The following is a 144,179-nucleotide window of genomic DNA, read 5'->3' as shown; positions in this document are numbered from 1 at the left end:
ATTATTAATGTGATAATTTGTGAGAACATCACTCTCCCCAAAAGGGATGATGATGATGATGCATCTTTTGGTATTCAGCTTGAGGCCATGTTTCTGGCACCAGTTGTTTGTTTGGGTGAGACCATCTTGGAGGCTGTACACATCACTAGGGGAATTGATGACAGCACCCAGCTTGCAGTCATCTCAGAAATGTATATCCCAAATAAGATAGGCCCCAAGACTGAACCCTGGGGTATGCCACTCATTACAGGTCTACTGCTTGAGGTGGCTTCCCCTATTTTGACTAGGTGAGGTCTATCAGTGAGCCAGTTAGCTACCCATCTGGTAACATAAGGATTGATGTCTAGTTGAGAGAGTTTATCTATTATGCCTGAGTGGGGAATAGTGTTGAAGGCTTTGGCCAGGTAAAGATAGGTGGTATGCACCATCTTCTCCTCATCATTGGCTTTGGTGACTGTCTCAAAGAAGTCGACCACATTTAACAGACATGACCTCTCCTTGATGAAGCCAAACTGTGCGGGATTGAGTGTTTGAAGATTGCCAATGTCCTTGTTAATGAGGTCCATGATAATCCATTACATGGCCTTGCAGATCAGTCTAGTTAGGCTGATGGGTCAATCATTTCCCAGATTGGTGGATGTTCCACCTTTGTGCAAAGGGATGACAGTGGCTGTCCTCCACTCAAGCTGGGACAAAGCCGGTAGTCAGGCTTTGGTTGAATAGGGTGCCTAATGGTGCTGCAAGTTCTTACCTGAGATCATGTAGGATGCAGCCTGGGATGTTATGGGGTCTCATGGAGGCTGTATTTTTTTGCCTTTGAGAGGGCAGTGATGACCTGTTCCCTAGATATAAGGGGAAGGGGGCAAGTACTGGGAATGTCCTGATTTACTGATGGGGTACAGAGGGGTGAAGTTTTTGCTGAATCTGTCAGAAAGCAAATTTGCTATATCTATGGCTCATTGTGCTAAAAGTATTTGTGCTCTAGTGTTGTTATCAAAAAATAATACAAATTTAACAGCAGTTTCTATGCTCATGCATATTATCTAGGTAATCCCTTATTTTCAGCCTAACATTCTGCAGTTGAGCCTCTTCTTGTTCTGTGAGATTCCCCCTGTTCTGAAATACTTTAACATTTGTCAGTCCCTCTAAATAATTATTGTTACTTATTAACTATAGCTCTATTTCCTTTATTTCCACTCTATTTTTAAACTTCACCTTAATTTTATTCCAATCCCTAGCTATATTTTCAGAAGAAATTTCTATCCTCTCTAACAACTCCTAAATAATCTCCACTACCCATTCCTTAAATTCCTCTTTTTTTCAACAGGTAGGTGGGAAAGTGCAAATATCTAATTTTTTTTTCATTACCCTGTGTTTTTATTTTAGCTATTACTTGTGCAGGATCTAAAATATTTTTGGGTGGGTATCAAGACCTTCAATTAAATGCACATGTTCCTGTGAAATGCAAATTCGCTCAAGCCTAGCCCATTTTTTATCTTGGGGAATAATATGTAAATTCACTCTGAACTCCTATTACTGAATTCACATCTTCCATGCCAAATATGTTCATAATTTCTTCAAAAATCTACCCGCCTTTGTTATAATTTTCCTTCTGGGTCCCCTCCCAGACACATCTTCACTGCTGCAAATCAAATTCCAGTCCTCACCTAAAAGTAATATTCCTTGCAAAAAAATTTCTCCCAGAATTTTCTTAAGTTCCATTATAGCACTTTTAGGTGGAATGTAAATACATGCCAGTGTAATCATCCTACCTTGCCAGTAGCCCCTTAGCACTACGTCTGCCATTATCTTCTTTATCTTCTTATATCACTATTGGAGCTCCTGTTGCAATTAATATAAGTACTCCTCTTTTCTTTTGTCCCAGGTATTCTGCTGAATAACCATCCTGAAAACCTTTCCTTATCAAATTCACATGTTCACTTCTTTCTAAGTGTGCCTCCTGTAACACAGCTATTTTCACTCCACATCTTTAATATAGTTCACTACTCTTTCTTGTTTGTGTTTATCTGGAGGCCATTTATATTTAAAAGACATTAAACAAAACATCATTGTATTAAAAAGTTATTATTCCCACCTTTGATGTTTAGCACCTTTTTTTTAAATGTCTAGTTCCAGCTTTAGTGTTACATGCATACACTGTTTGGCAGGTTGAACATTTATACAGTTGTTACTTGTCATATACATTTGAACCTATGTCACATCTTATAAAACTTTTTGTTTCATTGAAAGCCCTCAAACAAAAAAAAACACACTATTAACTTAATGCTAACACACAAAACTATGCACACCGTCAAATATTGAAGTTTTGCCCTCTTTATAGAAACAAAAGTTCCAAACCAAAAGCCACACTCATAGACTTGTGTTAACCTAAAAGCAAGGTCATCCATGCTAAGACACATGGTGCAGCCTGTGCTTCTACCAAGTGCTGATTGGTTTTGTGTTATCTTTATAGCTCTCCCAGCTGGGAAAACCCCTGAATGTTTTCAGAGAACATTAACTACCTTGGGAAAGCCCCTGAATGCTTTCAGAGAACATTATGTATTTTGGGAAAACCCTTGAATGTTTTTTGAAAACATTATCTCCTAGCCAATTTCTGTTTTTTTTCCTCAGCTAATCACTCTCCACCAGACTGTAGTCAGTTTTTCTTTATCAGATTTTCTCCATGGAAATATGAAGACCAGCTGTAGAGCTGTTACTGAGCATGCATGTATTTGCTAGAAAAAGCCTCAGAATATTCAATGTTCTTTTTCATTTACTTGCTCTCTCTTAAAATGCGTTAATAAATCAATCTAAGGTATTTAGTCCAGTCATTTCTTCATGCAAGAATGAGAAAAAGCACATTATTTTTTCTTTTATCATGCTTTTTAAGCAGGATTTTTTTATATTGCAGTCCCTACATTTCTTACAAAATGAACAGGAAGAGAGAGAGAAAAGAGAGAAATAAAAGGAAAAAAAAGAAAAGCAGCATCTGTTTACAACCCAAATTACATTTAAAAATAACTGAAAAAAAACATTACTTTATATCCTGTAAAGAAATCCACATACCACAAAATTGGTACTATTACTTACAGTTAACTTTCTCTCCTCTTCCCCTCCCCAAAGCACTTTTCCAAACAATAATGACATGAATTAGGGCATATGCTTTAGAGTCCCCCACAAGTCCAACAAATTCTGAAAAAAGTCCAAAATTTCCAGACTTTCTTGTTCTGTCATATTTCAAAATATAATTATTGCATTGTAATCCTATATTAAGTTACTGTTTTTATTACTGCTCTTCTCCAAAATCCTGTCTCTGCTTCATATCCAATGTACTCTCGATTCTTCTAGTCAACCTTCATGCTCCCTTCTTCTCCCAACATTTTCCACTGAAAATTTTGAAAAGGTTTCACATGTACAGTCCCTCTGTGGTCTTTATCACTAGAGGAACAAAAAGCAGAATCTCCTTCTCTTTCACAGCTTACTTTTTGTTGGACAAACTTTTGTATTTCCTCCTTAGCATGTACTTCATCAAAAAATTATTTTGTCCCCCCAGGGAAGAATACATTGAAGACAGCTGGGTATAGCAGTTTGGATCTCACACTTGCATCTCTACATTTCATGAATAGTGGGATAAATTTGCTCCTCTTCTGTCTGGTGTACAATGAGTAATCATTCTCCACAAACACTCTACTGTCTCCCACTTTTAGTACTTTGTCCTTCTGCCATAGTTTTGTCAGAATAAATTCCTTCTGCTGGTAAGATTGCATCTTTACTATTAAAGGTCTAGATTGCTTTCTTATAGCCACACAATCTGCCCTTTTAACTAACAACTCCTGCTGTGGAATACCAGTCCAGTTGCGTATTTGTGCTTTCATAAAATTAATGCAGTTTGTTCCTACCAGCTTCTCTGGTATAGCAGAAAATCTCAGGTTTTCCCTATGTGCGCTGTCCTCTAATTCTATTATTTTTTGGAACATCTCTTCCTGAGCAGTCTCATATTCAGCCAGCCTTTTCTTTATTTCAACCACTGATTTTGCAGCTTTATCATCTCATCTGAATATCTGTTTAAAGCGTCTTCCATTTTTTCCAGCCTTGTGTTGTTTGTGTTGATATACTCCATCAGTGTTTTGTTTATTTTAACCATGTCTGTATGCAGTTGTCTTATATCTTCCTGTGGGTTACTGGAAGTCATGTCTGAAGGTTGCATTGCTTTTTGCTGAACAGATTTAGAACTTTCCCCCAGTCAGTGTTTCTTCTTTACTTTTTGTAGCTGAGTTTTTTCCAGGTCTTCTGTATTTCTTTATTCCTGGCATCCAGGCAGTGCACTAACTAACCAATTACTGAAATGTACCCATAAACAAAAGTCTACTGGCCTTCTCTGCTGAGTTTTTGTTTTCACTCTTGGAGAACTAGAAATAAGATGTTACTCAATGTGCAATCATATTGTAAGCCCTCCCAGAGAAATTGTTTGATGTCACAGAGAAATGTATACAAACAGTAGAGTAAGATTATTTACAGAGTTAAAGCAAGGGAGGTTAGGCCATTCATAGATTAGGAATTGGTGGGTGCCATCAAAGCAAAGAGGGTTAAGCCATTGATGGATTAGGAATCCATGGGTGCCATTTATAAGATTTTAGAGGGAAGATAACATTTTTCTTACAAGTACTATTTTCTTGTCTCCAGACTTTGAATACAATTTTATGTTTTTGAAGGATAAGATATTAGATTAACAAAAAGGTAAGTTTAACCAGGAACTGTGCATGAATATAGCCATGCTTTAGATAAGTGAGTTTTAATATATTTTTTTAAATGAGATAAGGCAGTAGATGACATTATGTCAGTACACAGTGCATTCCAGATTTTAGCTATATAATTTGAGAACAATGAGTCTCCAGCAACATTATTGGCCTTGGATAGCTTTATTAGGATTTATTGCTAGAGTGAAGAGTCCTATTACTGGAATATGGGTGTAGTAGATTTTAAGGAGCAGGGTTTTTCTGGTAGAGGATTTTATGGGTCATAGTTAGTTGGTTATAAAGTAGGAGTTGAGGAAGTTCTAACTATTTAAGTTGCTTGAGTGTTGTACATTGATGTGTCTTAAAGAGAGTGTTTGTGGCAAACCTGGCAATTTTGTTATAACAGAAACTTAATTTTGCTAAATTGGATTCTCTTAGGCTTGTAAGAATTGGTGAGACATAGAGAAGAGTTGAGATAAGATGCATTTGAGCAATAGTTGTTTTTGTATCTTTAATAAGGTAGTGCTTGTTTCTATATAGTGTACCAAGTTTTGTGTTTACTTTTTTATGGTTTGGGAAGCATGAATTTCAAACCTCATATTGTTATCTATCACAGCCCCAGACATTTAGTGTGAGGTATGGTTGAGATGATTCATGGATAGAATGTTAAATGAGGGGTGGGGTAAAGTAGGTCTAGTGGGATGGAACAGCATATGCTTGGTTTTGTTGAGTTTCAGAATTAGCTGGGACGATTCATTAATTTCTTCAGAAATCTACCCACTTTTGTTATATTATCCCTTCTCATGCATATTATCCAGATACTCCCTTATTTTCTGTTTAGCACTCTGCAGTTGTGCCTCTTCTTCTTCTTCTTTGTCTTCTTCTTCTTCTATGAGGTTCCCCTTATTCTGTAATAATTTAACTTTTGTCAGCCCCTCTAAATAATTCCCATTAATTCTTAGCCATATATCTTTTTCTTTTATTTCTACCCTGTTTTCAAACTCCAATTTCATTTTATTCCACTCACTAGCTATAACTTCTATCTATCTTCCCAAATAACTCCTGAATAATTTCCTCTACCCATTCCTTAAATTCCTGTCTTTTTATTAGGTAGGTGAGAAATTGACAGTGTCTCATTTTTACTTCATTGCCCTGCATTTGTATCTTAGTTTTTATTAGTGTATGACCTGAAACAGTTATTGGATGGGTGTCAAAGCTTTCAATTAAATGCACGTGTTCCTGTGAAAAATCATTTCTATATAGTCTAGTCCAGTTATTGCACCTTGGGAAATAATATGCAAATTCTCTCCAAGTTCTGACTACTGAATTCACATTTTCCATACAAAATATTTTCATAAATTTCTTCAAAAATCTACCTTCCTTTGTTATATTTTTCCTTCTAGGTCCCACAGATACATCTTTACAGCTGCAAATCAAGTTCAAGTCTCCACCTATAAGTAATATTCCCTGCTGAAAGCTGATTATTTTTCCCCAAATTTTCTTAAGCTCCATAATAGCAGATTTGCTGGAATATAAATACATGCCAGCATGATTCTTCTCTTTTACCAGTAGCCCCCAACTCCCACAAATGTATCATTATTATCTTTTCCCCCCTTCTATCATTATTGGAGCTCCTCTAGCAGTTTATATAATTGCTTGCCTTTTCCTTTGTCCCTAATATTCTGCTGAATATCAGTCATGAAATCCTTTCTTTATCAAATTCACATGTTCATTCCTTTACAAATATGCCTCCTGCAGCATTCCTACTTGCACTCTGCATTTCTTAATATAATTCAACACTGTTATCTTTTTGTCTATACCTGTAAGGCCATTTATGTTCCAAAATAATATGAATAGCATAGCCATTATGATAAGAAGCTATTGTCCCCATCTATTAAACATGACAGCTTTTTTGAATGTGTGTTTCAAACTTCTCTGTTACATGCACACACTGTTTGTCAGGTTGATCTTTTATACATTTTTTAATTGTCGTCTCCATTTGAACCTATGTCAATTTTTTCAAAACATTTTGTTTTAATGAAAACTCTCAAACAAAAAACTAAATACATTTGCAAAATACCCCATAACCCACTAACTTAGAACAAACACACAAAACTATGTATATCTTCCAAAAATAAGTAAATGAATAAATAAATAAAGTTTAACCCTCCTGTTAGGAACAGTTGCTCCAAATCAACAGTTGCACCCAGTCACATTACCTAACCTAAAATTAATGTTATCCATGCTAAAGCGTATGTTATAGCCTGTGCTCCCACTTAAACTAATTACTGTCTGGTCTTTTCTTATCTCTATTTTCTCCTAGATGTGAAAAATATGCTTTCAGAAAACATTAACTTTTAGCCTTAAGAAAAAATGCACTGGCTATCTTTAAATAAAACTAAATTATCCACTGTTCTATTAAACACATTGATGTATTAAGGCTGCTAGGGAAGATGCTACCTGTTATTCACTTCAATTATTTCAAACCTTATTCTTGCTGAACTGTTTGCCCTTGTACCTTCATTTTTTGCATTTCTCTAAGCAAATAATGTTCACAACTCTCAAGATTAATTGTTTGCACCAGCAGACAGCTTGTTCCCATGGAAACATAAGAAGAGAATGCACAACTGCCTTCAGGCATAGACTTCTTAACCCACTATTTGCTAAAAGAAAGAAATTTAATATCGTTACATATGCAAGAAACGTAGCACTTCTCATAGCATTCATCATTTTGTCTTATTTTTCAAGCCTACTTGCTTACAGAAAGCACTTAAGCCAAGGACATTAGTTCAAACATTCACCTATGGAAAAATAAGAGAAAACATCTCAATTCTACATATAATATAATCTTAAAATCATATACTATACTGTGCTATACTATACTATACAATGCTATACTATACTATACTATACTATAATATAATATAATATAGTCTGTGCACTTTTATACTCCATCCCTCACTTCTACAGCCCAAAATTACAGCATACTAACTTAAACTTATTTTTGTCTAGCCTTTCTTCTCTTTTTAGATTGTAATGCCTATATTTCTTAAAACTAAAAAAGAACTTTAATGTCTTTATAATTTACAATAATCAATGAAAAGACTCACCCTCATCCCCTCATTTAAGATAGCCCCTGACTACATCCTACTCAAATCTGCTTTTGCTATATGACATGCAGTTTATATCATGAAGTGATTTATACAAATCGTATTTAGAAGAAAAAGTATTTTACTTACAGTTACATGTTTCCCTTTTAGTGCCCTTCTAAACCTTAATGACATAAAGTAGGGTATATGTTTTATAGTCCACCCACACGTTTAACAGAGTCAACAAAAGTCCAGTCTTTCTCAGTCACATTTTCTTGCAAAGCCACATTTCACAAATGTGACTGATGCTTTATAATCTCACATTTATTCACTAATTCAGTATCTTTGATCCTCCAGGAAAAAATATTCTGAAGACAGCTGGATACAGTAGCTTGAATCTCATACCTGCCCCCCTCAGAACTCCCTGATTGCTGGGATGCATTTGCTTCTCTTCTGTCTGGTGTACAATGAATAATTATTTTGCACAAATACACTACTTCTCCATTTTTAATATTTTGCCATTCTGCCACAGCTTTGTCAGGATCAACTCCTTCTGATGGTATGATTGTATGTTTACTAGTACAGGTCTTGGCTGCTTTGTCATGGCCAGGTTTGGAGAATACTCTCAATGTGCCCTTTCAATTAACAATTCCTGCTGTGGAACACTAGTCCAGTGGCTTATTTGTGCTTTCAAAAAATTAATACAGCCTGCTCCTTCCAGTTTCTCTGGCACAGCAGAAAATCTATGGTTTTCTCTATGTGTTATTTCTAACTCTACCATTTTTTGAAACAGCTCTTCTTGAGAAGTATCATACCCAGCCAGTCTTTTCTTCATTTCAGACTCTGATTTTTGCTGTTTTATATGTTAATTTGAATAGCTACTTAAAGCTTGTTTTATTTTTTTCCACCCTTTTGTTATTTGAGTTTATATACTACTTCAATTTTTCATTTGTTTTAATCAGCTCTGTGTATGTTTGATTTATTTTTACTCTAAATTATTGGAAGCCATCTCTTGTACCAAAGCCAGAGCTTGAAATTATATTTACTGAATAGCCATAGGATTCTTCCCAATCAGTGTTTTCACTTCACCTTTTCTATGAGATTTCTTTCAAGTTTTCTAAATGTCTTCTTTGTTAGCATCCAGGCAGTGTACTTACTAACCAGTAATAGAATTTTACTCAAGCTTGTAGAATTACCAACTCTTATTTCTCAGTTTCTTTTTTTTACACTGGGAGAGTTGAAATAAAGATGTTGATCGGTGTGCAGCCATCTTGAAAGTCCTACTAATACTATAGTTTATTGGTGAATATTATGGGAGTTCCAATGCAGGATATCTTCAATAGCAGCAAAGTTATTTCTGGTTAGAACATACAGTGAGTGCTATATGATATATATACACACACACACATATATATATATATATATATATATATATATATATATATATATATATATATATATATCAAAGCACACACACACACACACACACACACATATATATGTATATATAGATATATATATATATATATATATATGTATATATATATATATATATATATATATATATATATATATATATATATATATATATACACACTCACACACACACACACACATATATATTCCTCACTTGTCTACAGGAAAACAGTTTTTAGTACTTAATAAATAAGCAGCTATTCAGGCATGTCTAAAGGTCAGCTCCCAGTGTTTTCTCCTGTCTACCTGATGAATCTGTGTATCTTGGGACAATGAAGCAATTGCCTCATTTCCTCATTTACACAGACAAACCTCTCCTCCTACCACCCACCACTATGACCTGTGAGAGATGCACTTATTTAGCCAAACTGGATGCAAAGCTCTCTTCACTGAAGACTAGCATAGACAGTCAAGAGGAGAAGGTAAACACTTGCACCACACCACACTTATCACATAGTCCCTCAAAACATACACCACCAAAACACACACACAGAAGCACAAAACACACACCTACATTTGTGGAGGCTCTCAGTACAAATCTGCCCAAACAGAGACCTCCAAAGCAGAAATGCAAGCAACCTCCACCCCCCAACACAACCCAAATGACACATAGCCCACATACTCAGTGTGCCACTCAACTACAGCCCATAAGGCATAACGTACCCAACACTCTAGTCATAGGTAACGCTATAGTCAGGCACACTGATGTTCCACTCTCCAGGCTAAACAAGGAAAAAGTTACTGTCAGCTGCCTGTCAGGTGCCAGGATCCACCACATAATGATTGCACTGAGATCACTCCACAACAAGTACAAATATGACTCTGTCATTGTCCATGTTGGTGTGAATAACCTGAGACGTACCTCCCTGGATTACATGAAAAGAGACATGGAGGAGCTCTCCGATCTTGTAGCACAGGCAGGTATGACCCTAGCCCTGAGTAGCATCCTGCCATCACCCAGAATAATACCACAGTACAAGGACAAAATGATTGACTTTAACAATTGGCTAAGCTTCTGGTGTCATTCTAAGGGAATCCAGTATCTGTCTGCCTGAGATGACATGATCGACAGACCACGCTGCTTTGCCAGAGATGGCCTGCACCTGTCGCCCTTGGGATTCTGGATACTGGCAAAGGCTCTTATCACCCCTATAGTGCCTTTTTAGGCAAGGTTCAAATGACAAATTCACCACCATAACGGGTACAAGCAAGCAAAATCTGAGGGTAATGATACTCAATGCTAGAAGTCTAAACCTCAAAATGCACTCATTCGAGGCACTCCTTAAAATAGAGAACATTGACATCTGTGAAGTGACAGAGACCTGGTTCAAAGCTCCAGGGAGCACCTCTGCAATACCAGGCTATAATTCATACCACACCTTTCGGCCACCAAACCCGGACCAAAACACTAAAGGTGGAGGCATGTCCATATTCATTAAGGATATCCACACCTCCAAGCTAGTTGCTCAGCATAATGCATCCGAGATTATCCACATTCAACTAACTCTGGGCAAAACTGCAATCAAGATTGTAGCTTGCTACAGACCCCCCACCATGCCCCAGGATTCCTACTCCTCTTTTCTTGATACACTGGAAAATATTAAGGTACAACCCAACACTCTAATAATAGGTGATTTCAACTACCCTACCATTAACTGGGAAAACTACTCATGTACCAACTCTTTTGCTCAACGTTTTCTGGAAATCATCAATTCCAATGCCTTGGATCAACTTATCCACACCCCCACCAGGGGCAGCAATATCCTAGACCTGGTCATCACCAACATGGGTGACCGGTGTTCCACACCAGAGGTCAGCTCCTCGTTGGTCAGATCTGACCACAAGCTAATCACCCTAGACATCCACATCCCGCTCCCACCCCCATTAGGAAAACAACCATAAAAATTTCTCCAAAGCCAACCTCACGCTTCTTAAGACAGAAGTGGCAAACTTCATGACACCCATGCAGATGGACAATAGAGGTACGACTGCTGAATCATACACAAATGCACTTTATAAGCACTTACATGAGTGCATGGATCGTGCTATCCCTAACAGAACCAAGATGCTATCTTTCAAAAAAAGGAAGCCAGTCTGGCGGTCTTCTGCCATAAACAAACTCTACAACAGAAGAAAAACTGTTGCAAAAAAAGAGTAAAATCCCATGATTGGAGGAACTCCCTGGTCAGCTTCAGTAAGAAGCTGAGTTCCCTCATAAAATCCTCCAAAGCTAGTTATGAAAACAAAATCACCACTGATTCTAAAGACAACCACAAAGCATTCTATAGCTTATGTCAAGAATCTCAATGGCAACACTCAGATCTGCTCTGAGTTACAACACAATGACACTAAATATACAGAACCAACTGATACTGCCAACATCCTGGCTGATAGGTTCAGTGCTAACTGTACCCCCCTCTCAACCCCTAAAGGGCCCATCTTTATATGTGAAGAATGCAAAGTTCCTGTAATCACGGCTGCACAGGTAAAAATCTCACTCTCCAAAGCCAAGAACACAGCATCCATGGGACCTGACAACATCTCAGGCTGCCTTCTACATGAACTACAGAATGAACTGGCACCTCACCTAAGTACCATGTTCAATCATAGCCTCACCTCAGGCTTTGTGCCCATTGAATGGTGCACTGCAACAGCTATCCCACTCCACAAAGGCAGGGACACAACAGATCCCGGGAACTACCTCCCCATTAGCCTGATGAGCCTGGTCTGCAAGGCCATGGAACGTATCCTCATGGAACTCATAAACAAAGACATTGGAGATCTCCAACCTCTGGACCCCACACAGTTTGGGTTTGTAAAAGGCAGATCATGTCTCCTAAACCTGATAGACTTCTTTGAAGTAGTCACCAAAGCCACAGATGAGGATAAGGTGGTTCACACAGCCTATCTAGATCTTGCCAAGGCGTTTGACACCATCTCCCACTCTGGAATTATAGATAAACTCACTAAACTAGGTATAAATCCCTATGTCACAAGATGGGTTGCTAACTGGCTTTTGACAGAATCCACACTGTGAAAGTAATAGACTCCAAATCAGACTTCAGACCAGTGACAAGTGGAGTACCACAGGGTTCAGTCCTGGGTCCTCTCCTGTTTAGTATCTACTTCTCTGAAGTACAGGCTAACACAGAAGGTCTTTGGCTAACTAAATTCGCAGATGACTGCAAACTAGGAGCCATAATCAAAACTCCTAATGATGTGTACATCCTACAAAAGGGCCTCACTGAGACAGATGCCTGGTGTCAAAGCCATGGTCTCAAGCTCAATGCCAAAAAGTGCATTGTCATCCCCTTTGGTAAAAACTCTGTACCCATGAACTACCACATAGGCGGTAGTCTACTTAACACCGAAAGTGTGATAAGAGACCTTGGGACACAGGTGGACTGTAGTCTGTCCTTTGATAATTACATCGCCACAGTGGTCAGGAAATCCTTCTACTTGGCACACCTCATCACAAAAGGTTTCTCATCCAGAAAAAAGAGGACATTGTTCCCCTCTACTCATCACTAATTAGACCCATTATAGAGTACAACGTCCCTTTTTGTATGTCCCTCACAAGACATCTACAACAACTGGAAAGGCCACAAAAATACCTCACAAAGAAGATTACTGGCCTCAAACAGATGCCTTACGCAGACAGTCTAAAAAAACTCCAGCTTTACTCCGTCGCATATCGCCTACTCAGAGGCGATCTCTGCCTAACATACAAAGCTATGTCAAACCCAGAGCTGTTAGACATGCTCCACTTAAAGAAATCCCAACCCCTCCGAGCTACACGCTCTAGGGACCTAAAGCTTGTCACCACAATAAACAGAACATGCTGGAGGAATAGATTCCTGTCCCAGAGACTTCCCATACTCTGGAACAGACTACCTATCTATGTCAAGCAGAGCTTCTCATTAGCACTCTTCAAGAAAAATCTTGAAGATTGAATGGGTAATAGGAAATTCACCCCGGGGATCACTTCTGTGGTTCTGCTTGACAGGGGCACAGGAAGATAATTTTCTTGGGTGGCGAAAGCCAGGGTACCTTTTTGTCTAGGCTTGTATAGGCCCTAGAGCCTATAGCTTAGTACCTACCTATGAACCTCTCTCTCTTTCTCTCTCTCTCTCTCTCTATATATATATATATATATATATATATATATATATATACATATATATATTGTGTGTGTATATATATATATATATATATATATATATATATATATATATATATATATATATAAACACACACACACACACACACACATATATATATATATATATATATATATATATATACGCATTATATATATATATATACACATATTATATATATATATATATATATATATATATATATATATATATATATATATATATATATATATATATATATATATGTATGTATATATATATATATATATATATATATATATATATATATACTTTTTGTATACTTCAAGGATAGCAATGCAAGTTTCTGCAATGGAGAATTTAGGGAGGGAGTGGGTGTAAGCAGTAATTTGTAGGGTGTTTCTATAAATAATTGCTATGCTGCTAAGCCACAAGCCTTTTTTATGTTTTCTATCAGTTCTGATTCTGTTGTAGCCTGGGGGAAGGATTTCTTGGCTTTTTGTATCCTCTCTGAGCCAGGTTTCAGTGGCCACAAGTATATCAAGGGAGTATGAAGCTATGCTGACATGTAAGTTGGATAGTTTCTTATATATGTTTCTTAGATTCATGTTTACTATGAGTAGGCTGGTGCCTGTTCTGGAAGGAGGAGGAAAAGTGGTAGCCGATATAGTTTTTGAAGTACAGCAGAGTTGAGTTTGAGTTAAGGGGCCAGAATTTGGCTGCATATGCCCTTCAGGACAGAGCATTAGGATCCATTTTGGTTTGCACTTGGGCCTTACGATAGGTTTAACATGTGCTCTTATTGTATATCTGTACTTGAAGAAGGTATTGCAGGTGATGGAGTACAGATTGGGATAGATAGCATGATAGAAATGAGAAGGATAATTAGTTTGGCATATGGTGCTTGATGGGGAGTTATTCTGTTGTGGACTGGATTGCAATAAGATGTGAGGTGAGCTAGAATTATTAGTAGAAGTCGTATAGTAGTGTGAAGGAGCACCATTCTGAGTGGTAGAAAAGTCGTGAGGTAAGACTGTGTAAACCGAAAGTTAATTAGGTAGACAGAGATTCAGATTAATGAGGAAAAGTTAAGTTGATTGGTTTTGAGAAGTGAAGTATAACATAGAGAGGATGAAGTGAAGGTTGTAGTAGTAGATTATGCTTATGAAGATGTAGTTATTAGACACAGTGAGTAGTAGAGGTTTGCTATATGTCTGTGGGGTATTTGTAGGTTGGAAGGTTTAGACAGTAAGCACCTGAAATAATATTATGTGGAATTTATGTTGTAGAAGTTGATTGCTGGTATGTTAAACAGTGGGTGAGAAAAGAAAAGGGAAATATTCTGTGTTTTATAGTTAAGGTTGTATAAATATATTCTATTAGAAATTAAGCAACATTTATTTGCAATTTTGCTGTCACTGGTAAACAGTGGTATGGCTTTATGATGTTATGGTATGGTGTGGAAGGGATTATGAGTGGAGATTAGAGTGTATATATGCAATGATGTGGGGTGACTGAGGAACTGTGGGTGGAAGAGGAGGAAAGTGGGGTCATAGCCCCTGATCATCACAAGGTAATCAATGTGAACATGCACACTGAGTAAGAAATCAGCAGAGCTGCATTTACATCAGCAGGTATGTGCACAAGATTGCTACTGGGTTGTATCCATTAAATGTAGAACAAATAGAATCTAACAGGTTCAAGCTGTTTTACAGATCCCTGCATAAGTTCCTGCTGTTGTAAGGATTGCCTTCTTTGCAGAAAGTGATGACCTGTTGTATTTTTGTCCCACCACTGATTTAAGTCTCTGGAAAGAGGGTACACTATAGGGTTTTGTCAATACTGCTCTGTGCTGAAAGATGCAGACAGAAAAAGGAGTGAAATAACTATGAAGAGAAGTAGATGAGGGTGTAAGAGAGAAAGCAAGTTATATGCATGGACAACATGAAAAAATATAATTGCCTACAAACTGGCAGTTTCAATTAGATTAAGCACAATAATTTTCCTAAGGATCCTGCACTACATATACCAACAGTTTCAGTTCAATTAAGCATATTATTTACATATCAATTTCCTGCAATTTAATAACTGAGTCAATTGTCTACTTGTTGTAGGCAGTGCTGACAATGGTATGAAGACACATTCATGGAAGATATGTTGTCATTTTAGTCCCTTAAAATTTATTATCAGTGCTGATGATGCAGTTGTCTTCTGAAATTCTAATACCAAACGTCCTTCCCCCATTCATCTTGATTCTCTTGCACTGTTGCTAAGTGTTGAAATAAAATAAAAACAGACATATAAGCACATTACATTCTAGCATTATAGCTTTAATTTAATTCACAAACTAACCGGTTATGTTATTTTTATGTATTTATTTGTTTATTTTTGACTTGGTTAGTTAGTCCCATTAGGGCTATGATATCTTTTCAAGTGAGACCTGTACTGGCATTTATGATAAGAGAAATTTGACCAGGGCACCAGGGAAATTTCTCTGCTACTACAGCTATCATTAAAGGTATGTGATAATAAATGATGCACAAATCAAATGTAATTTAATTTATTTATTTTATTATTTATTAACATTTGATTACCAGGAAAGTCCGACTGGGTAGAAGCCCATTTTCAGTTGATGCCTGGGGAGAAAATCTCCAAATTACTACAAAACATTTTAAGAACAATAATTTTACAATCTTCAAAAATAAAACAAAAACATTTGCAGTCTAAATAAGTATAACAAATTAGACATAATATAAAAACATTGGTTAAGAATCGATACAATGTATATGACAATCTAATATTTAGAGAAATTTTAGACAGTTTGTAGAGAAATTAAAGGTAAATTAGTCTAATACTGATAGGAACTGCAATATGAAGTGAAGGAAAAATAGGCTTATGGTATATTTAGAGAGAAAGTCAGGGAAGAGAATTAGATCGTAGTAAGGAAGTAAGTGATGAAAGAAGCGTAAGGAGGTATAAGGAATGAACAGGTAGTTGTTCAGATTTAGGAATATAGTTTATCCTGGTTCTGACCAAGAAGAGAGCCAGACTTTAGATAGGAAGTCTTTCAGAGTAGCTTTGAAAGATGGGAGAGAGTATAGATCTGATGGATACAGTTATGGCGTTCCAGGCCTTAGCAAATTTGTACAAGCACAGATAATGCCCAGCAGATTTGCTAGGTTTGTAGAAGACAGAAGTTTTGGGTCACTGGATCAGAATGACAGGCTGGGAACATAGTTGTGTAGAATGTTTTTTAGTGCTGGACAGGTAGATGGATGATAGATAATTTTATAGGTGGTAAGAAATTGTATATATGTTCGTTGATGTGGCAGTTCTAACCAGTTCAGGTTTTCAGTGTATACAGTGGTGGGTTCTGAAATGGGTATGTGCTGCAAATTTATCAATTTGTTATAGCATTGTTTAGGTTTCAATTTTTGGGAAGCCTGGAAGTTAGTTATGAAGTCATGTTTCATTGACTATTAAAGCTTCCCGAGTAAGTTTTTGGAGGTGTACCATGTTGTCAGATGTGCAAATGAGAGTGCAGTCATCTGTGTATTTTATTAGGCTGACCTGTTGTGTGGAAGTATAGAGGGTGTTGGTGAAAACGTTAAAGAGAAGGGGACCAAGGATAGAACCTTGTGGTACACTGATGGCGACTGAGAGGTAAGGAAAGAGCATGGAGTGCCATTTTACTGACTGATATCTATTGGACCTTTAACTTTTGAACCACAGAAGGGTGGGCTGAAACAGACCTAGTGAGGGCATTTTAAGTAGAAGTTTGCTGTGACAAACTGTGTTGAAAGTTTTAGACAAGTCTAGAAATAAGGAAGAAACTAGATTGCCATTATCTCTAGCTTTATTGACAGTATCTATATAGATTAGAAGGGCAGTGCTAGTACTGTGGGAAGGATGGAAGCCATGTGTATAGGGAAATGGAGTTCTTCCTGCTGGTGATAGTCTAGCAATTGTATATGAATACATTTTTCAAGTGTTTTGGTGAGGGAAGATAAAATTGCTATAGGTCCAAAGTTATTAACATCTGTTGAATTTCCTCCTTTGTGCAGAGGGATAATGTGTGACTTTTTACAGAGAGAGGGAATATGGGATTCCTGGATAAACCTATTTACAAGGATTGAGACAGGGAAGGCAATGCCATTGGCTGCTATTTTTAAGTACTCACTTGGAAGGTCATTAGCTGAAGAAGAGTACGGTTTAAGTTTGTTTAGCGGTAGTTTTATAGAGGATGTGGGCACAGGTTTGAAGGTGAAAGTGGATTTGGTGATATGTAGCTGTTGGACAGGGTTGGGAATAGATGGTGAGGAATTCTTGGTTAGAGATACTATACTACCTATAAAATAAGAGTTGAACTGTATTGCAGTTTTGAGTGTAAAATTGTTGGGAGAGGGGTTTGGGTTGAATTTTTGGCTGGAATGTAAGATTTCTTTAATGGATGTACACATTTTTCAGGGTTATGTTTAGCATTATACTGCAAGTTAATATTGTATAGTTTTTTTGTCTTCATTTATTTGCTTTTCAGTATGATTGTGAAGCATTCTGAAGTTTTCATGATATTGAGGTGTTTTGTATCATTGCTATTCTTTCCATGTTTTTTCTTTATCCTGCATTAGCATTCTACTCTTTTTGGATAGCCAAATTGCATTATTTGTTTTCATTATCTTCCTTCTAGGAGATGCAAGGCTATTTAGGATATTTAGAAAGTTGTAATGAATTCAATTACAGAATTGTCTAACAGAAAATTTTTTGATTGTCTAAAAGAGAATTTTTTAAAAGTTCCAGTTAGTAGATGATAGTGTAGTAATGAACATTTCTGGGTTATGCTTGGAAACGTTACATGTTGTTTTATAAAAATGTTGTTTAACTGGATGTGTGAGATATCTAGTCATATAGATTGGGAGATGATCACTGAGAGAGTCAGACATTGTACATGAGGTGGTATATTTTCTAGGGTCTGATACTAGGATCCAGTCTGATAGAAAATTGATGTCTTGCTATAATGTGTGGGGCTATTAATTAGTTGTGCAAAACCATATAAGTTCATGCTAGTTGTAGGGGAGTTAGAGTTTATGTTCATCCAACTGACATTCACATCGCCTAGTAATATTTTTCTTGTGGAAATGTTGTAGATATCCAATGTAGAATATCTAACGGTATAGCTGTATTGTTGCCAGGATGGATGTAAAGGACAGTAATACATATTTGTTTATAATTGTTTATTTTGAGGAAAGGAATAAGAAGCTCTGCTGGACTGAATTTTGGTGTTGGTTTGCTGTAAGGGGGAATGTGGTAGGTATTGAAAAATATTAAAGTAATACCACCATTGTTCCTCTTTATGTAGTCATTAGGAATGTTATTATAGCCAGAAGGTGTACTTCAGAGTCATTTATGCTGATTTTAAGCCATGTTTCAGTTACAGAGATAACATCAGGCTTATGCTGGGTAATCCAGGCATGTAGTTCAGCAGTTTTATTTCTTATACATCTAACATTTATTGCAGCAAAAATTAGATCACCAGGGTTGAGTCCTGAATGTTGTTGAGTAACAGAAGTGTGTGGGAGAGAATTATCTTTGTGTTTATTGTGATATGTGGGGCCAGGATTAGGGTATATATCTCCTCCTAGAAGGATTTTAGCATTTTGGAGAATTATGCATACTTGATTTTTGGAGAGGATTCTTGCACATAATTTTGTTTTGGTTTGAGATGAAGTGCAATTAATCAGCCTATATTTGGAATAAAGGTAAGAGGCAATATTAAACAGGTTTAGTGCAATGTGTGGAGAGTATAACAAGTGGATAGATGGTTGAGACAGAGTTGGAGAGATGTTACGAGATATTATTGAGTCACGTTAGGATGAAAGACAGTACAGTAGGAGAAGAAGAATAGTGGATAAGCTGAAGAGTGGCATAATTAAGTACAGGATAAATATGAATGGCAGTAGGAGCACTATTAGCCGTTAGGGACAACCATAAATATGCAACTACTGTGGCTCTGATGTTCTTATAGTTGGGGAATATGATAAAAAAAATGTGGCAATGTGGGGAAAGGAGCTAATCATTAAAAAATTACTAATGCAAAGAAAATCTAATAATGCACGGCATGCATGGCTTGATTGTGAACAAAATATTTAAGTTAATGTTATACCTAAAAAAATAATGTTATAGACGCTGTTGAAATGTATGTTCAAAAATACTGCAAGACTAGTGGAGTGCAAAGACGAGAATGAAGAATATGGAAATGGTAATATAGAAGCATGTTGGGGGAATATTAGTTTGGATGAGGGATGTAATCTGACAAATGATGTGCAAGCTACTAAGAAATTTGAATTCTCACAAAATGATGAAGGCGAAGGGTGAATGTCTAACAATGGCTACAATGTTGCAGAAAAAACTACAAGAGGGGGAAAACTCGCATTCTGAAAACACAAACAAGTAACTATTAAATGCGACACCAAAACAAAAAAGGGAAAGAGATAACATTTTGGTGTGGATCTTAAATGTAAATAGCATAAAAATAATGCAAAAGTTGCAAAAGATAAAACTGTAGGATACACCACGAGAAGTCCAAGTTGGTTGTGTTAATTAGTGTCAGGAGGTATGCACAAATTTAGTATGTTGGATAGACATTTGTTATTTAGCTGAGTTGCAAAGTCCAGAGTTTGAGTTACTGTGTGGGTGAAGGATTGTTTGGACTTTTGGGATGAAAGCAAGCTCAGGAGTAGGTACTATGTATGGAAATGAAGATGTACACATTATGGATGTTATCACAGAATGGTTGGTTGTTTGATCATTTTGAATGTAAAGATCAGAAGCAGAAGGTACATTCAGAAATATAGTATCACATGCTTATACAAGTAGAAAGGGCAGAGCAGACTTATTTGTGGTTATTAAGAAGCATTTATTTTATTTTATTAACATTTGTGTACCAGGATTGTCTGTCTGGGCATAAGTTGCCCTTTTTCAGTCAGGCCCAAGGAGAAATGTTCCAAGTAAACATGCATACACAAAAGTTACAAAAAGCAGTTAAGAAACATTACAATGAGTTTAATCAAATGCATAAAATGGATGCAAACAGAACACATATAGTAAAATGGATCCCTTCTGAAGTTTGAAATCTCAAATTATCGAACTTCATTTTCATAAGATGAAAACTGCTAAAGCTTAAATAACCAAATGGCATATTTTCGCCTTTTTCTCCACTGCAGTGCGATCCCGGTGTGTGTGTGTGTGTGTGTGTGTGTGTGTGTGTGTGTGTGTGTGTGTATTTACTATACTGTGTATTAAGTTAGGGCAGATGTTTACTTACCCTGGGAAAAGTTCATCATTCAGGTATTTAAGCTTTTGTGATTTTCATCTTGTGAAAATAAAGTTTGATTATATGAGCTTTTGAGGTTTAGAAGTAGATCCAGTAAGACATGTTGTTTTACAAAAGACAACAGAACATATCAATATATTAAAAAAATCCTATATGTCATGAATAAAATCTAATACACAAGTACAAGAATGTCTCAAAACAAAGGAGGTAAAAGGAAAGAAAAGAAAAAGTCATTTGCAAGACTAAGTTTTTAAAAAGTGAAGTTTGATGAAAAAAAAGTCCTTAAGCAATGTATTGGTGGAAGCAATTGTTATTCAGCATTGTACAGGAGGAGTAAAGTGAGAAAATAAGTTTGAAATGCAACACCAGAAAATAGATAATTTTGTCACTAATGAAAGTGGTTGGATCATGCACTGGATGTGAAAGAAGTTGAAATAGATGATTAGTGGAGAAGCTGAGTGACAGGAAAACCAGGGAAGCCTGAGTAAGAGGATAAAGGATTATCGTCATGCAGAGAGGCTGTAAAGTGTAAGTGTATGGTTCACAGGTGGCCAGAGGGAGATACAGAAGGGATGTGATGTGAAAGGGGGTGAGAAAAATCAAAATAATGAGCCATGAAATGTTGAAGGGGAATGGGCGGGGTGTAGTAAAAAATAATTGGAGAATGTGACAAGAAGATAAGGAAGTTGTAAGGAAAGGGAAGAAAGGGGAAAGGAAATTAAGTGACTTAGGGAGAAAGGATGAATGAGACACAAGCTGCAGATATAATACATCCATGTAGTGTGCTTAGACAAAATGAGACAATTGATATCAAAGTTTAAAATACAATAAGTGGATGGATAGGAATTTTTTTCTAGCCAGGAGTTGATCAGGAACACAGGCATGTGTTCATTAGGTATTGTTTTAAGTGGAACTTGAAAGATTTCACCTGAGGTATTTGTTTGAGGGAAAAGGGGATGGAGTTCCATATTTTACAGGTACAGCTGGAATAGAGACTTGACAGCAGAGTTGTTTGATTTAGTTATTAGGAGTAGTTTTCTTATCTGCTGAGAAAAGAGGCTTTTTTGGTGAGTAGTGTTGAAGGACATGAGTTAGGCTAGGGCATTTTTATGGTTTTATGGATAAGGTTATATATGTTAAGTAGTTGAGACAGGGTTAGGGAGTGAGGAGTTCTGGCCAGTGTAACTATTTAATGCTACACAATGGTAAGATTTGTATGCAATGTTATTAGCCTTTCCTGCTTTGTTGTAGCATTGGTCAAGGAGATTGGTCTGGGTTATCTGACCAATGAGAACAGGGTCTGTGAAGAGGAGATTTAGAAAGAGGAAGGATGAAGCAATGTATTTGCTAGCATTATCTGTTAGGTAAGTTTTATCTATTAGCAGGGGACAGTTGTTTGATGCGTTTTGCTTTATTACGTATTTTTTATGGTAGTCAAATTTCAAATGGTGACCAGATTTACACCTTGTAGCTTAGTGTGGGATAACAATTCAATTTTATGTTTGTTGTGGTTACAGTGAAGAGGGATTTATGTGTAGAAAGTTGTCTTGGAGGGGAATAGGATGAGCTCATGCTTTTTTGGGGTTTAGAAGGACAGCTTGTATTTTTAGGGAATAAAATAGCCATGTTTCAATTTAGGTAAAGGAATCCTGGGTAATTTGTTGCAGGGAATCTATTTTTTTAGCAGTACAGATCAAAGTGGAGTCAACTGCATAGTGAATGGGTTTTGCATGCTTGCTTGCTGAGTGGATGTAATTCAAAAATATGTGAAGAGTTGTTGTGTCTTTCGGATTTTCCCAGTTAGGGGTCACCACAGTGGAACTCCGGTCCGCTAATGATTGGCAGTAGATTTTTACGTGCCGAGTTCCCGGCCCTGATGCACAACCTTCAACGAAGAAACGCCCATTCACGCATGTCTCCACACAGAAGACGCTCTAGCTGAGAATCGAACAGGACAACGTCTTACTGTGAGGTGACAATGCTACCGCAGCACAATGTCAGCTAAAGGATAAAGCACCTTTGGAACCAAACAGTCCAAAACGTATAAAAATAAAATACAAAGGTGATACCATGGACAAAGCAGCAAAATCCTTTAATAAAACAAATAAATCAAAGAAATGTTAGAGCTTTTGCGTTCTATTACTGAACGCTTCATCAGACATATAAAATCAACCATTCCATTTACATATAAATAATAAAATATATCCAATTACATTACTCATTCAGTTAACTCACGCTAATATTTAAAGTGATGTAATAAATGCTCAAAAAATAAAACACAATGGTGTAATACCCTATTATGTGACTTCTTTCCACTTACAAAACCTTATGTTAATGTCACCATTTTATGAAAACTGATTATATAAAAAAATACACACATATACATATATATTTTTTCTATTACAATGTCACTTTAAGTATTAGAGTGAGTTAATTGAATGAGTACTGTAAATGGATATCTTTTATTATTTATATGTAAATGGAATGGTTGATTTTATATGTCCGATGAAGCGTTCAGTAATAGAATGTGAAAGTTCTAACATTTTTTTGATTTATTTGTTTTATTAAAGGATTTTGCTGCTTTGTCCATGGTGTCACCTTTGGATTTTATTTTTCCAATTCAAAAATATGTTGAATAATAGAGGGACTAGAATAGAGCCCTAGCGAGCTCCAACTTGTGAAGGAAAGCTGAGATGTCATTTTGCTGTTTCACAATCTATTGTTTGCAAGACAGGTAGCTGTCAAACTAAGGTAGTGTGGGTGTATCCAGACTTAGTGAGGAAAATATTTGTAACAGTTTTGTGTGTGAAATGATGTTAAAAGCCTTCAATATGTCAAGGAAGAATGTAGAGACTAGATTCCCCTCATTTCTGTTATGATTTATACTGGTTATTAAATTAAAGGAGGGCTATAGTAGTGTTATGATTAGGATGGAAACCATGCTGTGTTTGAGATAGCAGATTATTTTCTGAAGCAAAGAAGAGTAATTGTGTATGGATATACTTTTTTAATGACTTTTGAGATTGGTGGTACAATCGCTGTTGGTCTACAGTTGGTTAGATATATGGAATCGCATCCTTGTCATAATTAAAACAGATGCAACAGTATGTAATTTTAATTGTAATATGTATAAAAGTGGAAAGAATTTGCCACAGGACATAAGCAAGTTTAAGGAAATAAATAATTATGAAAAGTTGGTAGCTGGACAAGATAGTTTACTTATGTAAAAGGAGAGGAGGACCAAGATTGATATTGATTTATGTTTTCATACATAATGAGATAAGTAGTTGTTGGGGAAAAAGCAGCTGGCTTTTCAAGTGGAAATGGTGAAAATCAGTTGTTTTTTTCAAATCATTTGACCAAATGGATATATTTGATAAAAATACAGAAATGATCAAGGAAGGAAAATGTATCAAAAGATTAACATACACATAAGGATAGTGTTGCGATTAAATAACAGAAAAAAGATTATGAGAAAAATATATAGACATTGGGTACAATTTATAATTTATATACAGCATGGTGTTTGACTATTATGTGGAAATATGAAAAAGTTTATTTATAAGTGGGATTTCAGTGGCATAGATAAAGGAAACAATTATGAGTGATTGGAGAAGTATGAGATTTGTTTGGAGAAATAGTCTGGGTATAATTAAAAAAGGCTTGGACTGTATGCAAGGAATACAGGGTAAATGAAAGATGTAATTCAAAGGTATTTTTTTATATTAAAATGTAAAGAAAGTAGGAGGCAACACCTTTACTGGGAGTAGATATGAAAATGGAAGGAAGGAAAATTGATATATTAACAAATGAAGGAAATAATATGGCAGGATGAAATTATACATAGGGTGGTACAGAGGGTTACTGACACATATAATAATGTTCAAGTAGGTATGGGGAAATGAAGAAATAGAAATTGGATGTAGGGAGTGTGGCAGAGTTAGTCAAACAGATGTCAATGCAAGAATTAGGAGAAGTGTTGAAGGAAATGAACATTTAGACAGCACCAGGTTTGGATAGTGGAGATTATTTATTTTATAGACAAATGGAGGAGCGCAATATGGTCTTATTTGTTCAATAGTTAAATATAGGTATAAAAGAATGAAAGGTATGTTAACAGGTTATAAGATTTGGAAGAAGGGAGAAAATACATGAAAAACTAGAGGTCTGTTACACTGTGCAACATAGATCATAAAATAGATATTAAAATGTTGTAGATGTTTGAAAAGTGATAAGCAAGGTTATGTTAGAGGGTATATACAGTTTAAAGTGGAAGAATTTGAAATAGATGGGCATGATTCTTAAAGAAGTATCAGAAAACACTATGGAATGGGAGGGGGAAGATAGACTGGTGTTAAATGATGTGGAAAAAGCTTAAGATAATGTGGCACATGCAGAGAAGTGACATAGGTTTATATGTTAGTACTAGGTTAACTGCCCTTACAGGCCATTTTAAGGCAATCCAATTATCCCATTCAGTGCTTAAAATTAATCTGTCCCATTGGAGTTTAGATTTACCTATCCTGTTCTAAGATCGACATTTGTATATTACTCTAATGATAATTACTAGCTCCAGTTATAGATATGTGGAGGGGACCCATGCTTTGCACTTGTTAAAGGGACATTGTACAAGTAAAATATATATTTCAGTCCTTAATATAAGCATTAGGAAAAAGTACAGTGACGGCAGCTAGGTAGTGATGTTAGATTACTAAATGAGGTGAAGCAGAGATCTCCTATGAGCAATGTTACATTTGCCATGATTAAGAATGTAGTTATCTGTTAAATTTGTTAAGGCAATGGGAAAGGTTCAGTGGAGAATACTAAGCTATGTGGATGACAGAGTGATAGTGGCTGAAACAAGTTATGGATGGTGGAGGTGATTAAAAATAAGAAAAAAAGTATTAAAGACAGTAGGGTTAAAGATGAATAAAGATAGAAGTAAAGGATTGGGAGAAAGAGTGACAGTAGCAGGTGTTTATTTCTCCCATTGAGAAAATTAGGATTCAGATATAACATTTGGTAAACTGGATCTAATTATTAAGCAATGGAATGTGACTAAAATATTCAAAATGTCTTTTGAAGAACAGTTTATTTTGTCTTGGGGAAGATTGTCATATCTGGGCAGAGTACATAGGTTCCCAGCATGAAATAAAAAAAGTGATTGGCTTTTTTTTTTCTTTAGCATAAACGGCTCTAGGTTAAACTCAATGGGGGGGGGGGGGGGTATTATATAATAAGGTGGAAAAACTGGGAGTTTGGGTTTGAAAAGTCCTGTGGTCTGTCTTGCTTTCATTTGTACAGAGCATTAAAAAGTTATTGAATTTTTTGGGGCAGACTTTGTTAAGCCAGCTTTTGAAAATGAAGTATGAAAGTATTTGAGCAAGAATATTAGCAGTGACATGGACAAAGAAGTTTTAGAATAACAAAGTAAACAAATGTTGTTGCAAAAATGTAATATAGGTTAGATAAGGGAAAGGTATGAGCATATCAAGAGTTCATTTTATATAGCAGAGTTATGCCAGGATTTGAGTTTTGAGAGGAAGCATGCAATAGCACAAAGGCAGAAAAAGATATCAGAATGAAGAAAACTAAAAGTTTTTATGGTGTGTTTGAACAAATAAGCTTCTAGTCAAAATGTCAATGAAGTATAAAAGAGTAGACGAAAGATAACTTGTGTGGGGATGAAGGAGACTAGTGAACATTTATTTCATCAGTGTGTAAGGTTAAAGCATTAATAACCTATCAATGCAAAAAGTTATTTAAGAATTGTGATATAAAGGTGAAAATGAATCTGTTCCTCTGTGGAACATATGATAGGTTAGATAGGTAGTTATGTAATAAGGTAGAAAAGATTTTTATGTTGTGTGGATTATGTGGAAAAAGAGATGTGATGATCTATTATTAAATAAAAAAGTGGAAAAATAAGGGTGTATTAAATAAATTAAAAAGATGGTTGGGGCAAAAACTGTGATGGGGTAAACATGGAAGAAAAACATTGATGAGCAAGTATATGTAGGCTAAGAGAGTGGGTAAACAAGTAAAAATGTGTGTTTGTGTGTGTGCATGCGTGTGTGTGTGACACACACACACACACACACACACACACACACATATATATATATATATATATATATATATATATATATATATATATATATATATATATATATATATATATACATAGGGTCTATATTATAACACAGAACATTCAAATTGTCGAGTGTTCTTATATCGAACCCCATGAATCGAAAATTTAAAACATTGAACATTCAGAACAGCGAATTTTTTCCTAGAGAAAAAATCCGCTGCTCCAAAACACATACACACAACACAAGCACACCAAACAAACAACAATCCACACGCATACACCTAAACTCTTACACCTAACCCTACACTAAACTATACATACACCACTAACTATCCACTTACCTTAACCCAAACTCTAACCCTAAGGTCTGTCACTATCACACAGTCACCTCACCCGCACCCTAATCCTAACTCACCTACCCCACCCTAACCCTCACATCCACACAATCGCACACTTACCTGACCTGCGCCCTAACCCTAACTCACCTAACCCACCCTAACCCTCACGTCCACACAATCGCACACTTACCTGACCCGTGCCCTAACCCTAACTCACCTAACCTGCCCTAGCCCTCACGTCCACACAATCGCACACTTATCTGACCCACACCCCAACCCTAACACACCTAACCCGCCCTAACCCTCACGTCCACACAATCGCACATTTACCTGAACCCAACCCGTAACTTTCCACCACAGCGCTGAAAATACCGAAGTAACAGAAAAGGACAACCGAATTCTTTCCCTAGGAAAAAAAATCGATTTTCTGTTTCTTCGATATTTTCAGCGTTCGCTGAAAACGGGTCAATATTAGAACACTCGACGTTTTGAACATCCGGTGTTCTAATATAGACCCTATATATATATATATATATATATATATATATATATATGGGTCTACTTTTTTTTCTTGAAACATCATTATTTTGAAAAAGAAAATTACGAACCCAATTACACAAAAGTGCACTTAAACGAAAGTGCACTTTTGCAAATACCAGTTCACTGAACCGGTAATAAAAACAAAAAAGGAAACACTGCAGCACCGAAGCACGCTACAGTGGGGATAAGGGAATATACCTGTTTCCCCACTGTACTGTGATCTCGGGTCTAGTATATTTAATGTGGTGAAGGTGTGGGGGTTGCAGAGGGTCTTGCCCCACTGCAAAACTGCCTTTGTAGTGTTTCCTTTTTTGTTTTTATTACCAGGGAAATAGAAAATTCACCCCAGGGATGGTTAACTAAGAGAGTTAACATTTATAATGTAAATGAAGCAGTGGGTATGATGACCATTGGCAGTGTAGGCCACCCTGTATTTGATAGCTAGTTGAACTCCCCCAGTAGAAAGGTGTTTAATGGGAATTTCAGCTTATGTGTTAAGATAGCTATAGTGCTCAGAAAGGGACATAGACGGTGTTCTATAGATAAATATGAGGTGGCAATTAGTCTTATTTAGGCTGATTTGGGCTTCTAGGCATTCAAATGTGGTGTCACAAGGAATCTGTCATGAGATGATAATAACCTTAACAAATACTGATACTCCCCTAGAATTGCCAGTGGGCCTGAAGACATGATAGGCATTGTACCCAGGAATAGAGGTATTGCTTTCACTGCTCTGAAGCCATGTTTCTGTAACTGTACATATATGAATGTGTTCAAGTTGCAAAAGAACCTCAGGTTCAGGCATTGTTTTTTTAAAGCCTCCTGGCATTGAGCAGAGACAAATTAATGTGTTCCAATTAGAATGTACTAGGCTGGAATGTCCATCAGATGGACTCTGCCTGAAAAAAGGCACTATGAGGACAACAAAGGCTTTAGCCAGAATGTGAAAACTTTGTTAAGTGAGGTGAAGGCCATCCTTGGCAAAGCAGGAAGACATGTCAGCCATCTCATCCCAAGCTGACACATACTGGATCTCCCTAGAATAACACCAACTACAAAGTCAATTATCTTGTGTTTGAATCTCAATATCATGCTGGATGATGGGAAAATGACACTCAAGATCAGTGTCTTTCCTGTCTCAGACATATGCATAGCAAGTTCAATCATATCTTTCTGCATTTCCCTCTGGGTAGGGTGTCTAAGGTTGTTCACTCTCACATGGACCACTGTCAGGTCATAATCATATTTGTCAGGATGGAGGGATCCAAGAGCCCTTCTTACATCCTGGATCCTCGCTCCAGAAATACATCTAGCTGTCATCCTATTCTTATCCAGCCTGGTGAGCATGGTGTCCATATGCCTTACCATAGAGTCACCTGTTACTAAAACATTATCATGGTTTAATGCAGTCTCAGTAGGTCATAAAGTCTTGCAGTCTGTACCTTTGTGACTCTTAGAGGAATGTTACTTAGGTGTGGTTGTGAAGAGAGAAAGTGGGTATGCTGCTATGTATACTAATGTCTGAGGTTTCCTAATCTTTAGTCTAGCTGCCTTAGGTAGTGTTCTCTTAACAACCTCAGCATAAGCTGGTTTAGCAGAAGTGCTCTGTGCTGTGCATGTATATGTGTTTTGCTTACTGAATGCATTCTCAGGTGAGAAAATAGCTTCCAAGTTAAGTAGAGTATTGCATGCTAAGGGTAGTTTTGTAGAAGGCTGTTTCAATTCTCACCAGGTTATATGGAGTTCTTTGTGCTATAGGATATTTTGACTTCTTAGTCTGTATGTAGGAGTTCTGACTAGTAGTGTGTTTTTTAAGGTGGAAAATATGTTTCATTTCATAGCTTGTAGGTAGTTTAGTAAAAAAATTGTGTTCTTGCCACAACTGGTAACCATGGTATCACAGTGGTGTTTCCTTTTTCATCATAAATGAATGAATCTGAGTATTGTGCTACTGGCTATTTCAAGGGTAGAAATGTTTTGCTGGGAATTTAGACAGATTAGACCATACTCAAGACATACAGTGAGGCATAGTGAGCCCAGTCCCTACCCAAACTGCAAAAAGTCACACAGGAAGCCTTTTCCTCTGTTGAAACTTGGTTATCCGATGCCCAATTAATACTCAACCCAAACAAAACTAAACTACTCATCTTCCAACCCACCAAAAATACTCAGAACAACTCTCACTTTAGCATCACAGCAAAAGACAACACCACTATATACCCAACTGAACACACCAAATTGCTAGGAGTGGTAATAGACAATAAACTAAAATTTGACATTCACATATCCTTGACAATAAAAAAAGTCCACAAAAAACTAAGAGAGCTATACAGAAATAAGCAACTTCTCACCAAAGCAGCAAAGATTTCAATAGCAAATTCCCATCTTATCTCCACCCTACTTTATGCCTGTCCAATATATACCAACCTAAGGCAATGCGATCTAAACAAGCTAGAGACCTGCTACAACAAAATCGTCAAATTCACCACAGGGGCATCCTACAGTAGTCACCACTGTCTCTCACTTGCTGAACTGGGCTGGCTTGAACTCCCTCACCTCCTTCAATGGTATCAACTCTCACTCGCCCACAAACTAGTAAATCATCCACTAAATGTCCCATCCCTCCAGAATCTATTCCAACCCTATTGCACCACCAGACCACTAAGATCCAGCAACAAAAATCACTTGCCGATCACTAAAGCCAATAACTCTGCTGGTGAAGCAGTATTCTCTTGCACCGTAGTCAAATTATGGAACTCCCTCCCACCCACAATTACCTCCATACCATCATGCACCCACTTCAAAACTTTACTAAAAGCGCACCTAAAAACATGCTGGCTATGCCCTTGCAACTCCCACTCTAATATCACCCTCCCCATCCAACCACTACCTTTCTTTCCACTCCACTAACTACCTTGATTATAGCAAGCTCAGATGCTCATAAGCCAGTACTTATTATACAGCAGGAACTTCTTGTAATATTTGTTAATGTCTGTTATGTACTTCACAGATAAAGATTCTAGTTGTCTACTGATGTACTATGTTCTTTATCTGTAAATATGTTGTAAGTAATTGCTATGTAAATTGTTAATCTCTATGTAATCCAATGTAACTACTGTCTATTTTAACTGTGGAGCTTTTCTCCCCGGGCCTCCACTGAAAATGGACCTACGTCCAGTTGGACACTCCCGGTCAACAAATATATATAAATAAATAAATCAATCAATCAATCAATCAATCAATTAATTAATTAATACATTTTATGGCTATTGATACTCAAAGTTCAGTAGTAAGCAGAAAAGAGATCCTATAGGATGCTTTTAGTTGCTTTAAAACTCTCCCATCCTATTGTTCTTACATGACCACCAAAGGATAACTTGCTATTTTACTTAATCCCCAGATACCTTTGTAGTTTGAGCATGTGCGAGTCTCTTCTGAATTCCTGAATCATGAAAGCAGACATTTGGGTATTAACAGTTAGATTTTTAGAAGCCAGTCAATTACATATGTGGGCAAATTCCTCATTTAACAGTTTGTTTAATGGATTTAGTGATTTATACCCTCTTGTAAACACAATATAATCTGTGAAGAGTGCTGTTGATATTTGTGAGATCATAAGATAGACTATTGATAAATACAGAAAAAGGCAGGGGTACCAGTACTAAGCCCCCTGGAACTTATTTTGTTCTGCAGTCTCTCTCTCGCTCTCTGTCTCTCTCTCTGTCTCTCTCTCTGAGATAGCATTGTTAAGGTATACTACAAAGGTCCTGCTGTCCATGAAGTTAACAACTGTGAGACTGAATATACAGTGCAGTTGGTGACTCAGAATGGTACTACCTACTGTTAGCAATTCTGGGAGCAATACTTGGAAATCTGGGTTGTGTTCAATGGTAGTCTATTTCTAATAGTTTGTGAATGTCTTTTTTGGAAAAGGTTTTAAAGCAGAAGGGGGTTGGAAATGTATTCATGTAGGTGAATGGGGGAATTTTCAAGTTTATTTTAACAACCACGAATACCTTGTCAATAACCACCTTTTTGTTTTACCTCTTTTCTCAAGGAAGGAGAGGCCAGTTAGTTCCAAAATTAATTTGTGAGCACCCGTTTAGGCTTGATATGAAGGAAGATGAATCACAATATTTAACCTGAAGAAGAAGTTTAATCCAGAGAAAGGGAGGCACTAGGTGACAAAATTAGCTCTCCATCACATTCAGTTTATCTGCTGATAAAAGTTTATGTGTCTGATTCTAGTGTTAGCTGAGATGTTTGCCTTACTGGAATACAGGAGATCAAAGACCACCAGATCTCTAATGGTTAAGTAAGTAAAGCACAGATCATCTCTCAAATGTCTTTAAGACCTGGAAGACACTGAGGACAGATACAGGGCTTTTAGTCTTTCCTAATAACTGAGATTCCTAAGGCCAGAGATATTTTTTGTTTGGAACCTTTGGGGCTTTTTGAGTTTGTTGAGCTGCCATGTGAGATGCATACCGTACTCTCTAATGAGTCTGATCAGTGCTGAATACAGAAGGACAATAATATCTGTGGAGCTAGATGAAATGCCTTTAACTTCCAGCTGTGCTAAGAATAAAGATTTCCTAAAAGCAGCTGCCATACAATGATGAAAGAGAAGGAAGTCGTCATCCAAGTGCCCAGTACCTTGACTACTTTTTCCATTTTGTAAGAGTATTTTTATCTATACTGTATGTTGTGTGTAACTTCTGCTTTCCAAAAGAAATGATACTATACTTTTTAGCCCTCAATTTAAGCCCATTTTCTTTATCTTGGGTATTAACCAAGGTAAGTCCTTTCTCAAGGGTGGAAATGACTGAAGGGGTTTTAGCAATCACACCCAGCGTGGGCTCATCTGAAAACTTGGTTCACCATATCCTGGTTATCATATCTGAGGTTAGATACCAAACAGGAAAAGAGAACCCAATGCAGACTGACTAGGGAACTCCACTAGTTACCTTAGCACTATGTGAAAAGATATCTGTCACACAAACTTTGTAGGCTCTGTCTTTCAGCCAACTGGGAGTATATCTTACAATGTAAAGGTCTATTTTTAAGGATAATAGTGTCCTTACAATTCTGGCATGAGGTATGTTATTGAATACTTTGGCCACATCAAGATAAGCTGTGAACAGTATGATCATTTCAGCAGCTTATGTAAGCCTCCTGAAGAAATTAACATGGGTTAATAGGCATTTTCCCTTTAATAATGACAAATTGATGGGGCTAAAGCTTAATAAGATTTTTAATTTCATAATTAATGAAAATGATTGTGATACATTCCATAAATTTACAGATCAGACATTTAAGGATGATGGGTTGTAATTTCCAAGGTCAGTAGAAAGACCAGCTTGTGGAGAAGCATTACCAGAGCAGAGCACCAGGACTCAGGTTCAAAGCCAATGGCTAGGCTTAAGTTAAACAGCTTAAGAAGAGGTTTGGCGACAACCTATTTGACAAGCACCCAAGTATATTATCAGGATCCACGGAAGTAGTACTTTTGGTTATAGATAACACCTTGAGGACATTTCTTTAGTAATATTAGGGGGTAAGCAGAAGAGAGAGCCATGTTGAGTGTTATTCCTTAGTTTTCTAAAATGGCTAAAGATAGATTTGTAGTTATCCTTTGCTTTGGAAGCTAACCTCTGTTTACTAGACCTTATAGTGCTTTGAATTTTCTTGGCAATATTTTTAATCCTATCCTCATTCCTATCAGTTCTTGCCTTAATGTGCAGTTAATGGATTTTTTCTTTTGGTATAAAGTTTGTTTTTGTTTGTTGAGCACCGAGAGGGGAAGTTGTTTTTGAATTTCCCATTATATTATTTGGCTGTAGTTGGGACTGCTAGATCTTAAACATCTGGCTGTTGTCAGTGTCAAAGGTAGTGATGTCATGGGTAAATTTAGAGATTTCATCATATAATATAAGATTTACCCTTTTGAAATCCTTAAATATAGAGATTCTGGTTACTAGGGGGTGGAGGTGTGGAAAGTAAATGCCACAGGTTTATTGTTCAACTTAGTTGGAGAAGGACAAAGTGGGGGAGTGGAACAAGAAGAGGCAATATAAGCGAGCATCAGATCTAGAATATTTTGACCTCTCATGCATTCACTAAGTAGGTGGTGCAGAAAATTCTTATTTATAAAATCCGGAAATGTCTGAGCATACTCTACATTAGCGGTATAGGTGCTCCAGTCTATGGCTGGATAATGGCAGTCACATAAGATTATAGAGTTATTACTTGTAGAAATTTCTTCTAAAATGCCAGGAATCTAACATGATCATCTTTAACATGCTATAAGTTGCTAGCTTGTCTAGTTTATGGCCAGTTGTTAAAGCCAGTTATCCTGTCTTGGTATCTAGGCATCATTCTTGGTGAAGACAACATATTACTTAAGACCATCATGTCTCTCTGTATATCTCTCTGGGTGGAGTGCATCAGGTCATTCATTAACTCACTTACAGCATGTAACACACCAAGCTTTTTCATGCATAGATACCTGGCTCTCCAATGCCCATCTCCTACTGAACCCTAAAAAAATCAAAGCTCCTGTCTTCACCCACAAACTTCACAGTTCCAACAAAGCAAATTTCAATATCATTTCTGCAAACAATACTGAAATTGAATTGGTTCATCATACAAAACTACTAGGAATCACAACTGATGATAATCCTAAGTTTGACCTCCACATATAAAGCAATATCATTAAAATCCACAAAGAAACTAGGCATGCTACACAGAAACATAAACATCCTCACCGCATCTACCAAAACTACCCTGGATAAAACCTAACTCTTGCCCTTACTGTTATATGGGGCCCCAATTCGAACTAACTTACAGACTTATGTAAAAAAACCCTGAAAGCTGCTATAACAAAATTTGCTATAAACTCAGTCCCTCTAACTCATTATTCTAGAGCCCCACATTCCCTAAGCTGGCATGAGCTCCCCTCCATATCTAATACATACAACTTATTATAATATACAATATCATCCACAACCCACTAGCTTGTCCTGCTCTTAGCCCATTAATCAACTTTTACATCCCAAATAGACATCTGTGTCCTGAAGACAAACACCTCTTCATAGTTTATAAACCCAACAAATTTCCAAGCCTAAGCCTTTACTGCTGCTCTGTTGCAAAATTATGGCACTCTCTTCCTTTAACTATCAAAACTATTATTAACCTGTACTCCCTCAAAGCTTGGATTTGCTCCTGCATTAGCCCTGGCTAAGGTACTCTTTTTCCTTTTCTACTTCTATTCTTTATATCCTTTCTACTAACATACCCTTCCCCTACCTTTCTCTACACTTACTACCCTGAGATTACTCTCATATCTTTTCTACATCCATTCCTACTATCCCTTCTACTATTATTGAGGGATTGGCATAATGGTTAATATGTGTACGTGTACGTGTACATGTATAGGTTTGAGTTTCATCTTTGAGGGAAATTGGCTAGACTTAAAATGGGCCACATGGGCAGCTAGCCTAGTACTTAGCTATAAATCTATGAATCATACTCTACCTTGCTTTACTCTTACTACCTTAACCTTAATCAATATAATTCATTATTATATCTTATGACCTCAAGAATATTATATATTGTTATAAAAATCATCTGTTATGTAATTACTTCTGCAGTATCCTATCATCAGGTTTTTCCTATATTTCTTTTAGGTCTGTCAAGTTTTTAATTCTGATAAACTAATGTGTTAACCATATGTATCTGGAGCTTTTCTCCCTGGGCCTCCACTGAAAATGGGTACTTTATGACACAGTTGGAGTTTCTTTGTAAACAAATGCCAAATAAATAAATAAACACATTCACTCATGCATGGGCCACCATTAGGTTGCAATCATATTTGTCTGGTTTAAGTGACCTTAGGGCCCTTGTAATAGCATGGATCATAGCACCGGACAAGTAGCTTACAGTGTTCCTCTTCTTTTCCAGTCTGATGAGTGTGGAGTCTGTATGACTAAACAATTTCCCTCTAAGGAAGCAGACTTAGTGTCCTTAGGGGCTTAGGCCTGCTTTTCTGGTGATTCTTGGAAGAGTTATGTGGCTTTGTAGCATATGTGGGTGCAGAATGAATAGATGTTGTCTTATGTGTTCTGGAAGCTAGAATTTTTCAGAGTGTGTTCTGATAAGCTTTAGAAAATTTTTCTTTATAGCCTCAGCATAGGCTATAGGCCCATAGGTGTGTTGTAACTGATGTGATATTGTAGAGGCATGATGCTTACCAACAGTGGACTTATTTGAGAGGTTTGCCTTCATGTTTCTTACATCTCTTATAGGTTTTAGCATCAACTGGCAGAAGCAGTGAAGTCTGTAAGCAGAAGACAGTCACTACACCACCTCAAAACATCTAATGTGATTAGGCTAGCCAAAGACGGGATGAAAGCAGACTGCTGAGCCATGCTGCTTCAAGGTACAGGACTAGGGCAGGTCATAGTACTCAGGGGTTAGAGGGAGAGTGCTATAGTAGACACTAAGCATTTACTGATGAGTTATTTAAGATGATATTCTGAAGTTGGGTAAGATGCTAACTAATCTAGCAGAACTTACTGAAAATACAGAATTAGATTTGTCAATAATGATGAATAGTAGTGATTCTTCTGTAACCTAATACCTGGTTATCACTATTTCTTGTCTCACTGTCGAAGCACGCAGCTGTGAACAAATGTCCCTTTCCAGCTTCTCTTACCAGAAGGAAAACATTATCACTAATCCCAATTTGGTCCCTGAAAAGCAGGTCACAGGTTCTTTGGTAATCAGCAGTCTTGTCCAAGCTGTTGAAGGGGTATGTAGCCTTGATGCAATCTTTTCTTGGTAGATGCCCTGGATTGCATGCAAAGTACAACAGACAGATAAACTGCACATTCGTTCAAAATTTAAAATTGAAGCTGTTTTGACCAAAATAGCAAACAGATCAGTCAGGAAAGTCTCGTACACACTGCCCAGTCATGGATAGATAGGACCATACGTGTGCTTCTTTCACCTGGAGCAAAACAATAGCATTAATCCTGCCTTGGCTCCTAAGAAGCAATTTCAGGCCTTACAGTGACTAGTATTCTCCAGTAAGAGTAGGAAATAATGCCCCATTGCTCCCTGTTTCACCAGGAGAAAAACAAGGGTAGATTAGTTTGCAGACAGCATAGGCAGACTACTTTAGCTTTATTGATAAGAAGTTTAAGTGCATGTCTAGGTGAGAGCAATCAATAAAGGCATAAATGTAGGTATGTTGTGATATTCTAAAAAAATATTGTTGCCGCTGGAGTATCATTAATCAAAAAATAGTATATGCAAGTGAGAACATATGACAATTCACTTGTACAATTGGTACAGCTTGGTGTTACATATATATTAATATAACTGGACTGGTGGGATAATTAATGTTTGGCATTATCTGTAAAGATCACTCAACCCCTATGAAACAAGACAATACCCTTGACAACTCTGGAATTCTTTGGAATTCTGGATCCAAGTATTCAGCAATCTACTGATTCGGTTCATTTAGACGGAAATGAAAACAAGAAAGAAATGAAGACGCTCACGACAAATAACAAGGAGAAAAAGAAACTGATAAATGTCTGTAAAGCAAATACAATACATTCTAAAAAAGACACTGCTTTGTTATGTAATACACAAATTACAGGGAATATTATGATTTTTCTACCAAAAAGCCTTCAGCCTAGAGAAAAAGCAGCATTTTTCCAAAACAGAAGGTTGAAAAAAAAAAGGCAAGGAGCAGATGAAAAGGAAGAAATCAAAACTGAATGTGGAAGGACTGAAGAATGTTTCTGCAAGAAAAAAAGATGAGAAAGACACATAGGTTCATAGGTAGGTTCATAGGTAGTTACTAGGCTATCAGCTCAAGGGCCTAAGTAAGCCTAGCAAACAAGGTTCCCTGGCTTACACCACCCAAGAAAGTTATTTTCCTGTGCCCTTTTTGAGCAGAGCCACAGAAGTGATCCTGGGGTGTATTTTCTATTTCCCATCTACTCATCAAGATTTTCCTTGAAGAGTGCTAATGAGGAACTTTGCTTGACATAGATGGGTAGCTTGTTCCAGAGTATGGGAAGTCTCTGGGACAGGAAACTATCCCTCCATCATGTCCTGTTTATTGTGGTGACAAGGTTTAGGTCTCTAGAGCATGTAGCTCGGAGGGATTGGGATTTCTTTAGGTGTAGCATGTCCAACAGCTCTGGGTTTGACATAGCTTTATATGTTAGGCAGAGTTCACCTCGGAGTAGATGATATGCTACGGAGTAAAGCTGGAGTTTTTTGAGACGGTCAGTGTAGGGCATCTGTTTGAGGCCAGTAATCCTCTTTGTGAGATACTTCTGTGGCCTTTCCAGCTGCTGCAGATGACTTTTGAGGTACATTCCAAAAGGGGCATTGTACTCTACAATGGGTCTAATGAGTGTCGAGTAAAAGGGAACAATGACCTCTTTTTTCCTAGATGAGAACCCTTTTGTGATGAGGTGTGCCACACAGAAGGATTTCCTGACTACTGTGGTGATGTGATTATCAAAGGAAAGACTACTGTCCACATGGGTCCCCAGGTCTCTTATCACACATTCAGTGTTAAGTAGACTGCTGCCTATGTGGTAGTTCATGTGACAGAGTTTTTACCAAAGGGGATGACAATGCACTTTTTGGCATTGAGCTTGAGGCCATGGCTCTGACACCAAGCATCTGTCTCAGTGAGGCCCTTCTGTAGGATGTCCACATAATTTGGGGACTCAACTATGGCTCCTAGTTTGCAGCCATCTGCGAACTTCATTAGCCAAAGGTCTTTTGTGTTAGCGTGTACTTTAGAGAAGTAGATACCAAACAGGAGAGGTCCCAGGATTGAGCCCTGTGGTTCTCCACTTGTCTCTGGTTTGAAGTCAGATTTGGAGTCTGCAACTTTTACAGTGTGGGTTCTGTCAGTGAGCCAATTGGCAACCCATCTTGTGATGTAGGGATTTATACCTAATTTAGTGAGTTTAGCTATAATTCAAGAATGGAGGATGGTGTCGAAAGCCTTGGCGAGGTCAAGATAGGCTGTATGAACCACCTTACCCTTGCCTACAGCTTTGGTGACTGCCTCAAAGAAGTCAATCAGGTTCAGAAGGCATGATCTGCCTTTCACAAACCCGAACTGGGTGGGGTCCAGAGTTTGGAGGTTACAATGTCTTTGTTTATGAGTTACATGATGATACATTCCATGGCCTTACAGACCAGGCTCGTCAGGCTAAAAGGGCGATAGTTCCTGGGATCAGTAGTGGCTCCCCCTTTGTAGAGTAGGATAACTGTTGCTGTGCACCATTCAGTTGGCACAAAGCCTGATGTGAGACTATGATGGAACATGGTGCTTAGGTGGGGAGCCAGTTCATTCTGGAGTTCATGTAAAACACAGCCTGGGATGTTGTCCAGTCCCATGGATGCTGTGTTTTTGGCTTTAGAGAGTGCAGCTTTTACCTGCATAGTTGGGATTACAGGGACTCTGCATTCTTCCTGTATAGATAGGGGCCCTTTAGGGGGTGAAAGAGGGGTAAAGTTAGCACTGGACCTATCTGCCAGGACGTTGGCAATATCAGTTGGTTCTGTAATTTTCATGCTGTTGTGCTGTAACTCAGAGCAGATCTGGGTGTTGCCACTGAGATTCTTGACATAGCTATAGAGTGCTTTGTGGTTGTCCCTAGAATCAGTGGCGATTTTGTTTTTGTAGCTAGCTTTGGAGGATCTTATAAGGGATCTCAGCTTCTTACTGAGGCTGACCAGGGAACTCCTCCACTCATGGGATTTTACTCTCTTTTGCAACAGTTTCTTCCTTCTGATGTAGAGTTTGTTTATGGCAGGGGACCACCAGATTGGCTTCCTTTTTTTTGTAGGATAGTATCTTGGTTCTGTTTGGGATAGCACGATCCATGCACTCGTGTAAGTGCTTATAGATTGCATCTGTGTAGGATTCAGCAGTCATAACTGTATTGTCCATCTGCATGGGTGTCATGAAGTTTGCCACTTCTGTATTAAGAAGCATGAAGTTGGCTTTGGAGAAATTTTTTACTGTGATTCCCTTAATGGAGGGGTGGGGGCGGGATGTGGATATCTAGGGTGATTAGCTTATGGCCGGATCTGACCAATGAGGAGTTGACTTCAGGTGTGGAACACCGGTCACTCATGCTGGTAATGACTAGGTTTAGGATATTGTTGCCCCGGTTGGGAGTGTGGATAAGTTGATCCAGAGCATTGGAATTTATGAATTCCAGAAAGTGTTGAGTGAAGGAGTTGGTACATGAGTAGTTTTCCCAGTTAATGGTGGGTTAGTTGAAATCAGCCATTATTAGGATGTTTGGTTGAACCCTAACATTTCCCAGTATATCAAGAAAAGAAGAGTGGGAATCCTGCAGCATTGTGAGGGATCTGTAGCAAGCTACAATTTGGATTGCAGTTTTGCCCAGAATTAGTTGAACTTGGATAACCTCAGATGCATTATGCTGAGCAACTAGCCTGGAGGTGTGAATATCCTTAGTGAATATGGACACAACTCCATCTTTGGTGTTCTGGTCCAGGTTAGGTGGCCGAAAAGTATGGTATGAGTTATAACCTGGTAATGCAGGGGTGCTCTCTGGAGCCTTGAACCAGGTTTCAGTCACTGCACAGATATTGATGTTCTCCGTTTTAGACTTCTAGCATTGAATAGCATTACCCTCAGTTTTTGCCTGCCCATTCCTGTTACAGTGGGGAATTTGTCATTTGAACCTTGACTAAAAAGGCACTATAGGGGCAGCAAGAGCCTTAGCCAGTATCCAGAATCCCAGGGGTGACAGGTGCAGGCCATCTCTGGCAAAGCATCATGGTCTGTCGACCATGTCGTCCCAGGCAGACAGATACTGGATCCCCTTAGAATGACACCAGAAGCTTAGCCAATTGTTGAATTCAATCATTTTGTCCTTGTACTGCGGTATCATTCTGGGCGATGGCAGGATGCTACTCAGGACTAGGGTCATACCTGCCTGGGCTACAAGATCAGAGAGCTCTTCCATGTTTTTTTTCATGTAGACCAGGGAGGTACATCTCAGGTCATTCACACCAACATGGACAATGACAGAGTCATATTTGTACTTGTTGTGGAGTGACCTGAGTGCGTGGGTTATGTGGCGGACCCTGGCAGCCGACAGGCAGCTGACAGTAACCTTCTCTTTGTTTAGCCTGGTGAGTGGGACGTCAGTGTGCCTGACTATAGAGTCACCTATGACTAGTGTGTTGGGTATGTTGTTTTGCCTTATGGGCTGTGGTTGACTGGCACACTGAATCTGTCATTTGGGTTGTTCTGGGGGGTGGAGGCTGCTTGTGTTTCTGCTTTGGAGGTCTCTGTTGCTTCAGCAGATTATTATTGAGAGCCTCCACAAATGTGTTTGTGTTTCTATGTATGGATTTTGGTGGTGTAGGTTTAGTGGGACTATGTGATCAGTGTGGTGTGGTGCAAGTGTTTACCTTCTCCTCTTGACTGTCAAGTTCAGTCTTAGTTGGAGAGAGCTTTACCTCCAGTTTGGCTAGATAAGTGCATCTCTCACAGGGTGCAGTGCTGGGTGGTAGGAGGAGAGGGTTGTTTGTGTACATGAGGCAATTGCTACATTGCTCCAAGATGCCCAGATTCATCAGGAGAGAACACTGGGTGCTGACCCTTGGACATGTCTGAATAAAAAACTACTTTCCTCTAGACAAGTGAGGAAAGTGAATATAAAAGCTGTTTTTCTCTAAGCAAGTGAGGAAAGTAAGTACAAAAACTATTTTACTCTAGGTAAAGAGGAAGGTTGAATGTTGTAGTAATTTGTAGCTTATTTAGTGCTAACAAAAAGTTCTGAACAAGTGCTGAGCATGGATAAGCAAATTCAAGTGCTAAAACTAAAAATCTGTACCTGGATCTTGTGGTAGATAGGCTACCTAGTGCTTATCACTCCCACTGATTATCTAGAATGCTTCCCTCCAACACAGAAAGGCTTGGAGGGCTCAGGAGCTTACAAACAGTCTTGGATATAGCAAATCTGTATCTGGATTAGACTAGTTACAGGAAAGATGGGAAACAAGCACAAATGCGGGCTTTTAAACTAGTAAGTTGAAAGAGATGGAAAAACTGCCAAACGGCCAATAAACTAGAATTTCTGGGCCAGAAACCACTACATGGCTCAAGCTGTGGATGTACAAAGCCAGCTGGATGAGAAATGTACGCTTGTAAATGTAATATGCAGTAAAATAGTGGGATTAGTAAGACTAATGATCATAAAGATCATTCCTTTGTAATAACTGATAGAGAAGATATTACTAAATTAGAAGTTGAAGATTCTTCAGATCTGGTCAGAAAAGATATTCTTGTAATTGGAGATTCAATTATTAGAAGATCTGCTACTTATATTTGCAGAGAAGATAATGAACATGTGTTATGCTTGCCAGGAGCAAAAATAAAAGATGTGAGAAAAGCATTAGAATGCCTTAAAGTAAGGAAGTACAGATCTATTTTTATTCATGTCGGTACAAATGATCTCATCCGCAAGGACGCTAACTGTTACTGGAAAACTTACAGCCTTTAGACAGCATAGCTTGTATAGGTGTTAGGATGTATTTTTCAAAAATCACATATAGAAAGGAGAGTCAGGTGATTGTAAATGAAAAGATTTTTTGGGTAAATACTTTCATCCAAAAATGCCACATTTTAAAAAATGGAAATGTGTAGAGCATCCAAGCCTAGTTTGGGGCGCGCATGTATTCAGACAGGATGGTGTGCATTTGACAAGATCAAGGAAGACAATTTTTGCAGCAGGTATTTTGCACTATTTGACAAACACAATGCAGGATTTTTGCCTGGTTGAAAATTTAACAGTTCACTGACGGCAACATTCGATGCATCTCTGATGGTTGTTAATGCTATGAGCATTAATAATAAAGTTTCTTTTAATTGGAAAATTTGCTATGTTTCCACAAGATTGATGTTATTGCTTGTGAAACATGGTTAAAGATCAATGAGTGGAAACCAGTTCTGTCAGGGTATAAATGTTTTTACTGCAACAGATATTCTAACAAAAAATCAGGTGGAGGTGTTATGATAGGGATTAAAGATAGTTATGAGACCTGTGATTATTACATGTTCAGTGATAACACTAATACTATAGACTGTGTAACTGTAACAATAAAGACAAATCTGAAACATGTAACAATTGTTGAAGAGTATAAATGAGCAAACTCAATTGCTGACGACCTAGAGGAATTCATGCATTTCTTGCATGAAACACAGAAGGAAGAATACTAGTGTCCGGGGACTTAAATTTACCAGAACATACTGGAATAATATTGATTCAACAACATTAGTAAGGAAATTGTTCACAATGTATATTCAGGAACAACAATTACTTCAGACTGTAAAATAAAATACCAGGGAATGGAACATACTAGACTTTATTTATGTTCCTAAAGAAATAACTGTTACTTCATGTCAGGTTTTACCATAATTGATGTGCAGTGATCATGGGGTTATAAAGTTTAATTTGTTGCTAGATAATTCTGCCAAACTGAAATCTAAACCAATGCACAGAAAATTAATTACAGATTATAGGGAAGCAAAACAGGCACTATGTAAAACTAGTTGGAGTGATGTGTCCAGTGGAAAAACTGTAGAAGAAGTGTGGAAAGTTTTGAAAGAGAAATTGTTAGTGTGCAAAAAATAAAAAAAAATGTTTAACATCAGGATCTAGGCATACAACAGCAGGGGGATATATTTCCATGAGAATAAGAAACCTGATTAAGGTGAGAGGCAAAAATATAAGACGTGGAAAAGAGGTCACACTACAACTTTGAAAAAATGAAATAAGCTGAACAAACAAATTAAGCATATTGTGAGACAAGATCAAGAAAAATTTGAAGAAAATTTATATAAAGATATTGAGCATAATAGGAAACCTTTTATAGCTACATAAGAGATGGAAGGAGTTAAAACATACAAACTGATAAACTGTGTGTAGATTCTAAAATTTATTCTCAGACACAGTAGATTATTGCTACATTTAAAAAATCTTATGCCAAACAGTTTGGCTTCACAAAGTGGGTGATAAGTTGTCCTGGTGACATGCAGGTAACCTCAAATACTGAAATAAAAATAGATTGTATTGGAAAAGAGATATGAAAACTAGATCCAAACAAAGCACAGGGAGAAAACAGAATTAGTAGCAATGACCTGAGAACACTTCAGCAAGAACTTACAGTGCCACCATATCTATTATTTACTAGGTTGTATAAATATGGGGAAATTCCTCAAGAGTGGAGACAGGAGCTTATTAAACCTCTCATTAAGGTAAAGGAGAGTAGGACAAACCCAGAGTCATACAGACCCTTAAGTCTACTTTCATGTTGTAGAGAAATAATGGAGAAGGTAATACTGGATAAGTTATTGTCAGAATTTGAAAGGTTGGGACTTGAAACCATATATTAGCATGCATGTGTTGAAAATAGATCTATTACCACCTGTAACACGATGTTCTATAACAATATAATAACTGCTATGAATGAGAACTTGTGCTGTGATATAATTTATATAGATTTAACTTCAACATTTGACAGAATCTTACACAAAACACTGATCAATAAATTATAACAGCTAGGTATTGATGTATTCTTAATAAGATGGATAGCTGCATGGATTGCATATAGGACATGGCAAGTATCATACAGCAATTGGACAGGTGAAATTCTTGGTTACAGTCAATGTGACCCACACGGTTCTATCCTGGGTCCATACTTGTTTAGAATGTACCTTTCAGACCTATATCTGAGGTGTTCTACAGTCTGTATGCAGATGACTTGAAATTGGGTAAATTGATTGTATGTGTTACAGATGGGACATGTCTACAAAAGAACTTTACTAAAATGACCATTTGGGAACAGGAGAATAATATGCTGATAAATACATCAAACTTGAAGCATATGAGATTTGGGAGACATAAACTGAAAGGTGAAAACTGAACACAGCATACAGTGATTGAAATTGTAGATTCATTTAAGGATCTGGGTATAGAGGTAGATCCAGCTTTGAGTTTTTCTAATCATGTCTACCAATTGTTTAATGATAGTTATAGAACTATAGGTTGTATAAAAAGATTTATAAAGTCTAGGAAATCAGAAATGATGAAGTCATTGTTTGTTAATTACATAAGACCCAAACTTGCGTATGGAATAGCGGTATGGAGCCTTATAAGAAAACAAGCACAAATAAACTGGAAAGAGTACAATGAAAATATACAAATGACATCAATAGATGTGAAAATTTAAGTTATTATGAAAGACTGAAATATATGAACTTGTACAGTGCCTCATATATATATTTATGAGGAGATCTTGTTCAGGTATGTAGGGCATTTAGAAACAACTCCCACTGGGAATGTTTGGGGGTTATCAAAAAATAGTAGAAAATCATCAGACAACCTACATAGAAAATTCTATAGGAATGAGAAATGTATTAATTGGTTCTCTGAGAGAAGCTGATGCATGGAGCAGACTACCAAATTATATTAAAGCAAGCACTCTTTTTAGATATTTTAAGAACAGCCTGGATACTTATTATGGGAACAACTGTTTTGGTATATTGGCAGGCTAGAAGGGCATTAATGCCCATGCTTGAAATATTTGTATGTATGTATGTGTGTGTGTGTGTATGTATATAGGTGTGTGTGTGTGTGTGTGTGTGTGTGTGTGTGTGTGTGTGTGTGTGTGTGTGTGTGTGTGTGTGTGTGTGTGTGTGGGTATATATATATATATATATATATATATATATATATATATATATATATATATATATATATATATATATATATATATATATATATATATCATACATAAACCTTGTAATGACCATTGGTGTCTCTGTACTTATTATAAAAAAAAATCTTGTCATTTTGCAGAACTTCCAGCAGTGTGCTGCAGTATCTTTAATTAATATATTATCTCTGTAACCTAATGAAATAAAAAGAATGTAATTATAACACTGTTATCTTGTATGTGTTGCTTGTGTTTGACAAGTGTAGTAGCTGTAGGCAGAAGTGCCTTCTTAACTTTCTGGTTTACTGGTTTTGTTGCTTATTTTCATGAACTACCCTTCCTTATAGTGGTGTAATTTGTAACATGCAATGTTTGCACAAGAAGATTGCACACTTCTATTTGCAGGACAATGTATTTTACCTTATCAAACTTATTTATCAAATACAATGTTCATTTCACAGCTAATGTTCATAGTACAATAGAACAATGCAGTGTTCATATGCCAAACAATGTGCAATTCATACCTTCAGCTCACAGCAGAGCATTATGTTCAACATTTTAATATATTGTTCCCTTTATTATGTAATATGCCTGTGCTATTTACATATGTATTACTTAACATGTCAGTGCTATTTACACATGTATTGCAAAATGTGAAACAATGCAAATTGTCATCAACTTCTTGTAGTGTATGACTGGAGGAGTTCTACCGAAAAGACTTTTGCAAAAATATATTCTATATCTTTATGTTTTCTATTATTTTCTTGCAACATTTTAAGTTGCTTTTATTGAAATGCTAATTGTATTAATCAATTCTACCATCCAGCTGCTTGGGTTTCACTGTTCTTAACTTTTATATATATATATATATATATATATATAATGTCTATATATATATATATATATATATATATATATATATATATATATATTTATATGGGTCTACATTTCTATATATATATATATTTCATATATATATATATATATGTATATATATATATATATATATATATAGGTCGAAATTTCCTTATTTCAAAAAAGAAACTTTTGCGAATATTGGTTCAACGAACTGCTAAGGAACACTGCAGCGCCGAAGCACACTACAGTGGGAAAAAGGGAATTTACTTGTTTTCCCACTGTAGTGCGATCTCGGAGTTAGTATATTTAATTAGCGGGGGTATGGGGGATGCAGGGGGCTTGCCCCCAGGGGCAGCTCATGCTATAGGACTGCAGGACTGCAGCCCCCCCACCTGTAGAAAGAAAGAAGAAAATAAAACAAAACCAAAATCGCGAGTCCTGGAACTCCACGCATGCATGCTTGGAGTTCCTGGTACTCACAGAACTCCAGACTGCTGGGTCAGGCAGTAGAACAGAAGGACACCAGACTGCATCATCTGCAGGCTCCAGCCTACTCTCACATGAAGAACTGGAAACCAGCCATTAGCTTGCCCAGGCAGAGGAGACTGATTTTACTGTGTAGCAGGACCATGGTGCTTTCATGTGTGTGTGTGTGTGTGTGTGTGTGTGTGTGTGTGTGTGTGTGTGTGTGTGTGTATGTGTGAGAGAAATTCCCCAGTTGCTATATACTGGTGGCTAGAGAGAACACATGGTAGTGGGTAGAGAATACCTCAGCCTTGAACCCTGTATCCCTGTATCTTGGGTGCAGGTGGCAAGGGCCTGAATTCCCTACCAACCACCATTTGTAAAAATTTGCAGATTTTTGCCTCATATTTGTTCTGTTCCTCATAAAATATGTGGTTTCTGTATGTTTGTTTTTCCTTGCAAACTTAGTGCAGTGGTGCACTGGTAGCATTGTTGCCTGACAGCTACAGGTTCTCTGGTTTGATTCTTGCCTGGGGTGCCTTCTCTGTGGAGTCTGTATGTCTTCCCATCTTACAGACATGTGTCTGGAGTGTTTCCTCCGTGGGCCTTTGCTGAAAATTGGCTTTTGCTCCAAGTCAGACTTTCCTGGTTAGAAAATGTTAAATAAATAAAAACAACAGGCATTTGCTACGTGAACTCCAAGAGGAGCTAAACCCGCACATAAAAATGCTATTTAACCTTAGCCTTACTACAGGATATGTACCTGAAAACTGGTGTACAGCAACAGTAGTCCCACTCCACAAAGGAGGCACCTCTACTGACCCTGGTAACTACTGCCCCATAAGCTTAACCAGCCTGGTCTGCAAAGCTATGGAAAGAATCATTATGGAACTAATAAACAGAGACATTGGGGACTTACAGACACTTGATCCCACCCAGTTCAGCATTGTAAAAGGCAGATCCTGCCTTTTAAACCTGGTTGACTTTTTCGAAACAGTCACTAGAGCCATTGATGAGGGCAAAGCAGTCCATACAGCCTACCTGGACTTGGCTAAAGCTTTCGACACAATACCCCACTCTGGCATCATAGACAAGCTCAACAGCTTAAATGTAAATCCATATGTCACAAGATGGGTGGCAAACTGGCTAAAGGATAGAACCCATAAAGTCAAAATCGCTGGAGCCATGTCAGACTCAAAGCCAGTGACAAGTGGTGTCCCACAGGGCTCTGTCCTGGGACCCCTCTTGTTCGGCATTTATTTCTCAGATGTGAAAGCAAACTTGGGAGGGTTGTGGCTGACAAAGTTCGCAGATGACTGCAAACTAGGCGCCATAGTCGATACACCAGCTGACACATACATCCTACAGAAAGGCCTCACTGAAATGGACAACTGGTGCCGGAGTCATGGCCTTAAACTAAATGCCAAAAAATGTATAGTCATCCCCTTTGGGAAAAACAAAGTGCCCACAAATTATCACATAGGCGGTAACCCACTGAGTACGGAAAAAGTAATCAGAGACCTGGGGACCCATGTCGATAGTGACCTCTCATTTGACACCCACGTTGCCAAAGTGGTTAGAAAGACTTTCTACCTTGCCCACCTTATCATGAAGGGATTCACATCCAGATCAATGGAGGTCATTGTGCCCCTGTACTCCTCCCTTATCAGGCCCATGATTGAGTACAATGCCCCATTTGGTATGTACCTCACCTGGCACTTGCAACAGCTAGAGAGACCCCAAAAGTACCTCACCAAGAGGATCAAGGGTCTCCAACATATGTCATATGCTGCCAGACTAAAGAAACTCCAACTCTATTCAGTAGCATACTGCCTACTCAGAGGTGATCTGTGCTTGACATACAAGGCCATGTCCAATCAGGAATTGATGGACATGCTCCACCTCAAAAAATCCAAATCCATCAGAACCACGAGAGCTAAAGACTTGAACCTCAGCACAAATATGAATAGGACATGCTGGAGGGACAGATTCATAACTCAGAGGCTTCCCATACTCTGGAACAGAATCCCAGTTCATGTTAGGCAGAGCCCCTCACTGACTCTCTTCAAGAGAAATCTTGACAATTGGATGGGAGATCGTAGGTTTACCCCAGGGGTCATCTCTGTGTCACTACTAGACAGAGGCACAGTAAACTAATTCTATTATGTAAGGGGGTCTTCACCTTGTCACTACTAGACAGAGGCACAGTATTCTAAATCTATTCTGTACACTTTTGTACCATTACATGGGGTGGCGAAAGCCACATCACTATGGCTAGGCTTATAAATGCCCCAGGGCAGATAGCCTAGTAGCAAACTATGAAACTATGAAACTATGAATTTCAGACTTCATATTCTTCAGAAAGTACATGGTAACACAAAACCTTTTATTCTAACAATTTTCTAAGTTTATAACATGGATATTTGAAATTTGTCCCTATTTTGGGACTGTATTCCCCCATTATTGGCTTTGTCCAGGTTTTATGTGCTAAGGTTGAGAACTATGGTGAGAACTGAATTCACTGAATATGTTTGGGGGCTGTATTTCCCCATTACTGGCTTTTTTTTTTTGCTAAGAGGTTGAGAGTTATGGTTAGAACTGAATTCACTGAATATGTTTGGGGGCTGTATTCCCCCATTATTGGCTTTGTTCAGGTGTTTTGTGCTAAGAGGTTGACAGCTATGGTGAGAAGTGAATTCACTAAATGGTAGCGATTTAAGTTTCAGTCTTCCTCTCTTTCACAAAACAGCTGATTTGGCATAGTGGTATGTTGCTCTGACTGTTTTGCACAGGGTCCCCTGGGTTCAAGACTTGGCAGTGAAATGTTTGGTGGTAACACAGCATTTTATTCTAGCAACTTTCCAACATTATACAAGCAATGTTTAAAATGTGTCCCTGCTTTTTGGGCTTTTGTCCCCCACAATAAAGTTTGGCTTTTTCCAGATTTCTTGTGCAGCAAAGTTCAGAGATACAGCTGAGTGTCAAGTAGATTTTACAAGGAGCTGAGAGCTGCAGGGGAACAAAAGTTTAGTGCTGGTTATGCTGAGTCTGATTGCATTGTTAATAGCACAACAGGTGGTGTACTTGCTTTTGATGCAGAAGGCTGTGGGCTCTACTCCCACAGTAGGTAGATGCATTGCTGATACTGTGCTGTGTTGTAAAGGGGGTGGATGGTTCAGTCCTTTTTGGTGAAGATACTTAGTAACTATGAACCTGTTATCAGTTTGTCATCCATTCTCTATTGCAATGTTACTAGCTTATCATTATTTTAATGCAACATAGGCAATGTATTCCTCAAGGGCAACAGGCCCTTTATTTGTAGATGAAACAATGACATATAGAGTTGTTTGCTAGCAGCAACCGCTTCATTAGTTACAGATTACTTTAATGTGGATTTATTTAGATGACTTTTACTTCTTCAGAGGTTGTGCATATTTACTGATACTGGTGGACTGTAGAAATTTGAGTAGACTTTTATGATGGAAATGTTCTGAATTGGGCAGTTTTGTGATTATTGGTGCATGCATTTTGTTTCATTGTTTACTGGAAAAATGTTCAAAACAATACATTTAAAATGCTCTCTAACAACTGCACTGTATAGTACAAGGAATATAATTTAATACAATCAGGAAGGTGTATCAAAGAGCATGTGACTGCTTCATGTTCGAGGGGCCTATGATTTGAAAACAGCCCAAAGTTAATCTTTATCTGCCATTTCAAAATGAATTTTCTTTGAATGTGGGTTTCAATGCTGTTTCAATGAATGTGGGTTTCAAGGGCAGAGAAGTTTTAATGCCAAGTCTATTTTCATTGTGAGACTGCTTTGCTTTGTTTAACAGATATCTATTAGTGTTTGTGCTGTAAAATGCAAAATAAAACTTTCAAATGAAATCCAAATCATCGCAGAAGTAAAGCAGTATGCACATTACAGTGGTTATGGTAAATGGGGTGAAATAACCAAGGAATGGGACATTGGAATGGCTGCAGGGGGAAGGCTCCATGCGACCATGATTTTGTGATGGGGGAAGGGCAGCAAACGCCAAGACAGCCCCGGCTGAACTATACCTCTCAACTGTCCAGATTTTTGCAGAATGAATATATTTTTGCTTTTCGGTTTGTTCCTCATAAAATTTGTGGTTATCTGGCAAATCATTTAGGAATGAAGTCACTAAATAATGACAGACATTGAGCTTCAGATGTCATAACTTCCAGAAAAATGCATGCTAAAGCAAGACCTGTTATTTTATCAACTGTCTTAAGTTTATACAAAAGCAATTTTTAGTACTGTTTGTATGTTCCTCTAATATATTTTGCCTTGTTCAGATTTCCTGCATTAAAAGGTTGAGAGGTATGTGCAAATAAATCGCTTTATAGAATTAGGAATATCCAAACCTATCAACTGTCCCCAGTTTTGGCTCAAAATGTTGCTCTCCCCCTAATAATCCCTCCACAAAATGGCAGTTTTGGAAGAAAATGTGGAGGGTTTGCAATTATAAATAACTGTAATGATCAGAGTTATAGATTACTTTTATTTCAGAAATGCATGTAGATGCTCTTATTTTGTCAGCTGCTCACGTTAACAGTACTAATATTAAAAAGGTGTCCCTTCTTTGACAAGTTCCCTGCTGTATTGTGTGGCAATTTTATAATTTTGCATCACGTTTTTGGTCTATTTTTCATAAAATTATGGTTTTCTGGCAAATTAGTGTCAAATCATTAAAGATTGAATTTAGAAAATAATGGCAGACATTTGAGTTTCAGATTTCATACCCTTCAGTAAATTCATACTAATGCAAGACCTACTATTATTCTATTATCTTTCTAAGTTTATAATTATTTATATATTTATTTATTTATTTATTTTACATTTGTTAACCGTGAAATTCCGACTGGGCCAGGTCCATTTTCAGCAGAGGCCCGGGGAGAAAAGCTCCAACATCAAGTTATACAAATACAGTACATCCAGCATAATACACAAAACAGGTTATATCATGTATGCTGAGCATAGTAATAGAACAAGAAATTAATAAAAACACTCCAGGTAAAAGAAGATATAGAACATGGGTAAAAAGACAATGTCAGTCATACTTTGGTAAGAAAAGAAAATATATCAAGTAAGATTCTACAGTTAAAAGTACCCTTTCAGATGACCAAGCCTACAGGGGATCAGAGCTCCAGCATGTGATCAGAAGGAATTTTGGGAGTTAATAGTAGTATGGGTAGGGTTATGTGATACAAGGGTATAACCAGGTACTAAGAAGGTGCGATTTAAGGGAGGTTTTGAATATGGATGTGGAGGGGGCAGTGGACATGGATAGGGGAAGAGAGTTCCAATTTCTGGCAATGGTGTGGGAGTAGAGCGCTTTCCCTGCATTATTGTTAGCCTTGGTGATGGAGAGGAGAGATTTTTCACTGGATCTGAGGTACCGGTTTGCAGTATAGATAGTAAGTATGTTGGATAATGAGGGTTTTTTTTCAGGATATTTGAGAATATTGTAGGCTGTGCCCAGCTGGTGATAGTTAAGTAGCTGTGGTAGCTCAAGCCATTTTAGTTCTTTTAGTGCAGCACAGTGATGGGTTCTATAGGTTGAGTTAGTAGCAAACTTGGCTATTTTATTGTAGCATGATCCTAGTTTGTCTAGGTCACATTGTCTGATTTGGGTAAAGATTGGTGCTGCGTATAATAGAGTTGAGAGGAGGTGGCTTTGTGCAAGAGTGACTCTTGCTTTTTGTGAGAGAAAGGACTTATGCCTGTATAGGGAGCCTAGTTTTTTTGTGTACTAGTTTTATGGTATGTGAGATGTGAACATCAAAGTGGAGATTATTGGCTATTTCAATGCCCAGAAGTTTGGTATGGTTAGAAGGGGAGATGGTGGTGCATTCCTTAGATGTTATGGTAAAAGAGAGTTTTTTTTAATCTATTAGGGGTAAATAGTAGCAGTTTTGTCTTTCTGGGATTTAGAATTAGTTGGATACCCGATATCCATTTTTCTACTGAGATAAAGGTATCTTGAGTGAGTATATGTAGGGTGGTGGGAGATGAGGCAGAGCAGATCAGGGTTGAATCATCCGCATATTGTATGAGTATGGCATGTTGTGTAGTGCATTTGAGGTTATTTGTGAAAATAGAGAACAATAGCGGGCCCAGTATAGAGCCCTGTGGGACTCCTATGGTGGTTGGAAGTTGTGTAGATGGAGTTCCTTTCCACTGGACTGATTGTTGCCTGTCAGACAAGTAGCTTCTGAACCAGGCTATAGTAGAGGAGGTGAAGGATAATGATGTTAGTGAGTCTAGTAGAATGGAGTGAGATACCATATCAAATGCTTTTGAGAGGTCTAGGAAAATAGCTGATACATATTTGTTATCATTCCTGTGAAGGTTTATATAATTAGTGAAGGGTAGAAGGGCTGTGGTAGTGCTGTGATGTGGACAGAAACCGTGTTGTGTGGTATATAGTAGATTGTGTGTGTTAAGAAATGTCATCACTTGCAAGTGGATGCATTTCTCAAGAATTTTGGATAAGGGGCAAAGGATGGCAATAGGTCGGTAGTTGGAGAATTCATAAGAATTACCTCCTTTATGGAGAAGAATGATGTGAGATACTTTCCAGAGTTTGGGTATGTAGGATTCTAGTATGGAGCGGTTGATAAGGATGGAGACATGATATGATAGGGAGTCACTAGCCATTTTTAGGTATGCAGCAGGTATGTTATCAGCTGCTAGTGTGGTTGACTTTAGTTTTAGGAGGAGTTTTTTGATAGTTGAGGTGGGCACTGGTGATATGCTGAAAGGGGGTGGTGTGGGATAGGTTAGGTTGTGACTGAGGTAGACTGTTTTTGGTTATTTGACTGGACAGGGCTAAGATGGATTTAGTAAAATGGTTATTAAATTGAGAAGCTATGTCTAGGGTATTGTTAGTAGAGATGGGTGCTGGGGTTGTGGTTTTGCCTGGCTTTAGTAGGGAGTTAATGGCATGCCAGAATTTTTGTGGACTATTTGAAGATTTCCTTTGGGCGCTAAGAAAATAGTTTTGTTTGTTTATTTTGGATTCAGCCTTGGCCTTATTTCTAAGCTGTTGATAGTATTGTCTGGAGCTAGAGGTTTTGTCAGTTTTCCAGGCTCTCTAGCTTTTAGTAAGGCTCTGGTGTCCCTATTTAGCCAGGGTGCATAGTTGGCTTTAACTCTGATCTTTCTGCTGGGAGCTAGACTGTTAAGGATGTTAGAGAAGGTAGTATTGAAGTAGTCTACTGCCTGGTCTAACCCAAGTGTCCATAGTGGTTCCCAGTTGCAGTGGCTTAGGACAGTATTTAGGTATTGTGGGGTAAGGTTACGGTCATCTTGTACAAATTTGTAGACTACTGGTTTGGGGTGATTGGAGTGTTTCTGGAGTAGGAAGGTGGGGAGATGATCACTTAAGTCATCTGGGAGACAGCCTACTGTATAGTTTTGTTTGGGATAGTTGGTTAGTGTCCAGTCCAGTATGGATTCTCTCTTTGTTTTCTCATGTATTCTAGTTGGTTCTTTAATTAGCTAAGAGAACCCATATAGATTGATATGAGTAGAGGGGCCGCTGGAGTTACAGGCTGCCCAGTCAGTGTTAAGGTATCCTAGTAGGATTGTTTCCTGGGGTAGATTGTCCTTTTTCCAGTGTAGGATGTCTTCTATTATGAGCGAGTTGTTGCCTGGAGGTATGTAGCAGCATATTATATTGATCTTGATGTTTCTTATGGATAGGACAGAAAATAGGACTTCAGCATTTTGAAAAGTGGGTGGTGTGGTGTGCAGGAGCTGGAGGTTGAGGGAGTTTTTAAAGAGAATGGCTACTCCTCCTCCTTTCATGTTTGTTCTATCGGATCTAAGTGTATTATACCCTGGGGGAAGAAAGTCTTTATCTTGGATACTGGGTTTAAGCCAGGTTTCTGTAATGGTGAGTATATCAGGGTTGTAGTGGGCTATGAATGCATGTAGGTCTGTTAGCTTGTTGGTAATACTTCTTATGTTGAGATTTAGGATTAGCAGGTCACATGTTTGTCTAGCTGAGAGGGGACCTGGATTTGGGTGAATGTTACCAGAGGTTAGCAGAGTTTGTAGGAGTGTCGGTATGTGTTTTTTAATATTAATTGTTTGTGAGCTTGGTCTATGAGAGTTTTTCTTAGTGTGGTGAGATGGTGTAATTTTTGTTAGTGAGTAATATGTAGTTATAAGATTTATGATTGTAGGGCAGATGTAGAAGTCTGAGTGGGTTTGAGAGGGTGGGCTAGTGTGGGTAGTGTGATAGTAGTTGTGCAGCGGTAGGTCTGTTTGTAAGGAAGTTAGGAAGGTTAGCGATAGTAGAGCTAGTGATAGGGATGTTATTGTGTGTAACATGATACTATTTTGAATGAGAAGTACAACTAGGATTCCTGGTTGCTTGTGTGTGAGGGTAGAGTTGTGTTGTCTGGGAATGTGTGTTGGGAGTGGGATCAGTGTGGGATGTAATTGGATTGGGGGTGGGGGAGGTAGGATGAGTGGGTTGGGCTAGTTGTTAGGGAATTAGGGGTTGGACTACTGGTCAGGTGATTAGGGGTTAGAATAAAAGTAGAAGTAGTGGGGACGGGTGACAATAGGGGGCAGGGAGGGGAGCGGAGCAAGCCCGAGCGCAGCAAGGGCGAGCAAAGTGGGCTAACACTGACTCCAAGTGTTTCTTTAGGCTTTGGTAAGTATGTAGTGTTAGCTTAAATTGTAATATGTTAAACTGAAATTTTAACTGTAATTTAAACTGTATGTTTGCACTAAGTTATAGACTATGTTATAGGCACAGAGTATAATTTTCTGACATTCTTAAAAAGATATAGAATTAAAGCTGGGGTTAGTTACAGATGAAACAAGAGAGGAAATTAAATGCTATTTTATAGATTTGAATATTTCTCAAAAGAAAATTGACTTTAGTTGGGGGCACTGGAGAGCAATATACAGCTGTTTAGTCCTGGTGATGTACTCATCAGTACAGAGGTTTGACTAAGGAACTATACAGCAGAAATGTTCTAATACATTCACTAACATTTATTTAAGTTAATGCAGGTAAGGTATTTGGATGTGGCAGAGTTAAAGATGTTAAGATTTACACTGAGTGTGACTAGGATAGACAGGATTAGGAATCAGTATATTACAGGGTCAGCTCAGGTTGGACAGTTTGGAGACAAAGCAAGAGAGGCGAGATTGCATTGGTTTGGACATGTGCTGAGGAGGGATACTGGATATATTGGGAAAAGGATGCTAAGGATGGAGCTGCCAGGTAAGAGGAAAAGAGGAAGGCCTGAGATAAGGTTTATGGATGTGGTGAGAGAGAGAGGACATGCTAACAGGAACAGCCGAAAGAAGATGATCATCAAAAGAGGTTTAAGAGCAAAAAAGAGATCATTCCTCACACTAGGAATGGTAGGGACATATAAAAGAAATGACCTGTAATACTGAGTCATATAACATACTGTAAACAAAAGTCATCCAACCTTTCCAGTTAGCCTATCAAGTACACAAGTGTCAACAAAATGTTATTACCCTACAGAGTTTTAAATGGTAATCTTTGTAATGCAGTCACATGACTGACATCCAAAAGGCAAATAATATCTGCAGAAACATTCTTGCACCACTGAAAACAATAACTGTCTAGCTTCATTCAAAAAATTGTTAACATTAATAGGGTCAACAGCAAAGTTAGCCTTTACCCTTTTTTGGAAGAGTACAATTTTTATATTTTTAAGTTGAAGCTTTTGCTTTATATGTTTTACAGGAAAAACTATAGAAGGCATTTTATCTAACCCTCCAGCATTACTCACAGTAATAGTTCCCCTCACCATCCCCATCTTCTCCTTCTTGCATGGATAATACCTCATTAGAAGAACATGGTATAGCTTACATTATCAACCTCTGAACAGGTATCAGTATGATGCAATGAAACATTATCAACAATAACCACAGACAAAGCAGAGACATCAGAAATCTCTGCCGTGTCACCTGCTGTAGATACACATAAGTCCTTACTACACCTTTTGAAATTTCAGTACAATCCACTCATAAAAACCCTTTTACCTTACATTTAGTACAGACTGTCTTACATAATTTATCATTATGCCCTAATTCTTCATAAATACCACACTGTTTCTTAGGGCATGTGTATAGCAAATGACCAAATTCCCCACAAGAAAAATAAGATTTAGTTTGACCAGTATATCGTAGAGAACACTTATATCTAGCAATAGGAATATGATTAGGAAAATGTTTAATTTTCTGTTGTTCAACTTTCAAATTTGCTAAAAACGTCTACCCCCAAGGTTCTCACATTACATTCATCCAAAATAGGCTGAACACATACCTCTAAACCTCTTAGTGCAAGAAATCTGGACAAAGCCTAAAATTATAGGAGGACAAAGGCATAAAATAGGGACAGATTTTAAATATTGCTCTTATAAACTTAGAAAGTTGCTGGATTAACAGGATTTGTGTTAGCATGCATTTCCTGAATGATGTTAAGTCTGAAACTCAAATATATGCCATTATTTTGTGATTTCAATCTATAGTGACTTGCCAGCAAACCACACATTTTATGAGGAAAAGACTAAAAATAGGAGGTAAAAATCTGGACATTCTGCAAAAATCTGTACAGCTGAGAGCTATGGCTGAACATCAGAAATAAATATCTTCCTTCTTAAAGTCAGATGAGCAGGACTATACAGAAATTTTAAATTTATTCTGGAAGTTCTTAGACTTAAAGAGAAATGAATTCCAAGAAAGTCATTCTGACAAGTTGCAAAAACTGACAAACAATCATGTCCAATGTTAAAAGATTCAAGAATTAAGTCAGCAAAAGTATTAGTTCCCAAATGTGTAAGTGCCCATGCATTACCAGTATTCAGGTATGCAGGAACTAAAACAGAATCCCACAAAATTTTCTATTTATAGGTTTACCATCCTTTGAAGAAATTTGAATAACAGGATGGCAGAAAATACAGGTAACATGAATCACACCTGTCATAGAATGAGACGCTATATTAAATTGATTTATCATTATTTTAACCTTCATGTTTGTTTTATTTTTGCAATGCCTCCTTTTCTGATTTCACCATATTTGTTTCATGACTTGAAATAATGTTTCCCTTTTTTATTGTTATTTTTCATTATGTGATGCTCTGCTTCCATATACTTCTCTGTGAGATATTCTCTGACCTTTGATGTCATGTTAGGCATTCCACTAAAGCTATCTGTTCAGTGCATGAAAGCGATTCTGAAGACCGGGGTGTTTTTCCATAGTGATTGCTGTGATGCCCAAGTTATTGGTTTAACTTCTGATGTCAGAATTCTAAATGATTAGAAGGATGACTCTTATTTGAGTTCAGCAGGAAATTCACATGACAATGATGTTGATGTTGCTAAGGCTGTGTAGCTTCCTCTCTACCGTAGTGAAAGGCATTTGGTAAATCAGAAATAATATTGGTTCTGCTAGGATATAATGAAATTCTTTTGCTGCTAATTACTAAATGCGATAAAGTATAGTTTTTAAAATGGTGATTGAATTACTTTCATTTTGTGATCTCATTGTTATCACTGTTGCTTTTGTTAATGTTTTGATGACAGTATGTCGGTGGGTAAAATGTTTTTATTTAGAATGTAGAGGAGGAGGAAGTGAATGAATGGCATGGATCTGTTTGAAAATTAGCTATAAATATGAAATTAAGAATGAGCACGCAGAATCTGTGTGACACAGTTACTCAGATGTACGCGTGTATACACACACACGCGCGCGCACACACACGCACACACACACACACACACACACACACACACACACACACACACACACACACACACACACACAGTTGCTTGAGTGGAATTCTGTGCATCGGTTCAGCTCTTTCTTATGTAATGTAATCTGCTTTTTTTATCTGAAGGAAATGTAGTATGGAACTCTAGGGTAGGTACGTAGTACAGTTTACAGGAGAATAAAGGTTTATTCCTAAAACTGTTTGAAGGGTGATTAGGAGGGGGTAGAATGATGACAGTGTTAGGAGTAGGTCATGGAGATAGACTGTGATGGACACATGCGCAAAACACACCAAAAATGAATTTGAAACAAGCAACAGGCTACCAGCAAGTAATGCCATGTAAAATATAATGCACCCACTGCAATACTGATTAGATTAAAAAACTGAATTAGTGCATTTACATTGCTTTTACCTTGTCACAGTTGAAGCCCAGGAAAAATACAAACAAGTTTCTGAAAAAAGCTTGCCATGCTTCAATGCTTCAATATTTCCAGCTCTCCTCTAGCACTGTTAACCTAACATGACATCATGCTGGAGGCAGAGTTTCACAGGAAAATAAGTTTCAGAATGCCAAGAGAAGCCCTGTCTGGACTGTTTCAACTGGAAAATAAATAATTCCATTAAAGGAAAAACACATAATGGTGATCATTATGGTAAGTAATACTGCTATTGCAAAGCATGTAAAAGAAAAGCAGAGCACTTAGAAAACGGTAATAAATCACTTTTAACAATTGAGGGACAGGCATTAGTTATCATGGAAGCAGAAGCAGAAACAGTTGCCGCAGAGCAGGATCTTTTTTTGAATATTTCTTTCATATGCAGTCATTAAGAAAGCAACAACTCTTCAACCTTTGAACTAAAAGGAGGAAAAGGAGTGCATCTCTCAACAGCGTCTCCCCAGGAAGGCTCTATGTCATCCCGTGGTTCTGGTTCCTCCATCATAGTTTAAGACATCATCCACTAATCTATCTCAAAAGTCATAATTTGCACAGACATAGTCATTAATAATACAAAATCCGTCAAAGATGAATCATCAGAATGAACTGGCTCAACAACCAGATATTCAGCAATTATTCCTAAATGAGTCCACTTGTTACCCCACCAGAAGTGAAGTAAAAAGACTAAGAGAAGTTCCCCGATGTCAAGGCCAAATTTCTCCTAATATGAATGAATACCACCTTGCAGCTCCCATGAAAAGCAGCAGTTTGCCTAATGAGACTAACCTGGTCAACAAAGTGTAAATAAAGGAAAAATAAAAATTAAATAACAATCCAGATCTTTGTATCCATATACATTTTTTTATTGGTTTTGATTGCGTCCTACATTGTTTCACATATACATTCAGTCATTCATTCTTTCTCTGATTACCCACTTAATTCACTTCAGGCTTTTAAGAGAGCTGGGCTTATTCCAACATTTAATGGATGCAAAGCAGGGAACTAACCCTAGACATAGTGAAACTATCACAGGATGTACACACACACACACACACACACACACACACACACACACACACACACACACACACACACACACACACACACACACACCATGCATACCTGTAGGTGGTTTAGAGGAATGCCATTCAGCTCAAGCCATTTCTTTGGGTTGTGGTAGAAACCACAAAATCCAGCAAATCCTGTGTAGAGATAGAGGAGATGTGCAGACTGCATGTAAAATGTACCCCAGCTAATAACCATTCTGCAGAAGCAATCACGATGAGACAGCAGTGCACCACTAACAATTGTGCTGACTTGTTCCCCTTGTTGTGAAAATGTTGAAGCTAGTATTCTTGTTGATAATCTGTCCATCCATCTATAATCCCTTTTTCTGATTTTTTGCATATGGGGTTGAGGTGTCACATTGACAGTGACAATCATCTACAGCCAAAGATCACATCACTGGGTGGATAGTTTTTCATTAATTATTATAATTAGTAATTAAATGGCAGTGTGCTTTTCAGTAGCAAACACTTTTACAGTGTATTTGGTATATATGTAATTAATTAATCTGATCAGCAATTAAATAGCAGCTTGCTTTCAAGATGCAAGATGCATTTACAGTGTATCTGGTGTACACTCTTCACAATGGAATAGGGCTTGCAATGGCACTTCCTTCAGCCTTCTGCTGATCCCAAAGTTGCTGGACTCAGCAAAGCAATTATTATTGTGTATTTAGCTGCTATATGTTTGTTTGTCTTTTTGGCTTTTCACAGTTGGGGGTCGCCACAGCGGAATTCCAGTCTGCTAGATTTTTTTTTTATGGTGCCGAGTTGCCAGCCCAACACCCAACCTTCAGTGAAGGCATGCCCATTCACGCATGTCTTTCGAATGCTACTTGACCGCGGGGAGGACATGCAGACTCCACACAGAAGGCACCCCATCCGAGAATCGAACAGGGGAACCTCTTGCTGTGAGGCAACAATGCTACCACTGCACCACCACTAGCAATGCAAGCTGCTTTCTAAATATAGGATGTAGAACTATATAGCTGATATACAAGCTAAGAAGAAAGCATATACACAAGTACAAAATCAGATGTCCTGTGGATTCCAGTGTCATTACCATATAAAACATTGCATTTTTATCAGCATTTGAAATAGCATTTTTAAACTATGATCCTGCCTTCACACATTTTTCCAGATAATTCACTTGACACATACAAATGAAGGAAAATACCTCTAAAATGATGGTCATAAAACAAATGAAAATAACCTGAGAAAAGAAAAGAAAAGCACCAGTAAAACTAGTTGATAGCATGTTCCTTCTGTTTTTACTTGTTTACATCTTAAATACCTATGCAATGTTGCATTAGCTGTCAATAGTTGTCGTACAAAGTAACAAGCCTTCTGATGACAAATTTATAATTGAATAATATCCATGTAAAATAGCACATTTGATATTGCTGGATTTATTTTTCAAAGGTATGCATACACATACTGGTCTCTTAACTTATTGAGTAATGACAAAAAGCTGCTAACAAAGGAAAGTAATTTCTGAGGACTTCTTTACAGACACTGTCTTTGTAATCTAATAAAATATATACTTATGAAAAGCTCAGAATGTAGATTACAAGGGGTGGTCTTATAATTAGATATTAAAATATTAAAAATTATTCACGGTGAACATACTTTTGTAGTGCCATTCTGTGACTCACCTTCTTGTCAGTAATGTAAATATGTCACCTGATAAGAATATTATTTATTGATGTATATTATTTTTATATTTTATTTATTTATGTGATGGAGTTTAAGTGCATCACATGTAATTGCAGTGTAATCAAAGATAAAAGACAGTCATGAACCTAAACATACTCAGATTTCAAATATTAGCTACATTAAAGGGAAAAACAACTTAACCTTAGTAATAGGCAGTGATGGCTTGCCACCTCATCCATGATTAGTTTCTCTGCGCTACACTTAGGATGCGTTCTGCTATGCCCCCCATGACTCTGAAGTAGATTGAGGGGATAATCAGAGAATGAATGAAAAAATCTGTTTATTGAAATATAGCAGTTGCCCTTAATTAATTACTATACTCCATACATGGCCAGCATTGCAGACCAAAGTGCCATTTTCATGTCACTTTAAAATTGTACTTCCATTCCCTTCACGGATAGTGCTGTTGTCCGATATTGAAAAATCATTTCTCGTGACAATGTCACAGCTATGCTGTTTCATTATAGTAAACAAAGGAGCTAGTTTACAGTCAGATGCCATTAAACAGATGAGTGACTAAAGCATGCAAATTACATTATCTAAATTCACCAGGCAGTAATGATGGGATGTTAAAGGAAAGAAAAGGTATACAACATTTAGTAAGCACTACTCTTACCTACCATTTGTAAACTTAACATCTGCAGTTAGTTGTATTTATAGCTAAATCCATGAAAAGAATGATGGTTAAAAAAAGAAAAGTTGGTACATGAAGAAAATATTTGCCATAAACCAGTGTATGGAGCGTTCAAACTAATTTAATCTAAATATTAATTAGTTGACCAAATGCCACCTGCCCTGTGCCATTTATTTATTTATTTATTTATTACATCTGATAACCGGGAAAGTCCGACTGTGCTAGGATCCGGTTTTCAGTGGAGGCCCGGGAAGAAAAGCTCAAAAAAAGTACAATATATTCTTTGAATATAAACAACAGTAATTCAGTTTACAGTAATCATAAGAAATTAAATACATTAATTTTGTTACAAAACTTAAGGAAAGTTGTAAGTCATTCTATTCATCTGATACGGTAACAGATAGACTATATGAAACAAACTGCACGTACTAACACTGTTGTCTTGTTTTACTGACTGATCCCAGGACTAAGCACTTTCATCTGAACCTTATTTTTATTTTTCCAGTGTGTGGCTGTTGGCATCTGTGTTTTTATTTTGTTTGCTTTGTAAAATAATACAAATATTTGGCCAGTTTTAAGTTAATTGAAGAGCTAAGTGATATATCAGCATACCATGACATAACTTTCCTTTAACAGAATATGAACAATATTAAATAACTGATACACTGATGGTGGGATTCAGAAAGGCTCTAGCCACAAGAGATAATGCTGTAGCAAAAAAAGGCCCTTTAAAGCAATCACTGAAACCAGTGATTCAGAAACATATTAGCCACAATGAGGAAATACAGCACTATGGGTCAATTTGCATGTCACCGAATTGCTAAGTGATTACTGCAAGCGATGACAAGCATTTTGCTGTGGTAATTAGCCGAAACAGCCCATGCAATACTTTGCACAAGCATCCCCCTCATTTACTCCCATGCATACATAGACACATTCAAACATGCAGACACATGCACACACCTATAGCACTCAGCTACTCTTGACTGAAAAGAATGTGCCTCTTATAATCACTGTGCCCTGATACAGACAAATGCAGTCAGCCAATAATGCTAGACACCCGAGTCTCAGACTTATATTCTTGAAGTTCTCCCTGCAAAATCTGCTATTCTATTAAGTGAATTATTATACTAGTTTATACATGTCCCTGCTGTCTTATGTCTCTCCCCTGTATTACAACCAGTGCTGGAGGAGTTGAGAGTTGTGAAAGTCCCCCCCCCAACACACACACATGCATTTACACACACACACACACACACACACACACACACACACACACACACACACACACACCTACCCTGCTTATCCCTTAACTAACATCCTACTGCAAACACCCAGGTACACACACACATACACGCACACTCTGTATCTGTCTCTGAGACCACAGTACCTCTGCATGCAGGTATACATACAGCCACGCACATATACACACATGTGCACACAGAACCATTTCTACATGTCCACTAAACTTCCTGGCACTTACCTAATGCAATCTCTTCCACTGAAAATAATGGGTGAATGTAGACATTTGGCTGCGGTAGTTAAAAGAGATGATGATTTATGCAGCCAAGCAGATCTGTGAGTCACTTACCACAGGCATTTACAGTGAGGAGGACATGACTCATTATAATATGACACTCGCCCACAATGCCTGATTTACATTTGCAGTAAGCCACAGGGCTAACCTAGCACAGAAGAGCTTACTCAGAATCAGAAATGGCTACTACCATCAGTGCTAAATAGGGCTTACCATTGGAGCTAACGTTTCTAAATCTCAGTGATAATTTAGGTGCAGATTTATATTAAAGAAAAAAATGATACTGAACACTCATTTTGCATATATATTTTTTCTTTTTAAATAAAGGTGTTATAATGGACTCATAAGGGAGCAACATAGTAAAATTCTGTTTAAAACAGACTGATAGTAAAATAATAAATTTTCTTTATAATACACCTTCAGAACAAAGTATAAAAACATTTCTTTATTTACTGGCTTACTTATTTACCTTTGTTGTTAAGTTAATCCTACAATGCCAAAATGTTAACTTTAACAGACTGAAACTGGAAACTTCTTCTCTGAAGTAGTGCTCTACTAGATTAAGAATAAATAAACCAGTACTGAACTAACAGAAGTCAACTGTGAAAGTTCACGCTCTTTAGTGGCATACACTCTAAACATTTTGCACATTTTTAATTCCCATAGAACAGGGAAAAAAGTGAGAAACCTGCCCATGGAACAGTTATTTATCATATCTGGCAAGATGACACACTTCATTAACACATCTCACAAGTTAAATCTCCCTCTTTCTCTGTGTGTGTGTGTGTGTGTGTGTGTCTGTGTGTGTGTCTGTGTGTGTGTCTGTGTGTGTGTCTGTGTGTGTGTCTGTGTGTGTGTCTGTGTGTGTGTCTGTGTGTGTGTCTGTGTGTGTGTCTGTGTGTGGGTCTACCTGATAACACCGACATGCCAAAACACAGACAATGAAATAACCGACATAACAAAACCGAAAGAAACCGAAAGTTCAAAAACACGAAACTTCACATGCCCGACAAACCACAATCCTGACAATCAACAAAACAAATACCTTTCCCAAAAAACACACACAATACAAGCACACCAAAAACCTTACAAACCTACACTAAACCTTACATACACAACTATCTATGCACTAACCTTAACCCAAACCCTAACCTTAAGGTCCGTCACTATCGCACACTTACCTTACCCGCACCCTAACCCTAACTCACTTAATCTGCCCCTAACCCTCAAGTCCATCACTATCGCACACTTACCTTACCCGCACCCTAACCCTAACTCACTTAACCCGCTCCTAAACCTAAAGTCCGTCACTATCGCACACTTACCTTACTCACACCCTACCCTAACGTCAATCACTATTACACACTTACCTTACCCACACCCTGACCCTAACGTCCATCCCTATTGCACACTTACCTTAACATGTCAGTGTTCTCAGCATCGGGATTCTCAACTTTCTATCATCTCCATTGTCGATCTTCTGGTGTCGGTGTTCTCATTTTCGGCGTTGTGGACTTTCAGCGTTTTCAGGTAGACCCATATGTGTATATGTATTTATCCTTTGGATGAGGCATTAAACTGAGGTCTCATCTGCCTGATTTGGTAGCAGCACAGGTGAATGTAAAAGATTGCACAACATCTATTGAAAATAGTAGGGAGAAGTTCCCCAAATCCCTGGCCCAATTTCCCCTAGTAGTATAAATACCACCTCAGATCTGAAAAGAAGCTGCTAGCCTAGTGGGACTAACCCCAGTCAACAAGGGATACACATATATATATATATATATATATATATATATATATATATATATATATATATATATTTGTATCCCTTGTTGACTGGGGTTAGTCCCACTAGGCTAGCAGCTTCTTTTCAGATCTGAGGTGGTATTTATACTACTAGGGGAAATTGGGCCAGGGATTTGGGGAACTTCCCCCTACTATTTTCAATAGATGTTGTGCAATCTTTTACATTCACTTGTGCTACTACCAAATCAGGCAGATGAGACCTCAGTTTAATGCCTCATCCAAAGGATAAATACATATACACATATGGGTCTACCCGAAAACGCTGAAAGTCCACAACGCCGAAAATGAGAACACCGACACCAGAAGATCGACAATGGAGATGATCGAAAGTTGAGAATCCCGACGCTGAGAACACTGACATGTTAAGGTAAGTGTGCAATAGGGATGGACGTTAGGGTCAGGGTGTGGGTAAGGTAAGTGTGTAATAGTGATTGATGTTAGGGTAGGGTGCGAGTAAGGTAAGTGTGCGATAGTGACGGACTTTAGGTTTAGGAGCGGGTTAAGTGAGTTAGGGTTAGGGTGCGGGTAAGGTAAGTGTGCGATAGTGATGGACTTGAGGGTTAGGGGCAGATTAAGTGAGTTAGGGTTAGGGTGCGGGTAAGGTAAGTGTGCGATAGTGACGGACCTTAAGGTTAGGGTTTGGGTTAAGGTTAGTGCATAGATAGTTGTGTATGTAAGGTTTAGTGTAGGTTTGTAAGGTTTTTGGTGTGCTTGTATTGTGTGTGTTTTTCGGGAAAGGTATTTGTTTTGTTGATTGTCAGGATTGTGGTTTGTCGGGCATGTGAAGTTTCGTGTTTTTGAACTTTCGGTTTCTTTCGGTTTTGTTGTGTCGGTTATTTAATTGTCAGTGTTTTGGCATGTCGGTGTTATCAGGTAGACCCACACACACACACACACACACACACACACACACACACACACACACACACACACACACACAGAAAGAGGGAGATTTAACTTTTGAGATGTGTTAATGAAGTGTGTCATCTTGCCAGATATGATAAGTAACTGTTCCATGGGCAGGTTTCTCACTTTTTTCCCTGTTCTATGGGAATTAAAAATGTGCAAAATGTTTAGAGTGTATGTCACTAAAGAGTATGAACTTTCACAGTTGACTCCTGTTAGTTCAGTACTGGTTTATTTATTCTTAATCTAGTAGAGCACTACTTCAGAGAACAAGTTTCCAGTTTCAGTCTGTTAAAGTTAACATTTTGGCATTGTAGGATTAACTTAGCAACAAAGGTAAATAAGTAAGCCAGTAAATAAAGAAATGTTTTTACACTTTGTTCTGAAGGTGTCTTATAAAGAAAATTTATTATTTTACTATCAGTCTGTTTTAAACAGAATTTTACTATGTTGCTCCCTTATGAGTCCATTATAACACCTTTATTTAAAAAGAAAAAATATATATGCAAAATGAGTGTTCAGTATCATTTTTTTCTTTAATATAAATCTGCACCTAAATTATCACTCTGAGATTTAGAAACGTTAGCTCCAATGGTAAGCCCTTTTTAGCACTGATGGTAGTAGCCATTTCTGATTCTGAGTAAGCTCTTCTGTGCTAGGTTAGCCCTGTGGCTTACTGCAAATGTAAATCAGGCATTGTGGGCGAGTGTCATATTATAATGAGTCATGTCCTCCTCGCTGTAAATGCCTGTGGTAAGTGATTCACAGATCTGCTTGGCTGCATAAATCATCATCTCTTTTAACTACCGCAGCCAAATGTCTACATTCACCCATTATTTTCAGTGGAAGAGATTGCATTAGGCAAGTGCCAGGAAGTTTAGTGGACATGTAGAAATGGTTCTGTGTGCAGATGTGTGTATATGTGCGTGGCTGTATGTATACCTGCATGCAGAGGTACTGTGGTCTCAGAGACAGATGCAGAGTGTGCGTGTATGTGTGTGTGTACCTGGGTGTTTGCAGTAGGATGTTAGTTAAGGGATAAGCAGGGTAGGGGTGCGTGTGTGCGTGTGTGTGTGCGTGTGTGTGCGTGTGTGTGTGTGTGTGTGTGTGTGTGTGTGTGTGTGTGTGTGTGTGTGTGTGTGTGTGTGTGTGTGTGTGTGTGTGTGTCTGTGTGTAAATGCATGTGTGTGTGTTGGGGGGGGGACTTTCACAACTCTCAACTCCTCCAGCACTGGTTGTAATACAGGGGAGAGACATAAGACAGCAGGGACATGTATAAACTAGTATAATAATTCACTTAATAGAATAGCAGATTTTGCAGGGAGAACTTCAAGAATATAAGTCTGAGACTCGGGTGTCTAGCATTATTGGCTGACTGCATTTGTCTGTATCAGGGCACAGTGATTATAAGAGGCACATTCTTTTCAATCAGGAGTAGCTGAGTGCTATAGGTGTGTGCATGTGTCTGCATGTTTGAATGTGTCTATGTATGCGTGGGAGTAAATGAGGGGGATACTTGTGCAAAGTATTGCATGGGCTGTTTGGGCTAATTACCACAGCAAAATGCTTGTCATCGCTTGCAGTAATCACTTAGCAATTCGGTGACATGCAAATTGATCCATAGTGCTGTATTTCCTCATTGTGGCTAATATGTTTCCGAATCACTGGTTTCAGTGATCGCTTTAAAGGGCCTTTTTTTGCTACAGCCTTATCTCTTGTGGCTAGAGCCTTTCTGAATCCCACCATCAGTGTATCAGTTATTTAATATTGTTCATATTCTGTTAAAGGAAAGTTATGTCATGGTATGCTGATATATCACTTAGCTCTTCAATTAACTTAAAACTGGCCAAATATTTGTATTATTTTACAAAGCAAACAAAATAAAAACACAGATGGCAACAGCCACACACTGGAAAAATAAAAATAAGGTTCAGATTAAAGTGCTTAGTCCTGGGATCAGTCAGTAAAACAAGGCAACAGTGTTAGTATGTGCAGTTTGTTACATATAGTCTGTCTGTTACAGTATCAGATGAATAGAATGACTTACAACTTTCCTTAAGTTTTGTAACAAAATTAGTGTATTTAATTTCTTATGATTACTGTAAACGGAATTACTGTTGTTTATATTCAAAGAATATATTGTACTTTTTTGAGCTTTTCTTCCCGGGCCTCCACTGAAAACGGGATCCTAGCACAGTCGGACTTTCCCGGTTATCAGATGTAATAAATAAATAAATAAATAAATGGTACAGGGCAGGTGGCATTTGGTCAACTAATTAATATTTAGATTAAATTAGTTTGAACGCTCCATACACTTGTTTATGCCAAATATTTTCTTCATGTACCAACTTTTCTTTTTTTAACCATCTTTCTTTTCATGGATATAGCTATAAATACAACTAACTGCAGATGTTAATTTTACAAATGGTAGGTAAGAGTAGTGCTTACTAAATGTTGTACACCCTTTCTTTCCTCTAACATCCCATCATTACTGCCTGGTGAATTTAGGTAATGTAATTTGCATGCTTTAGTCACTCATCTGTTTAATGGCATCTGACTGTAAACTAGCTCCTTTGTTTATTATAATGAAACAGCATAGCTGTGACATTGTCACGAGAAATGATTTTTCAATATCGGACAACAGCACTATCCGTGAAGGGAATGGAAGTACAATTTTAAAGTGACATGAAAATGGCACTTTGGTCTGCAATGCTGGCCATGTATGGAGTATAGTAATTAATTAAGGGCAACTGCGATATTTCAATAAACAGATTTTTTCATTCATTCTCTGATTATCCCCTCAATCTACTTCAGAGTCATGGGGGGGCATAGCAGAACGCATCCTAAGTGCAGCGCAGAGAAACTAATCATGGATGAGGTGGCAAGCCATCACTGCCTATTACTAAGGTTAAGTTGTTTTTCCCTTTAATGTAGCTAATATTTGAAATCTGAGTATGTTTAGGCTCATGACTGTCTTTTATCTTTGATTACACTGCAATTACATGTGATGCACTTAAACTCCATCGCATAAATAAAATATAAAAATAATATACATCAATAAATAATATTCTTATCAGGTGACATATTTACATTACTGACAAGAAGGTGAGTCACAGAATGGCACTACAAAAGTATGTTCACCGTGAATAATTTTTAATATTTTAATATCTAATTATAAGACCACCCCTTGTAATCTACATTCTGAACTTTTCATAAGTATATATTTTATTAGATTACAAAGACAGTGTCTGTAAAGAAGTCCTCAGAAATTACTTTCCTTTGTTAGCAGCTTTTTGTCATTACTCAATAAGTTAAGAGACCAGTATGTGTATGCATACCTTTGAAAAATAAATCCAGCAATACCAAATGTGCTATTTTACATGGATATTATTCAGTTATAAATTTGTCATCAGAAGGCTTGTTACTTTGTACGACAACTAATGACAGCTAATGCAACATTGCATAAGTATTTAAGATGTAAACAAGTAAAAAACATATAAAGAAGGAAAATGCTATCAACTAGTTTTACTGGTGCTTTTCTTTTCTTTTGTCATTACTCAATAAGTTAAGAGACCAGTATGTGTATGCATACCTTTGAAAAATAAATCCAGCAATACCAATTGTGCTATTTTACATGGATATTATTCAATTATAAATTTGTCATCAGAAGGCTTGTTACTTTGTACGACAACTAATGACAGCTAATGCAACATTGCATAAGTATTTAAGATGTAAACAAGTAAAAACATATAAAGAAGGAAAATGCTATCAACTAGTTTTACTGGTGCTTTTCTTTTCTTTTGTCATTACTCAATAAGTTAAGAGACCAGTATGTGTATGCATACCTTTGAAAAATAAATCCAGCAATACCAAATGTGCTATTTTACATGGATATTATTCAATTATAAATTTGTCATCAGAAGGCTTGTTACTTTGTACGACAACTAATGACAGATAATGCAACATTGCATATGTATTTAAGATGTAAACAAGTAAAAACATATAAAGAAGGAAAATGCTATCAACTAGTTTTACTGGTGCTTTTCTTTTCTTTTCTCAGGTTATTTTCATTTGTTTTATGACCATCATTTTAGAGGTATTTTCCTTCATTTGTATGTGTCAAGTGAATTATCTGGAAAAATGTGTGAAGGCAGGATCATAGTTTAAAAATGCTATTTCAAATGCTGATAAAAATGCAATGTTTTATATGGTAATGACACTGGAATCCACAGGACATCTGATTTTGTACTTGTGTATATACTTTCTTCTTAGCTTATATATCAGCTATATAGTTCTACATCCTATATTTAGAAAGCAGCTTGCATTGCTAGTGGTGGTGCAGTGGTAGCGTTGTTGCCTCACAGCAAGAGGTTCTCCTGTTCGATTCTCGGATGGGGTGCCTTCTGTGTGGAGTCTGCATGTCCTCCCCGTGGTCAAGTAGCATTCGAAAGACATGCGTGAATGGGCATGCCTTCACTGAAGGTTGGGTGTTGGGCTGGCAACTCGGCACCATAAAAAAAAAATCTAGCAGACTGGAGTTCCGCTGTGGCGACCCCTAACTGAAAAGCCAAAAAGACAAACAAACATATAGCAGCTAAATACACAATAATAATTGCTTTGCTGAGTCCAGCAACTTTGTGCTCAGCGGAAGGCTGAAGGAAGTGCCATTGCAAGCCCTATTCCATAGTGAAGAGTGTACACCAGATACACTGTAAATGCATCTTGCATCTTGAAAGCAAGCTGCTATTTAATTGCTGATCAGATTAATTAATTACATATATACCAAATACACTGTAAAAGTGTTTGCAACTGAAAAGCACACTGCCATTTAATTACTAATTAGAATAATTAATGAAAAACTATCCACCCAGTGATGTGATCTTTGGCTGTAGATGATTGTCACTGTCAATGTGACACCTCAACCCCATATGCAAAAAATCAGAAAAAGGGATTATAGATGGATGGACAGATTATCAACAAGAATACTAGCTTCAACATTTTCACAACAAGGGGAACAAGTCAGCACAATTGTTAGTGGTGCACTGTTGTCTCATTGTGATTGCTTCTGCAGAATGGTTATTAGCTGGGGTACCTTTTACATGCAGTCTGCACATCTCCTCTATCTCAACACAGGATTTGCTGGATTTTGTGGTTTCTACCACAACCCAAAGAAATGGCTTGAGCTGAATGGCATTCCTCTAAACCACCAACAGGTATGCATGGTGTGTGTGTGTGTGTGTGTGTGTGTGTGTGTGTGTGTGTGTGTGTGTGTGTGTGTACATCCTGTGATAGTTTCACTATGTCTAGGGTTAGTTCCCTGCTTTGCATCCATTAAATGTTGGAATAAGCCCAGCTCTCTTAAAAGCCTGAAGTGAATTAAGTGGGTAATCAGAGAAAGAATGAATGAATGACTGAATGTATATGCGAAACAATGTAGGACACAATCAAAACCAAGAAAAAAAATGTATATGGATACAAAGATCTGGATTGTTATTTAATTTTTATTTTTCCTTTATTTACACTTTGTTGACCAGGTTAGTCTCATTAGGCAAACTGCTGCTTTTCATGGGAGCTGCAAGGTGGTATTCATTCATATTAGGAGAAATTTGGCCTTGACATCGGGGAACTTCTCTTAGTCTTTTTACTTCACTTCTAGTGGGGTAACAAGTGGACTCATTTAGGAATAATTGCTGAATATCTGGTTGTTGACCCAGTTCATTCTGATGATTTATCTTTGACGGATTTTGTATTATTAATGACTATGTCTCTGCAAATTATGACTTTTGAGATGGACTAGTGGATGATGTCTTGAAAACTATGATGGAGGAACCAGAACCACGGGATGACATAGAGCCTTCCTGGGGAGACGCTGTTGAGAGATGCACTCCTTTTCCTCCTTTCACTTCAAAGGTTGAAGAGTTGTTGCTTTCTTAGAAAGAAATATTCAAAAAAAGATCCTGCTCTGCGGTAACTGTTTCTGCTTCTGCTTCCATGATAACTAATGCCTGTCCCTCAATGGTTAAAAGTGATTTATTACCGTTTTCTAAGTGCTCTGCTTTTCTTTTACATGCTTTGCAATAGCAGTATTACTTACCATAATGATCACTATTATGTGTTTTTCCTTTGATGGAATTATTTATTTTCCAGTTGAAACAGTCCAGACAGGGCTTCTCTTGGCATTCTGAAACTTATTTTCCTGTGAAACTCTGCCTCCAGCATGATGTCATGTTAGGTTAACAGTGCTAGAGGAGAGCTGGAAATATTGAAGCATTGAAGCATGGCAAGCTTTTTTCAGAAACTTGTTTGTATTTTTCCTGGGCTTCAACTGTGACAAGGTAAAAGCAATGTAAATGCACTAATTCAGTTTTTTAATCTAATCAGTATTGCAGTGGGTGCATTATATTTTACATGGCACCACTTGCTGGTAGCCTCTTGCTTGTTTCAAATTCATTTTTGGTGTGTTTTGCGCATGTGTCCATCACAGTCTATCTCCATGACCTACTCCTAACACTGTCATCATTCTACCCCCTCCCAATCACCCTTCAAACAGTTTTAGGAATAAACCTTTATTCTCCTGTAAACTGTACTACGTACCTATCCTAGAGTTCCATACTACATTTCCTTCAGATAAAAAAAACAGTTTACATTACATAAGAAAGAGCTGAACCGATGCACAAAATTCCACTCAAGCAACTGTGTGTGTGTGTGTGTGTGTGTGTGTGTGTGTGTGTGTGTGTGTGTATACATGCGTACATCTGAGTAACTGTGTCACACAGATTCTGTGTGCTCATTCTTAATTTCATATTTATAGCTAATTTTCAAACAGATCCATGCCATTCATTCACTTCCTCCTCTACATTCTAAATAAAAACATTTTACCCACCGACATACTGTCATCAAAACATTAACAAAAGTAACAGTGATAACAATGAGATCACAAAATGAAAGTAATTCAATCACCATTTTAAAAACTATACTTTATCGCATTTAGTAATTAGCAGCTAAAGAATTTCATTATATCCTAGCAGAACCGATATTATTTCTGATTTACCAAATGCCTTTCACTACGGTAGAGAGGAGGCTACACCGCCTTAGCAACATCAACATCATTGTCATGTGAATTTCCTGCTGAACTCAAATAAGAGTCATCCTTCTAATCATTTAGAATTCTGACATCAGAAGTTAAACCAATAACTTGGGCATCACAGCAATCACTATGGAAAAACACCCCGGTCTTCAGAATCGCTTTCATGCACTGAACAGATAGCTTTAGTGGAATGCCTAACATGACATCAAAGGTCAGAGAGTATCTCACAGAGAAATATATGGAAGCAGAGAATCACATAATGAAAAATAACAATAAAAAAGGGAAACATTATTTCAAATCATGAAACAAATATGGTGAAATCAGAAAAGGAGGCATTGCAAAAATAAAACAAACATGAAGGTTAAAATAATGATAAATCAATTTAATATAGCGTCTCATTCTATGACAGGTGTGATTCATGTTACCTGTATTTTGTGCCATCCTGTTATTCAAATTTCTTCAAAGGATGGTAAACCTATAAATAGAAAATTTTGTGGGATTCTGTTTTAGTTCCTGCATACCTGAATACTGGTAATGCATGGGCACTTACACATTTGGGAACTAATACTTTTGCTGACTTAACTCTTGAATCTTTTAACATTGGACATGATTGTTTGTCAGTTTTTGCAACTTGTCAGAATGACTTTCTTGGAATTCATTTCTCTTTAAGTCTAAGAACTTCCAGAATAAATTTAAAATTTCTGTATAGTCCTGCTCATCTGACTTTAAGAAGGAAGATATTTATTTCTGATGTTCAGCCATAGCTCTCAGCTGTACAGATTTTTGCAGAATGTCCAGATTTTTACCTCCTATTTTTAGTCTTTTCCTCGTAAAATGTGTGGTTTGCTGGCAAGTCACTATAGATTGAAATCACAAAATAATGGCATATATTTGAGTTTCAGACTTAACATCATTCAGGAAATGCATGCTAACACAAATCCTGTTAATCTAGCAACTTTCTAAATTTATAAGAGCAATATTTAAAATCTGTCCCTATTTTATGCCTTTGTCCTCCTATAATTTTAGGCTTTGTCCAGATTTCTTGCACTAAGAGGTTTAGAGGTATGTGTTCAGCCTATTTTGGATGAATGTAATGTGAGAACCTTGGGGTTGGACGTTTTTAGCAAATTTGAAAGTTGAACAACAGAAAATTAAACATTTTCCTAATCATATTCCTATTGCTAGATATAAGTGTTCTCTACGATATACTGGTCAAACTAAATCTTATTTTTCTTGTGGGGAATTTGGTAATTTGCTATACACATGCCCTAAGAAACAGTGTGGTATTTATGAAGAATTAGGGCATAATGATAAATTATGTAAGACAGTCTGTACTAAATGTAAGGTAAAAGGGTTTTTATGAGTGGATTGTACTGAAATTTCAAAAGGTGTAGTAAGGACTTATGTGTATCTACAGCAGGTGACACGGCAGAGAGATTTCTGATGTCTCTGCTTTGTCTGTGGTTATTGTTGATAATGTTTCATATAATGTAAGCTATACCATGTTCTTCTAATGAGGTATTATCCATGCAAGAAGGAGAAGATGGGGATGGTGAGGGGAACTATTACTGTGAGTAATGATGGAGGGTTAGATAAAATGCCTTCTATAGTTTTTCCTGTAAAACATATAAAGCAAAAGTTTCAACTTAAAAATATAAAAATTGTACTCTTCCAAAAAAGGGTAAAGGCTAACTTTGCTGTTGTCCCTATTAATGTTAACAATTTTTTGAATGAAGCTAGACAGTTATTGTTTTCAGTGGTGCAAGAATGTTTCTGCAGATATTATTTGCCTTTTGGATGTCAGTCATGTGACTGCATTACAAAGATTACCATTTAAAACTCTGTAGGGTAATAACATTTTGTTGACACTTGTGTACTTGATAGGCTAGCTGGAAAGGTTGGATGACTTTTGTTTACAGTATGTTATATGACTCAGTATTACAGGTCATTTCTTTTATATGTCCCTACCATTCCTAGTGTGAGGAATGATCTCTTTTTTGCTCTTAAACCTCTTTTGATAATCATCTTCTTTCGGCTGTTCCTGTTAGCATGTCCTCTCTCTCACCACATCCATAAACCTTATCTCAGGCCTTCCTCTTTTCCTCTTACCTGGCAGCTCTATCCTTAGCATCCTTTTCCCAATATATCCAGTATCCCTCCTCAGCACATGTCCAAACCAATGCAATCTCGCCTCTCTTGCTTTGTCTCCAAACTGTCCAACCTGAGCTGACCCTCTAATATACTGATTCCTAATCCTGTCTATCCTAGTCACACTCAGTGTAAATCTTAACATCTTTAACTCTGCCACATCCAGCTCTGACTCCTGCCTTTTCGTCAATGCCACTGTCTCCAACCCATATAATATAGCTGGTCTCACTACCCTCTTGTAGACCTTCCCTTTCACTCTTACTGGTACCCGTCTGTCACAAATCACTCCTGACACTCTTCTCCACCCATTCCACCCTGCCTGTACTCTTTTCTTCACCTCTCTTCCACACTCACCATTACTCTGAACTGTTGATCCCAAGTACTTAAACTCATCCACCTTTACCAACTCTACTTCCTGTATCCTCACCATTCCTCTACCCTCCCTCACATTTACACACATATATTCTGTTTTAGCCCTGCTGAACTTCATTCCTCTCCTCTCTAAAGCATATCTCTAACTCTCCAGGGTCTCCTCAACCTGGTCACTACTCTCACTACATATCACAATGTCATCTGCAAACATCATAGTCCACGGGGCCTCCTGTCTGATCTCATCTGTCAACCTGTCCATCACCACTGCAAATAAGAAAGGGCTCAGAGCTGATCCTTGATGTAATTCCACCTCCACCTTAAACGTATCTGTCACTCCCACCGCAGTCCTCACCAATGTCACACTACCCTCGTACATATCCTGTACCACTCTTATATACTTCTCTGACACTCTCGACTTCCTCATACAATACCACAACTCCTCTCTATGCACCCTGTCATATGCTTTCTCTAAATTCACAAAGACACAATGCAACTCCTTCTGACCTTCTCTGTATTTCTTCAACAACATTCTCAGAGCAAATATTGCATCTGTAGTGCTCTTTCCTGGCATGAAACCATACTGCTGATCACTAATCATCACATCCCTTCTTAACCTAGCTTCCACTACTCTTTCCCATAACTTCAAACTGTGACTGATCAGTTTTATCCCTCTGTAGTTACTGCAGCTCTGCACATCACCCTTATTCTTAAAGATAGGTACCAAAACACTTTTTATCCACTCCTCAGACATCCTCTGACTTTCCAAAATTTCATTAAACAATCTGGTTAAAAATTCTTATGATGGTAAATATGGATATTGTTATTGTAGGAGACTTTAACTGTATTTTATGTCGGAATAAAAATAGAAATTATTCTTCAGATTATTGATATGGGACATCTTTATACTGAACAGAAGAGACTATATATATATATATATATATATATATATATATATATATATATATATATATATATATATGTATATATCAATGAGGATCTCTTAGGAGTAAGGCTATTCTTTTTCTAAAAGCTTATGAAAACTTGACAGCAAGTTTTATATTCATACTTCTTGGACCACTTGCGAATATGGACCACTGTTAGAGATAGTGCAAAATACAGTTAGGTAAGGGAATAAAACATTCACATGGGCATTGTTCTATCTCTAAGAAATTTGAAGTATTACTGAATAATTTGTGACAGAAACATCCTACTTTACAAGACTATTTATTTATTTGGGAACATTGGTGGGTATCTTTGAAAGAAAAGTATAAAACAGATATATTGTATGGGTAAATATTTATTTAAAGGAAATTAAAGATTGTTATAGGTACTTATTTCATAGTTGTATAACTTGATTGGATAATAATAACGAGTGTCTTAAATGTGGCTAATTTTTCTCAAACTAATGAAATGTTGAAAAGACAAGCTTTTATGGCACACAGCAAGAAAGAACATGCTTCTCCTTTTTTGGCTAAATCCTTATAGTTTAAAGAAGCATGTATGCTCTTTTTAATGTCTTTGTCTGAAGATATGTTAATGTTTCATGTAAACTTACTTCATTATGTGGGTACTAATGTTAGAATACAATGGAGTTTGCCTTACTTATCCTTCTTTTATTCATGGAAGATTAAAAACTTTAATGTAAAGAATAATTGTATATTTGAATCTAAACTTATTATACAGGAGTTAAAAGATACTTTAAGCCTAATGTTAATAGTGCTCCTGGACTGGATGTCATAGGGTATAGCTTTTAAAAGAAGGTGAATACTTTTCAGGAGGATACATTTATGGAAGAAATGAATTTTTGTATTTTATGACGGCATAAGTAATTCATAATTTTGCGTGGGTGTTTTGTGTTTTATTTGGAAAGAAATGTGATAAATCTTGTTAAGATAATTGGAGGCTTTTAACAATTTGCAGTTGAGATTATAGAATTTTCATGAAATTTTTACAGAATAGAGATGATAAAGTTATGTCTTGTGTTCTTGAGGAATGTGTTTATGGGACTACTGGCAGATGTTTGCAGGATTTATTACACTTGATCAAGGAAGTAAAGAGTAGTACTGGACAGAATAAATGGCTGTATGACTTTTATATTGTGATGTTAAAAAAGCCTTCGATAATATTGCTCATGCACTAGCTGGGGGACATGAGCATATGATGTTGGTGGGAAACTCCTATGAGTATTGCAGTATTTTTTTCTGCTGTTTGAATTGTAATATCCCCTCAGTGTTGTCTTCTCTTACACTCTGTCACTATCTTACTTCATTGAGCAGGTATAAGTCATATGTTACTACATTTCTATTTGTTCTAAGACTGCATATAACAATGAACGTACTTTAGTAGTGTATTATATTTGTAACACTTTCATTCAGATCAGATAAGCTTTATGTATGCTAAACATGTTTCCCTTTAACACATATGTATGTAATGTGAGTTGATGGTGTTCTGGTTGAGATATATATATATATATATATATATATATATATATATATATATATATATATGGATCTAGGACACTTGCTTGAAAAAGCAAGTGTCCAAATCCATATATACCGATCACAGTTTAATGAAAGCGCTTTAATCGAAAAAGTGCTTCTATTAAACTGTGGGAAAAAAACCCAAAACCACTAATTAAATGTTTTTTCAGGGGGGCTTCGCCACCCTGCACCCCCCAATGTGGGGGGGCTGTGCCCCCCCCCACATCCCCCTACTTAAATATTCTCACTCCAAGGTCGCACTACAGTGGAGTAAAGGAATATTCCCTTACTCGCACCACAGTGCGACTGGCACACCACTCACACATACCCGAAATTGCTGCTTCGATTCAAACAAAATTCAGTGAAAGAATCCTATCCAAAAACAGGTATGCATAATTCCCCAATATACTAAAATCCTTTGAGGAGGGGATATACACCCTAATTCAGGCCCTACCTATCACAATGAACACAGGGATAATTCTCTCCCACACATTTCTGTAACCCAACAACAGCCAATCCGAAACCCTGGTGACCTATAAATGTTAGAAATATAAAAAAATAAAACGGCTGAACTAAATGCCTGGATTATCCAACACAAGCCTAGTGTTTTCACTGTAACTGAAACTTGGCTTAAACCCAGCATAAAGAACTCTGAAGTTATACCTCCTGGCTATAATATCATCTGTAATGACCATATAAAAAGGAAAGGTGGTGGTATTGTTTTAATATTTTCCAATACCTACCACATTCCCCCTTACAGCAAACCAACAGCAAAATTCAGTTCAGCAGAGCCTCTTATTGCTTTCCCCAAAATAAACAATTCTAAACAAATATGTATTACTGTCCTTTTTATTCCTCCTGGTGACAATACAGCTATTCTGGAAGATATCCTACAATGGGTATCCATAATATTTCCACAAGAAAAAATATTACTAGTTGATGTGAATGTCAATTGGTTGGACATAAACTCTAACTCTCCTACATCTAGCATGGACTTATATGGTTTCACATAACTAATTAGTAGCCCTACACATTACAGAAGGATATCAACTCCTCTATTGGACTGGACCCTAGTGTCAGACCATAGCACATAATCCATCACAGATAAAATGTCAGATTCCCTCAGTGATCATGTCCCAATCTATACAACTAGACATCTCAAACATCATGTTAAACAGAATGTATTTATAAACAATGTGTAACCGTTCCAAGTTTAACCCAGAAATGTTCATTATTATACTATTGTCTATTAACTGGAACTTCCTAAAAATCCTCCCCTTAGACAATTCCATAATTGAATTCGATACAACTTTTTCTAAATATCCTAAATAGCCTTGCACCTCCTAGAAGGAAGAGACTGGAAACAATTAATGCAATTTGGCTATACAAAAAGAGTAGAATGCTAATGCAGGACAGAGAAAAGGCATGCAAAGAATGGTAAAAATATGAAATACCTCAATATCTTGAAAATTTCAGAATGTTTTGCAATCGTACTAAAAACAAATAAATGAACACAAAAAACTATACTATAATAACTTTCAGAATAATAGTAAACAGAACCCTAAAAAAAATTGTAACTCCATTAAGAAATCTTACATCCCAGTCAAAAGTTCAACACAAACCCCTCTCCCAACAACTTATCACTCAAAAATGCAATACAGTTCAACTCATATTTTATAGATAGTATATAGCATCTCTAACCAAGGATTCCTCAACATCTAATCCTAACCCTGCCCAACAGCCATATATCACCACATCCACTTTCACCTTCAAACCTGTGCCCACATTCTATATAAAACTACTCTTAAACAAACTTAAACCATGCTCTTCTTCAGCTGATGACCTTCCAAGCAAGTACCAAAAAATAGTAGCCAGCAGCGTTACCTGTCCTGTCTCAATTCTTACAAATAGGTCAATCCCACACTCCCTCTGTCTGGAAAAAAGTCATACATTGTCCCTCTGCACAAAGGATGAAATTCAACAGACATTAATAACTTTAGATCTGTATCAATTGTATCTTCTCTCCCCAAAATGCTTGAGAAATGTATTCAAAAACAATTGCTAGACTATCTCCTCTATGCAACATGGCTTCCATCCTTCCCATAATACTAGCAGTGCCCTTCTAATCTATATAGATAATGTCAATAAAGCTAGAGATGATGGCAAGCTAGTCTCTTCCTTATTTCCAGACTTGACTAAAGCATTCAACACAGCTTGTCACAGCAAGCTTCTACTTCAAATGTCCTCAGTAGGTCTCTCTCAGCCTACCCTTATGTGGTTCAAAAGCTACCTGTCTAATAAGTAGCAGTCAGTAAAATGGCACTGCACACTCACAACTTACCTCCCAGTCACCAGCGGTGTACCACAAGGCTCTATCCTTGATCTCCTCCTCTTCAACATTTTTACTAACACCCTCTATACTTTCACAAAACAAGCCACCCTAATACAATACACAGATGACTCCACTCTCATTAGCACATCTGAAAATATGATAGACCTCCAATAAATTACTCAGGAAGCTTGAACAGCACTGAAACATGGCTTCATAACCCACAACTCATTACTACTTTTTCCCCAAATCCTTCTTTCATGAAAAAACAAAAATTGAAAGTCCTCTCTCTTGATAATACAACCACTAAAATCACTTCTCATAGCAAACTATTAGGGGTGATAGTGGATGATAATCTTATATTTGACCTGCATGTACAAAACTGCATAAGGAAAACTCATCAAAAACTAGGCATGCTTTACAGATCCAAAAACTTCATCACAGACGTAACTAAAACTACACTTGCCACTACTTATCTCCTCCCCACTCTTCTTTATGGCACTCCCATCTTTACTAACCTCCAGGCTTCACAAAAATTAAAACTTGAACAATGCTATAACAAAGTTGCTAAATTTGCAACACATACCCCTTTCAGAACACACTACTGTATAGCACTGAAAAGTATAAATTGGTAAGAACTGCCACATCAACTAACATATACACAACATCTTACCACCTATAAAATTATCCAGCATCCATCTTCCTGTCCAGCACCAAAAAGCATTCTAGACAACTATGTTTCCAGTCAGCCATTATGATTCACTGACTAAAAACTCCTGTCTGTATAAAAACCTAGCAGATCTGCTGGGCATTGTCTATACTCATACAAGGTTCCTAAGGTCTGGAACACCTTGCCTATATCCATCAGGTCTATACCCTCCCTTCCATCTTTCAAAACCACTCTGAAAAACTTCCCGGCTGAAATCTGGCACTGTTCTTGTTCAAAACCAGGATAAACTATATCTCTAAATGTGAACAAGCACCTTTTCATTGCTGCACTTTCATTTTTACCATAACGTTTACGTTTATGATAATTCAAGGATTGCTTCTATTACATTTTCTGACTCCTTACTCTCCCTGACTTTCTCTCTAAATGTACCATATGCCTTTCACCCTCACTTCATATTGCAGTTCCTATTTGTGTTAGACTAACTTGCCTTTAATTTCTCTACAAACTGTCTACAATTTCTCTAAATATTAAATGATTGTCATATACCTTGTATCGATTCTTAACCAATGTTTTTATATTATGTCTAATTTGTTATCATTATTTAAATTGCAGATGTTTTTGTTTTATTTTTGAAGATTTATAATTATTGTTCTTAAAATGTTTTGCAGTAATTTGGAGTTTTTCTCCCTGGGCCTCCACTGAAAATGGGCATCTACCCAGTCGAACTTTCCTAGTAATCAAGTGTCAATAAATAAATAAATAAACAATGGTTGGGTAAGGTCACCCATATTAATAAGAAGATATGTGAAACAAGGGTTTCCCTTTAGTGAGCTTCTTTTTACCTGAATTATAAATGCTGTAATTTCATAAGGTACTCGTATTCATTCTGTTTCATCTTGGAATTTGTCTCCTAAAGCGCAGATTGCTTTATTCTGTTCATATGTAAATATTAATTATTATTGCAAAGAATATTGTTGATATGGGGTATGTCTTACCTTGTACTCAGAGTCTTCTGCAGTTGATTGAGCTGCACTTTCATTTTTACCATAACGTTTACGTTTATGATAATTCAAGGATTGCTTCTATTACATTTTCTGATCAAGAGGTAGAAATACTGGGTATTAGGGATAGGAGCAATACTGTCACTTTGCAACAGTGGGCCTCTGTATTTCATAAGATTCAAGTAATATGTAACTTTTGGTCTATTTTTCCTTTATTATTTAAAAAAAATACATCTTCTAAAATTATTGTCTTAGGTAAATTTTGAATCTGCTTATAGATTACCATCATGCTTGGAAACACAGTTATTACGCATTATAGCTAGTTTTTTTGAAGATCCCAAATGAATCCAATAAAGAGAGGTGTAACCTGTAATAAGAAAGATGAAGGTGGGTTTGGAATGAAAAATCCTATTATCTTTTTTTGTTCTGTTCATGCATATAATGTTTTTCCACCATGATACGATGCATTCATTTATTTTATCGGGTAGTATTTTTCATTTTAAATATGATAGATTTTGAAATGGTGTATTAATATTCAAAAATGTTGTGTATTAAATGACACAGATTTTATAGAATATAATAGAGAGGTTAGATTTTGGAAAACTGATGTTCAAAATGTATTCACTGTTCATAAACTATGGCATAAGTTGATTATGCGTTCTTGTTGAAATATTGATGTTAAGTTGTCTATCTCGCCTTCATTCTTGCTAGATGGGTTCGGAGCCGATCCTCAGCTCCGACTCAGCCTTATACTAAAGCTCAAGAGCTATTTACCGGCTTGAGGCCACCCTTTATCCCACAATGCTAGGTGTCAGATATCCAGATCTCATGTGCTGCTTCAGCTACGAGGTTGCGTTTTTTTACCGGCTCCAGGTCGTATAATTCTTTTTATAAATTTTCATAGTCATGGTTGTTGTTGCTATTTTAGATTTTCTTTTCTTTTCGAGTAGTTAAATTGTAACCCCTTTAGACCCACTTATAATCCCCTTTTTTCTGTTCATTACAGTGTTTTATTCCCTTCCTCTCTTCCCATCCCCATCCCCCTTTGGGGTAGTGGTTAGGCCTATCTCTTTATAGTGTGGTTATATATTTATAGTTTTTTGGTTAATTATAACTGTTATAGTTGTAGAGGTTGTATTGTCTGTTCTAGTGCGTGTGTGTCTGTGTTTAGTGTTTAAGCACTAGTTTAACTTTCCTTGGTATCTCTTCTACTATGTCCAAAGATACCAAGGTTTCAGGTTTCAAGAAGTGTGACTCGTGCTGTCAGAAGATGTCTCTGACAGACGGTCACACTTCTTGTGTTTATTGTTTGGGCCCCCTACACCTGCAGAACTCTTGTTCGGTCTGTCATGCTTTCAGTCCGAGAGTCCTGCAGGAACATAGGAATAAACTTATATTGAGAGGCTTGTTAAAGCCTGAAGGATACCCGGCTAAGCCTTCATCAGGGAAATCCTTAAAGTCCGCCAAACCATTGGCTCCCTGTTCGGAGCCGACGCCGAGTGGAGCTTCTACTTCCTTGTCAATTCCGGCTGGAACCGACACTTTGAGACCTCAGTCGGCCCCGACTTTGCCATCGGAGCCTTCTCTGAACTGAAAGCGTTCGAGATCCCCCTCCTTAGAGTCCGTTCGCTCGGCTCCCAGGTCCCCATTACTACAATCGGAGTGGAGTCATAGGTCCCATTCCTCTCGGTCCTCCAGGTTATCTGACCATGACTTAGAGAGGGTGGTCAGTAGGCTCCTTAAGTCGCAGGCACTGGCCGATATGTTGACTAGCCCTTCTCAGCAGACTGTGGCTATCCCTGTTTCTTCAACTATTCCTCCTCCGACTCTACTACCATGTTCGGAGCCGGAGCTTGTTGGGGCTCAAATCGTCGGAACGTCGGAGCCGATACCCCGCCCTTCGGCTCCTTCGTCGGCTCCAATCTCTTCATTGGTTCCATCCTTGGAGGGATCCGGGCGCCGAGACTCCCTCGTTGGCTCTGAGGGGGCGAGTGGCATCGGACCCTTGTCCGACCCCGTTCTCCCTCTCAGGGCCTCAGCGCAGGTGAGCTCGGCCCCGACATTGGCCTCGGAGCTGTCCCTCTCGGTGCCGGGAGGGGTTCACGTCTCTTCGGAGCAGGGGCCCCTCTTCTCTGCCTGATAGGGGTGCCTTTGAGGTCATGAGGAGCGTGCTGACTCCTGGGTCGGCTCCGCGATCGACCCCTTCGGCTCCTCCCCCCATGGTGCCTGTGTCAGTCTCTGTCCACCCTACTGACCCCACGCATGGAGAACAAGCACTCCAGGTAGCCCCAGGGGGTACATCTTCCTCTTCCGAGGCCTACCCTGATCATTCGGAGGAGCCCCCTCAGAAGAGAAAATGTAAGAGGAAGCATGTTGACTCCCCCGAGTCAGTCACCTCTGACACCGACTTGGAGGATTCGGAAGGGTCCCCAAGGTCCCCCTCTGAGGATGTCTCCTTTTCAGACATCCTTGAGATCCTTAAGCAGAAGGGGAACTGGACTTCCCTCAACCCTTCCGAGGATGAGTCGGTGTATCTGGATGCTTTTGGTTCTCGACCTTCCACCTCCTGGGTGTCTCCACGTTTCGACCCACTCATGGAAGTAGTGGCTCGGAAGGCATGGACGGCCCCTGACACAGTGGAACCAACTCCCCGCAGGCCCACAAAATTCATCACAGCCCCATCCGACAAACAATTTCTCACTAAGGGTGTCCCTGTTGATGCCATGGTGGTTGCAGCAGCCACTAAGAAGGAGTTGGCTGACCCTTCAGTGCCTGTCCATCCACCTAATAAAGAATCTAGGACGATGGATAGGTACGGCAAGTGGATGTTCTCTTCAGCGACCTTTTCTATGCGGTCTCTGAACTATCTGTGCCATTGAACTGTCTGTGCCATTTCACCCGCCTTCAGAGAGATCTCCTTAAGGAACTGGGTGATACCCTTCAGGATCCATCTGCTGCGGGGTCTCAGGAAAAGATTAATTCCTAGCTGGCGACCCTTAATTCTATAGTCAACTCCTCCATGCGGCTCATTTCTTATGCAGCCGATGGAGCGAGTAGGGCCGCAGGCACAGGCGTGGCTTTGAGAAGACATGCCTGGATGCGGTTATGCAATTTTGCTGACCTCTTTAAGGCGTCCTTCACCAATACCCCCTTCGATGGTTCAGCTTTGTTCGGACCACAGGTGAAGGATACCCTTACCAGGTGTGAGCAGGAAGGCAAGACTCTGTCTGCTGTGGGAGTCCATTTTTCTACTCCTTCTAGACCATACCCTAAAGGTCAGAAGGGTGGGAAAATGTGGTTTCGCAAACCCCAAGGAGTCGTGCCTGACACACGTGGAGAGTTTCCCTCCAGGGGCAGAGGAGGGAATAACAACAGACGCCGCCCGAGGGGCAGAGGGGGGTCCGCAGAATCAGGGTAGTAGGGAAACTTTTTCCGACAAACCCTTTCAGCACCCCTGAGGGGCTGCCCGACTGTCCACTCTCAGTGGCAGTCGGGGGAAGATTATCACTGTACCCAGAAGCCTGGCGACTCCTCACACAAGACAAATGGGTACAGGCTATCATATCTGAGGGTTACAAAATCCCCTTTGTCCACACCCCCATTCAAACAAACAGATCCCTTCCAGATGTTCCACCCAGTCTAAGGGAACAAGCAGTACTAGAAATCTCAAATCTGCTAAGAGAAAGAGCCATCCAGCCAATCCCAGCAGACCAGCAAGGATCCGGGATTTACTCCAAATTCTTTTTGGTACCAAAGAAGACAGGGGACTGGAGACCCATTTTGGATCTCAGCAGGTTAAACAAATCTGTTCAAAGAACGAAGTTCCGGATGGTCACACTTCAGTCCATTGTACCCTTTTTGGGTCTGGACATTTGGATGTGCTCCATAGACCTTCAGGATACGTACTACCATAGCAGAATGAACAGACACTCCAGAAGGTTTCTCCGCTTCTGGCTGGGAGCCAGTCACTATCAATTCAGAGCCCTGCCCTTTGGTCTCACCACAGCCCCCAGGGTGTTCACCAAATGCATGGCAGTGGTTACGGCTCACCTGAGATGGCGAGGATTCCAGGTGTTTCCATATCTAGATGACTGGCTCCTAACTGCTTCCACCAGGCATCAGCTAATCCGAGCCAGGGATTATACCATCCAAACTTGCTCAGAGCTAGGTATCTCCATAAACTTTGAAAAGTCTGCGTTGTCGCCTTGTCAATCTATAACCTTTATAGACACCATATTAAACACAAAAGAACTGTCGGCAAAACTTCCATTAGAGAGAGTATTAGTCATTCGCCGACATGTTCAAAAGTTACTACAATGCAAGATAATCCAGGCCAGATTTATATTGATAACTTTGGGTCTTATGGCAGCAACAATCACATTACTTCCCCTGGCTCATTTTCACATGCGGATTCTTCAATTGATGCTTTTTACCCAATGGTCTTTTCAACAGCTTCCGATGTCTCACAACATAATAATCACCCAATCATGCAAAGACCACCTTTCTTGGTGGATGGTCTCCCCTCAAGTTTTTCAGGGCAGACCGTTTGTACTTCCTCCTCCGGTTGCCACGGTGACAACGGATGCCTCCCTGATCGGGTGGGGGGGGCATTTTCAGGGCAGGACTGTCCAGCGTACTTGGCAACCCCTAGAGTACCATCTGCACATAAACGTCTTGGAGATGAGAGCGGTACTTTTAGCGTTGCAAGCTCTTCAGGACTCTCTAACTACCGGGACTATTGCAGTTCAGATGGACAATATGTCGGTAGTGTGGTACATCAACAAGCAGGGCAGAACCAGGTCCTATCCCTTATGTTGAGAAGCACTCAGACTCTGGCAGTGGGCAATCTCCTCTCAACGGTTTCTGATAGCAATGCACATCCCCGGGAAATCCAACGTCATAGCGGATAGGCTAAGCAGAGCAATCCTTATGCCTCACGAGTGGTCTCTCAATCAGTTAGTAGCGGACAAAATTTTCCGCAGATGGGGTCAACCTTGCTGCGACCTTTTTGCAACCGCTCTCAACAGCAAGTGCAGCGACTTCTTCACTCTCTTCCTTCTCCCAGGCCATCCCCCCAGAGACGCTCTAGTTCACGATTGGCCCCGGGGTCTGCTCTATGCATTCCCTCCTTTTCCCTTAATTCCAAAACTGATTCAGAAAGCAACCGCTTTGGGATCCAGGATGATCCTCATTGCTCCTTACTGGCCTCGAAAAATTTGGTTCCCATTCCTGCATCGTCACCTGCTGGAGCAGCCCTGGAATCTGGACCCAGTGCCAGACCTCTTGATCCAACAGTCGGGCGGGCTGCACCAATCCCTTCACACTCTCAGCCTCACAGCTTGGTTGCTGCACTTCCAACCTTAGCCAGGCTTCCACATGTTTCTCAGCCAGTGCGCGAAATCATACTTTCTTCACACAAACCTTCTACTAGAAATACTTATGTTAGTAAGTGGAAACGTTTTTCCTTTTGGACAGCGGCTAGAAAAATTAACCCATTTACAGCCCCTATCCATAATATTTTAGATTTTTTTGGTGGAACTTTTTCAAGCAGGCTCCACAGCTGCCATCATTAGGGTACAATTGGCTGCTATCGCAAATTTTCATGATAGCCTATCAGAGTCCAGTGTCATGTCCCACAAACTTTGTAAAGCTTTTCTTAAAGGGACTATGTTACTTAGACCCCTGGTTAAAGATCCCCCCCTCCGTGGGATTTGAACTTGATATTAACTTCATTGATTCTCCCTCTTTTCGAACCTGCAGCTTCTTGTTCCTTAAAACTACTCTCCTGGAAGACTGTCTTCTTGGTAGCCATCACCTCGGCCAGAAGAGTATCGGAACTTCAAGCCCTTTGCGTTCGCCCTCCATATCTTATTTTTCACAAAGACAGAGTTTCACTCAGGACTAATCCTTCCTTTTTGCCCAAAATACCCTCGGAGACAAATCTCAATCAGGCCATTGATCTCCCTGTATTTTTTCCTAATTATTCAAACAGAGCTGAACAAAAGTTACACTGTTTGGACGTTCACAGGCAGCTACATTTTTATTTGGATAGGACCAAACAGTCAAGAAAATCAGATCAACTCTTCATGTCCAAAGATGAAGGCAAGCAGGGCCTGCCAGTTTCTAAGGTTACCTTGTCTAGGTGGCTGGCCTCTATTATTACCTTGATCTACTAACTGAGACATAAAGAACTTCCTTCAAAACCAAAAGCTCATTCCACCAGGGCATTGGCTACATTGGTAGCTTTTCAGGCTAAACTTCCAATGGAATCTATTTGTGCTGTAGCAACATGGGCTACTCCTCATACTTTCATTTCACATTACAAGTTGGATATGGCCTCCAGGAGTCGAGCTGATTTTGGTTCCACTGTGCTCAAGAGTCTGTTTCGATGAGCCACCCAGGACTAAGGTGCTAGGGACGCTGTCCCATCTAGCAAGAATGAAGGTGAGATAGACAACTTAACATTAAGAAGTTATGTACCTACCATAACGTTCCATGTTAGTTGTCTTCATCTTGCCGTCTTTCTTGTGTCCCACCCTCCATCCCCCTTGCCTGATTAGGACTGAGAAGAACCTTGTTTTTAGGTTACGTCCTTCTCTGTTTGTAGCACTGTAAGTTAACCTTGGTGGGTACTAGTGTGTTTTTTTTTTTTCCTTGGTGATAGCTTTTCCAAATGAGATCTGGATATCTGACGCCTAGCATTGTGGGATAAAGGGTGGCCTCGAGCCGGTAAATAGCTCTCGAGCTTTAGTATAAGGCCGAGTCGGAGCCGAGGATCGGCTCCAAACCCATCAAGCAAGAAAGAAGGCGAGATGAAGACAACTAACATGGAATGTTATGGTAGGTACATAACTTCTTAATCCATAGGATGATTATGCATTTACCATTAGAAAAGCAATTATTTCTAGACAAAACAGAAGTGTGTGTGTGTGTGTGTGTGTGTGTGTGTGTGTGTGTGTGTGTGTGTGCATACATATATATATATGTGTGTGTGTGTGTGTGTGTGTGTGTGTGTATACATATATATATATATATATATATATATATATATATATATATATATATATATATATATATGTATATATATATATGGGTCCCCTTCAGGTGGTCGAACTTTTAAAAGCTCGACTTTCATAAGGCCGAGACCATATGATCGAAGTTTTAAAAATTCTAACGGTCTGAACGGGGATCTCCATAAAGCATAGAATGGGAAGATTTCCCTTTACCACAATGTAGTGCGAACTTGAAGTTGGTATATTTAAATAGAGGGGGTGGAGGGGTGCAGGGGGGCTTTCCCCTTGCTAGCACTGTTTAGTTTTTTTTTTTGCTTTGATTATTTTTTTTTTCACATTTTCGAACATTCAAATGTTCGATCATATGGTCTCGGCCATATGAAAGTCAAACATTTGGATGTTCGATTATGTGAAGTTGACCCATATCTATCTCTCTATATATGTGTGTGTATATAGATATATATATATATATATATATATATATATATATATATATATATATATATATATATATATGTATATATATATATAACACACACACACACACACACACACACACACACACACACACACACACACTCACACATGAATGGTCAGATTTTTTCTGGCAGTTACTTTTAGGTAAGTTATCTATGAAGAGTAAAATGAACTATTAAACTATAGGGGAGTACCTTTGTCAGTTGCTCAGGCATCTGGGAGTGATCCTCTCTGGTGACAGTGCCAGGTGGGGAGTTTTACTGGGGTACTACATCTGTCAAAAAACAATGCAGATGTCCTAAGGTGAGCTCAGGGAGGACAGAAACTGCCCATTCAGCAGAATGGCAAAAGCTCGCTTGATCTTTATTTTCAGTATGAATACATTCTGTGAAAGTACAACCTCATGATCTTGCTGGCTTGTTTGGTTTTAAGAAGGAGATTTCAGAAAAGTTACCATGGGAATAACTAGCTTGTGGCAGCCAAGAGTTCACAGTGACATCAGTTTTTGATCCTTTGATAGTGGCTCTTTCTATCATTGTGAAACAGAATTTACCAAGTGCTGGATTATTCACCCACTAAAAGGGAACATGAGCTGGGTTTAGACCCGACCGCCATGAGAAAAGTTAGTTTTACCCTAGTGATGATGTGTTGTTGCACTAGTAAGCCTGCTCAGTATGAGAGGGACCATATGTTCAGATATTTGTTGTAAGTGCTTGGCTGAGGAGCCAACGGTGTGAGGCTACCATCTGTGCAATTATGACTGAGCATCTATAACTCATAATCCCTCTTAAACATAATAATACTGCACTACTGTGCATTTCTGGTTGGCCAGGGATAGCTGGCTGACAGGTCATTGAGGAGTGCTGCTCATCAATGGGTCAGAAACATGGACGGAAGGGGGCTGCCTCTCTCCAGCAGTGCACCACATGTTCATGGGGAACCAGGTGCTAAATCATTCATAAATTACCTAATTTTCGGTCAGGGTTTCATACGTAGCAGAGCAACAAACGCTGTGATCTATTGAAAGTCAGCCCTCAAGCCATCCTTCTATCACAGGAGGGGGGACAGGCTCTGGTCACTCGCAGAGAGGGAGGACATGTCATCAGGCAGCCTACATGCCAAGCCTCCCTTGCCACTGCCCCCATACAGATTGCTGTCAGCACTTTGCTTGACAGCACTGGGAGACTCCAAGCAGGAGAGCAACGTTGAGGAGCTGGACACTTGCACTCCCTAACAGTGCTGTCTACAGCACAGCCCATGGTCCCCCAGGCACACCAGTTGCCTCTCAGATACCTCAGTTCAGATAGGTAAAATCCATCGGAGCTGGGATGAAACTGAATATTGCAGGCCTGGGCTTAAGGGTTGTCCCTGGTAGAATGGACTGCTTGCTCCTGAGCACAGGGAAAGCAGGCCATGGAGTTCAGTGCTTAGGGGTAGATCAGGGAATGGGCTTGTGAACCTGTGCCTCCTGCACAGTGCAAGATATGTGGGCCTCTGAACATCTCAGAACCAGGGCTGAGTGGGCCTCTCAGCCAGCAGTGCAGTATGGCCAAGGTCTGCCCTGGTGAGCTAGGTTCCAGATCCCTGCCTCCCAGGCCATGTGGTGCTAGAGATGCGGGTGTCTGAGTGTCTCAGACTTGGGGCTGGGTGGGGGTCTTGCCTCAGGAAGTCAGGTTTCAGATGTGGTCCTCCGGGCCCCTAGTGCTGCAAAGATAGTGGTGTTGGACAGTCTCAAACCGTAGGCTGGTGAGTGTCTTCAGTTGGCCAGACCCTCTTCACCATATGTCAAACTGTCTCAGAACCAGGGCCAGTTGGGGGAGTTTCTGCCATTGGAGCAGGCAGGTTGAGGTCTGCCTCAGTGAACCAGGCCTCAGATGTGGTCCTCCTGACCCTTAGTGCTGCAAAGATAGTGAAGTTGGACAGTCTCAAACCTTGGGCTGGTGGAGTTCTTCAGTTGGCCAGCCCCTCTTCACCAGATGTGGCAGGGATGCCAACCAGTGAATGGCTCTACCCCTGTGCTAAGGGGACATAAACCAGGAGACTTCACATGCCATGTGCTCATTGATCCCTCGCTCCAAGGTGGAAGGAAGGTGAGGCACATTGTGAGGGGTGTGTGGATGTGAGGTCCCAGGGCCAACTACACTACATGTTTTAACCTCAAGGTGGAGGGCAGACTCCAAGGGCCAGAGAGTAGGCACAATCTGGATGATCATGCAGCCTGCAGAAGTCATGGGTGGTGAGGTACATCTGTCATAGTCTGGTTCCCTGCCAGAGATGACCATCCCCTTGGTCTCTGCACGGGGTCAAGGTGCCTTCATCAGGCCCATTCCTTGTTCCCATCTTCAATTGCTCAGGTCAACCACCTCTTGTTAATGATAAATGAAGAAAACTAGTAACCCAGACAGTGATGTATTAAGTGCTTTCATGCACAGTCTTCCAGGACTTCATCAGAATACAAATTCATTCAAACACACAGCTTATATAGCCACATTAAGCCATAATGCATTATAGTTGGATTTTGGGATTGGCTAGCAGTCCACTTCAAGGTGACCTACTGCCTGTACTATCCCCTGCTTCTTGGTACTCCCTCAGCTAGGGCTCTGTAGCATTTACTTTGAAAAAAATTAGAATGCTCAAAGCAGGCCAGTCATTTGAATGTCACAGAAGTGTCATTTGAGTGTCACATAAGTCCAAGCTGAGTGTGGATCTGAGGACCTGCAGATAAGTAGAGTTGCACAAGGCTGGGCAGAATCAGAAGGTAGGTCCCATGGCAAACCCAAGGGCATATGTGGTCCAACATGGTCAGGCAACCTGCAGGAAATGTGGAAGTCCAAAGAAACCTAACAGGGGCCACAGCCAGAGAAGGAGAGTTCTTGACTGGGTTGAAACAGAGGCTCAGAGGGGGTCTGCCCCAATGGAAGTCTGGAAGGCAGCAAGCTGTAGAAGGCATCCAGACCAGGAGTGCTCCTTCCCAGGTATTGGTGGTCCAGCCATGCCTCCCACTGATGGACATCTGGAAGAGAACACATGGCAGAAAGTGGCTGGCCCAGAAAAGTTCCCGCCCATGTAAAGAGAGTCTGGTGGTGGGGCCCCTGGAAGTCCCCGGTGTGTACCAGACACCAAATCCCTCCTCAGAAGTCCAGATGAGAGTGGATCAGACCCTTCTTGGTAGAGAGAAGTTCTGCAGGGCCATTCAGAATCAGAGGGTCACTGAGAGGCCCCAGTGAAATTGAGGTGACCCGCAGGAGACATGGATGTGGTGGACACTGGCAGGAGCCCACAGCATAGGTGTGAGGGTTCTGTGCTAGGAAAAGTGGCAGCTTGCAGTGGACCAGCTGCAATGGAAGTCTGAATGGGAGTGGGTCAGTGGTATCCTGCAGGCCAGTGAGAGCTATCATCCAAGAGAGGTGGGATCTGGGGTGGAACACTTCCCTGGAAGTCCCCAGTGCATGCCAGAGTCCAATTCCTCTTCTTGGAGGTCTGGAAGACAGCAGATCTTCCCCTTGGCAGCTGAAGGGAGTTCCAAAATGTAGAGTGGGATAGGAGGAAGGATACTCATGGGGGCCAAGGGCACATGCAATCCAACACGATGAGGCAGCCTGTGCAAGACATGGAAGTGCAAGGGACCCTGGAGGGGTACCACACCTCAGGAGTGGGGAGCTCTTGGCAGAGTCAAAATGACAGCTCAGAATGGGTCCACCCTGATGGAAGCCCTGAAGGGAGCAGGCCAGTGGTGTCCCACAGGCTGGGTAGATTTCACACTCTGGGAAGCAGAGATGAGCCCCCTACCAGGATGTGCAGAGGCATGCTTGTGATCCATCACAAGGTGGGGCAGCCCGTAGGAGAACATGAGTCCCCAGCCTCAGGCAGCTGGTCCTGAAAAATCACAAAGTCCCTCATGAGGTTCTAGATTGGTAATATGGGAGATTCAGAAGTCCAGATGGGAATGGATCTGCCCTCCACTGCTGAGGGTAGTTTCATGGGGCCAGTTGCATTTGGGGAGGGCCTGGTTAGAGACAATGCAGAGAGCATGAGTGATCTGGCATGATTAGGCAGCCTGCAAGAGTTACAGGAAGATGAGTGGTGCAGTATTCCCTTTAGAAACCAGGTCCCAGATCAAGGTGACCATCTCCAAGGTCTCTGTGCGGGGTCAGTGTCCCCTTGGGCTTCATTCTCTCTGTTTATCACTGCTTCTTTTTTTTCATGCTGCAAGTGCATGTCCACAGAAGCCTGGAGGAGGATGGATCTGAAGCATCTGAGGGGAAGTATTGTGGGATCGGACAGCAGTTCACTGCCTCAAAGGGCCAGAGAGTAGGCACAATCTGGATGATCATGCAGCCTACAGAAGTCATGGGTGGTGAGGCACATCTGTCATAGGCTGGTTCCCAGCCAGAGATGACCATCCCTTGGTCTCTGCACGGGGTCAAGGTGCCATCATCAGGCCCATTCCTCATTCCCATCTTCAATTGCTCAGGTCAACCACCTCTTGATAATGAAAAATGAAGAAGACTAGTAACCCAGACAGTGATGTATTAAGTGCTTTCATCCACAGTCTTCCAGGACTTCATCAGAATACAAATTCATTCAAACACACAGCTTATATAGCCACATCAAGCCATAATGCATTATAGTTGGATTTTTGGGATTGGCTAGCAGTCCACTTCAAGGTGACCTACTGCCTGTACTATCCCCTGCTTCTTGGTACTCCCTCAGCTAGGGGTCTGTAGCATTTACTTTGAAAAAAATTAGAATGCTCAAAGCAGGCCAGTCATTTGAATACTTCACCTAAGAATAATGGAAGAGGACACCAGTTCTATTTTGTTGATTTTTGAAACTTGGGCTATGATTAAGAGGTACGACTGGGTGCATTCATATTTGCCACTAGAGATAAAATTCTTGGACTGGCACAAGACAGGCAAAAGTATTTGCCTAGAATGGTTTCATTACTCAAGAATGAAAGCTGGAAGTTCAAAAATGATCAGATACCTTCATAGTTTTGAGCATAAGAGATGCCAACTAATGATCTGAAAATATTATTCTCATGATCCACTGGAGACCTTCTGGGCAACTATGATTGTAAAGCTGAAACTAAAAGAAATGATGGAAGGGCACCACTAGGAGTGGAACCTGCAGCTTAATTTGACTCAACACTGGAAACCTCATCTGGCCTGGACACAGAGAGGACTGACAGATTGATAGCTCTTTCTCAGTTCTGTGGCTGGTGTTGAATCCTATTCTTAGTTAGTGGCATGATTTGTCTAGTTAATTCTGATAATGAATGAGACTCTGCCAGGATAACTAGTTATGTGGTCCCATGCAGGTGTTTCCACCTTCTTAGAAGAACAAGTGGCTTTTGGCTACATAAGACTGAACAATAGATGTCTGGGGCTGCACACTTTCTACACTGAATAGATCAGCGTGTGTCTATCATTGAGTGACAGGTTTGGGTAATCCACTGAACCCTATTTGTGATATGGACTGGAGGTTGCAGTTGTTCTCCATGAACAAGGAATTCCCAGTAACAGCAGGTCATAAGCTCACATTAAGTCCCTGCCCATTGTACACATTGCCCATCCCTACTACTGTTTGGATGGTTTATTAAGGTCCTTGATGTTTTTCAGTCCTTTGGATTACAGGGCAGTATGTATCAACCCCCTAGCTTTGTTTATAACAGAAGTAAAAATTTAAAGAATATTGTAAAAAGTTTTATCCCATGTAATTCTAGGAATGGTATGGCCAAGTCTGGCAGTTTTACACAATGTAGATATATATACATGAAGGGCCCTACATTGTAGTGAAGTCTTATCCTAGGACAATTGTGAATAATGCCAGATGCAGTTGTAGGATCAAAGGGGCTGTTTATATTGCAATATGCAAATCCTGTGAGAGTTTTACATTGAGAAGGGCAAAAGAGAATTAAGGAATTGGATTTATGAGCATTATTACACAATTAAGACTAAGGATGGCACCAAAACTCTCTATGATCCACTATTGGCTGTACAGATTTAAAAAAAAAATGTATTTCTTGTTTTCAAAAAGATTTTAGAACATAACAGGGGTGGCTATTGGTGAGCCAGGATGGAAGTGAGAATTATTATGGCAAGTAAAATTAAATTCCACACAGCCCCTGTGGTTAAATGACAGGGTCAGTTTAAATGGGCTTTTGCAGCTTTGATCTATGACCTTGTGACTCAAATATATATATATATATATATATTATCTTTAGTCATCATCATCTTCTTTCGGCTGTTCCCATTAGGGGCTGCCACAGCGGATCATCTGTTTCCATTTCTTCCTGTCCTCTGCATCTTGCTCTGTCACATCAACCATCTGCATGTCCTCTCTCCCCACATCCATAAACCTTACCTTAGTTCTTCCTCTTTTCCTGTTACCTGGTAGCTTCATCCTTAGCATCTTTTTCCTAACATACTCAGTATCCCTCCTCAGCACATGTCCAAACCAACATAATCTTTCCTCTCTGGCTTTGTCTCCAAACTTTCCAACCTGGGCTGACCCTCTAATATACTTATTCCTAATCCTGTCCACCCTCGTCACACCCAGTATAAATCTTAACATCTTTAACTCTGCCACATCCAGCTCTAACTCATGCCTTTTTGTCAATGCCACTGTCTCCAACCCATATAACATAGCTGGTCTCACTACCCTCTTGTAGACCTTCCCTTTCACTCTTACTGGTACTCGTCTGTCACAAATCACTCCTGACACTCTTCTCCACCAACTCCATCCTGCCTGCACTCTCTTCTTCACCTCTCTTCCACACTCACCATTACTCTGAACTATTGATCCCAAGTATTTAAACTCATCCACCTTCGCCACCTCTACTCCTTGCATCCTCACCATTCCTCTATCCTCCCTCTCATTCACACACATATATTCTGTCTTAGTCCTGCTGACCTTCATTCCTCTCCTCTCTAGAGCATATCTCCATCTCTCCAGGATCTCCTCCACCTGTTCCATACTCTCACTACAGATCACAATGTCATCTGCAAACATCATAGTCCACAGGGACTCCTGTCTGATCTCGTCTGTCAACCTGTCCATCTTCACTGCAAATAAAAAAGGGCTCAGAGCTGCTCATTGATGTAATCCCACCTCCATCTTAAACACATCCATCACTCCCACCGCAGAACTCACCAGTCACACTACCCTTGTACATATCCTGTACCACTCTTACATACTTCTCTGACACTCACGACTTCCTCATACAATACCACAACTTCTCTCTAGGCACCCTGTCATATGCTTTTTCTAAGTCTACAAAAACACAATGCAACTCCTTCTGACCTTCTCTGTACTTCTCCATCAACACTCTCAGAGCAAACATTGCATCTGTACTGCTCTTTCCCAGCATGAAACCATACTGCTGATCACTAATCATCACATCCCTTCTTAACCTAGCTTCCACTACTCTTTCACATAACTTCATGCTGTGACTGATCAATTTAATCCCTCTGTAGTTACTACAGCTCTGCACATCACCCTTATTCTTAAAAATCGGTACCAAAACACTTTTACTCCATTCCTCAGGCATCCTCTCACTTTCCACAATTTCATTAAACGATATTAATTTTAGTATTTATTAATAAAACATGTATATACTGATTTATTTAATGTTTTCCACTTAAGAATCAATTGACTTATTATATTAGTTTTTGGATTGCACCTCACTGAGAAAGTTAAGCAGTTAATCAATAAGAAAATGTAAATAATTATTAATTTATAAATATATATATATATATATATATATATATATATATATATATATCTTGGTGTATTATAAACATATAGATAGTTTTATAAGAATATACCAGACATACAGTAATCAAATGAAGAATAAGATGTTTTATTTTTCTTTTAACATTGGTTTTGATACTTACACATTGATGTATTATATATATTTTACTACTGTGCTATTAAGTACAGTAATTTGAATGGTGTGATCATTTTTGATTGGTGCATGGTATCATGCAATCTTTTGTCATTTTTTATAAAAATGGATTTCATTTGTTTGTTTTTTTATCTGATGAAGTTCCAACACTGTTTGGGGGATAAAAGCATGAATAAATGTATTTTGTTTCAGTGAAACACTCCAGTTACAGAGTACTGTGAAGGTACAGAGGATTGATCATAACATGGTGAGATAGCTTTCTGGTCCTGCCAAGTGGCAAAAAAAAATTGACACAGTAGAAATTGTGATGACCGTGCACTGGCCCAGCAATCAAGGAGCCTCAATCCTCACCACTAACACCAGTGAGGGGCATCCATATAGGGAAAGGATAATAAATACACACACAGTAAAGTACGATTTCCCTTAAGAGCACACAGAGACCACAGTCAGTTTGGGGCTGATTTCTCCCTTTCTCTCAGATTCCCAATAAGACTTCCCACTGACACAGGTATAGGGTCCAGATCTCAGCCTAGTGAGCAAGCTAAAACCTCCAGCACCCTCTCTGTCCAACCAGTGCTCTGTGCCCCTGCCCAAGTAGCTGACACACATGCACACACACTTTGAGATAAGAGTTATATACAACCACACAGACACTCCTGGGGAAGGCTGGCACATGTTCTCCAACTGTACCCCTTTTACCCTGACTCTACGGTAGTACTGCTTGCCACCACCCACTAATATTTCTCAGCTACTAAAATGCCGTTATGAAAGGGTGTCCAATTATACTGTGCAATATTATTATCCAAATGGTAAGTGCAACTGAACAGTCAAGGCTTATTGGAGTGGCTTAGCCAGTATCACTATATACATGCAATGTATTCTAGAGCTTAAATTATCTCTACACAAAATAGCCACAGTTGAAAGGTTTAAAAATATTTAATAATAAATAAAAACACAAGAAAATAATTCTTACTACACGGTGCTAGTCAAGAGTTCAGAGATCGCAGAGAAATACTTAAAATAATACAGTAGAAAAGTTCTGATATCAATACAGAAAAAAAAAAGTAGTTCCTATTTCCTGGCTGTATCTAAGAGAAAACACAGTTCTAAAATAAACTTACATATAGAACATATGCAGAGTTCTGGTGAGTTGGATGTTCTCAAGACAAATGCTAAAATGCCCTCATTCTTTCTGTTCTTAAATTGATAACACAGTACCACTGATTTATTTCAGATTACATCATTTCTTTCTGGTTCCCAGGCTAACAGAAACTCAGAGGTTAATAGCCCTTTTGATCTTGCAGCTGGACAGAAAGCCAGAGCAATAACAGAAATTTTACATGCAAATTCTAGCAATTAACTCTGGTCTCAAAACAATAGCCAGAATTCCTTCATCCAGACATCTCCGCTCCGGGTTTTATATCAAAGAATTATACCAAGCTTGACTTATCAGCTTTCCTCCAGCAGAGTGCAATGTGGTTACATTTTTGAAGTTCAACATTTAGCAAAGAGAACTAGCATGTGGCTTACATTAATATTTACAAATGACAGAATTATCTACAAAATTCTATCTGGCTAGGTTGGCAGCCTTCACCTATCTTCAACCCCCCCCCCCCCCCGGAGAACTCAAGCTAGTTTTTCAAGTGACCCTTGAGAAACGTTGCTTGAGAGGGTTAGGTCTATCTGATTCCCTGTCTTGAGAGCCCATCTGCGTTGGCATTGCTAATCTCACTGTGGTGCTGCACTGACATATCATATGCTTTTAACCCTAGGGTCCATCTTAGCATCTTCATTTCAACTACAACCTGTTCCTACACCCCTCATCTGTACCCTTCTTCAAAAACTCAAACCATCTACCCCCTCTGCTGACCTATAACCAGCCAAATATCTGCAAATAGCAGCAAAAATTATAGCCTATCCTATTTCTATCCTAATAAATAGAACCATAACAGAAGGTACCATCCCATCCATTTGGAAAATCTCCCATATAATCCCCCTACACAAAGGTGGTAATTCAATAGAACTCTCTAACTTTCATCCAATTGCCTTACTCTCTCCCGTAGTTAAAATTATGGAAAAATGCATCCACCGTCAACTGTTAGACCACCTTCTCCAACATAGCCTATTAACTAACTCTCAGCATGGCTTTAGACCATTCCACAGCACCACCACTGCCCTCCTATAATTTTCTGACTACATTAACAAAAACCATAACAGTAATGCTCTTTCCCCCACAGTCTTTATTGATCTATCAAAAACATTTGACATGGTCAAACATCAGGTATTGAATATACGTAAGTCCCTCTCACTTGATACACAGGCACTACTGTGGTTCAAGTCCTACTTAGATAACAGGCAACAGGCAGTGCTTTGGGATAATAGTCTATCTAACCACCTTCCTGTCACCCTTGGTGTACCCCAAGGTTCTATATTGGGCCCACTTCTGTTCTCAATTTTTATTAATGATCTAAATGTAAACATCCCTCAAGCTACATGCATACATCGAAGAAGCCCACATAGAGTGGGTGAAAGCTCTAAACTATTTCAGTTTGTTTTTATTGTTGAAGTGGATTCCTGTTCGGTTTTAAAATAAAGGACAATATCACAGGTGTTTGCACAGCGATTCCTCTGTGTTAGTAACTTCACTAGTCAAAAAGAAACTCAAAATATACCTTACAACCCATTGGATATGTCCTTGTACCAACCCAGACTAAGATTCCTCTTCCTGTTATCTTAGGTTCTCACACTTAATACTACTCACTTCATTGCTACTTTTAAGACCATTACCTTCTACCCCTCTGTTAATCTGATCAGTTAGCTAACTTGTGACTGTATAAAACCCATTCTTCTCAGATACTATTATGGGTTAAGATGAGTGTACCCAGCAAGGACTTTATGAATGTGTCACTGCCCTATAGATGAGTCATTGCCTTTTAAAGAATGTGTCCCTGTCTTGTAAATAATTATCTGTTCTTCTGTGATGTATACACAACTTTGATTTTGGAATGTCTCACACCCTTCTAAATACTTTTTTCTTCTATTATTGTTTGGTCCACAAAAAAAAATTATCTGTCATGATTATTATGTTACCATGTTAACAGCTGGTTTGTCTGATAAGTGAACTGTATCTGTAGTTGCAATATCCTGCTTTGTTTTTATGTGGAGTTTTTCTCCCTGGGCCTCTACTGAAAATGGACATATATCCAGTTAGACTAGCCCGGTCAACAAATGTAAAATAAATAAATAAATAAATAAACTTGGCATTTTGCTGGCTGGCTCTGTGTAACCATGTTAGGGGACTGTGATCTGTAACTACAGTGAATTTTCTTCCATACAGATAAGGCTGAAGTTTCTGCAGTGCCCACACTATGGCTAGACATTCCTTTTCTACAGCTGCATAGCATTCCTCCCTAGGTTGGACCCCATAACTGTGATAAACCACTGGGTGCTCTTCTCACTCTGAAGAAATCTGGCTAAGTACAGCCCCCACCCCATGGTTCAAAGCATCCACCTGCACAACAAATTATTTGCTGTAATCTGGACTGGCTAACACAGGGAGTCCTCCCAAAGCTTGTTTAAGCTTCTGGAATGCCTGCTCACATGCTGGGGTCAAACCTCCCAACTGTCCCGAATTACTCAGTTTTTACTGAGTTTTGGGGTCCAAAACTGGGGTGCCACGATTCCCGAGTGGCACCCCTTTAGTTCCGATTTTCTTTCACAGTGTTTTTATTACTTTTTTTAAGTTTTCTCGCTGTCAGCTGACGTCATCATGCGCGATGACGTCAGCTCCGTCAGGGTTGCCAGCCTGTCAGAATTGAGCTCGCGTACATATTCACACATATTTCCGGCTCAAAATTAAATACTTTCTGAGCGGGAACGGTTTGTTTGCTGATGCAAGTCGTAGTCGCGCCTGGCTGATCATTACAAGTGCTTGTTTTCATTTATGGTCTGGACTCTGGATTATTTATTAGCTTCTAGTTCTGGCTGCTTGTTTGTGGATTTAAGGCTGATTTTTGTGACTGTATTAGTGAAGGCTCATCAGCTGCTGCAATGCCGATGTATTATCACCACCTGGCTGCAAACAAAGTAAGGTAGGTGTGTATGTGTGTGTGTGTGTAGATAAGGATGTAGTGTTACTATTTTCTAGCTAAATTAGTAATTACCAAGGTTAGCTTGTTAGAGTATGTAAAAGGTTTAGGCAAACATTTTTTAAACTACATTAAAGTAATGTACTATGGTCACTCGTGTGTGTATGTGTACATTTGCAGAATGCCATATACCTTACAAGAACGTTAGCTTGTTAGAGTATGTAAAAGGCACTTCAAAGCCTGTAAGTTAGTTGGCTGGTTCTAGCCTATCCTTTCAGAACTGAGAATGCATTGAATAGTGCTGGCTTTGCATTTTGTATTAAAAAAGACACTGGATTTATGAGATTAAAACAGTCAAGTTTTTATTTATTCCAAATCAAAATGAAATCTAAGATGCTGCTTTCACTTTGCACAATTTGTGTGTGTGTGTGTGTGTGTGTGTGTGTGTGTGTGTGTGTGTGTGTGTGTGTGTGTGTGTGTATGTGAGAGAAGGAGAAGAGTGAAGAACAGTTTGCAAAATGATCGAATGAAATCAGAAAGCATGCAGTGGTTTAGGTGTATGAGATGTCTTTGCTTTGTATTAGAAGCTCCATCCTATCAATGTATCATACAGATGTAAATAGATGATAGGAACCAAGACTTTTACTGCTATGCTTAGGCAAGTACTTTAGTTGTTGGGATTATTATATGTTTAAGGAGTTTCCAAATGAAAAATGAGTACAAAAAATGATGACTTCTTTCCAGACACACTAGCACATAAATACTTTGGATCAGATTGTTCCTGTAAGTCTGCATTTGTTATAGTGAATAAACATTTTTTCCATGCAAATAGATAATTTACTTAATATATTTATTATATTTCAAAGGTTAGTGAATTGGACCATGAGGGTCTCTTTTCAGTCATGACCTTGTTATGAAAACAAACAAAATATGCATAAACTAAATAACACACACACCACACTAAGATATTATTTAGAAATGATAGTTTTAATACATACTACTTCATAATTCCTTTAAAAGCATCTCTTAAATAAAATGAGTAATGCAGATTATTAAAAGTAATCACATAACCTGCTCACAAAGTAATGACCCATGCAGGTAAAGATGCATGAAAAAACAGTGGTTGGTCATCACCCTTCTGTAATTAACAGCCAAACATTTTTACAGCTTGCTGGCTTTTAGCATCAATGCTGGCTTCTAGCTTCTCTGTGCTGTCAGTCATTTTCATGTCTCAAACCCTGTACCTTGGGTACAGGGTTAAAAGAGCCTAAAGTCTCTAGCCACCACCAAATGTGAACTGTGTCCAGTTTTTTTTTTTTTTTGTGCTAAGAGGTTGAGAGATATGGTGATAGCCATTAAGTTTCAGTCTTCCTATTTTTCAGGAAGCTGCTGATTTGGCATAGTGGTATGTTGTTCTGACCCTAGTCACTGGTGCATAGGGCCCTGGGTTCAAAACTTGTCAGTGAAATGCATGGTGGTAGCACAACATTTTATTCTAGCAACTTTACAAAATTATACAAGCAATGTTTAAAATGTATCTCTGTTTTTTTACCTTTTGTCCCCCCCCCACCAAAAAATGAAATTGAAAATAAGTGTGAGATGCAGTGAAAGTTACCTATGGCTTACACTACTGTCATTCTATTTATAGTGTGGGTGTGGAAGTAGACTTTTATGATGGAAATGTTCTGAACTGGACAGTTTTGTCATTATTGGTTCATGTGTTTTGTTTCACTGCCTACAGTACAGCCTACTACTGGAAAAATGTTCAAACAATAAATTTTAAAATGCGCTTTGTCTAACAAGTGTGTTGTATTATACAAGGAATATAATTTGAAACAAGTGTGCTGTATTCCTTGTATTATACAATGAATATAATTTTAATAAAGTCAGGAAGGTGTATCAAAGAAAATAACACATGTATGTTTCTTTTGTGTGCAAGGGCCAATGATTTGAAAACAGCCCAAAGATGATCTTTATCCACCGCTTAGCCAGATGCATTTTCTTTGGATGTGGTGTGGGTTTCAATGTTGTTTCAAGGGTGGAGAAGTTTTAATGCCAAGCCTATTTTCATTGTGAGACAGTAACAGTATTGCTTTGTTTACCAGATGTCTGAGTGCTTCTGCATTGTTGTGCTTTAAAATGTAAAAATAAAATCCAAATCATTGTAGAAGTAAAGCAGTATGCATACATTAGTGTTTATGGTAAATGGGATGAAATAGCCAGGTAATGGGACATTGGAATGGCTGCAGGGGGACTCTGGTGCCATATTTTGGTTGTCTGTTCTTCAGTTTGTGTTTGAAAGTTGGTATCCCACATTTCCATTGGAGTGGGTGGGGTTACATAATTATGTATGCAAATCAGATGTTAATCAGCATACAGATTTGTACCTATTTTTTATGGGCCTTGTCCATATTTTTGATGTTACCAGGTTGAGAGGTATGGCTGGGGTCCACACTAACTTAGCTGGCCTGTTTTTCCTTGTCAGGTCTGTGAGGGGAGCAGCTATGGTACTGTAACTGGGGACAAACTTTCTGTAGTACCCTGTTGTCCCTACGAATGCCATCACCTGCTTTTTGTTAACAGGCGCAGGCCATGCCTGAATGGCTTCCACTTTGGCAGGTTCTGGCCTGATCTTACTACTCCTCACTCTGTATCCCAGGTAGGAGACCTCTGCCATACCCACCTGACATTTTCTGGGCTTAATGTTCAACCCTGCCCTCTGTAGTCTGCACAGCACCTCCCTGACATGTTGAAGGTGCTCTGGCCAGGAATGTCTGTAGATGGCAATATCATCTAGATAAGCAAGGGCAAACCCTCCTGCTCCTGTTAGGATGTGATTTGCCAGCCTCTGGAAAGTCGCTGGGGCATTTTTCATCCCAAAGGGTATCTTTCTGAACTCATACAAGCCAAAGGGAGTCACAAAGGCTTTCTTCTCTCTAGCACTGGGAGGCAAGGGCACCTGCCAGTAACCCTTGATAAGATCAATGGTGGTAAGATACCTAGCCCCACCCAGCTGCTCTAGGGCCTCATCTGTCCTAGGCATGGGGTAAGCATCTGACTCTGTGTGACTATTTAATTTCCTGTAGTCCGTACAGAACCTGGTGCTGCCATCCTCCTTTGGCACCAGCACCATTGGGGAGGCCCAGGGACTGTTGGACTCTTGAATCACCCCCAATTCCAACATCTCTTGTATCTCCTCCCTCATAGTCTGTTTGACTCTCTCAGGCACCTTATAAGGGGCCTGCCTAATAGGCCTTTGGGGTCCTGTATCCACCTGGTGCTGCATCAGGTGGGTGCACCCTGGTTTGCCAGTGAACATGTCCCCAAACTCCTGTAACACTGCTCGGATTTCTCGAACTTGGGTAGGAGATAGCTGCTGTGACATTGCTACCCCTTCCACTGAGGCATCTGTCCGAGTCTCACTGAGGAGATCAGTCACCAGATCTCCCTCAGACATCTCCTGCAAGCTACTGCAAATACTCAGCACAAGGGCCTCCCTATCATGGTAAGGTTTCATTATGTTAACATGGTACAGTTTGTACCCCTGCCTTCTGCCTAGGAGTTCCACCATGTAGTTAACATCACTTACGTTTCTTACCATCTTGTAAGGTCCCTCCCAAACAGCTTTCAACTTGTTGTGTCTGACAGGAATGAGAACCATTACCTGCTGCCCGACAGCATACTCTGTAGCTCAAGCATTCCTGTCATGCCATACCTTTTTCTGTTGTTGGACTTCTATCAGGTTCTCCTGGGCCAAGCCCATGAGTTCCCTGAGCCTAGTCCTGAGGTTTAGAACATATGCCACAACAGACTCCTTGTGAGGTTCATACTCACCTTCCCACTCATCACAAATTAAATCTAGAGGTCCACTCATCCTATGCCCATACAACAACTCAAAGGGTGAAAACCCTGTGGATTCCTGGGGAACCTCTCTGTAAGCAAAAAACAGATGGGGCAAATATTTGTCCCACTCCCTCTTAAACTGGTCTGCAAATGCCCGTAGCATGGACTTGAGTGTAGAGTTTAACCTCTCAACAAGACCATTAGTCTGGGGATGGTAGGGGTGGTCTTCAGGTGCTTCACCCCTACAGTACTTCCACAGACAAGCCAGCAGGTCTGACATGAAATTGGCACCTTTGTCAGTCAGTATTTCTTTTGGGAAACCTACCCTGATAAAAATCTCTAACAAAGTACTTGCCACCTTTTCTGCCTCAATGGAGGACAGAGACGCTGCCTCAGGTTATCGTGTAGCATAATCCACTACCACTAGGATATACTTTTTCCCTGTGGAACTTGGTGTACTCAAAGTCCCCACAATACCCATAGCTACCCTCTGAAATGGCTCCTCAATCACATGCAAAGGCATCAAATGAGCTTTCACCTGGTCTCCTGCCTTGCCTTCCTTTTGGCACTGTGCACAGGTCCTGTAGTACCCTATTACATCTCTGGAAATTCCAGGCCTATTGAAATTCTGCATAATATGTCTCTTTGTATGTTTTATGCCCATATGACCTGCAAAGGGAATATCATGGGCTATGGCTAGAAGTGCCAGATGGTAGGCTCTAGGCACTACCACCTGCTGTACCCTCTCACCTTCTTGCCCTTTTTCAGGGGTCCACTCTCTATACAGTAACCCTTTGTCCCAGTATATACAATACCCCTTCCCTTGAGAATCAAGTGCCTCACTAGCTACCTGCCTCAGGCCTTGCAATGTAGGGTCTGAGAGCTGAGCCTGTCTCAACTCTCTCCTTGTAATCCTTCCCAGCTCCCTTTCCACAGGAAGTCTGGAATTCTCTGACATTGGTGCCTCACTGTCAGCCTGGGTACTACTACTCACCTCTACCTTTGCACTCACTCTGTCCAAGGGAACATCACTACCCACAAGCAGCTGTGGTTCACATTCAGTCTCACTGCTACAGCGTAGCTTCCTCCCTGAATTAACCTCCTCACCAGTCCTGGCTGCATGTATGCGGTCTGTCTGGGTCTCCCTAGGCTACCAGACTCACATGCTTGTCCTGAAGCCTGGCTGCATGTAACTACATTAACACATAGTACTGCCTCATCCAAATCCTTCCCTATCAGGACATCTGCAGGATGGTAGTTTGGTACCCCTGTTGTCTCAAGACAACCTACTATTGGCATTTTGTCTTCTCACTTACTGGCTCCCTCACCTTTTGCTCCCTACCTTGCCTCCGTGGACATCTGTATACCCAATGGCCCCACTGGTTGCATTCAAAACATTTAACCCTAGGTCCTGGACATATATCTGGACTAGTGGCTTCCCCTGCTACTGGCAGAATCTTTTGGGGCAATTTGTGCTGCCCACCATGGGTTCTTTTAGACCCATAAGCAGTACTGGGGGCCTCTTTCCTGTGCAGGGATACCCGGCTTGCTAGGTATAGGTCTCCCTTCTTCTCCAACTCATCTGAAGTAGCACATTGTCTATCAGCTAACCAGATCATCATGTCCTGACTTGTTCCCCCACCAAAAGGTCTGCCAGCCCTTCAAAAGTGGTGACCTGACATCCACTCACCCACCTATGAAAATATGTGCTCAGTTCAGCAATATATTCACACACACTTTCATCTGCCTTGCATCTATGCTCACGAAACATTTTCCTATACATTTCAGGTGTTAGCCTAAAAAATTCTAACAAGCAGTTCTTAACAATAGTATCGTCAAAACACTCCTGATCAGAAATTTTAGACAACGCAGTTATAGCCTTACCATGGAGTAAGGGGGTCAGGAACCGTACCCAGAACCTTTGGTCAACATCATACTGTTTACATACCCTCTCAAACATATGAATGAAACTATCAAAATTAACCCCCTCTGTAACCTGCGGAAGAAACTTACTGACCTTTTGTGCTTCTGGGGTCTGGTCACTCCCTTCCCCATTACCTCCATGACTCTGGTGAAGAGTCTGCATCTCCTTTTCATGCTGCCTCTGCCTTTCCTTTTCCTCAGCTTCCAGGAGTAGCAGTTTCTCATTTTCCTCAGCCTGCAAACATCACAGTTTCTCATTGTCCTCACTCTCTAGGTGTCTCGGTCTCTCTGCTGCTTCTCTTTCCACAAACTTGGCCTTCAACTCAAGTTTCTTTAGCTCCAGATGGATTTTTAAGTCATTTGTAGAAAGGTTGAGATGTCCATTCTCTGAGTGTGGTACATCTCCACTGCCAGTGTAATCATCCTCCTGGTTGCTGTTTTCTGATTCAGCTGTGACCAAAGCTGCAATCATGTCAGGTTTCCATGCACCAGTCCCCTAGCCTGGCACATCTCAGCCAGCTGGCTCCTTGTCAGCTTTCCGTACTCCTCTGCTGACATGCTTGCCTGCTATCCCTGACTAGCTAAGCTAACAAAAGAAAAAAAAAACAACTGTGATCTGAACTCTGAGTCTTCACTGCATGGCTGATTTAGAGTACAAAAACACCTTCAGTGATCACTGTACACAAGCTACAGGAATTCACACTACCTACACAACTACAAGCCAATTAGCATTTGCCACCCAATTAGTATGTGGTATGGATATCCCACCACTGCCAAACAATTAATATGTGATGCCCGTGCACTGGCCCAGCAATAAAGGAGCCTCAATCCTCACCACTAACACCAGTGAGGGGTGTCCATATAGAGAAAGGATAATAAATACACACACAGTAAAGTACAATTTCCCTTAAGAGCACACAGAGACCACAGTCAGTCTGGGGCTGATTTCTCCCTTTCTCTCCAGATCCCCATAAAGAAGAGGAAGTATTCTAAGAAGTAAGCCAACACAACAATTGAGAAAGGACATTTTGCCGATAAGGATGACTGCAATTTGGGGTACAGAGAGTAGGCAACAGGGGCTGGAATTTACTAGAGAAAATGACAAAGGAGCCAATGTACTGAGAGCAAACAACTAGAGCAAAAAAAGGTAATAGAATGGAGAGAGGCCAAGAAGACATTTGAACTGCAGGCTGGAGACTGCCTTCCCTGTCAGGGATTGATATCGGAGTATAGGTAAAGAGAAAGGGATAGTGGAATCCTAAGTGAAAGACCTGCTCTGGTATGGTTTTTAGTTGAATCTAGAACAGAAGCTGCTGTTAAAAAGGGATAATAAGTAGGACATTTAAAATATTGCACAATAACTTTAAGTATCAATAAAAAGAGGTTAGAAATGATTAGGAAGTGAGACTGGATACACAATTCAAAAGGAAAGAATGGGAGGACATATCTATAGTCCCAAATATACAAGAAAATCTAGAAGATTTAGGATTTTTGCTTGGAAGTGTTTGCATAGGTATTTTTATACCCCTAGCACAAGTCATAGATTTTTTCCTCAGGTAGGTGGAAAATGTTTAAGGTGTACTGAGGATGAAAGGGATAACTGGGAACATATATTTTGTGAGTGTAATGAGTTGGCAGACTTTAAAAATTCCCTACAAAGTACTCTGTCAGAAATACTGGATGAGCAAATGGGTGTAACTAAGGAAGTGATTCTTTTAAGCTGGGACACAGGATCTGAATTGCCCTGACATAGTAAGGCCTTGTTAGGTTTAATTCTAGTGGCTGCCAAAAATCAATTACTAGAAAATGGAAATCAAAGTCTAAATCATCTGTATTTGAATTATTGAATATAGTAATGGAAATAAAAGAACTAGAAGTGGGATTTGTTTAGAAAAAGATAGAAGCAAATTATATAGACAAAATGGAAATTGTGGAAACAACACATACTGAATAATGTTTTGGAGGAGGAGAGAGGTTTAATGAAAGGAAGAAATTAAGTAATTTATCTAATGTTGAATTGATGATAATTATACAAAAGAATATATGTGATGTATAGTGTTTTAACTGGGAGCATGTTGATATGATTTGATGTTAAGTTGTCATTCTCGCCTTCATTCTTGCTGGATGGGATCGAGTTCAACTCTCGCCCGACTGCCTACACTTAGCTCTCTAGAGCTTTTACCGCGCGAAGGCAGCCCCATATCCCACAATATGCAACTCCCCAGATCTTGTTTGCCGCTTCACTACGAGGTTGTCTTTTTTTACCGGCTCAGGTTAGTAAGGAGTTTTACTTAATTAAACTAGTTTTCAGGTAGTTTTTTCCCAGTAGTTATCTTTGTCATGGTCCCTACTGAGTACCTTATTCTTGGACCCTTTCTTTTGTAGCCCTTCTTCCCTTATTTAGTTAATTTGTTATCTTGGGCCTACGGGCTTTACCTCAGTTTCCCCACCCCTTCCTATCTGTGTGTGTCGGTTTAGTCAGTTCCCTTAAATTGAGTGTGTGTGTGTGTGTGTGTGTGTGGACTGACTGTGTTTTTTACTGTGGTCAAAACTATGTCCAAAGACTCTAAGGTCTCGGGATTCAAGAAGTGTGACTCATGCTGTCAGAAAATGTCTCTGACAGAGGGTCACACTTCTTGTGTCTATTGCTTAGGGCCTTTACACCTGCAGGACTCTTGTTCCGTTTGTCATGGATTTAGTTCAAGAGTCCTGCAGGAGAGGCGTAACAAGCTTATTCTAAGGGGCTTGTTAAAGCCTGATGACTCCCCGTCCAAGTCTGGTTCGGGGAAGTCATCAAAAACCGCCAAACCCTTGGCTCCAGTTTCTGAGTCGAGGGTTGGTGTTATTGAGATGGCTCCGACCTTGGTTCCGGCTGGCTCCGAGGCGAGCAAAGCTGTTTCCGCTCCGAAACCATCATCGGAGCCGACCCCAGCGCGCAAGCACTCTAGGTCCTCCTCCCTAGAGTCCATTAGATTGGCTCCGAGATCCCCTCTCTTGTCGGAGCGGAGTCATAGGACTCATTCATCAAGGTAATCTAGGCTTTCTGACCATGACATCGAGAGGGTGGTCAGTAGACTCATATCTCAGGCACTGGCCCAAATGCTTCAGAGCCCATCTCACCAGACTGCGGCTCCTTCGATACAATTATCTATTCCTCCTCCGACTCATCACTCGAGCTCGGAGACGGAGTTTCTCGGAACCGTGACCTTGCCTATGTCGGAGCCGATACTTCCTCCTTCGACTCCGGTGTCGTCAGCTCCGACCTCTTCATTGGTTCCGTCCGTGGAGAGGTCCGGGCGCCGAGACTTCATTGTCGGCTCCGAGGGGGCGAGTGGCATCGGACCCTTGTCCGACCCCGCTCTCCCTCTCAGAGCTTCGGCTCTGGTTAGTTCGGCCCCGACATCATTCTCGGAGCCTTCTCTGTCGGCTCTGGGGGTGGTTCTGGTCTCTTCGGAGCCGGTGCTACCTTTGGTGTCTGATAGGGGAGCCTTTGAGGTGATGAGGAGTGTGCTGGACCCAGTGTCCACTTCAAGGTTAAGTTCTGTGGCTCCTCCCTCCATAGTGCCTGTTACGGTCTCTGGCCATTCTCTTGCACCTGTCAGCAGAGATCCACAGTGTGGGGTACCCACTTTAGGTGTCTCCTTCTCTTCCGAGGGCTCCCCTGAAGTTTCAGGGGAACCCCCTAGGAAAAGAAAGTGCAAGAGGAAGCACATGGACTCCCCCCGAGTCTGTCACGTTGGACACTGACTTGTATGAGTCGGAAGGTTCCCCCAGATCCCCCTCTGAGGATGTCTCCTTTTCAGACATCCTGGAAATCCTAAGACAGAGGGGAAATTGGTCCACTCTCAAACCTTCCGAGGATGAGTCTGTTTACCTTGACGCTTTTGGATCTCGCCCTTCCACCTCCTGGGTGTCTCCCCCTTACGACCCACTAATGGAGGTAGTGGCTAGAAAGGCAGTGGCAGCTCCTGATTCAATGGAACCTACCCCTAGGAGGCCTTCTAAATTTATTTCTGCACCAGATGATGCATTTCAGTTGATGCTATGGTGGTAGCAGCAGCCACTAAGAAGGAATTGGCTGATCCTTCTGTATCTGTTCATCCTCCTAACAAGGAGTCCAGGACCATGGACAGGTATGGCAAGCGGACCTTTGCTTCAGCGACCTTTTCTATGTGATCGCTGAACTATTTATGTCATTTCACCCACCTTCAAAGAGACTTGCTCAAAGAGCTGGGGGAAACGGTACAGGATCCTTCTGCTGCAGGGTTTAAGGACAAAATAAACTCTGTTGGCTACCCTGAACTCCATTGTTAACTCCTCCATGCGGCTAATTTCTTATGCAGCCGATGGAGCAAGTAGGGCCGCTGGTACAGGCGTTGCATTAAGACGTCACGCTTGGATGCGGGTCTGTAACTTTGCCGATCCCTTCAAGGCGTCCTTCACTAACACCCCCTTTGATGGTTCGGAATTGTTCGGACCTCAGGTGAAGAATACCCTCACCAGATGCGAGCAAGATGGTAAAACTCTCTCTGCCGTGGGAGTCCGTTTTTCCACGCCTTCTAGACCTTATCCTAAGGGACAGAAGGGGGGAAAGATGTGGTTCCGCAAACCACAGGGAGTCGCACCTGCCACACGTGGTGATTTTCCCCCTAGAGGCAGAGGGGGAAATAACAACAGATGCCACCCCAGGGGCAGAGGGGGTCCTCAGAACCAGGGTTCTAGGGAATCTTTTCCTGATCAACCCTTTCAGCATCCCTGAGAAGTTTCCCGACTGTCCGCCTTTGGAGGCAGTCGGGGGAAGATTATCTCTGTACGGGTACAGAAGATCATATCCGAGGGTTACAAAATCCCCTTTACCATCCCCCCGGTACAACCGCCAAAACCCCTACCAGATGTACCACCCGCACAAAGGGGTCAGGCTCAGCTAGAAATAGAAAAGCTATTAGCAAAAAGAGTCATCCAGGCAGTCCCAGCAGATCAGCTAGGGTCCGGAATTTACTCCAGGTTCTTTTTGGTACCAAAAAAGACAGGAGACTGGAGACCTATTTTGGATCTCAGCAGGTTAAACAAATCTGTGCTAAAGACAAAATTTCGGATGGTAACACTGCAGTCCATTCTACACTTTTTGGGCAGAGACAACTGGATGTGCTCATTAGACCTCCAGGACGTGTACTACCACATAAAGATACACAGATGCTCCAGGAGGTTTCTCCACTTCTGGCTGGGAGTCAGTCATTTTCAATTCAGAGCCCTGCCCTTTGGTCTCACCACAGCCCCCCGGGTGTTCACCAAATGTTTGGCAGTGGTCACGGCTCACCTGAGACAGAAAGGATTCCAGGTGTTTCCATACTTAGACGACTGGCTCATTTCCGCTACCACCAAACACAATCTCATAATGGCCAGGGATTACACTATTCAGCTTTGCAACAGTCTGGGTATTTCTATAAATTTTGCAAAGTCCTCCTTGTTGCCTTGTCAATGTATAAACTTTATAGGCGCCGTATTAAACACCACAGAAATGTCTGCAACACTACCACCCCAGAGAGTGGCAGACATAAGGCGGAATGTTCAGACCCTGTTTCAGCCCAACAAAGTCCAGGTCAACCGAGTATTGAAAGTGTTGGGCCTCATGGCGGCGATTCTTCTACTTCCATTAGCCCGCTTCCACATGAGGCTCCTTCAGTGGATGCTCTTTTCTCAGTGGTCTTTTCAACAGCTACCAATGACCCACAACATTTGGATAACCCCATCTTGCAAGAAACATCTCTCCTGGTGGATGGTTTCCCCTCAGCTTTTTCAGGGCAGACCCTTTGTTCTCCCCCTTCCAGTTGCCACTGATCGGGTGGGGGGGCATTATCAGGGCAGGACCGTCCAGGGCACTTGGCAACAGTCAGAATGCCACCTGCACATAAATGTCCTGGAGATGAGGGCGGTGCTTTTGACGTTGCAAGCCCTTCAGTGCTCTCTTCCCACGGTGACTATAGCAATTCAGACGGACAATATGTCTGTGGTGTGGTACATAAACAAGCAGGGCGGAACAAAGTCCTATCCCCTCTGTTGAGAAGCACTCAGACTTTGGCAATGGGCGATTTCATCTCAATGGTTTCTGATAGCAACGCACATCCCCGGGAAGTCCAACGTCATAGCAGACAGATTGAGCAGAACTATCCTCATGCCTCACGAGTGGTCTCTAAATCAAGCGGTAGCAGACGGAATCTTTTGGAAGTGGGGTCAGCCTTGCTGCAACCTTTTTGCAACTCCCCAAAACAGCAAGTGCCTCAACTTCTTCACACTTTTTCCTCTGCCAGGCCAACCCCTCAGAGACGCTCTTGTTCACGTTTGGCCCCGGGGTCTTCTCTATGCTTTTCCTCCTTTTCCGTTGATCCCGCAATTAATTCAGAAAGCAATTGCATTGAGATCCAAAATGATCCTCATTGCCCCGTTTTGGCCTCGACAAGTTTGGTTCCCGTTCCTGCACAAATACCTACTGCAACAGCCTTGGCATCTGGAACCCCTTCCGGATCTATTGACCCACCTCACGGGCAAGCTGCATCAGTCTCTACATTCCATCAACCTCACAGCTTGGTTGCTCCACTTCCAGCCATAGCCAGGCTTCCCCTCATCTCTCCTCCTGTTCGTGATATCATTCTGGCCTCCCATAAGTCCAATACTAGGAAGACTTATGCTAGTAAATGGAAGCGTTTTTCATTCTGGGTGCAAAATAGGTCCTTAGATCCTTTTCATGCACCCATTCATGAGGTTCTGGACTTTCTGGCTGAGCTTTTTCATTCTGGATCATCATCGGCCACTATCAGAGTACAATTAGCGGTCATTGCTGATTTTCATGTTGGACTGTCAGAAGCAAATATTATGTCCCACAAGCTCTGTAAAGCTTTTCTCAAGGGCATCTTTTTGCTCAGACCTCCAGTAAAAGATCCGCCTCCACAATGGGACTTGAATTTAGTTCTAACCTCACTAATTCTGCCCCCTTTTGAACCTGCAGCTTCTTGTTCCCTCAAACTACTTTCTTGGAAAACGCTGTTTTTAGTAGCTATAACATCTGCCAGAAGGGTCTCGGAACTCCAAGCCTGGTCTGTCCGACCTCCTTATTTGGTGTTTCATAAAGACAGAGTAACTCTCAGAACAAACCCTTCCTTCCTTCCAAAAGTGCTATCGGAAGCAAATTTAAATCATTCTATTGACTTACCTGTCTTTTTCCCAGACTATACCAACAGAGCTGAACAAAAATTACATTCATTAGATGTTCATCGCCAATTACGGTATTACCTAGACAGGACAAAACAATTCAGAAAATCAGATCAGCTCTTTCTCTCTTATGTGGCAGGTAAGAAAGGGCTTCCGGTTTCGAAAGTTTCCCTTTCCAGATGGCTGACATCTATTATTACCTTGGTCTATGAGTTGAGGCACAGGCAACTTCCCTCTAGGCCTAAGGCTCATTCAACCAGGGCTCTATCTACTTCAACGGCGTTTCAAGCAAGGTTACCACTAGATGCTATTTGTGCAGCGGCTACATGGGCTTCCAAACATTCTTTTATTGCTCATTACAAGCTTGACTTAGCCTCCAGAAATAGAGCTGATTTTGGTTCCACTGTACTCAGGAGTCTGTTTCATTGAGCCACCTGGGACTAAGATGCTAGGGACGCTGTTCCATCCAGCAAGAATGAAGGCGAGAATGACAACTTAACATTAAGAAGTTATGTCTTACCATAACGTTCCATGTTAGTTGTCTTCTTCTCGCCTTCTTCTTCGTCCTCCCTCCTGCCCCCTAGCCTGGACAGACTCGAGATTGAGTCCTTCTTTTTTGGGGATACAATATGTTGCATCTTTTCCTGGTATCCTTAGTGTTACTATCAGGTAATCTTCTAATAAAGAGGGTTATAATTTTTTATTACAAGATTGTGTTTATACTATGTCTTAGCTTCCAAACGAGATCTGGGGAGTTAGCGCATGGTATTGTGGGATATAGGGCTGCCTCGAGCCGGTAAAAATAGCTCTCGAGCTATAGTATAGGCCAAGTCGGAGCCGAGGTTCGGCTCCGATCCCATCCAGCAAGAAAGAAGGCGAGAAGAAGACAACTAACATGGAACGTTATGGTAAGACATAACTTCTTATTTTCTTTCATATAAATCTATATTTGCCTATGTCTTATATGATAATTCAATAAAGGTGTTAAACATTCATAGTTTCATAGGTTCATAGGTAGGTACTAGGCTATCGGCCCAAGGGCCTACGTAAGCCTAGCCAGCAAGGTACCATAGCTTACACCACCCAAGAAAGTTATTTTCCTGTGCCAATGTCCAGCAGAGACACAGAAGTGATCCCGGGGTGTATTTCCTATTTCCCATCCACTCATCAAGATTTTTCTTGAAGAGTGCTAATGAAGAACTTTGCTTGACATAGATGGGTAGCTTGTTCACGAGTATAGGAAGTCTCTGGGACAGCAATCTATCCCTCCAGCATGTCCTGTGTGGCAAGGTTTAGGTCCCTAGAGCATGTAGCTTGGAGGGATTGGGATTTCTTTAGGTGTAGCATGTCCAACAGCTCTGGGTTTGACATAGTTTTATATGTTAGGCAGTGATCACCTCAGAATAGGCGATATGCTACGGAATAAAGCTGGAGTTTTTTGAGGCGGTCAGTGTAGGGCATTTGTTTGAGGCCAGTAATCCTCTTTGTGAGGTACTTCTGTGGCCTTTCCAGCTGCTGCAGATGTCTTGTGAGGTAGATTCCAAAAGAGCATTGTACTCTATAATGGGTCTAATGAGTGATGAGTAGAGGGGAACAATGACCTCTTTTTTCCTGGATGAGAACCCTTTTATGATGAGGTGTGCCACGTAGAAGGACTTCCTGACTACTGTGACGATGTGTCTATCAAAGGAGAGACTACTGTCCACCTGGGTCCCAAGGTCTCTTATCACACATTCATTGTTAAGTAGATTGCTACCTATGTGGTAGTTCATGGGTACAGAGTTTTTACCAAAGGGGGTGACACTGCACTTTTTGGCATTGAGCTTGAGGCCATGGCTCTGACACCAGTCTGTGTGAACCACCTTACCCTCATCCACGGCTTTGGTGACTGCCTCATGACAAGTACTCTCATCAAAACTGAATTTCCTGATAGAGCCCTTCTTTTCCAGACAGATCCTTATTTCTAGATTTTCTGACTGCCAAGACAATTACTGACAGGAGGCAACCCTAACATAACCCCAAGTTTTATTCTATTTTTATTATTATTATTATAGTTTCATACTAATTGTTCAGAAAATGCATGTTAATGCAAAGCATGTTGTTCTGGTAAGTGAATAATATAATATTTTAAAAATGTATGTGATTTTTGCCCCCCCCCCCAATTATTTTTAACTTTGTCTCTAATTCTTGAGCAGAGAAGCTGACACCCATGATGCATTACATTGATTATGCACAGTGCAAAATATTTACTACATAGCATCTGATTAAATTAAATCCTTACAGTAGAGAGCAGCACTGCACACATATGTTTTGGACTCCAGAAACATATACTTACTGTCCTGCAAACTGGTTGGCAGAGGCAAACATTGTGTTATTAAAAATATTTTAAAATGTTTGCTCCAGAGGTGCAGCCAGAAAATTCTGTTTTCAACTCATAATCTCTTACCGCTGTACCCCAAACCATCTTGCATTATCAAAAAGGGGGTATCTCTCAAAATATTGACCCCAGCACAAAAATGTCTGCATGATTTTCAGCTGTTCCATCTATTAAAGATTGTGTTTAGATTAACAGTCCCCTATAAAAACAAGCTGTCACAACCTCTTATTGGAGGCATTTATTTAGACTGTTGTCAGCATAATGTAGCCTCAGAAAGCCCTAATGTTTTTAAATGATGCTCAGAAACGTGTACTCAGTAGAGTACAAAGAGTATGTCTGGTTAAACCCTTAGTTTGCTCTAGGGTTGCCACCTTTCCAAATGCACAAAGTGGGACATTTTTTGTGCAATTTGAGATTTTGCAGGATAAAACATACCCACGGCCAATGCAAAGGTCAGAGCTTCACTTTTTTGCCAACAAGCTTATTCTTGAAGCATCTGAGTTGCTTATGTTATTTCATATAATATTTAGATACAAAATAACAGTTTTATGTAACTATTAAAGAAACCTTAGGAAATATGTTTTGTCTTAAAATCTCGGGAAATTTGCCATATTTTTTAAGTTTTTTTCACAACTGCCCAAAGTGAGACTGTCCCTCGGAAAGAAGCACAGGTAGTAACTCCAGCTTTGCTCTCCCACATGTTATATTTGCTTTCAACATCAAGTTATTTCACTTTTCATTCAGTGGCTATGGTGGTGCAGTGGTTAGTATTGCTGCCTCACAGCAAGAGGTTCTTCGGTTCGATCCATGGCTGGGGTGCCTTTTGTGTGGAGTCTCCATGTCCTCCCTATGGTCATGTGGGTTTCTGCTGGGTGCTCTGCTTTTCTCCCAAAGACATGCTGTAGGTGGATTGGACACTCTAAATTGGCCCTAGGTGTGAGTGCATGCATGTGTGTGCCTTCTGTGGAAGGTTGGGTGCCAGGCTGGCAACTCGACACCATAAAACTCCACTGCCAATCATGAGCAGAAATGTGATCCTCTGTGGTGACCCCTAACTGGGAAAAGCCAGAAGAAGATTCAGTATGCCTCTTGTGAGTCACCTGAGGGTAACTGCACCAATAAAAATATAAATCAGAACTCCGAACATGTGCATGATGCACTGAATTTCACAACATATAATCTCAGCCTTTCTGTGCTTTTGCCTTGTGGTTATCTTTCAGTGGCCTGTGACCTTGAGATCGTGAATTAAAGGGACTGTCCAACATTTCGAAACTGTATGTGAAGGAAGGCAGAAATTGGTATTTTGTGCAAAATACCCATACAACTGAGAAGTTACTTTAAGACCCACAGTCTGTATCTCTAAACCTCTTAGCACAAGAAATCTTGTCAAAACCAAAATTAATGGGGGTACAATGGCTCAGAATCACATAGAATTTTTAAATACTGCTTTTACAAACTATGAATATTGCTAAAAATAACAGTTGAGAACATTACTAGAATAGCAGGGTTTTGCATTTGCATGTGTTTTGTGAAGGACATGGTGTAGAACTAAAATGTATGCCATTGTTTAGTGACTTCAACCTTCAACTGTACATTTTATTAGGAAGAAACTGAAAATATTAGGCAAAAAGACGATTATATAACTTAGGAGTTAGGACACTGTTGTACTTTGTGCATGTATGGGTGGTGCCGACTTGACTGACATCCTGATGGGTTTGTCATTTAAGTGTTGTGAATTTTTCTTTAATTCTAATACTTTACTTTTTGAAAGTTAAAGAATAAACAATTGAAACGCTAATGAACATCACTGACTTAGTGTCAGTGAAAGACAGTCACACACACATCCAGCAAGTGGGTTTCCACTCCTCTGCACCACTTGCTTTACATAATTACTGGCAAAAGTCTGGACAGTTGAGGTATATGCCTGGGTCTCGGTTAATAAAGATTCTGAAAAATATATTTCAATGAAATATTTTGCAACTAGAATGGTGCTTATTATATTTAGATTCTGTCCAGATTTTCACATAATGTCCAGATTTTTGCCTCATATTTTCGGTCTGTTTCTTTTATAAATTTTTTTCTGGCCAACCTTTGGCAAATCATTGAGGACTGAAGCAAAAAAACATTGACAGACATTTGAGTTTCAGACTTCATAGCCTTCATAAAATTCATGCTAATGCAAAACCTGTTATTCTATCAATTTTCTATTTTTGTAAGAGCAGAATTTAAAAAGTGTCCCTAGTTTGGGGGCTTTGCCCATTCATTATTTATGCCTGTGTCACAATTTCTTGCTCTTTGAGGTTGAGAGGTATGTTTGGACTCCAAGCAGGGCTACATCTAGACTATCCATAGCCGGCTTTATGCACCAGCTTACCCTGCGGTCTCTTGGGGCCCACTGTTCCCTGGGGGCCCCCAACCACAGCAAGTTATCTTATCCTGATATTTTGTTACATATCTGTCAAACTAACAAAAGCTAGTACAGCATTTTTGTATACGTAATAAACCACATGAATAATAACTCTTATTTATACCTCCTTTAAAATTCAAAGATATTTCTGGTTGTAGTAACACTGTTTTGTCAAGTAGCAGGCATCAGAATTCCATTAAATATTTTACCACTGATATAGTGCCCCTGGCTTAGTTAAATCATGCTGTTGGACATTTTCTCCACTAAAACTAGCTACACAGTCAGCTTTAGGTCCCTGCTATACCCTTGGCTGCAGGGGCCCCCCTTAATCATCCTTGACTGTGTGGGGGCCCCACAAAAGCTGCTGCTGTTTGGGGAAAAATGAGGAAGAAGAAATATATTAATTTAGTAATTATGCTCTTTAACCTGAACAGAGCTGTGATATGACCCTGTTAGGATGAAGTTGATAATGAACATGAGCAAGGTAAGCACTAGTGAGATCAGCAGCCCAGAGTGACTTATCTCGGTGCAAGTTTTGGATTTTAAGAAGAGCTGATGCTCCTGATCATCAGGGATGGTTTTCTCTTTCAGGGAGTTTTATAAATACAAGCATAACACCAGAAAGTATAACTCTCAATTCCTTTGCTTAAGAATTCAGTGCAATCCCAAAAATAATAGAATAAAGGCTCAGAATCAGAACTACATTTTAAATATTACTCTAATGTACTTAAAAAGTTAGTAGAATAACTCCCTTTGCATCAACATGTATTTTTGGACAATAAGTATAAAACTCAGATGTCTGGATTGATTGACTGTAATCCTGAATAATTTACCAGCAAATCAAACTTTTTTGTGAGGGAGAAAGCAAAAGTATGAACAAAATCAGGGAAGGTCTGTGAAATCAGGGACAATAAGTGACTTACCCCTGCTGCTGTTTGACGACTGCTACACAGCATTCACTGATCTGGTGTGGTAGTACGAGTGTTGCACAATATATTGCTATTTGCTGAAATAACTACAAAACTAGGACTGCTATAGCTTATGCTTGTGTGTGTGTGCGTGTGTGTGTGTGTGTGTGTGTGTGTGTGTGTGTGTGTGTGTGTGTGTGTGTGTGTGTGTGTGCGCAAAAATTATCACTGATTTTTGTCTGTACATGCACCCAGTAATGCCAGGACACATACATTATTCTTCTGGGTATCAGTAAAAAAATGTACTTAACAAGTAATTATATTTCAAAACTAAGACATACATATATCACAGAACATTGAGACACTTAGATCTTCTTGGAGTCTGGTGCCCCCCACTCACCAGACTGTATAAATGGATACTGGGGTTCCCTTAATCATTCTTGACTCTGTGGGGACCCCCACAAAAGCTATTGCTGATTGAAGAAAAAATGTTTCAATTTTCTGATTGAGCTGTTTAAGCTGAACAATGCTGAGATATGACCCTTTTAGGATAAAGCTGATAATAGCCTCTGGTTTCAACCATACCCATTCTAAAACCAGCCCTGCTCATATGTGTGTGTACAGAAAGCTGCTGTAGGTTATGGGGGTCGGGGATTGTGTGGTTATTACAGCTTTAATTTTCATCACAGTCAAACCTTAAAGGTGTGCACATGAAGTCATTATAGCTTGAGATTGAGCTGAGGACATTGTGGTCATTGTTTATTTACTTTTCTCACAGACCTCAGAGGTGTAAAATGAAGGTTACTATAGCTTGTGTAAGGGTGATGTACTGTCTAAGAGCAACAGATTAGAATATATTACAGAAATCACTCTCACAATCACACATCGGGCACATATATATGGGGCTGACTTTGAGGGTTAGGGCTTAGGAAGCATGCTATGTATACATATATCAGCAGCCACTTGAAATATATGGCTAAGGCAATTTAAACCTCTGCTTTCATCCTATTCTAACACCAGAGGGATGTATAGGCAGTGACTGTCTTTTATGGGGGATTAGGGAAGAGGCAGTATTCCCAGATAAGACCTATATATTCCCACAACTGGCTTGTTAGTTTATTGTGAGCTACTATTTTGTCAGCTTTGAATATTAAGCCTTGGGCACAACTTATGTCTTCCTTGAAAGAAAAAAAAATAAGACTGGAACTCTTTTCTTTTTCATGATTTTTGTTTAGGCCACCAATTGGAGTTAAATGCTGAGAAAATGCTCTAAAATGCATCCAAGGGCACATACATAACCCCTATGCCTTTAGGGGTACCAGCTTAATTGAGTTATTTCTTAAATGTCTATTACTCTGCTATCTTGGTCAGGAAAGGTGTGCTGAAAGGATGCAAAGAAAACTAAAGCTGAACAGCAACATTGAATTTCTTTCCTTAAAAATAATTTGTGTTCAAGCCAATAGATGAAAAGGTTGTGCAAAAAGAAAAAAGAACTTTAAAATGCACTTCAGAGCATATAGAAATTTATGGCTTCTTGAAAAAGCTGGGAGTAAGGCGAAATGTGAGAAAAGGAAGAAAAAAGTAATGTGCGTGGTATGGGAGCCCAAAAGGGGAGGATCAGAAGAGAGGACTGGAGGGTGTGTGGGGAGTCTTGAATCAGTAGGCCTAGTCATCATTTCAGTGAAGTCCAGACCTGGACTTATAGTTGTTGTAATGTATCATTGTTGCAAATAAATGCCAGTAACTGTAAGTGTCCCTTTGTTAGACAGGTCAACCAAGTGTGGTATATAGGCCTGTTGCTTGTAGCTAAGGTCTGTCTGTGTGTACTACTCCTAAAAGTTTGCAGCACAAACTAAAATGTTTCTTAGGAGGTGTGGCATTGACAGGATGATACTTATACTGGAAGTGCCTAGGGGGCCCCCAACTTGACATTTGCTGGGAGCTCCCAAAATGCTAACAACAGCCCTGAGACTATCCCAAGCACTGGGAAGAAAACACAAGCAAAGCACAGGTAATATGGATAAACGACCCCACACCAGCTAACCAAATAAATTAGAGCAATGCCAGAATGTAGTGCTTACTTTTAAAATACCAATTATGGCTTTAGGCTTTGGCACAGGGGTACGCGCCTCCCCCTTTTTGCTGCCTTGACTTACATACAATAAAAGCATGGCAGCAAATTAAAAACAAGAAAAAAAAGGCTTAGCAAATCCTGTAACTAGAAAAATGTTTTTACTAAAAACGGTGATCATAAAATAAATAAGTCCAGATGTCCAAATCAGAGTTTGAGGAAGTTCAGTAAGTATCAGAATGAAAGTGCTTAGTTTTTTATGCATTTATTTTTTTATTTATTTATTGTATTTGTTTATTTCCAGTTTGATGACCAGGGAGGTCCACTGGGCTCAAAGAGCCCATTTTCAGTGGAGGCCCGGGGGGAAAAGCTCCAATAATACATAGTACAAGCTCCATAATATGAAGTACAGTACATAGTGGAAACAGAAACAAAATAAGCAAATTTTACATACAAAACAGCAAAAACTAAACAAAAGTTAAACATCAGCTTGGAGAAGGATGTAAAGCATATTTACATGTTTAGTGGTTGAGAACAGTAGTACAAGGTTAAATTAATACAGAGGTTTAAATCATCTGAGAATGATATAGAAGTAACATTAGCATGGATGAGTTCTTTATGCATGAATATTAGCATGAGTTAATTTAATACAGAGGTTTAAATCCTCTGAGAGTGGTATAGAGGTAGCATTAGCATGAAGGCAGTACATAGATTTAATCAATAGTGTGTAAGAAAGAACAAACTTTGTGTGTTATAAAGTATTTATGTATTAAGCAGGTTAGGTGGGTGGAGTGCAATTGCACTTCCATTTTTGGGAAAGGTAAGAATGAAGCTGGGTTTTGAAGTGTTCAGAGTTCTCAGAAATTCTTAGAGATGGAGGGAGAGAATTTCATTTTTTGGTGACGGAAAAGGATAGGAGAAGCTGACCAGCGGGATGGTTTGGTTTATAAACAGAGATTAGATTTTGGTGGGTAGATCTTAGTGTTCTGTTTGGGGTGTATAATGTTAAGATGTTTGTTAGTGCTTGGCATATAGTTAGCTTGAAAATAAGCTTGTGAGTGGTGATGAGTTGGAGGTGGTCAAGGTAGTTTGGGAGTTCTAGCCATTGCAGCTGGTGGAGAGGTTTACAGTGGTGAGTGGAGTATTTGAAAGTGGTGGTAAACTTTGAGATTTTATTGTAACAGGATTCTAGTTTAGAAGAGATGGTGGAAGATAAGTTGGTTAGTAGGGGAGCACAATACATTAGTGAAAGTAGTAAGAAGGTAGTGGCGAGGATCTGTCTTGTTGAAGGGGAGAGGAAGTGGGAGTTTCTGTACAGCATGCCAAGTTTCTGATGGGTTTTCTTTATATTTAGCTGAATATGGATATCAAATTTTAGGTGTTCATCAATAGTAACTCCAAGACGTTAAGCAAAAGGAACAACTTCTATAGTGGAGTTGGCAAGGCTTGTAATCTTGAAAGAGGTTTTGTCTAGGTGGATAGATTTTGAGGGCGAGAATAGAAGGATCTTTGATTGGTTGGCATTCAAAGAGAGGTGATTTTGGAGCATCCAGTTCTAGTTGAGAAGGCAGTTTGAGTTTTTGTTTGGAGCTCAAGGAGGTTTGATGCAGAGCAAACTAAAGTTGAGTCATCTGCATATTGTACTATCTTAGTATTAGGAATGGCTGCATGGAAATCATTAATGAAGATATTGAAGAGCATAGGGCCAAGAATGGATCCCTGGGGTATCCTGGTTGAGGTGGGAAGGAAGGCTGAGGTGCCAGTGTTCCATTTTACTGCCTGAGATATGTCGGAGAGGTAGCTGCTGAACCAGGTAATGGTGTTTTGTGAGAGGTTATGACTGAAAAGGTGGTGAAGAAGGTGGGTATGGGAGACTGTGTCGAAAGCTTTTGAGAGGTCAAGGAGGACTGTGGATACAAGTTCTCCGGAGTCACGGGCATGGTTTACGATATCTAGAAAAGGGAGAAGAGCTGTTATTGTGCTATGGCCAGGATGGAACCCCATATTGTGTTGGGGTGAGGAGTTTATGTGTAATGAATGGCATGAGCTGGAGGTGGATGCATTTCTCAAGAATTTTTGAAATAGAGGAGAGAATTGCTATGGGTCAGAAGATGGAGATGTTATTATTTTTGCCTTCTTTATGGAGGGGTAGGATAAAGGCTGCACACCACAGTTTGGGGACAAATGATTCTTGTATGGATCTGTTGATGAGTATGCTAATGGGGATGGTGATGCAGTCTGTTGCAATTCTTAAAAAGAGTGAGGGGATATTGTCAGGGGCATTGGAGCAAGGCTTAAGCTTAGAGAGAAGTTTATATATATATATATATATATATATATATATATATATATATATATATGAGGTGGAGATGGGTTTGAGGTGGAATATGGGAGGTGAGTTTGGGGTGGATGGTTGGGCAGAGGGTTTGATTTGGGGGGAGGTGTTGTTGTTAGGGAATGTTTTAGTGAGTTCTGCTATAGAGTTAGTAAAGAAGGAGTTGAACAGAGTAGCTATTTCTGGGTCAGATTTACTAGTGTCAGGGCAAGGGTTGTTTTTGCTGCCTGGGTTGAGAAGTGAGTTGATGGATTTCCAGAAATGTTTGGGGTTAGAGGAGGGTTAGACTGGAGTTTGATATAGTATGCTTTTTTGTCTTGTATGATACGTTTTTTGGCTAAGTTGTGAAGTTGTTTATATTTAAGAAGGGTGTCAGGGTGCCTATTACGATGGGTAGAGTTTCCAGGTCTTGTCTCTTTGTTGCATGAGTGTTTTGGTATCTTTACTAAGCCAAGGGGCGGAATTGTTTTTTATACATTTTATTCTTGGAGGGGCTTGGGAGTTAAGTGTCTAAAAAGGTTGAGTTGAAGAATTCGACAGCACTGTCCAGAGGTAGAGTTTTTAGAGTGTCCCAATTTATCAGTTTGAGAGAATTGGAAAAAGTTGTAGGGTTAAAGTTGTTGAGATTCCGAGTATGGATATATTGGTGTAGATGAGGAGAGGAGGGGGTTGCTCTATGGATAAAGGCTGGTAAGTGATTGCTGATAGAGTCTGGTAAGGTGCCAGTGTGAGAGATTTTGTTTGGGGGGCAGACAAGGATCCAGTCCATTATGGAGCCTGGGGGGTTATTTTTAATAGGTCTGGTTATAGCATTTGTGAGCTGAGTGAAATTACATAGATTGATTGAAATGGTGGAGTTATTGGCAGTAATTTTTTTCTAGTCAATGTTCACATCTCCTAGGATGTATGTCTCAAGCTTGATATTATATGAGGCCCATAGAAGAATTTCCTCAAGTGTGTTAATGTTGTTTCCAGGGGAGATATAGAGGGCTATAACACAAATGCTTTTCTGGTTATTTAGTTTGAGATTTCCTATGAATAGTTCAGAGTTGTTGAACTGTGGAATAGAATTTTGGTAGGGAGTGATGGAGAGTAGGTTAGAGTAGATTAAGGCTACTCCTCCACCCTTCTTTTTTAGGCGTTCTTGTCTAAGTACTTGAAACCCAGGGGATAGTATTTCAGAGTCTGAAATGTTGGGTTTTAGCCATGTCTCAGAGACAGCTGCTATGTCAGATTGGGTATGGGATAGCCAAGCGTGGAAGTGGGCTAATTTGTTTCTTAGACTCTAGGTATTGATGGTCAAGATCTTGAGGTATTTAGGGTTGGTAGTATGGGTGGTAATGGGGGAAGATGGATTGCTGCTGGTACTAGGTCCTGGGTTGGGGTGTATGTCTCCTGCTAGGCATAGACAGTTAAATGGGAATGTGAGCAGGGGTTTGGATTTGCTCCTAGAGTTTGGTGGGAGGTACAATAGTGCTTTGGGAATATTATATTTCATTGAGGAGGATAGGAGTTTTAGTTTAAAGCAGAGAAGTGTGTTTGGAAGCACTAGGGAGGAGGCTATAGTGTGGAAATGAGATGTGTCAGAGTTATGATGTGTCTCAGGGGTGATGGTGGGGTGAAGAGGGGATAGGAAAGAAGGGGGTAGTTTGTAAGAGGAATTGGAGGTAGCATGGTATAGAGGTATTAGGAGTAGTAGGCTAAGGGAAAGGATGAGAATGGTTTGAAGAGACATGGTATGGTTTAGGTATAATGGAATAGTTGGGGGTTAGGTGTTGATGTAATTGGATTATTGGTGACAATGTAGGAGGGAGGATTATGAAAGTGTAACTAGAGCTTTAAGGATTAGGGATGAGGAGGGGTGAGAGAGTATTGGAGGGTGGGAGGGGAGGGGATAGTGAGGAGATGAGAGTGGATTGGGTGAGACAGGGGGAGGGGACTTATGGCTAGAATAAGTGTAGGAGTACTGGGGTGGGTGGGAATTGGGGGTAGGGTAAGGGAGTGGAGTGAGCCTGCAGGGTGAATGGAGCCGGTAGAGCCAAGGAGAAGGAAAAAGGCAAGACTGTGAAGAACAATCAGTGGTTAGGTAGGTAAGCTCAGAGGTAAGGAAAGTATGGAGAATGTAGCACTTGTTTACTGTAGTTGTTGTATGCATCACATAACACAAGTCTCCAGCCAAATTACTAATAAGCATAACAGCATATTTAACAGCAAACAGTTTATGTAGTAAAAGCAGTCACAGCTTCAGTTAGTCCCTTAGACTATTGTGAGCATAACAGCATATGTAACAGTAAACAGTTTCTGTAGTAAAAGTAAACACTACATCAGTTAGATCCCTAGACTACATAAAGTTAGCTAAGTACTTCAGTTGGAAAACATAAACATGCCTGTTAAACCAGGTGCACCACAAACATTTGAGAAGTGCTTAAACACTTGCAGGCACTTACTTGCAGGTGTGCACACTGAAAAGGGTCTGGGGGAGCTTCCTCTCCACAAGCAGGCCAAAAGATAACTTTCAAAATGGCATCGCTCAAGGAGACCCACTAATATAGACTAGTTAATGTGCATGGGGAGGAGAGAGATACAAAATGGGGGAAGGTATAACCAGAAAAAGCAGGTAGAGATCTGGCCCGCCCCCTCACAGAAGACTGCAAAGAAAAGCAATCAGCATAAGAAGTGGAAGCCTTGGAGCTGTAATGTAAGTGTAAGCAAGGAAGAGGTAGAAGAAGGAAATTAGGAGTGTAAGCAGTTAGTTGCAGAAACACTATTTTATGGCCTTGGTGTGCAACTAATACAAAGGAAGGTAAATCTATCTGGGGGACAAAATACACCAAGAAAATGGTACTTGCCTTACTTTACAAGTATTCAGTGTAGAGGCAGATCGATTTGGGACAAGATACAGCAAGTATATTGTTAAATTATGCCACCCAGTGGCAATAGACAAAGCTATAGTTGCCTGGGGGTGAGCCCTTGCAGGTGTGCACAGCGACCAAAACAATATTTAAAAAACTAGTAAAATTAACAAATGTGCTGTAAAAGTAAATGTAAATAACCAGTCACAATGTTTAAAACATAACTGTTAAGGACCACATCTACTAATAAAAAGAACTGTAAATATCCAGTCACCTATGCAGACTTGTCTGATAGGTATCCTTATTAAAAAGTGTTATTCTTGGCTTGCAATAACTGTAGGGAGAAACCGGACCGTAGCAGTGGTTTTATCTGGTAATGTTGCAGTTGCTTGGGAGGGGGAGGAACCCAATCTGTGATGATGCAGGTAGACCAAGTGTGCTATGTAGACTTGTCTGGTAGGTATCCTTATTAAAAAGTGTTATTCTTGGCTTGCAATAACTGTAGGGAGAAACCGGACCATAGCAGTGGTTTTATCTGGTAATGTTGCAGTTGCTGGGGGGGAAGGAACCCGAGCTGCAATAATGCAGGTAGACCAAGTGTGCTATGCAGGCTTGTCTGGTAGGTATCCTTATTAAAAAGTGTTATTCTTGGCTTGCAATAACTGTAGGGAGAAACCGGACCGTAGCAGTGGTTTTCTCTGGTAATGTTGCAGTTGCTGGGGGGGGCGGCTGAGCTGCGATGATGCAGGTAGACCAAGTGTGCTATGCAGACTTGTCTAGTAGGTATCCTTATTAAAAAAATGTTATTCTTGGCTTGCAATAACTGTAGGGAGAAACCGGACCATAGCAGTGGTTTTTATCTGGTAATGTTGCAGTTGCTGGGGGGGGGAAGGAACCCGAGCTGCAATAATGCAGGTAGACCAAGTGTGCTATGTAGACTTGTCTACTAGTTATCCTTATTAAAAAATGTTCTTCTAGGCTTGCAATAACTGTAGGGAGAAACCGGACCAAAGCAGTGGTTGTATCTGGTTATGTTGCAGTTGCTGGCGGGGGGGGGGGGGGATCCAAGCTGCGATGATGCAGGTAGACCAAGTGTGTTCCAGGTGTGCACACTGAAAAGGGGCTGAGGAAGCTTCCTCACCACAAGCAGGCCAAAAGATTTTTAAATATTTCTATGCTAGCGATCGTGTTTATTTGGACTTATTTATTTTAAGATCGCTGTTTTTATTAAAAACTACTCTTCAGGCTCATTGGTGGTGGCTCGACTAGAAAAATGTACCCCCAAAGTGGTACATTGGCAGGACATTTTTAGACTTTGCCACTGCTGTTGGGAAAGAAAATGAGAGGAGTTTATCGAGAGAGAAAACAGCCCGGCCTCTTCCTGGAAGTTCCACTGACTCGTCATGTGAGTACAGTGCAGATGCTACTGTATCAATATTCAAAAGGTAAGTCTCATATATAGGTTTTGCTTCAATGTGTCTTTTTTTATTTTGAAGGTAAAAAAATTGCGAGGACCTGGATAAACATTTGAAACCAAATCAGGGACCTGCCACAAACTCAGGCAGAGCTGACAGGTGTGTATTGCGATACCTTGGAGTATTGCGGTACACAATTAAAGGTGGTGCTATATGAAATGCAAAGGGGCCTGAAATGAAGGCACATGTATGTGCATTTTATTTTAAGTGTTTTACTCTGAAAGGCTTCCTTTGCATCCTGTAATCTGTTAAATTTTGTTTTTAATGGTTCACTGTATCGCTAGCTGACATCTATAGGCAGCAGTTGGATATTTTTTCTATTTAAGCAGTTTGATTATTTCATAAAACAGTATTTATTTTAGAAAAGTGAACATCAAGGAAAAGAAGTGTAAGCCTAAATTTGAGAACCAAGCAAAACAATAACACTTTGGTTGTACAGTGTTTTCTTCTATACCACTCGACATCACAAAAACATCAGTGGAAGACATGGTCTTAGAGACGAAGGCAGGGAACATATTTTAAATAGTAAAAAAAAAATAATTTACTCAGCAACATGATAGCATCAGTTATTTTTACTGTCATACATTTATTGAAAAGCAAAACATCTGTAATTGTGATATAGATCTATCACAGAATCTCAAACTTAAGCAGAAAAAGAGTAAAGAAACATAGCACAAAATTAATTGCGTGATCTCAAGTTGTAATTTACATTAAATATTGTTAGACTCATAAAACATATTCCTTGAATTAAACCTGCTGGAAAAGGAAACATATTTAACTTTTCATTTCTAAATTTTTCAGGGATGTAGAATTATTTGAGATAAACCAGCTTTCATGCTATTCTATGCTGAGTTTGTGTTATTTCCTCAGGTTCATTTTCCAGTAATAAATTTTGGATATAAAGGTTATCCAAGTGCAGCTAACTCTGGGCAAAACTGCAATCCAAACTGTAGCTTGCTACAGATCCCCCACCATGCCCCAGGATTCCCACTCCTCTTTTCTTGATGTACTGGAAAATATTAGGGTTCAACCAAACACCCTAATAATGGGCGACTTTAACTACCCCACCATTAACTGGGAAAACTACTCGTGCACCAACTCCTTAGCTCAATGCTTTTTGGAATTCATAAACTCCAATGCCCTGGATCAACTTATTCACACCACCACCAGGGGCAACAATATCCTAGACCTAGTCATTACCAACATGCGTGACCGGTGTTCCACACCTAAAGTCAACTCCTCATTGGTCCGATCTGACCATAAGCTAATCACCCTTGATATCCACATCCCACCCCCACCTGCCATTAAGGAAACCACAGTAAAAAATTTCTCCAAAGCCAACTTCATGCTTCTTAAGACAGAAGTGGGGAACTTCATGACACCCATGCAGATGGACAATACAGTTACAACTGCGGAATCCTACACAAATGCACTCTATAAGCACTTACACAAGTGCATGGATCATGCAATCCCAAACAGAACCAAGACACTATCCTCCAAAAAAGGAAGCCAATCTGGAGGTCCTCTGCCATAAACAAACTGTACAATAGAAGGAAGAAACTGTTGCATAAGAGAGTAAAATCCCATGAGTGGAGGAGCTCCCTGGTCAGCCTCAGTAAGAAGCTGAGATCCCTTATGAGATCCTCCAAAGCTAGCTGCGAAAACAAAATCTCAACTAATTCTAAGGACAACTACAAAGCATTCTGTAGCTATGTCAAGAATCTTGATGGCAACACCCAGATCTGCTCTGAGTTACAGCACAATGGCATGAAAATTACTGAACCAACTGATATTGCCAACATCCTGGCAGATAGGTTCAGTGCTAACTTTACCCCCCCTCACCCCCTAAAGGGCCCATATCTATACAGGAAGAATGCAGAGTCCCTGTAATCACAACTACACAGGTAAAAGCTGCACTCTCTAAAGCCAAAAACACAGCATTTATGGGACCGGACAACATCCCAGGCTGCGTTTTACACGAACTTCAAAACGAACTGGCTCCCCACCTAAGCACCATGTTCAATAATAGCCTCGCATCAGTCTTTGTGCCCACTGAATGGCACACAGCAACAGTTATCCCACTCCACAAAGGGGAGCCACCACTGATCCCGGGAACTATCGCCCTATTAGCCTGATGAGCCTGGTCTGCAAGGCCATGGAACATATCATCATGGAACTCATAAACAAAGACATTGGTAACCTCCAAACTCTGGATCCCACCCAGTTCGGGTTTGTGAAAGACAGATCATGCCTCCTGAACCTGATCGACTTCTTTGAGGCAGTCACCAAAGCCGTGGATGAGGGTAAGGTGGTTCACACAGCCTATCTTGACCTCGCCAAGGCTTTCAACACCATCCCCCATTCTGGAATTATAGTTAAACTCACTAAACTAGGTATAAATCCCTACATCACAAGATGGGTTGCCAACTGGCTTACTGACAGAACCCACACTGTAAAAGTTGCAGACTCCAAATCTGACCTCAAACCAGTGACAAGTGGAGTACCACATAGTTCAGTCCTGGGACCTCTCCTGTTTGGTATCTACTTCTCTGAAGTACAGGCTAACACAGAAGGCCTCTGACTAATGAAGTTCACAGATGACTGCAAACTAGGAGCCATAGTCAAGTCCCCAAATGATGTGGTCATCCTACAGAAGAGCCTCGCTGAGACAGATGCCTGGTGTCAGAGCCATGGCCTCAAGCTCAATGCCAAAAAGTGCAGTGTCATCCCCTTTGGTAAAAACTCTTTACCCATGAACTACCACATAGGCAGCAATCTACTTAACACCGAATGTATAAGAGACCTTGGCACCCAGGTGGACAGTAGTCTCTCCTTTGATAGTCACATCGCCACAGAAGTCAGGAAGTCCTTCTATGTGGCACACCTCATCATAAAAGGGTTCTCATCCAGGAAAAAAGAGGTCATTGTTCCCCTCTACTCGACACTCATTAGAACCATTATAGAGTACAACGCCCCTTTTGGAATGTACCTCACAAGACATCTGCAGCAGTTGTAAAGGCCACAAAAGTACCTCGTAAAGAGGATTACTGGCCTCAAACAAATGCCCTACACTGACTGTCTCAAAAAACTCCAGCTTTACTCTGTAGCATATCGCTTACTCTGAGGTGATCTCTGCCTAACATATAAAGCTATGTCAAATCCAAAGCTGTTGGACATGCTACAGCTAAAGAAATCCCAATCCCTCTGAGCTACACGCTCTAGGGACCTAAACCTTGTCATCACAATAAACAGGGCATGCTGGAGGGATAGATTCCTGTCCCAGAGACTTCCCATACTCTGGAACAGGCTACCCATCCATGTCAAGCAAAGTTCTTCATTAGCACTCTTCAAGAAAAATATCGATGAGTGGATGGGAAATATGAAATACACCCTGGGGATCACTTCTGTGTGTCTGCTCGACAGTGGCACAGGAAAATAACTTTCTTGGGTAGCGTAAGCCAGGGAACCTTGTTAGCTACGCTTACTAAGGCCCTTGGGCCAATAGCCTAGTACCTACCTATGAACCCATGAAACTATCAACCTAAACAGTCGCAGGTTCTTTCATAAAAGTGAGCATGATTAACAGTCAAGAGAAGATATAATTGATGCTAGAATAATAAAATCTTTCAATATGATTATTGTGATGTGTGAATATCATGTGGCAATGTGTAATATAGAGTATTCTGGCTATCCTGCTATGATCAAAATGGGACTTTTAATAAATAGGTCATTTGATATCTGAAATGGTTAATATGTTCGGCAGTAATTTTCTAGCCATAAAAATAAATAAATTAGCATTCTTCCTGGTTATGTTTTTAATAATAAAGCTAAATTGGCAAATCACTGATGTAGGGTACATGTTTCCATTCTTTCTGATCGACAAAAACGGTTTTCATTTAAATTCAAGCCGACTGCTGGCAAACAGTATTGTGTACACATAAGCAACAGAGATAGGTATTTTTACAAAGGTAGGAGAACACAAAAACTGACAATTCAAATGTTTAAATAAAATTTCCATAGCCCAGTAGATGAATACATAAGTTCTAGTTATTTAAAACCAGTACATTTATATTTACTTAAGGTGAAAACTTACATCAACTACTTACAGAGACAGGTAATATGGAGGATAATTACCCAAACAGAACTAAAGCAAGGTTGCAGTCTAGCTAGATTAAGTAACATGTCAACTAAGATAATGGATGTAAGAGAAATGCCAGAACACAAATGCCCAGAGATTCCTTGATTTTGTCAATGCAAATGCCTTGGAACAGCTAGATGATACCCCCAAAAGAGGTGATAATATCTTGGACTTGGTATTGACCAACATGAGTAACCACTGCAGCATCCCTATAGTATCATCCTCCCTGGTAAGATCCGACCATAAAGTGGTCACTTTCAAAGTCTCCATCTCCCTCAACTTCTTTCTAGCTAGGATCAGACATAAAAACTTCTCCAAACCTGATTACAGCCTCCTGAGGGATGGTATAAACAGCTTCACAGCCCCCTCCCCCAATGTTGGAACTGGCACCAACATCCAAACTAAACCAAAGCACTATATGAGCATTTATATAGATGCATGGAATTAGGAATCCCCTACAGGACTAAATCATCATCCACAAAGAAGAGTAAATCTGTCTGGTGGGCATCTGCAATAAATAAACTCTATAACAAAAGGAAAAAAAATTGCCATCCAAGACATAGAAGGAGCAGGTACCCAATTGAATGCAATGTCTCCTTAGCCTAAACAAGCAAATAAAAGCACTAGTGAAATCCTCCAAAGCATACCTCTCAACCTGGAAACATCAAAAATCTGGACATGGCCCATGAAAAATAGGTACAAATTTGCACGCTGATTAACGTAAAATGTGTATACATAATTAAACAACCCCGCACACTCCAATGGAATTGTGGGATATCAACTTTGAAATGTAAACTGAAGAACAGAACCAAAATATAGCACCAGAGTCCCCCTGCAGCCATTCCAATATCCCATTACCTGGCTATTTCACCCCATTTACCATAAACACTAATGTGTGCATACTGCTTTGCTTATACAATGATTTGGATTTTAGTTTTTTACATTTTATAGCACAATGCGCAAACACTAATAGATATCTGCTAAACAAAGAAATACTGTCTAACAATGAAATAGACTTGGCATTAAAACTTCTCTGCCCTTGAAACTCAAATTCATTGAAACAGCATTGAAACTCACACCACATCCAAAGAAAATGCATCTGGCCAGTGGTGGATAAAGATTACCTTTGGGCTGTTTTCAAATCATTGGCCCCTTGTACACAAAACAAGAAACATACATGTGTTCTTTGATACACCTTCCTGACTTTATTAAATTATATCCCTTGTATAATACAGCACACTTGTTAGACTTAAGTTAGAGCACATTTTAAATGTCCTATTCAGAACATCTCCATGATAAGTCAACTTCCACACACAATTACATTTTAAATGTATTGTTTGAACATTTTTCCAGCAGGCAATGAAGCAAAATGCATGCACCAATAATGGCAAAACTGCCCTATTCAGAACATCTCCATGATAACAGTCTACTTCTACACACAGTGTGTATATATGTGTGTGTGTGTGTGTATATAAATGGAAAGTTGCTTGCATAAAATTTTGTGTTACCACCATGCATTTCACTGCCAAGTCTTGGACCCAGAACCCTGTACACTCCAGTCATAGTAACATACTACCAAGCTAAATCAGCAGTTGCCTGAAAGACAGGAAGACAAACTTAAATGGCTATCATTTAGTGAATTTAGTTATCACTTCTCACCATAGTTCTCAACCTCTTAGCTCAAAAATACAGAACATGGGGGAATACAGCCCCACCACACACACACACACACACACACACACACACACACACACACACACACACACACACACACACACACACACACACACACACACACACACACACACACACACACACACAAATCCTGTGTTCCTTCTGCTTACATGCATTTGGTGACCGGGCATGGCATGTACCTTAAAGTGCGATGGCAGAAAGTAAAAATCCTGTGTTCCTTCTGCTAAAGTGCATTTGCTGACCAGTTCTGCAGTAAATATGGCAGAAAGTAAACACCATTTGCTAAAATATGGCAGAAAGTACAAAAGTAAGCCAAATGGTAAAGTGTAATGGCAGAAAGTAAACATCCTATGTTCCTTCTGCTAAAGTGCATTTGCTGACCGGCTCCGGAGTAAATACAGCAGAAAGTAAACACACAACCTACCTTAAAAGACGGGCTGTAGTGTTCAAAAAGTAAGCTGAATGGGAATGGTAAAGTGTTAAAGGTAAATTCCTGTAAAAGAAAAAATCCTGTGTTCCTTCTGTTAGAGTGCATTTGCTGATAAACACACACTCTACCTTAAAAGACTGGCTCTAGTGTTCAAAAGTAAGCCGAACGATAAAGTGTTAAAAGTAAACTCCTGTGTTCTACCCAAATGGCAGAAAGTAAAAATCCTGTCCTGTGTTCTGCCTTACCTTAAAGTACATTTGCTAAACTCATGTGTTCTCCAAACGGCAGAAAGTAAAAATCCTGTGTTCTGTCTTACCTTAAAGTGCACTTGCTAAAATCCTGGGTTCTGCTAAAGTGCATTTGCTGACAACCGACTCTGCATAAATACAGCAGAAAGTAAAGTGTTCAAAAGGAAATCCATAAGTCTTAGACGCACAGAAAGAAACAGAAATAGCATTCTATTCAAACAGATGCATGGCATGCTGACGGGGCTAACTTTGTTGCACACGTGATGACGTCACCTCTGAAAGTACGAAAATTTAAAAAATAGATCCGAAAAATCAGAAATAATGGGGTAACACTCAGGAATAGTGGCACCCCATTATTGGGACCCCAAAACTCAGTAAAAAACGAGTTATTCGGGATGGTTGAGAGGACTGCTCCAAAGCAAACTTCGAGTCCAAATTGGTAACGTCTACTAGAGATAATCATAACGGCTTCTTCACATATGTCCACAACATCAAAGGAAGCACCCAGATCTGTTTAGAACTGGTGGTCAAGGACACCACATATACAAATGCTGTAGATATAGCAAACTTGCTGGATGAAAGATTCAGCGAAAACTTTACCCCTCTGTCCCCCCATCAGTAAATCAGGACACCCCCAGTACCTGGCCCTATCCCCTTATATCTAGGGAACAGGTCATCACTGCTATCTCAACTGTACAAAATCCCCTCCACAGGACCCAATAACATCCCAGGCTGCATCCTATATGAACTCACGCAGGAACTTGCAGCACCATTAGGCAACCTATTCAACCAAAGCCTGAGTACTGGCTTCATCCCAGCTAAGTAGAGGACAGCCACTGTCATCCCTTTACAGAAAAGTGGAGCATTCACTGATCCAGGAAATTATAGATCCATCAGTCTAACTAGCCTGATCTGCAAGGCCTTGGAACGGATTATTGTGGACCTCATTAACAAGAACATTACCAATCTCCAAACACTTGATCCCACACAGTTTGGCTTCATCAAGGGGAGGTCATGTCTGCTAAATTTGGTCGACTTCTTTGAGACAGTCACCAAAGCCATGGATGGGGGGAAGATGGTGCACACTGCCCACCTTGACCTGGTCAAAGCCTTTGACACTATTCCTACTTGGGCATAACAGATAAACTCTCTCAGCTAGGCATCAATCCGTATGCTACCAGATGGGTAACAAACTGGCTCACTGATATAAACCACCTAATCAAAATAGGGGGAAGCCACCTCAAGCAGAAGACCCAGAAGAAGTGGTGTACCCCAGGTCTCGGTCTTGGGGCTGCTGTTATTTGGGATATACTTGTCTGTGTTATAGGCCAAAACCAATGAGCTATGGCTGACCAAGTTTGCAGATGACTGCAAGCTGGGTGCTGTCATCAATTCCCCTAGTGATGTGGACATCCTCCAAGAGGGTCTCACTCAGATAAATTAATGGTGCCAGAAACATGGCCTCAAGCTGAATACCCAAAAATACATCATCATCCCCTTTGGGGAGAGTGACGTCCACACAGATTATCACATTAATAACAATGTCCTAAGCACTCAATCAGTTGTGAGGGATTTGGGCACCCAGGTTGAAAGCAACCTGACTTTTGACCACCATGTTGCTTCCGTTGTACGGAAAGCTTTCTACATGGCCCACCTCATAAGTAAAGGTATCTCATCTAGGAACAAGGAGGTCATAACATCCCTGTATTCTTCCCTTATAAGGCCCATTATTTAATATAATGCCCCTTTTGGCATGTACCTCTCAAAGCACATGCAGCAGCTGGAGAAACCACAGAGGTTCCTTACCAGGAGAATCCAAGGCCTCAAACACCTACCGTACACAGATAGGCTAAAAACCCTATCCCTCTACTCAGTTTCATACAGACTCCTTAGATGTGACCTATGTCTGGCATACAAGGCAATCACGGACCCCACCTTGATGGCACTGCTGCATATCCGCAAGTCAAGCTCCACTCAAGTAACCCACATGCACAGCCTCAACTTGGTCTATGACATCAACAAGACTTGTTGGCGGGACAGATTTGTGTCCCAGGGACTCCCCCATCTATGGAATAGATTCCCTCTCCACATCAAGCAGAGTTCCTCTTTACCCCTTTAAGTGCAAACTGGACAGGGGCATCGGGTGCTGAAGTGTGTAAACATGGGCTAAAGTCTTGACTAGGCTTATAATGACCTCAGGGCCAATAGCTTAATAACCTCCTATGATCCTATAAAAAAGGAAATATTGTAAGCCTAGCTATCTGGAATTTTGCAAATAATTATATGTCATTTGAGAGTATTAATATGATTTATATAGCAGTGTGAGAAAAGGAGATACAGCTAGCACAGCTGTTTGGAATTTTGTAAATAATCATATGTCATTTGTGAATATCAGCATGATTCATATGCTTGTCCTACAAATGTATTAGAACTGTATGTTATGTGTACATTAAACTGCTGGAATAGACATGTGTGTTGAACAGGGTTTGTACAGTACTGAGCCTAGATGTGTGACCACAGTGTACCCTGCTGGATTAGAATAGAAATGTATATAAACTATTTTTACCTATGTAACTGTATATGTTTTAACAGTGGGTACTAGAACATAGAGGGTTAACTTGCAAAACATCAAGAAAATAGTTGAAATTAAATTGTTTTATGATTGTGCTATAAAAGTCAGTTTCAATGCAGCAAGGAGACAAAATGTCTAGAACTAGGGAGCCTTCTGCATTAGATTGTGTTTTATTGGTTTGTGTCTCCTAGCAGTTGCAAACATTTGAAGGCTGTGTGTTCTCACAAGGAGATGCTAAATGCTAGTAGTTTCTGATAATGGGGGTTTAACTTGGGAACTAAAGTCAGGTGACAAAAAGTGATGTCATGCTGCAAATATCCCAGCAGCAATAGTTAAGATATTAATTTAAGAACTCTCAGAGAGAGAGAAGGCATTTTGTATTTTGTCTTTGACCTAACAAGAACATCCACTCACCACTTCTGCCCGCTTGTTGTTCTGTAAGTAAATCTAGAGTACAGTAATTTCTCTTAGATACAGTTAGGAATATAGTGAAGTATAGCTTAGATGTTTTCTTTATTTATCTGAGACTGTCCTGCAATGTTGTTTTAAATAATTCCTGTGGTTTTGAACTCTGAAGTAATTGGGTTTGTTTACTGAGTATTGCCTTGTTCTTTTATTATTTATTATTAAATATATTTAAACCTTTCAATTGTGGCTAGTCTGTTTAGAGATATTAAGTTCTTAGCGTACTTGTGTATCTATTTGGTGACATTGTATAGGCCACTCCTAATAGCCTGGCCCTTAGTCCAACTTCTATTTGGATTAATAGTAACCTTACACAGTAGGATTGGACCCCCTTTGTTAAGGGCCTTAAAGTAACTAATAAGGAGTTCTGGCAGCAGTGATAGCTACCTTATAGTCTGAGCAGAAGGGGGGCACAGCTAGTAAACCTGTGCCAGCCTTGCCCAGGTGTGTGTGTATGTGTAGAACAAATCTCCAAGAGTGTGTGTGTCAACTACTTGGGCAGGGACCCGAAGCACTGGTTGGACAGAGAAAGTGTTGGAGGACTTGGCTTGGAACCCTGGCTAAGGACTCAACTCTGTAGCTGTGCCAGTGGGAAGTTTTATTGGGGATCTGACGAAAGAGGGAGAAACCAGCCCCAGACTGACTGTGGTCTCTGTGTGTTCGTAGGGGGAAATTGCACTTTACTGTGTGTGTACTTGTTATCCTCCCAGTGTTACGTCCCCCCACTGTTGCCAGTGGTGAGGATTGAGGCTTGTTGATTACTGGGTCATTGCAGAGGCATCACAGTGGACATGGAGGAGAGTTAGTGAATTGATACAGTGCATTGACTCAAACAAAACAAGATAGAAGTTATAGCAATGGTTTTGTAACCTGCAGCAAAATTAGTACATTTAAGGCATGGTGACTCTACTATTGCCTGTTTTTTTTTTTTTTTTCTTAAGAGCATTCCAGTTTGCTTGGGTGATCCATGCAGCCAGGATGCTTATATCTTTAGCACTCCCTGGAAGAGATAGTGTAGGGGTGAACTGTAATTTTAGGGACAGCTCTTAGTGTCTGATGAAGAGTCACAATGACTGTTGACTAGAATTCCTTAATATTAATTTCCATTGAATTGTGGCAGTAAATGTGTTTTCCTTTTGACATGAGTTTTTTTTTTCACTATAGTGTTATTTCATCCTGAATTTTCAGGATTTTTGTGAAAGGCTGCCAGGATTTTATTTTTCCAGGAGTTCAAACTTTGTGTCATTAGCAACCAATTGCAGAATAAATAAGGCATATGTTAGCATAAAATCACTGGCTTAAAGAATGGGAAATCAGACGTGTACTCTTACAAAAATGCCTGAGCGATCCTCAGTTTTTAATTATCTTCACTATTTCCCCACTGCTTTTTCCAAGCATTTGCTTTGCTAATCTGATGTGTAGCATTTTAGGAACTTCAACAGATTTATCAAATAGCTTATTTTTTTCCACAAAAGCACAGAGGTCACTATAGCTTGGTTAGGGGCAGTGTCCTGTTTAGGTGTAATATTTTGGAATACATTACTGTATTTGTCATTTTTGTTTTACTTTCCATACTAAGCAAACACCAGATACATCACTCTTTTTGAGGGTAGTGGTATGCTGTTTATGCATATCTGACAGCAACATCTTGAAATATGTTGCTGTGGTTAATTTGTTTTTTCCAGTTTGTCCCAGTCTGCCATCATAGTGGCACATGGAAGGTAGCTACTTTTGGGTAAAAAATTAGGAGGCACACTATGTATTATCTATGACAGCAGCCATTTGAAATGTAAGATTGTGGACATGTGTGCCTTGACTTTCATCTCAATTTAACATCAGAGGGATACTCAAACAGTGACTTTTTTTTCTTTTTTGGTGGTGGATAAGGATGCAGGCACTATATCTAGATATAACTTCTGTATCCTCACAATCATTTGTCTCCTCAGTTTGTAAACTGCTTGTTTTGTTAGGCACCACTTCAACCTTTAAAGAAAAGAATAAGACTGAATGGATTTCTTTATATGTGTTTTTCCCCAGGCAATCGTTTGTTGAAAAGGTTGGACAAAAGCTCCAAAATGTGCCTTAAAGCATTTAAAATCCTGTGGCTTGTGAAGGCCTGGAGGCCCTGGATCCCTGTCTTAATCCACTTATTTTTTCCAGTTATTATAGTGCACTGTTTGCCACTTACAGCATGTTGAAAGGATGCAGGAAAAAGCTGAAGAATCAAATAAAATATGAGAATAGGTAAGAAAAAAAGTAATCTGAATATTTTATTTTATTTATTTATTTTATTTTACATTTGTTAACTGGGGGTGTCTGACTTGAGCCGAAAGGCCCTTTTTCAGCAGAGGCCCAGGGAGAAAAACTCCACGTTGAAAAGTTACAGGTACATTTAGCTATTTAGACATGATCAGTATATACACAAATTACAATAGACATGTTTTTACAGTGGTATGCAGCGCATCAACAGTTACAGTGGAGAGAACAAACAAGAAAATAATTTAAAAATAAAGGTAATTAATAGATTTGTTGTGTACAGGTGAAATTTGGAACATAGGTAAAATCCATAGATAGCACACAGGTACAGTACAGACATACTGTATTGAGTAGAGGTCACGATTGGAGGGAACCAGGGCACTAGGATCCTTTGCCTAAGGCACTATTTCGTTTAAGGTCAACTCGGTTTATCATCTCCCCCAGTGCTTGTTGGTCTACTTTTCAAAGTGTGCCCCCCCCCCCCATTTTGCAAATGATTCCGCCACTGAATGCTCCTGTGACTGTCACAATTTACCAAACATTGTCTTCATTTCATTTAAAACCACTCTCTGTATTCATATTAAGAAGGTCAAGTAAGGTCAGATTTTGAGCAATTTTTATATTTTTGGTAAAAAAAAACAAAACAAAAAAATAAAAACAATCCGAAGCTGAAAGAGTCATACACAATGTTCATAAGTTTCTGCTGTTATTGAAGATGCGTTTATTTGCTGGAATTCATGTGGTAATCGTTTCAAAAGTATTTTTTGTCCGCCTTCAATAAACTGGTAGGCAGATTACCTTCATATGGACTAGGGCTACTTCCACGTTTGCAACCGAGTGCCGTAAACCCGCAAGCCTCACCTGGTATATTAAAAGACGCAAAATAGCCCTAAACTTCTTACTATCACAACCAGGATCAAAACCAGAAATAATCGGGGACAAAGGCTCCAAACCATGAGCATTTTTAATACTGACACTATTGACTTAGTTCACAGAGGATTACAACCAGCATGTATTTTATTTTGTCGCTATAAAGGTTGATATTATTCACTGATTGTAGTACTGTTTTTTTTTAATCACATAATTGAGGTGGGACAAATCAAAATTTTAATGTAAAATTTGGGACATCGCTAAACATCGGGAATGGCTGAGCGTGTATGGTTATGTTTACATGATATTAAATTATCTTTTTTTCATCAGCACCAATCGGCCGTACCACTCTCCTTATATAAATATTGCGACTGAAGTGCGCTAAAGCTGTGTGGAATGGCTGCTTTTCCAGTCTGGAAATGTAGTAGAAAAACAGGGGCATTCGTGACCGCGTCGACGGGCTAGCAAGCAAATTAAGAAATAGCGCCCCCGGGGCTCTAGTGAATCTGCTCGATTATTTGACAGCAGTGAGAGGGTGTACGCGCTTCTCATTATAGCAAAGAGGGTCGCGCAGCTGTGCACGACTAACCTGCTGTCTGTGCATCCTCTTCGCAGCCGCGCACGCCGAGAAAGAGTACCTGCGGTTAGATACAAAACGGCAAGGAACAGCGTACGGAAGTGAGTACATATCTCATTGGGTAACATTTATTTCTTTTGCTGCGCCAGTGGGACTTTTCCAACTTTATAATTTAAAGGCAGGAATACCAAAGGTTTTTCAGCCGCGCATTACAGCAGGTTGCTGAATAAAAAATGAAGTGACATTCCTGTCGTTCGCCGCTGGGAAATAAAACGGATCCAAGGGGCGGGGGCACGGGGGAGGTCATTACTATACTGTATTCTTCACAGCTGAGAAGAGCTGTCCAAGTGGAAACAGCTGTCGCCTTCCCTTGGGAAGGCACAGGTCCGGAGGGGTAGCCATGACGGGCGTCGACAGAAGTGCCCCAAATTGCCACCTGCGGCTCGAATGGGTGTACGGATATCGAGGGCACCAGTGTCGCAACAACCTGTATTACACGGCAGCTAAGGAGCTTGTGTACTTCGTGGCAGGTGTTGGTGTGGTATACAACAGCCGAGAACACAAACAGAAATTCTACCTAGGGCACAGCGACGACATTATAAGGTAGAACTTTGTAACATTTTCTTTACTTGGCATTGTTGATTACAGTATTCAATATTTATCTAGTAAGAAGGCATCCCTGTGTCATGTAACTTAAGCGAGCTCTGGAAACTTTGGTGGATGTGTGCCCTGGTTTCTGATAGGGTATTAGCTTGTAAAATATGGCATACAAGAGTTGATGTACAATTATCTAAAGTACGCCTGTTAAGCATTGCTTGGTGATACTCCTTGTGGATGGATGTGCTTCAGCCTTGGTGGAGGGTACAGCTCCAAGTTAAGTACTGAGAAACTGGAATGCTTTTAATGAATATCAAAACGCAGTATCCATGAACACATTATGTTAAAGTACTTTTAACTACTTGTCACAGTCGCAACATACATGGGTTGGAGTGAAAAGATGTGTTAAACTAGGCACATTTCTGTATCGGTTAAAGAAGAGACCACAGATAACGTTATTTTAAGGTTGACTGCCACATCATCTATATATCGGGTAGTTAAATAACTAGAGACTGATAAGTTTTAAATGTGGAACCTTCAAAGGTAATGATTGCAGGAGTGGAATCAAGTGTACACAAGTCTCTGGGTGAG

This window comes from Protopterus annectens, chromosome 6.part0 (genome assembly GCF_019279795.1).
Source record: "Protopterus annectens isolate FY-2018-M chromosome 6.part0, PAN1.0, whole genome shotgun sequence".
In the NCBI taxonomy this organism is placed as follows: Eukaryota; Metazoa; Chordata; order Ceratodontiformes; family Protopteridae; genus Protopterus; species Protopterus annectens.
The sequence above is the reverse complement of the archived record's forward strand: the minus strand, read 5'-3'. Positions refer to the sequence as shown.